Genomic DNA, 133,807 nt, shown 5'->3' with positions numbered 1-133,807 from the left:
CCAGTTGAATGATGTGGAGGTCAAACTTGAATTCAAAGATGTGGATGTCAAACTCGATTTGACTCTATTTGGAGGACTAATCTGCATTTGACTCAAGTCGGAGAACTAACGCTAGTTTAAACTTGACTAGGATTAATGGACTAACCCTGACTTGAATTTCAATAAAGTCAAGGAACTAACTCTAGCCAAAAACATCAGGCCAGTGTACCGAAAAAACAAAAACATCAGACCATAAGGAGGCCTGAGGAAGATGATAGCGAATATCTAACATATTCCTTCTAGAATAATACAGCGAGAGAACAATTCTCTTCTAAACAAAATTCTCATGCCAAATATAATCTTGAATTTGGGACTGGAACCGGGATGGGCCAATCCTGGCCATGCCTCTACATGAGCCTGACCCAAATTTGTTTCGGGCCTCTGTTGGGCGTAGGCCCGATTTTTTAAAAATGTTAGCCCAAACCAGACCCCAGCCCAGGCCTGAATCTTACTTGGGCCGATTCGTTTGGGCCATGAGGCAGGGCCGACCCAAGTTGTCCATTTTCTATATTGAGTTTGTTGGGGAGCCTCTTCTTACGGCAAAGGCTATTAAGGAGCGTCAGGAATGGAGCCTTTGTTGAGCATGTCGTCGAGAAGGCTTTTCCGACAGAGGCCCTGCATGAGGATCCCATGAGAGGGGAGTTAGGGGTCAGACGAGGCAGTTGCTGAAGGACCTCGTCAAGTCGCCATGCCCAAACTAGACCTAATCAAATCTAATTACCCGGCAAACCAAATTGGTTCGGCCAAGTCAATTAAGCTACGCAAGGATCGGGCCTCGGGCTAGTTGTGGCGTGGATTTTGGGCTCTATTTTTGGGCCTGGTCCAGCCTTAAGGTCGGGCTGGGCTAGGCCAAGGTGAGCATGCATCCGATCCTAACCCAAAACGTCTATAGGCCCTACTTTTAAGCCCAAACCTGATCCAACTCGCTTCGCTTCGGACCCAGCATGCAGCCCAATTCATCCGAATTCGACTCGGCTGGATATGCCTTGGGCCGGCCCAAGCCCACTCTCAGCCCTAATCTCTACCATCAAGCGGTTTCGACCACCATCTTCCCAATAGTTCTCGATTAAAATCAAGAAGCTCCAAAACACCTAATCCACCTCACAGTTTGGATAAACAAAATGCTTTCCAACCCACTCGACAAAATCCTCCAAGAGCATTGCGTTTCTCCTTTTTACAAAAATCCTTTTTGAATACTAATTCTCTCGACAGCCCATGTTAGGGTCAGACATAATGAGTGGAAATAAGAAGGCAAGCTAGAAAGTAATGCTTTAGCTAGAATTGATGTACCACTTTCCAACCTTCTATCCCCTCTCAATTGTCTCAATGAGAGCGAGCCAACGAGACTTCTTAGATGATGCTTTAAGGGCAATAGAAGAAATTTAATAACATCGATTGTTAGACAGAATATCAGCTCGATTTTTTTTTCTGTCCGGCTCCTCCGACATAAACTGGCTTGTATTAGGAAAATTTAATTGATAGCCCATGTAAAGCTTCAAACAGAAAAAACAATTCCTTCAAATTCTGAATTTTGATTCTCATTGCAGCAATGTGTCATCAGCATATTGGAGAATTAATGCTGTCGAAAGAAAATTCATCACCAGCAGCTCCCAGCAAGCCATTCCTAATTTCCAACTTAATCATCCTGGCCAAAGCATCAACCACATGATGTTACAAATAAGTGGTGAAAAGGGTTCTCCTTGGCCAAGTCCCTTCTTGCATTTAACCATCTGCAGGCTTTTCATCAACAAAAACTGCGGATTTATCATGAGAAAAGGAACATTTGATCGACTGCAACCACTTATCACTAGAGGGGAGAAATATTCAAACTACGCGACCTATATTTAGAATCGGCCTGGATAATTAGTGTGGCGCTTCTCAAATGTTCGTCCACCTCATCATGCAATAAGCTAACCTCTGTGTATTGAAATTTTGCACGAAAAAAGCCTCACTATTTTTGTGATGCATGCACTATTTAGGCCCCATTTAGAAGAGCTTTTGGATGACCAAAAAGCACTTTTAGATGAAATATGGTGATTGATAAAAATTTCGGAAAGCTATTTTATCTTTTCTAGAAAGCTAAAAACAACTTTTTGGAAGAATCTTCATTTTAAAGCTTTTCGGAAAAATACTTTTAGGCCCCGTTGGAAAGCTGTTTTTTTAACCAAAATATCTGTGATAAAATATAACAATTACACACAATGTCCCTTTATAATTTTGCAAATCTACAAAAAGGTGAAAAATTAATTTACACTAATAATTATAATATTTTGTACCTTTATTATTACATTATACAATAAATATAATATTATATTACATTATATCATAATACATTAATATGTTATGTTAAATAATTTAATAATATTATATTATGAGAAATTAATTTATATTAATAATTATAATAGTTTATACTTTTGTTATTGTATTATGCTATAAATATAATATTATATTATATTATATTATATCATAATATATTGATATGTTATATTAAATAATTTAATATTATATTAAATTATTATGCTATAGTATACAATATTATATTACTATATTATAATAATATTATATTGCATTATAGTAATATTATACTATGTCATATATTTATGTGTTAATATATATTATATTTTATTATGCTTTGTTGTATAATACTATGTAATGTCCTTTATGGTCATTTTGTGATACCAAAAGTATTTTTTCAGTTTGTTTACTAAACACATGTTAAAGTGCTACAGCACTTTAAAAATATAGTTACCAAACCGCAAACAACTTTTTATAAAAGCTCTACTTTAGAAAGATTTACTTCCAAAAGCTTTTTTTTTTTTTTTTGCTAAGACAGGTGGATCATACCATGCGAGTGTGAATGCACCCAATAAAATAAAAAAACAAAATACCTCAGAGTGGCAGGAGCAATTCCCCATCTCCAGCCCACAGGGTACGACTCAAGTGACTGGCTACATAAGCAGCCATCTAGTTTGCGGCCCGATTAGCTTCACGGAAGACATGCTTGGCCTGGAAAGCTCCTCCATCCCTCATCATTGCCCAAATATCTCGGAGCAAAGGATGGACGCTACCGTTGCCCCTTGGACCTCCTCGGATCCAGCTGATGACCGTGACTGAGTCCCCCCCAGGACGATAGAACTGGCCTGTAAAACACATCGGGCGTGATGAAGGCCCGCCCAAGCGGCTCTTAACTCTACACCCGAAACTGATATGTTGAAAAGTTGACTACTCATATAGCCACGACTCTGACAAACAGATTCTGAATCATAAAATCTGCACCGCCCCTCATACTTCCGTCCAAGATAGATCCATTGAAGTTGACTTTGAGGAAACTCGAAATTTTGACCAAAAGCTCAGTCTACAAAAGTTGACAACTACAAATTTTAAACCATATTGCTTGCAATTTCAATTGCAATAATTGGAGTTGCAAACTGACCAACTACAAGCATGGTTTCAGTGCCAAATGGAATCGGCGGAATGAAATAATGCGTGCGGAATGGAATCGGCGGAATGAAATAATGTGTGTGGAATGGAATCGGCGGCCGACGTAGCATTTACATGATTACATCAACGCTATCCCCGAGGCGTGCGGGATACCAAAGTTACTGAAAAAAGAGATGCGCCGTAACGCCATTCGCCGAATAATTCAAAGCCACGTCATTTTCTTAGAGAGGAAGCATGCAAGAGATTATCCGGATTTTAGTGATAAATAATTTTATCATAGTAAACTCATGAATTGTGATTTTGTCGATCCAAACCGTGAAGCAGAAGCCCAATGGGAGGCGCGAGGGTCGTATTTGTTGCTGGGGGTTCAAACCAAGAACGATTGACACAGCGGTGTGAACGGGATTCCCTTGGAATTGCTTCGGTTGTGCTCCGCCTTCCGCCGGGAAACCTGCAAGCAAGCCTCGCACCACCACCGGGGTAGTGGAGGCCCTCCGACGATCAAGTTAGGGAAGATCGAAGGAGAAGGAGAGGTAGCAGGTAAGATGATACTCTGGAAAATCTTGCTTACCCTCCCCCTTCCCCCCCAGCCGCATATATACCAGGCTGGGGGGTTTTTTTGGAGATTGGTCATCGTGTGGCGCGATGGGGTTGCCACTGACATGGTCGTTACAGGGCGTCGTGGGGCAGCGCTGGGTACGGCTATGGCAGGGCGTAGTGGAGCTCCGCTTTGTACGGCTGTTACAGGGGATCGTGGAACAGCGCCGGATACGGCCGTTGCAGGGAGTAGTGGAGCAGGGGGCCGCGGCGTGCCTCAGGGGAACAGTCTGTTGTTGTCAGAGATTGCCGACTCGGGGTCGGATTGCTGGATCAAGGGGCAGCCGACTCGGGGTCGGATCGCTGGATCAAGGGGCAGCCGACTCGGGGTCGGGCTGCGGAGCCGAAGATATCCGACCCGAGGTCGGATTGCTGGATCAAGGGGCAGCCGACTCGGGGTCGGATCGCTGGATCAAGGGGCAGCCGACTCGGGGTCGGGCTGCGGAGCCGAAGATATCCGACCCGAGGTCGGATTGCTGGATCAAGGGGCAGCCGACTCGGGGTCGGGCTGCGGAGCCGAAGATATCCGACCCGAGGTCGGATTGCTGGATCAAGGGGCAGCCGTAGTCTTCCTGGGCGCGCGTGCCGGTCACGTGGGGCATGGTGGCTAAGTTCCCCCGTAACAGTAGCCCCCCACTTCCGAGCCTGGAACCAGGAGGGGAACGGGTGAAGGGAGTGACGCTTCGAGATTGCCGCCATCCCTCGGAAAGGCGCGCGCGCTTCGAGCTCCCCGCCTTCTTTATGGCGTATGGCGGTTGTCGCTGATCTGGCGGTCTGCGGATTTCGGCGGACATCCTTCCTTAATGGCGTCGATTCGCCTTTGGGGCGCGAACGAACCTTCGGCAGCCAGGCGTCCTCTGGCGTCACCGAGGCGTCACCCGCCTTTCCGCCTATTTAACCGGGGGCCCTCTCCCGTCCGCCTTTCTCTTCACAGGCATCCTCGAGTTTCTCCCTTGTGCTGCTGCCGTTGCCGTCGGACTGTTCGTTCGCTCCTCCTTTGACGCTCTCGGAGCCGTTCTTCCTTCCCTTCCGGTGAGTTGCCCCACTCTACAATTTAGGGCCCTCCGTACTTTCTCCTTTCGTATTAGTGTACCCCAGTCGTTCCGGTCCCTTCTCCCCTCTTGACCCCATCCTGACCGTAGATTCACTGGCCGTTAGGGATGGACGAAGTAAGAGCAGACCGCATTCAGTCGGAGCTGGTCCCCGAAGACCTAGATAGGTTCGTGGCCCGGTACCACCTTCCCGAAACCTGCAACGTTACGCTCCCGGGGCCTGAGGAGAGGATGTCCCATCCTCCTCCAGGGAAGGTCGCCATCAATGAGGACATCCTTCGGGCTGGGTTCCGCTTTCCCCTCTCGGACTTAGCCGTGCAGGTGCTTCGAGGTTTAAGAGTGGCGCCGACGCAACTGGTGCCGAACTCATGGCGTACCCTGACGGCCTTCCAGGTTCTCTGCCGCATGCACGAGGTTCCCGCCACCCTGAACGTCTTTTGGGAATGCTATGGCCTGAACGGCCACCCCCGGGACAGAGGGTGGTGGTGCTTTGCGGCGCGGCGAGGGTGCGGCTTCGTCAAGGAGGCTCCTTCCTCCATTCATGGCTGGAAGGAGCGTTTCTTTTTCATCGACGTAGATCCCTCTTGGGGAATCGGGACAACCTGGGAGACGCCGATGAAGTCCCCGATCGGCCTATCGAGGTTGTCGAGGGAGGAGTCCGATGGCGTCGCCGTCTTGAGGGGGTTGGTTGCCGAGGGCCGGCTCCCCCCGGTGGCTAGCCTTATTTCCGAGGATGCCTTGGTGAACGTCGGTCTGAGCTCGGTCCCCGCCGACCGTGAGCCCGCCACCACTTCTTCTTTTTTAGCTCTTTTCTCCTCTTTCCTTTCTTCTTTCCATCGGTTTCTCAGTTTCTAACCATCTCGTCCTTTTTGCAGAAATCGACGACGTCATGCAGTCGGACAAGGCAATGGCTGTTAGTAGGGCGTCCCTACTGGAAGCGGTCCGGAGGAAGAAACGGACTCCTCCGAGCGGGGTCCCACCGGCGAAGAAGCCCCGCCAGCAGGCGACTCCGATGCCGACAGACGGGTCCGGGCCCACCGATCAGGGGGACGCCGCGGGCTCGGACCGACAGTTGACGTCGTATCAGCCCTCCGGTGATGAGACTATCGTTTTTCCGGAGGTGTCATCCAGGCGCGCCCGAGGCGGCCGGGTCGGACGCAGTCGGTCCCCAGCCCGACCTTCGACTCGGTCGGCTTCGGATGATACGAGAAGGAGGGGCGCGCCGAGGCCCCGGCCGAGCGGGACCCTGTCGATCTCTGGCGCGGCCCCTGCCCCGCGCACGGTCGGCATGACTCTCTCCCAAGCGATGGGTAAGGGTAAGGCTGCAGAACCACCGTCCGGCTCCGGGGCGAAGTCGGGGTCGGCCTTCACTTTCGCCGGCGCCCGAAACCTCGTCGAGACGGTGCTGCTGGAGAGGGACCGTAGGCAGGTCCGGCAGATGAGCATCCCTGAAGTCGGAGCTGCCAGCTGCGTCTGTCTCATGTCGGTGAGTGTTCTTTTGGTCGCTTTCGTCGTTTATAGGCTCTGTTGATCCCCGTCTGACGCTCTCATTTTTCCTATCTCTTAGCTCGCCCAGTACATGATCCGCCTGGAGGAGAGCCACGAGGAACAGGCAAGGCTTCTGGCAAGGACCGAGAGCCGACTGAAAGCTGTAGAGGAGGGAGGTCAGGCTGCGGCGGGGAGGACGACCAGGGACCTCGAAACGAGGCTCCAGGTGGCCGAAGAGCGGGCACTCGGCTTCGCCGTCCTCGAGAGGCAACTGTTGGATGCTCAGGAGCAACTCAAGGTTGCCTCGGGTCTCGAAAGCGAGATCAGGAAGGCGGAGGAGCGGGCCGAAAAGCAGTCCCGGAAGGCTGCCGACTTCCGGGAGAGGTGGGAGAAGGCCCAGCAGTCGGCCGACAACGCCCGCAACCGAACCCGATCTCTTGAAGCCAAGCTGGCCGAATTGGAGTCGGCCTTGGAGGGGACTCGTGCGAGCAACCAGGAGCTTCATTCGCGCCTGGAGGAGGCTGAGGCTGCTCGCGTCGCTGCCGAGGCGAGGCACATGGAGGCTCGGGCCGATCTGCTGAGGGTCTCCTCCGAGGCGGACGACCGGATTGTGGCGAAGGTCATGGAAGCGAAAGCTCAGATTACGGAGCGAGCAGAGGCTGCGCTGGCCGAGAAGAGCGCGGGAATCGGGCGTCAGGCGGTACAGGCCTATCGTCAGTCCGCCGAGTTCATCCGTGACATGTCGGACGCGGGGTCCGACTCCTTTGCCTTAGGCTTCGATGAAGGCCTGGCAAGGGTGTCCGCTAAATACCCCGGAATTGACCTGAGTGGGGTCTCCCTCCTCGACTCCCCTCCGATGCCATTGCCTGCCGATTCTCCAACCGTCTCCCTACCCTTCGTGGACGTGCTCGCCGTTCCCGACCCAGGGGTTCCTCCAAGCTGACTCTCTGTACTTTTCTTTGTTCTTTTCTTTGTATGTTGGCGTTTTGCCATGTTGTATGGGTCTCGGCCCTGATGCAACGAAAGTTAATGCAAACAAAGTGTTTCCTCATTTCACTTTCGTCCTTCCTCTTTTTAACTCTTGGTAGCGTCTCGCCGACTCCTGACTCTTGAAGTTCTTCCGGCGCTAGGCCAGGCATCCGAGGGTTAGGCCTCAGGGAATTCTTCCGGCGCTAGGCCAGGCGTCCGAGGGTTAGGCCTCAGGAAATTCTTCCGGCGCTAGGCCAGGCATCCGAGGGTTAGGCCTCAGAAAATTCTTCCGGCGCTAGGCCAGGCATCCGAGGGTTAGGCCTCAAGAAATTCTTCCGCTGGTCGGCCAAGGCTGGCGCAAGCCGAGGCGACCGGTCAGGGCTTCAGGCTAGTCTGCTCCCGGGATGATCATCGGGTTAGCCTGGCATCCGAGGGCCGAGCCTCGGAGAATTCTGCTCGTTGGTCGGCCAAGGCTGGCGCAAGCCGAGGCGACCGGTCGGGGCTTCAGGCTAGTCTGCTCTCGGGATGATCATCGGGTTAGCCTGGCATCCGAGGGCCGAGCCTCGGAGAATTCCGCTCGTTGGTCGGCCAAGGCTGGCGCAAGCCGAGGCGACCGGTCGGGGCTTCAGGCTAGTCTGCTCCCGGGATGATCATCGGGTTAGCCTGGCATCCGAGGGCCGAGCCTCGGAAAATTCCGCTCGTTGGTCGGCCAAGGCTGGCGCAAGCCGAGGCGACCGGTCGGGGCTTCAGGCTAGTCTGCTCCCGGGATGATCATCGGGTTAGCCTGGCATCCGAGGGCCGAGCCTCGGGGAATTCCGCTCGTTGGTCGGCCAAGGCTGGCGCAAGCCGAGGCGACCGGTCGGGGCTTCAGGCTAGTCTGCTCCCGGGATGATCATCGGGTTAGCCTGGCATCCGAGGGCCGAGCCTCGGAGAATTCCGCTCGTTGGTCGGCCAAGGCTGGAAAAGAATAAAAAGAAAAGAGAGGGAAAGAAAATCGAAATGACTGGCGCAAGCCGAGGCGACCGGTCGGGGCTTCAGGCTAGTCTGCTCCCGGGATGATCATCGGGTTAGCCTGGCATCAGAGGGCCGAGCCTCGGGGAATTCCGCTCGTTGGTCGGCCAAGGCTGGCGCAAGCCGAGGCGACCGGTCGGGGCTTCAGGCTAGTCTGCTCCCGGGATGATCATCGGGTTAGCCTGGCATTCGAGGGCCGAGCCTCGGAGAATTCCGCTCGTTGGTCGGCCAAGGCTGGCGCAAGCCGAGGCGACCGGTCGGAGCTTCAGGCTAGTCTGCTTCCGGGATGATCATCGGGTTAGCCTGGCATCCGAGGGCCGAGCCTCGGGGAATTCCGCTCGTTGGCCACGCGCCTGTCACTTGCCGCTCGACGGGGTTTCTCCGTGGCCAGCTGCGATCGTGTTTCTCCTCCTCTCGAAGCATCGCCTGGGGAACACCAGAAGGCCATTAAATGCTAATTGAGGCGTTACCTGGGAAATCAGACCGGCCAGTTGCTGCTTGCGAGGAGTGCCAGTTAAGCGGCCGCGATACGCGCGTTCTTCGAGGCGGATGCGGCCTGGGCGCGTGCGGAGATACGTGGGCCGCGGGATACACGCCGTCCGGAGTGTCCTGCACGAAGAATGCAATTAAGGAGAACGACGCTTAGGAGATCGTGGGGGGATAAACCTCGAGAGCCGGAACGGCTCCGGATTCGATGTGCCCGCATTTATTGGAGCCACCCGCATCGGAATGACCGAGGGGCCACAGTTTGGCTATAAATATAAGCGCAGGTGCGGTGGAGCCTGCCAAGCCGGAGCTGTTCAGGTTGCCATGGATCGTGGACCTCCTCTCCGGCGCGTGGCTGGGAAATCCCTGCCGGAGGAACGGGAGGCGCGCCCCTCGCGACTTCCACCAACTAGCCGTTTCATCTGGGATCAACGGAAAGATTCTCCCCGGTGGAACTCCGCTCTAGGCGTTTCATCCGGGATCACATCCCCCCTCTTTTCAGCCCCACCTCCCCATGGAGCTCTGCGCTAGACGCTTCATCCGGGATCACGCCTCCTCGCGCTCTTCTCTCTTATATTCCTTTCCTCCCTTTCTCCTGGGGAGGACCGGAATATCCCTTGGAGGTGGCGTTCCTCTAGAAGCAGTGTGAACTTCTTCTTCGTCCGCGCCGGCTCTTCGTCTTTTGCGTGAGGCGTCGATGGCGCCTCCGGGGGGAAGCACCCACGGCCAGTGGGATTGCAGTTGCTTCGGGCGGAGGGTTCGGAATTCCAGATCTTCAGCTCCACGGAGTCCCCACCTCTTCCTTAGTTTCTTTACTCCCCAATTCCCCTATGGGAATTCTTTGTAATCACACGAACACGCCATTGTAACCAGGAATTATTGAAATGAAAAGAACTATATATTTTTTTGAACTGTCTTTCTGGCTTTGTCTTTCTACTGGTAATACACCCGCAGGTTAGCGGAATTCCAGCTCCTTGGAATTTCTCGACCATCTAGTGCCTCCAACTGGTAGGAGCCAGGTCGGTTTACCCAGCGAACCCTATACGGGCCTTCCCAATTTGGCGCCAGCTTTCCACCTTCCGCGGGTTGAGATGCTTTGGCCCGCCTTAGCACCAGATCTCCGATTCTGAAAAGTTTTGGTCGGACCTTGGAGTTATAATATCGGGCCACCCTCCGCTGATACATCGCCATCCGGACCTGCGCCATTTCCCTCGCTTCTTCCAAGAGGTCCAGGTTCCCTCGGAGCTACTCCGAATTGGCCTCGGGTCGGTGCGCGGCCACCCGGGGTGAGGGGAGTCCGAGCTCCACGGGGACGACCGCTTCCGTGCCATAGGTTAGGCCGAAAGGCATCTCCCCGGTAGGGGTCCGATGCGTGGTCCGATACGCCCAAAGGACGTTCTCGAGTTCTTCGACCCAAGCTTGCCTCGTCCGACCGATTCGCGCCTTAATTCCTTGGAGGATTGTCCGATTTGTCACCTCGGCCTCACCGTTGGTTTGGGGATGCGACACAGATGTGAACCGATGCTCGATCCCGAACTCCTCGCAGAAGTCACGGAAATGCTTGTTGTCGAACTGTCGACCATTATCCGAGATGAGGACCCGGGGTACCCCAAATCGGACAATGATGTTTTTCTTCACGAACTTCCGGACTTGCACCTCCGTGATAGTGGCCAGCGGCTCTGCCTCCACCCACTTGGTGAAGTAGTCGATTGCAACAATCAAGAATTTCCGCTGGGCGGAAGCGACGGGGAATGGTCCGAGGATATCCATTCCCCACTGTGCGAAGGGCCAGGGTGCGGTGATTGGTGCCAAGGGGACAGAAGGGACTCTCTGGACGTTGGCGTGGCGCTGGCAGGCGTCGCATTTCCGTACGTGATCCTTTGAGTCCTCCAACAAGGTAGGCCAATAATAGCCTTGCCTCATGATCTTGTGCGCCAAGGACCTAGCCCCCGAGTGCGATCCGCAGACGCCCTCGTGGACTTCGCCGAGGACGTAGGCCGCCTCCAAGGGGCGGAGGCACCTTAAGAGGGGGGCGGTGAACGAGGTCCGATACAGCCTCCCTTCATAGAGTACGTAGTGGGCGGACTTCCTGACAAGTCGCCGAGCTTGATCTTCGTCTTCAGGGAGGATCCCTTCGGCGAGGTAGGCGACGAGCGGGTCCATCCAAGACGGCTCCGGATCAATCGCCATCACCGCCCCAGCCTCGCCGATGCTCGGGGCATCCAGGGTCTCCAGGTAGATTGCCCTCGACAGGTTGTGCGCCTCTGCGCCCACCAAGCGGGACAACCTGTCGGCCCTGGCATTTTCGCTTCTGGGGACCTGCTGGAGGTCGACGCTGCCGAGGTCGGGAATGAGTGCTTGCACCTTCCGGACGTAGTTCTGCATGGTCGGGCTCCGGGCCTCGAACTCCCCACGGACCTGCCCGACCACCAGCTGGGAGTCGGTGAAGACCTTCAAACGCCGGATGCCGAGCTCCCCGGTGAGTTTGAGTCCCGCGACTAGGGCCTCATACTCCGCCTCGTTGTTGGTCACTGGAAATCCAAACCTCAAGGCATACTCGGCTATCACTCCATCAGGACTGGTAAGGACCAGCCCGGCCCCTCCACCCTCGGGGTTCGACGACCCATCGATGTGAAGCGTCCAGGTCGGGAGGTCGAGGCTGGGCGTTTCCGGCGGTCTAGGTTCCGTCACCTGCACCGTGCACTCAGCGAGGAAGTCCGCGAGCACCTGGGCCTTGATGGCGGGTCGAGGCTGGTAGCGGATGTTGAACTCACCGAGTTCTACTGCCCACTTCACCAGCCGTCCCGCATTCTCGGGGTTGCTGAGGATCTGTCGTAGTGGTTGATCAGTTAAGAGGGTGACAGAATGGGCCTGGAAATAGGGGCGGAGCCTCCTGGTCGCGGTCAGCAGCGCGAAGGCGATCTTTTCAGCCTTCGTATACCGCGCCTCGGCATCCCGTAGGACCCGGCTGATGTAGTACACGGGCTTCTGGAGCTTTGCCTCTTCCCGAACCAGCACCGCACTGACCGCGGTTGGGGAGACCGCCAGATAGAGGTAGAGCATCTCCCCTTCTTGCGGCTTGGACAGCAGGGGAGGAGACGCCAGGTATTCCTTGAGCTGGTCGAATACTGCTTGACATTCGGCCGTCCAGAGGAAGTCTTTCGGGCGTTTTAACACCTTGAAGAATGGTTGGCAGCGTTCGGCCGATTTTGCCACAAATCGTCCGAGCGCGGCGACCCTTCCAACGAGCTCCTGAACCTCCTTCACTTTGGTCGGAGGGGACATACCTTGGATGGCCTTGATTTTGTCCGGGTTGGCTTCGATACCCCGCTGGTTGACAATGAAATCGAGGAACCTCCCGGCCGAAGCGCCAAAGGCGCACTTCGCTGGGTTCAGCTTCATGCGAAACTTCCGCAAGGTGGTGAAAGTCTCCTCCAGATCCACGATGTGCTGGTCTGCCTGGCGGCTCTTCACCAGCATATCGTCCACGTACACCTCCATGTTCCGGCCGATTTGCTCTTTGAAGATTTTGTTGACGAGGCGCTGGTAAGTGGCGCCAGCATTCTTCAGACCGAAGGGCATTACCTTGTAGCAGTACAGCCCCCGGTCTGTTATAAAGGCAGTTTTCTCCTCGTCCTGTGGGGCCATCATTATCTGGTTGTAACCGGAGAAGGTGTCCATGAAAGACAGCAGCTGATGTCCGGAAGTCGCGTCGACCAGTTGGTCTATCCGCGGAAGCGAAAAGCTATCCTTAGGGCACGCCTTGTTCAGGTCGGTATAGTCGACGCACATCCTCCACTTCCCGCTCGCCTTCCGGACAAGTACGACATTTGCCAGCCACTCGGGGTAACTCACCTCCCTTATGAATCCTGCCTCCAAGAGTTTGTCTACCTCCTGGTCGACCACCCGGATCCGATCCGGGGCACAGTGTCTCTTCTTCTGCTTCACTGGCCGGTGGGTCGGGTCGACGTTGAGGGCGTGAGAGATGACCTCCGGGTCGATCCCAGGTACATCGGCCGCCGACCAGGCAAATACATCGGCATTGGCTCGGAGGAATTCCACCAACCGGGCCCGAGCTCCCGGGTCGAGATTGGCGCCGACCCGGACCGCCCGGTCCCGGCGGCCTTCCTCGAGGGAAACTTCGACCACACCCTCGGCCGGCTCCCCCTGCCGCAAGGCCACCTCGTCTCTGGCATCAAGGGACTCGACGCTTAGGGCTTCTGCGGGCTTCTTCCCTTTGAGGGTCGCTAAGAAACATTGCCGTGCGGTCGGTTGGTCACCTCGGATCTCCCCGATCCCGACCGTCGTGGGGAACCGCATGAGCAAGTGGTACGTGGAGACCACCGCACGAAGGGCGTTCAGCCCGGGTCGTCCGAGGATAGCGTTGTAAGCCGAGGGAACACGGTCGACCAAGAACCCGAGTCGCACCGTAGCTTCTGCGGGTGCGACGCCCGCAGTCACAGGCAGCTCAACGACACCTTCCACCGGGACAGCGTCACCGGTGAATCCTACGAGGGGGGTGGACATTTTGTGCAACAATTGTCTGGACAAGCCCAGCTTTTAGAAGGCCTCATAAAACAAGATATCAGCTAAGCTTCCACTATCCATAAGAACACGCCTTACATCATAGTTTGCCATGGTGAGGGAGATCACCATGGCGTCATCGTGGGGGGTCTGAACCCCCTTTACATCCTCATCACAAAAAGTGATTACATTGCCGACCCTCTCCCTCTTTGCGACGGCCGCCCCTGACGCCTCCGTTGAGCCCCCTGCGTTCCTCACGGGCCGGGGGCAGCCCCCAGTGATAGTGTGGATCACGCCCGCAACGGGTCGATTCTGCTCCCGAGGCTCCGGAGGAGCCGGGTCGGCCGGACGCGGGTCTGCGGGGGGACGTCGGTCGCTCACATATCGACCGAGACACCCCCGGCGGATGAGAGCCTCGATTTCGTCCCGAAGCTGGAAGCAGTCTTTTGTGTCGTGGCCGTGGTCTCGGTGGTACTCACAGTACGCCCGGGAGGGCCTCTTCCCAGGGATCTTCCGCATCTGTCTCGGAGCCGGGAGGTCCTCCCGCCCCTTGATCTCCATAAGGATCTTGGCCCGGGGAGTCAGGAGAGGGGTGTACCGGTTGAAACGTCGGGGCGGAGAACGAGGGCGTGGGGCGCCGTGGTTCTTCGCCGGCGACGGGCTTCTGCGCCGACGCTGGGGCGTCGGGCTCCTCCTCTGGCGTGCCTCTTTCCGCCTTTTCTTCCCAAGCTTTGGAGGGATCTCGGCGGCCTCCTTGCTCCGGTGGGCGGCCGCCTTCTCGGCGTCCGCATACTGGTTTGCCTGAGACAACAGCTCTGGGAAGCTCCGCGGCAGGCGTTTGTCCAGGGAGAAGGTGAGTCTGCCCTTCCGGAAGCCACGCTTCAGGGCTGAAAGAGCTACCTCCTGACTCAGGCTCCGGACCTCCAGCGTAGTCCTGTTGAAGCGGGTAAGATAATCCCGCAGGCTTTCTCCCTCGTTTTGCCGGACATCAAAGAGGGAGTCGGAGACCAGTCGCCGCCGGCTACTGACGGCGAAATGAGTGACGAATAGGCGAGTGAACTGGTCGAAGGACCGGATTGAGTCAGCCTCCAGCCCGGCGAACCATGCCCTCGCCGGGCCACGGAGGGTTGCCGGGAAAGCCTTGCAGAGAAGGGGATCTGATGCTCCGTGGAGGAGCATAAGGGTCCTGAAACTCTTGACGTGATCCCGCGGGTCCGCCGCCCCATCATAGGGCTCGATCGCCGGCATTTTGAACCCCGGCGGATTCGGGGTCCGCAGGATCCTCGAGGCAAGCGCCGGCTGGGAGGAGATCTCTAAGTCGGCGAAGGGATCTTTGGAATGGCCCTTCAGGACCTGGAGTTGTCGATGGAGATCGTCCACCCGCCGGTCCAGGGAGCACGACCGGTGGGTGGGAGACAAGGAGCAGCGAGAGGGGGACCGGCTGGAGCGCGGGTTCCTCGAGGACTGGGGGGTCTGGGAACGCGCCCGGGCCCGCCTCTCGGACCCCGCGCAGCTCCGGTGGGAAGGTCCCGGCAGAATGGAGCGTGCTCGAGAATCCTCCTTGCGCCGGCGCTCCTCCCCATGGGAGAGGAAGGAGCGCGGGTTGAGGAGGACAGGCGAACGCTCAGGCAGCGGCGGCTCCTGAGCCCGCTGCGGCGCCCGGGACATCGCACCCTGCAGATTCTGCACCGCCTCCGCGAGGGTGCGAACCTGCTGGGTTAGCTGGTCGAACTGGGCGGCTTCGACCGTCTGAACGGGCGGTGGGGAGGTGGAGTGTTGCTGAGAGTGTGTTGGAGATGCAGCGGCCTTCCGGCCAGAGGCGCGAGAGGCCCCGCGACCGGAAGCATTGGAAGCTCCACGACCACCTCGCCGTGCCATTACGATCGCTCTGAGATCCAGGCCCCTCCTTCTAGCGCCAACTGTTGCTGGGGGTTCAAACCAAGAACGATTGGCACAGCGGTGTGAACGGGGTTCCCTTGGAATTGCTTCGGTTGCGCTCCGCCTTCCGCCGGGAAACCTGCAAGCAAGCCTCGCACCACCACCGGGGTAGTGGAGGCCCTCCGACGATCAAGTTAGGGAAGATCGAAGGAGAAGGAGAGGTAGCAGGTAAGATGATACTCTGGAAAATCTTGCTTACCCTCCCCCTTCCCCCCCAGCCGCATATATGCGGCTGGGGGGTTTTTTTGGGGATTGGTCATCGTGTGGCGCGATGGGGTTGCCACTGACATGGTCGTTACAGGGCGTCGTGGGGCAGCGCTGGGTACGGCTATGGCAGGGCGTAGTGGAGCTCCGCTTTGTACGGCTGTTACAGGGGATCGTGGAACAGCGCCGGATACGGCCATTGCAGGGAGTAGTGGAGCAGGGGGCCGCGGCGTGCCTCAGGGGAACACTCTGTTGTTGTCAGAGATTGCCGACTCGGGGTCGGATTGCTGGATCAAGGGGCAGCCGACTCGGGGTCGGATCGCTGGATCAAGGGGCAGCCGACTCGGGGTCGGGCTGCGGAGCCGAAGATATCCGACCCGAGGTCGAATTGCTGGATCAAGGGGCAGCCGACTCGGGGTCGGGCTGCGGAGCTGAAGATATCCGACCCGAGGTCGGATTGCTGGATCAAGGGGCAGCCGACTCGGGGTCGGATCGCTGGATCAAGGGGCAGCCGACTCGGGGTCGGGCTGCGGAGCCGAAGATATCCGACCCGAGGTCGGATTGCTGGATCAAGGGGCAGCCGACTCGGGGTCGGGCTGCGGAGCCGAAGATATCCGACCCGAGGTCGGATTGCTGGATCAAGGGGCAGCCGTAGTCTTCCTGGGCGCGCGTGCCGGTCACGTAGGGCATGGTGGCTAAGTTCCCTCGTAACAGTATTAGTCCCTTGTGTAGAAGGTAAATCGCTGCATGATCCATCAAATCAGGCCTGAAATAGTTGAATTTTATTATATATTAATCATATATATATATATTATTGAATTATAGGGGGATCCTAACGCCGTCAAGTTTGCCGTCAAAATAAACGCAGCGGGTGCGGGCTGCAGGGAGCTCAGATAGCCAGACAACTTTAATTAACATTTTTCCTTTTTTTAAATAAATAAATAAATAAAAATTTTTAAGACTTAAGGGAGCCCGACGTAGGTATGGACGGACTCGGCAGCGAGAGAGCGAGGCTCGGGTTGTGCTCCCCATCACCGGCCCTGACCCGTTACATACAAGAAAATCGGGTCCAGTGACCGTCGGATCGAAGAAGGATGATGATGCCTCGCACCGATTCGCCTATCCTGCTTATCTTCGTCCCCCGTTTTAAAATACGGGGAGGCACCCTGCTGCCCGCCTCGCTGTCGAGATACCTCGGCAGAAGGATATGAAAAGAGCCTTTTGGTTTCCCAAAACACACAAAAAGAAAAAAAGAAAAAAAAGAAGAGAGAGGAAGAGCCTTTTACTTCCTGTAATCTCTCTTAAGTGTGGATATTTATGTAATCTCTCTTTTCCGTGGTCTAATTAGAGGAATTCCTTTCACTTTCGTGGATGAAAATGTAGCCTTTTTCTTCCTCGAATCTTTTCCTTGCATTGTGAACCAGGCCGAGTCCCGAAGAAGGCCAGCATGTTACAGGCTAGGTCATTTATTTGACACCTCGGTTCCGAGCGCGGAGCTGAGAGCTGCCTGAGCGGGCCTTCGACATGTCCGGTGCGTGTTACAGGCTAGGTCTATCCTCCTAGAAAGTGATTCAGCCACCGTTATCAGTTGGATCCGAGAGGGTCCTATGGGTGATGTCAGTGACCACCCATTGCTTTATGACATATGGACTATGGCGAGGGATGGATGGGCCTTTCAGGCTAAGCATATCTACCGTGAAGCCAATGGTGTTGCGTATGTAGCTCGCCATTCCGGAGATACCTTGTGGACTGGAGATGGGGAGCTGCCTTTGGCACTCCGAGGTATCCTATTTTTTGACTTTATTGGGTGTATCCGTACCCGTCAGGTATGATCCATTCGTATTAGCGCAAAAAAAAAAAAAAAGCGACCGTGTTCGTAGCAAAAAAAAAAAAAAAAAAAAAAACAAAGAAAAAAAAAAAAAGAAAGGCCAGCGTAGGTGGGACTCAGGGATGCAGCCACCCGTTGCAAGGCGCTGTTACCGTACAGCACCTTTTTTTTTTTTCTCGGGGCCTAATCCGGCCCCTGTTGCAGCAGTACAAGCGGCTCGGGTTGGTCGGTGTGGTCGCGAATCTTTTCCAATATTGCATTCTCTCTCTCTCTCTCTCACTCCATTTGTCTGCGTCTCCGAGGACAGCACTGGTGCGTAAGGCCGATCTCCTCCGTCCCTCTTTCTTTCTCTCTCTCTCTCATCTGCATCTTTATGCAACTCTTTTCCACCATCGCCACTACCGCCGCCTCAGAGATAGGCTGGAGGTTAGAAACCATGTCGCCAACCCTGTCTTGATGAGCCCCTTATCATTTTTTTTTAGTGTGTCTTCTGGAATCTCAAAGAGCTCCTTTTTCCCGAGCCTTCTTGAATCAGCTTCTTGAGTTTATTTTTATTTTTTTTGGCATCTCGCTTCTTGCAGCTTATTCTTCATCTTTTTTTTTTCTTTCTTTCTTTCTGGTTTACTAGAATGCGTCCGGGTTTTTTTTTTTTAAAAAAAGTTGACTGCTGTCTTTCATTTCATTGTTTTTTCGCATCCAGGGCCTGCGATTAGTGGTGTGGTTGTGACTCTTGCTCGAGGTTGCTTTGAGGGGGTCTCTTGGACCAAGATTTGTTGGTAGTTGTCGAGACTTTTATCAGCGCCCAACTTTTTCCTTGGAGTCGACAGCCATTGCAAGGCGTCTGCAGCGTACGAGGTGGATCTAGAGGCGATCTGCACCCGAGTCTCTGCGAACCAGCAAGCGGATTCCAGGGCTATGGCGACGGGTAGGGGATGGTGGGTTTCGCCGGTCCTGGGGGTGATTTCTTGGCTGTGCCTGGTGGTCGCCGTGAGTGGGATCGGTGCCAACTGGGGGATGCAGACGAGCCACCCGCTGCCGCCTTCCGTGGTGGTGCGGATGCTCAGGGAGAATGGGTTCCAGAAGGTGAAGCTGTTTGACGCGGAGGAAGGGAGTATGAATGCCCTCAGGAAGAGCGGGCTCGAGGTGATGGTTGGCATCCCCAACGACATGCTCGCAGTGCTGGCGACGAGCGTCAAGGCCGCGGAGCGCTGGGTCAAGGCAAATGTCTCCGACTACATCAACGGTGGAGTTAATATCAGGTTCCTCTTTCTTCAGACCTCTTAATCAACTTTTGTATAACTCTGCTAAAGTTTATTAATCTCTGACACGGTTTACACATATATATATATATATATGTGTGTGTGTGTGTGTGTGTGTATTTCAAAAGAGGATTTTTTTAGCGCAAAATCCTGCCGTTTGACTGCAGAATAATTTGACGGGATATGAAGACTCTGAATTTGTGGCATCTCACGCGAAGATTCTGTTGCAATAACTTTACTTGCTGATTGGTTTTATTGCCATTCTAGCTGCACCTCTACTCTAGTTACGGCCCTGATTACCTAGTTGACTGTCCAGATAGGCTGAATAGAGATCCTATCATGGATGATAGACTCCAATTCACCTATAAATTTAGCAACTGGCTGTGACTTGGTCTCAATTAAATCATTACACGAAGCCAAATGAAAGAATTCCTTTGCATAAGTTTTCATGCTATAGTTCCCTTGCTTGCAATTGTGATATTATTGAAATAATTGATCATAGTCAATTGGTAAAAATTGTACCTTAGGGGCTTTTAGTTGCCAAATACGCTCCAATTATAGCCATTCCCACACTGAAGCTCTATGCTTCAATTTGTAGGCAACAAGTTTCAAGTTCTTCGACTTAGGAATCTCCATATATATATATAGAGTCTCTCAACTTCAGCAAGCCAATCAAGCAAATCTTCAATATTTGTCTCTCTATTGAAAGCAGGATTATCAATATTCATGTGATAGTCTCAATCACGGTTCACCATCTCAGTACTGGATCCCATGCCGGTATCATACTGGTATAGTGTTCATATGCCTGGTATGAGGGTTGGTTCAACGTACCGAGACTCGGTACCAGTATGGTATGGTATATGCTCGATATGGGCTAGTACATACCGGTAGGGTAAACCATACTCTCGGTCTCGCATTTTTCCTTGTGTAGCATCTCCTTGAAAAATAAGTTCATCAATCTCTTCGTCGTTAAAATCATCTTTATAGGATTGAATTTGGTGATTTTGCGTATGCCCCTGATCGTGATCCACCCAGTCGTGAGCAGCATCATTGGTCATAGGGCATACATAAGTCTGCAGATGAAGTTGATTTGACCCATCAATCACTTGTTGAAGTGATCTTTAAATCATCTCAATGGATGTGTTAATCGTGTCCCGCGTCACATACTGATTAGCTGGAATGATATCCATGTTTCTTGTCGAAAGTCGCTGCTATTCTTATTTTTGGAAGCCATCAGGCAGAGGAAGAGCGCTACTCTAATGTCACCTGACGCAGCACAAGCACCGGAGTAGTGGAAAAGGATCACTGTTCTCTTGAAAAAATACAAAGAGATCATCATCTCCTTGCTTGATCCATGAGTCAAAATGAATGGAACAAAAACAAAGAGATCATCATCTCTTTGCTTGATCCATGAATCCAAATGAAAGGAACTTGGATTCCCTCAAAGCTCTTAGATCTCTTCTTTTGACTCGCAAGAGATAAAGCAAAAGAAATAATATTTTATCGATCCATAATTGATGTCCATCATTTCACAGCTTGGGGAACTTTTATAATCCAAGAACCAGCTCCCATTCTATTCCTATTCTTACAAGGAAAACAATTTAATACTTTATTGTCCTACATAGGCTCGCTCTACAGGACTTTATTTTCCTACTCAATTTAAGGCACACCAGTACTATGAAGCTACCGACTGAAGCCAAGTAGCAGATATATTCCAACTCAACATAGAAACTAAATTAATTCAAAACTAAAGGCGTCATTACTTGTTGGTGGTATTTTTGTAATTTTTAGAACATCTTAAAACTGAATTACAGTTCTATTAAGCCAGCTATTTTGAGTTCAGCCCAATTTCTCAATCCCAGCGCTTCTTGATATTTTTGACAATTTGTCCTGCATGTTTCTGTCTTACACTCCCAATTTCTGGATCCTTTTTTGAGAGAAAAGCGACCAAAGTCACCTTCATTTCAATAAGACAACATGAAATGTCACAAAAGAAATGTCCCATGTCTCGATTAAGAACATGCAGAGTACTGTTAGACTTTTGGTGAGTTAACATTACACTTTTAGTATGGCATGTTTAGTGACACCGGTTGCCTGCTGTATCTTACCATTTTCCTGGATGCTTTTTTTCTTTTTTCTTGAGATATATGTATATATATAAGCTTTGGTTGATAACAGCCATGAAACAAGACTCTTTGACCCTTTGAGAAGCACTTTGAGCCTTTTGCTCGATAGCTACTTTCCTTGGGTTCATCTTACATTAACCTTATGATTCTCATAAGCTCCACATCTCTTTTCCATCCATATTTACTGCTAATCAAGTGGGCACTGCCACCTTTTTATGTGATTCATGTTGTTTCACATGTCGCAAATGTTAATTATGCCAAATAGCATCTTATGCAGCAAAACTCAATCAGATTCCACTGTCTTGATTCAGATCATCTTAATTTTGGCCCATGTTTACCTTTTCTATGTGAAATATAACTTAGTATTATACATCATTTTCTTGCATTCCACCCATGATTAATTTGCCTTCGATGCATTTGTTTTCAATTAGTTGTCATACATTGTCTCATCACTTGAAACTTTTGGGTTGTTGTTCTATTTCTTCATGTTGTTCTCCTTTCTTGGGGTCATAGCTATTCTGATCTTCAGGCTTGATGGTCAATCTTTCTATGAACAATCTTCATTGGCACATCCTTTAGGTCCTTGCCTACCATGCATTTGATTTGCTGTAGTTACTTTAGAAATTCGTTGAAAGACTCAATAACTCTGGCATTAGTTGGTGCTTGTTGTGTAGGCTCTAGTATCACTGATGTTAACTTTCTGGCTTGTTTCTAGTGAACTCTCATGGACACTTCATTCTTAGGCTACCTACATTCTGTTGGTCAACTTTTCCTCATATGTTTTACTCCTTACTAAGTCTGCCAGCTTCCTGTGTGTCCTTTGTCCCAACCAAGGCTCACACATGACATAGCACATCTTGGTACACCCATTTTATCTTGTAACTAAGGCCTACATACAACATGTCTCGTCTTGTTTACATCAAACAAAAAAAAGACAGCCCGTCTTGGTACACCCATTTTTATCTTGCATGCAAACCTGCCTTCTCATTTGCTTCAGTCCTTGTTTCTCTTACATATGAGCTAAAATGGTGCTTCTCCATGATTGCGACCATTACTAATTGTGCATTTTCTAGTGTCATTTCAATTGGTTTTGCAACATGATTCCTTGGCCACTTTTGCTGCGGCACAAACTCTCTTATTTCTGCTCTTCCACTTCTGAGGTTCTACTATACTGTGTATGGTCAGTCCATGTTTCTGATGTCACATTTTGAAGCTAAGGGGGTCGAATCCTCAAGGCTGTGCATCCCATCAGTCTTTGGTTTTTCATATTGCAGGTCCTGGGTACCCCTCGTTTTGTAGCGCAATTAAGCCTCTGTGCTGAGCTATCAAAGGAAAAGAGGAAAAAAGAATCTTGGCTGACAATTTGCCTTGAGTCATGGAGCAAAATGCCAAAGAGCTGACCCATTGGAACCAAACAACACAGGATTAAAAAAAGGAAAAAAAATGCAAGGAACTAAAAGTCTGCAATGTAAAGGTGTCATATTTTGTTTCTGTTTCTATATGAAATACCACGTGGATTTTTTTAAATATAATTTTTATGTAAACCCGGCTACTCTTGCCTTTTGTTTTCACTTTTTTGGAAAGAAAATGCTACCCAAAGTTTGATTTTTATGAAAAGTTTAAATACAAAAAAAAGGATGTTACTCAACATGTTATTCAGATTAGTTAATTTTTCTTCTTTGGTATTTGAAAACAAAAACAAGAAATAAAAACTTTACCGAACAGGACCCAGTTAATCAGTCATAACATAAATAAGGTTTTTTATGTTATTCTTTGATTCACATAAAATTAATTAGGCTTTTCCCAAGACAGATTCCACTGTATAAAGTGAGAACAAAGCTATATTAAATTCTTAATTGCTGAAAACAAAAAGTTTTGCTTCCATTACCAGGAATTCACCTCCTCAGTCCTTTGGTGTGTTGAGAAAAACATCAAAGAATGCCCATTAAGACCCCAAAAACAAGAAGGGATCACCAGAAGAAATCTAAAAAGATCCTGCACAAATTTAAGGAAAGAGATACGTTAGAATACCTTAATGTTGGAACACAAAGGTATGACTGAAAAGACCATTTGAAACAAATCATCGTCTTACTAAGACCGGTCTTTGTCCCTTGTCATCACTTTTATTCCTTTCCAACTCTTTCTCATCTAACCCTCTCATAAAACTTCTCTTGAACATGAAGACTGAATCTTCTATTTGTCTTCCTCTTCTTTCTTACCAAACCAAGAAAAAGGCCTCATTGCTTCATAGTAGGGACTATCAATAGGTGCTCGACTCTGCCTTGGCATCCAATACTCCTATAACAGAATTTCTACTTCACAAACGTATGGCTGTTGAAACATTGTGTATTAGGATTATTTAAAACTTATTAATTATTGAAAGATTGTGTATTAGGCTTATTGTCGTGATACATCGTTGAAACCTTATCAATTGACAGTTTGAATTATTGAAACCTTATCAATTGACGGTCAGAATTGTTGAAACCTTATCAACTTGACAGTCCAAAAAATGCCCTTGAACTCTGCCATGACCTCGGCATCTCTGGTATATGGTGTGATTCCAAAACACATCTCAACGCTGAACCTTTAATATTCCAAGACACTGCAGGAATCTACAGCTAATGTTGGTGTGGGTAATGGAGGAAATCTTTCTGTGATTTATTATTATTATTATTTTAATCATATGCATTGATGCAGCCAATGGCAGTTAATGTTGCAGCCAATTATATGTTTCATATATAGATTACCTGGTCAAACATTTCAATGTTGATCCATTGTTGCAAAAGTCAGGTCCATTAAAGATGGAAATGGTAGATTCATTGTCCTCCATGTAGTTTGCATCTTTAAATGGTTTGGTGATATTGTGCATCCTCTTGCTTCTACATGCTTAGAGCCATACTATATCTATCCAATTTTTGCAATTATCAGTTAATTTTTATACTCACAAATGCAGTTTCCAAAGCTCATCTCAGTGTTCAAATTCACCATCTGTCAAGGTGAAACCAAACTTTTTACATTCTTTGGAAGACAGTCTCTTGACTGTAGTCTTCATGGAAGTATATAATCAAGGCACATGCTTAACATATAAGCATGATACAGGAACACTAACATTACTCTATTTCTTTCCCGACATTCAGGGAAAAAATGGTTTTATCATAAGGAAATTTCGCAAATGAGTCTAGATGCCAACTGTGACCAGCAAACCTTTATTGTTATATCTGAGCATATTTTGTCTTTGAAGCTTCTATAGAGAGAGTCATAAATTCTTCACTTACCCACCAAATTTGCTCTCTTGTTTGTCAATAGGTACGTTGCTGTTGGAAATGAACCTTTCTTGGAGACTTATAATGGGAGTTTTCTGCAATCAACCTTTCCATCCCTCCAAAATATTCAAGGTGCCCTCGTAAAAGCGGGTCTGAGCAGCCAAGTTAAAGTCACCGTTCCCCTTAATGCTGATGTCTACCAATCATCAAGTGGCCGACCTTCGGATGGGGACTTCCGCTCTGACATCCGCGATCTCATGCTTGCTATCGTCAAGTTCCTCAGCGACAATGCTGCTCCCTTCACTGTAAACATCTATCCTTTTATCAGCCTCTACAGCGACCCCAACTTTCCTGTGGAATATGCCTTCTTTGATGGATCCTCGGCTCCTGTTGTTGATGGTTCGGCAACCTATGACAACATGTTTGACGCAAACCATGATACTCTCATATGGGCCTTGAAGAAGAATGGCTTTGAAAATCTCCCCGTCATTGTTGGTGAAATTGGTTGGCCCACGGATGGGGACATGAATGCAAATATTCAGTATGCTCAAAGATTCAATCAGGGTTTCATGACCCACATTGCAACGGGGCAGGGCACACCAATGAGACCAGGACCTATTGATGTATACCTCTTTAGTTTCATCGATGAGGATGAAAAGAGCATCCAGCCAGGAAATTTTGAGCGGCACTGGGGTATATTTACTTATGATGGGTTGCCCAAGTATCAACTTAATCTCAGGACGACGAACTCAGGTTCTTTAGCAAGGGCCAAGAATGTCAAGTATCTGGACAAGAAGTGGTGTGTCTTGAAGCCTTCAGTCAATCTCGATGATTCAAGGATCGCTCCTAGCGCGAGCTATGCATGCGCGAATGGGGACTGCACCAGCCTTGGATATAAGACTTCATGTGGTGATTTGGATGCACGAGGGAACATTTCATATGCATTCAACAGTTATTACCAGAAGAACGATCAGGATGATGTGGCTTGTGGATTTTCGAACTTAGCAACCATCACAAACAGGGACCCATCCACTGGGAGTTGCAGGTTTGAGATCATGATCGAGGCTGATTCTGGAATCTCATGGACTGTATGGCAAATCAGATACCAGAGAGAGAATCTTCTGCTGTGTGTATTTGTTCAACTATTTTTGACATTGCTGTGACATGCCGACATTTTCAACCTGAGATTCTAGTGAATTTGGAGCCAATGCTTGCTTCAGGAATGTATTTTTTTGGGACTCCAACGATGAATGCAGGGAGGACAGGTGAGCTGCGCTAAGCGCGCAAATGCGGGGGGGGGGGGGAAAATTCAGTGTTAAGGGCAATGGCCATGACCTAAATAGGTTTCATTCGAGGCAAGTGTGTATTTTATTTATGGGGCACAATATCATCAGAGCCGCTGCACTTGGAGCGGAAAGAAAAAGTCTAGCTTATTATCCTGCTGTTGCTCGTTTGAATAATGATTTTGTCAAGTCCGGAAACATCACAATTCGCAGCAAGGTAGGATTCACTGGGATGATGATCTCAGGCAGAGCCTGCTAACTCTGCAATGGAAGCCTCGGTGAGACCTCATCTTTTGCTTCAACTATCGCCTTGAGACATTATAATTCCATGCCTTGTTTTTTTATCATCATTTTTACCCCCATAAATTCTATGATCTCAAGATTTCGGCCTTGCTAATGGAGCTGGTAAAGGCAAGAGCGGAAGTCCCACAAAGAGAACAGGCTCCCTTGTATTGGTCGGTGCTTCCATTCTTGGGCGCACGGCTGCAATATGATTCTCGAACCATACACATTGCAACGTGAGGGTTATCGAGAGATTGACGAGCTTACGTCCTGGCTTTTAAAATAAAGGAAAATAAAAAAAAAAAAAACGTGTTGAGGGTAGGTAGGTACATACATACATGCAAGACTGAAGAGATTGAGACAACAACTCTAACCGGATGTTTATTAAGATCCTCCCTTGCGTGGGTTCCGCACGGAAGGAAGGCGATTCCTTCTTTCGTGTAAAAGATACAGCCATTGTTCCCGAAATCTGCATGGCCCGCCAAAACCACCTTCTCTCTTTGGTTATTCTATGATGTTTGATGAGCCAGCTCATCAGTGTCCTCATCTGAAGATGGTGGAAAGGGTCTCGTAAGGCATGTCGTCGGAATCGGATAGGCACCAAGGGTGTCAAGCAGAGCATCTCTCAGTTCGTTCTTTGGAAGTTCACAGACAGGGGTCCACCCCACCCAGGCAGCAGGGCCGGCCCAGTCGCCTAAGGCCTCCGGGAGGCTGACCAAAAGGAAGCAAAGGCCCCTTATAAAACGGGAACAGGAGCTGGCTATGAGTCTTCCCCCTTGATGGAAGGGAGGTGGAGAGTTTCCTGGCCTGCAGAGGGGCAATTTGGGAAGTTGGGGACAGTAGTTTTGTTTTGGGTGGAGAGAAAGAGAGAGGAGGGATTTGGTTGGCTTCATACACGTCTGAAGCCACTCTTATCTTTCATCCCTTCTCTTTTTTGGTTTTGGTCTTGGTTTTCCTTCCCTCACATTACTCCTGATCCAGCTGGGCCATCAGCAAGAAAGGGGGATTGGAGATAGACTTCTTGGAGGGTAGAGAAAGAAACGGAGGGGGTGGGCGGATTGAATGGCTGCTGTGCTGTGATGTTGCAGTGGCTGCTTGGGTACTCACTTGAAGGGGAGACGGTGGGATGGGACTTTTATTAATTAGATAGAGTGGATTTCCTTTAATGCCCTTACATTCTCTCATAGAGAGGTTCCTTTCTGAATAAATTCTTTCCTTTACCTTGACCATGAAGTGCCATGGGATAACCTTTTCCTACTCTGCTCTTGCTTGACATGGTAAACAGTACTGTAAAGCATTATCTCAATTATTTAATCAGTTTTATGGGCCATTCCTTAAGCATAATTACTTTTCCGCTTTCATTAAAAAATTATATTAAACTGAAAAAGCTTTTTATCTATCTTTGTTGCATACATGCATTTTTGTTGAAATAATATACTTGAGTGATATCTATTTTCATATCTTTTTTCTAAGTATTTTATACTTATTAAAAAAATTTATTATTAAAAAAAAAGGCCTCATTCACTGAATCCGCCTTAGGCCTTCAAATGTATTGGGCCGCCCTTGCCAGGCAGCCCCCTCCAGGGAAAGCTCCATTGCTCCCCCTCATAATCTCATTTGATGGATAGAAGATGGCATTGAAGAGCTCGATCGCCCCATCAGCTCCACAGGGTTCAGGACGCAGGGCAGTGAATATCATCATCGTCCTCTGCCATAAATCTATATTAAACATTAGGTAATTGTTCGCATAAGACAACCCTGCCTTATAGGGTTTTCAGACGGGCAGCTTGCTAATATATGCAACTAGCTCTGGTGGCTGTAATAAAATTTATGCATGCACATCCAGAATCAAAATTCATTAAAAGAATGCAGGTATCGTTGATACCAGAATTCTTGCGGTTTACTGTATGATAAATCTCCAGGGTTGCATTTGGTTGGGGGAATCAAAAAAAAAAGTAGAAATAATAAAATTTATGCCCTGGGAATGGTTAGGTCATGTGTTACGCCATTTTTTATTTTTTATTTTTAGACCCCACGGTTGAATAACAGAAGACATTTTTTCAAATAACTTTTACATCAACATCTTTTTATCCATAAAAAGGTAAAAAGCAGATAAAAAAAGATGCTTTTGTGCCATGGAATAGCTTATGACAGCTCTCTAACAGAACCATTCCTTGGTTTTGCCTCTTTCCTAAATGCTGTTTAGATGATATAGAAGACTTATTCCAAGGCGCATACCTTCTTATGCCTGGACCAAACGCAACTGAAGGCGAACATATGAAGAATATTTAGAAGCAAATACATCAACATGGGGGCTAAGGAGCATCTGATAATTATCAAAAAATAAAATGGAGCATCTTAAAGCTTTCGGTGCAGAGAAAAAGCATCTAAAGGAGTCGTACATATTCCAAAGAAACAACCATATGGAGATTTACGTTGACTTATTCAGCACATATCGAGAAAAGATAAGGGCCTGCATGGTTTTTGCATTTTTGTTTCTTTTTGAATAAGTCAAATGTCACATGGAGATTGACGTGGAAGATAGCATTTGCATAAAGCTTTTGCTATTCCTTGCTTTTATTTTCAGTCTTTTTCAAAAGCAGCGAGCTTCCAAAAGCCCCAAGGTTTTCAGGGCAATCGTAGAAAACAAAAAAGGGATTCTGAAAACAAAGGAAATACCAAAAGGGCACTAACGATATCTAGATTATAGTAAACTTATGGATCCAAATTAAGCAAAATCATCAAAACAACATACACGTCTTCAGCGAAACTAATTATGAGTACAAGAGCACGACGACGCCATTGAAAAGGCGAGGAAATACACAAGATTTTCATGCTAGAAGAAAGTGGACGAAGACATCAGAAAAGCTTAAGAACATGTTCAAGGTTCACGGATTAGCGTCGAATACGTGCGGCGGCGGTACAAATGTCTGGCAGATCCATGAATCAGAAACTTAAAATGATAAACTTCGGTGGCACTACAACTCTACAAGAAGGGTGTGACCATCAATTCAAATACCGACCCTAGCTTGAAACAAGTTTACAGGTGCACTTAAAGCATGCCATTGAATAAGCCCGCACTTTTAGCCCCCCCCCCCCAAAAAAAAGAGGCCCGGCACTGGCGACAGAAAGGGATGCTAAATGTTCTACAGACGGACAATTGCAGCAAATTAACAAAGAACATAAAAAATAATTTTTTTTAAAAAAGATTCCGTTGCCGGGACTCGAACCCGGGTCTCTCGGGTGAGAGCCGAGTATCCTAACCAGCTAGACTACAACGGATGGCGGTCTAATTCATGAAACCTATATCCAAATTCCGTCGCAAAGACAGCAGGTTCTCGTTTGCACCCCACCGTTGATATTTAGGCCCAGGTCCGACATGGCGACGGCTTCAGGAGAGCTTCTCGACGATCCCTTTCCGGAGATTCTTGCGTTGACGTGGGAATTAGCTCTCCATGCTGTTTATGGCTTGAGGATTTGTGTCCTTTCTTCTGTATGGGTTTTGGATGAGACGTAGATGGTGTCTGGTCCGGGGTTGGGTGATCGGATGATTTAAATAAGTCATGATTAATACATGTTCAAGACATACGTTATGATGCCATTACGTATAACGTATCTTTCTCCTGCGTAAAACACCATCGAGATATTATAGTACCGATATGCTCTACCAAGAGCTGAGACGTACGGTAAATCTATTACGTTCTTCTTCTTTTTTTAATTTTTTTGACCCTATTTCAGAATGGTTTGATTGGCCTAGGCATGATGCGTTATACTTTAATCCCCTTTTTTTATTTGGGATAGTGTCGCCCATCTTGAATATGCTTTATATTATTATAAGAATTTCTAGAGGCAAATATAAATGCTTAATGCATGAATGCCTTGCATCTATCTATATGTTCTTTTTTGTTGCTGTGCTCGAATGGTTCTGTTTGTGATCTTCTTTATATTGGGTTGTATTATCAGATTTACTTTGATGCACATGGTGCAATCATCCCCTCGATATATTTGATTTCTGGAAACTATATATATAACAATTGCATGTTGAAAAAACAGAAGAAACTCTTATTATCTTTGGCTTATCTGATCCTACCAATTCAAACTTGCTAGCTTGTAAGATATGGGTTTGGTGGGATTTTGACAAGGTAAAGATGCGGAATAGAACTTGAATTAGTACAGGTAGAATTAGCTGAATGTGAGCTATAAGTTGAGAGGGTACGGACCTGTACCTGTCTGTTGTATCTGTTGATATAAACTGACACCCATATTACCATATAGATAGCTGCTAGTGCTGATACACAGCCTGTGGATGTTGTAACAACATAGCAAAATGCTTTGCATCGTATTACATTCAATGGAACCTTCCGGTCCTCATATTATTGTACCGGCAACGGACGATGTGATCTTTGGAGTTCCACTTCTGTTTCCCCTCCTTCAGCCACTATAGCGAGATACCGAGTAAAAGTTTGTTCTTGTTTCGCTTGGGTATAAGTTTCTCTCGACAGTCATTCTGATGACGCTTGTGTATCATACGGAGAAACCTGTGCAGCAGGAAGAGAAGCGGCTTGGGAACTGATGTCCCTGATGACCTGGTTCGTGACAAAAAATTGCTTGCGGAAGTCCTAAAGCAGGCAAGTACGACTTGCGCTTTTATCTACTTCTGCGTGATGAATTTATAGATGACGATCAACCTGGGTTTCCGACACCGCAGGAGGGAGGGTGAAAGAAACAAGGAAGAAAGGGATGAAAGAAAGCAGAAATACGGTGTGTAGTGGATCAATGAGGTATTGACCTGCCCCTCCGTGCTGTGTTTCTTATTTCTTATAGGGTGAAGCGTGGTACAGATTCTCGTATAATTATATCCACGCCGGTCACTCCAGAGGAAACGAAGGCCTGCCGAATGAAGAAGATCCGTCATGATGATCCAATGAAAGATTTTTCTCCACTGATCCCTGATATCTGTTTATGACACTAGAAATATGAAACTTGGTCGGCTGATAGGCGGGCAAGAATTCCTTTGGATCTAAATAATGCATGGGGTCTCATCTTTTTTTCTTTGGTATCAGTTGTCATTAAGGCATGAAGTTTGCCATCCTTTTGCTGCATTGGCTTATATTCGTTTGTAATGGTCGTTAAGGCATGATCAGTGAAGGCATATAGAGGAAGTGATGGTGCTATGTCGACGGAATGGTTTGCCGTTGGCATATGATATTTTTGTGATGATGGCTTTATATCAAATGGATGGATTTCCAATTACCAAATTCCTCGTACAGCGAGGATTATTAAGTACGTTTAGTGCGTCGCATTTTGTAATAGCTCAGTAAATTTGAGTGCCCAAGGTCTGTGCTCATGACATGTCGCATGATGCAGCTGGACTGAGATTATGTGTTTCTCCAAATTTATGAATATTCGCAAGCATCTCTGTTTCACTGGAACTATCATATGTCCGACACATGACAGAGCTAAATAAGAGCGCAATCAATTAAAGTCTCTCAACTCTGTTCTTTGATATGCTGAAAAGGAGACAACTAAAACCTACCCCCCCATCTATATATACATTAATGCGGTCATCACTGATTACTGAATACTGGTCGGAGGCTGCGTTCGATTTTGTAGGGTATCGATCATCGCTTTGATCCCGATTTAAGGATTCTCGGCTTTGCGAGTGCTTCCGTTTGTAGAGCTGCCAATGGAAATGGATTTAATAGTTTATGTTTGGGATGCTTAGGGTGAGAAAGCCAAATCCTATCAGATTAAAGTGGGAGTTTGAACAGTGGTCAAATTTATGTTAAACTGAGCTTGTTATAAGCATGTTAAACTGAGCTTATTAAACTGAGTTTGAACTGAGCCAAATTTATGCACACGATTCATGGTTATGGAGTAGTTCAAAGCTAAGCTGGCCGGTTTAGGTCAGGGCCCTCAAACTCTCAATCACCAAATCTATGTACATAATCTATAATTTATATAAGAGCGATCCTCGTCATCCTTGTTAGTTGTATAAGTTATATTGATTAGTTATATACAAGCTGTACATAGCCACCTTTTCCTATAAAAAGTGGGCTATGACGCTGTTTGCAAGTGATAAAGAAGAATACATCCCTCTCTACCTATGTCTCTCGTTCCTCTCCAACTCTCTCTCTCCTTCCTCTCTTTCCACGTTCATATGGTATCAGAGCCTCACCTGGCATGGGAGCTCCTTCTCTAGCCTACCTCTCATGATGCCTCATCTTCTTCCTCCAAGTTTTCTTCCTCTTCGGCTCCTGCACCACAGATCCCTCTTGCACTAGAGCTTGTATTTACCAATGAGCTTCAACTCGATGTCCAGCCGCTTCTTCTTGTAGAGGCGGTGGGACTTCTTGAAGGTCTTCCCCTTCCGATACGTGACGTACTCCTGGACCCCCTCCGCTCGGGCCCGTTGGAGCGCCGCCACCGCCATCTCCCTTCGGCCATTCAGTCCCACCACCCACCCCCCGCTCCCCTCCTTCTTGACTTCCATTCACATATTAGCAATCTTTGCGATCAATTTTTATAGGCTGATCCTAATTTTACAGATGAAAACTCTGCCAAGAAGTTTTAGGAATATATGGATCGTCGGCAATTTATGCAGCTTATGATGGGCATTCGAGATGAATTTGAGAACATTAGGGCTTCTTTACTTTATCGCTCTCCTCGACTGACTGTTGAGGTAGCCCTTACTGAGCTTATCTTTGAAGAGACTGTCAGGCTACTCGTCGAAGTATCTCTAGCTACTGATATAGTTATGGCCACATCAACTTGTATTTTATCTATTCCCTTTATTTCTTTTGCTTTTGCTCCGGTGGATGTAGCTACTCCTTCGAAGTCGGAAAAAGCATAGTAAATTTCAGAGACAGTGTTTCCATTGTGGCAAAATAAGCCAAAAGATCTCAAAGTGCAAGAAGAAACATGCTGAGGAGAAAGCAGCTCAGAACGCCCAGACAGCCTCGTCACACCGGTTTGCGGCTGTTGCTTCTACTAGTTCGTCAGCTTCTATGTCTTCTTCTATGCCCATTTCATCCATTACTATGACTGATATTGAAACAATAGTTCATTACCATCTCAAGTAAACCTTCTTTTTGGTTCATTGACTCTACTTGTTGTAATCTCATGACCTCTGATCCCTCTTTAGTTCTCTTGAAAACAAACTTAAATCATGTTTCCATTATTTACACTACTAACGGCTCTCATATGGTTATTAGCTATGTAGGTTCTATCTTTACTTCTATTCTTTCCTTATCTAATACATATCTTATTTCGAAATTATTTTTTAACTACTTATGGAATATGATCTTGCAGTAATTTTTACTAGTAAAGGCCGTGATATACAGGACCAAAAGACGAGTCAACTCGTAGGGACTAGGCGTAAAGTTGTTCATAAATTTTTTTTGGCCTTTCTCTAGCCAATCTTTTAGAGGATAAAAATTCTCTAGTGAGGTCACAAGAAGATATCATATAGGGAGAACTTGTGAGCTCGCCGCGTATCCCTTCTCACGGAACCCAGAGTACATAAGTCAAATGTCAACTAACCGAGCCTCTCTGGTGGGGATTGAAAGACAGAGAATAAGAAGTGGGGCATCGGTGCGATTCCCCCTTCAAAAAATATCTGTGCTTCCTCGTTCCTTTCCCATGCGTACTACCTTCAGAGTCCCACCTCGACACCAATTTTTCCCTTAATTCCTTTTTCTGTTTCTCTCTCTCTCTCCTTTCAAATTGATATCCCCGCTCTCTTCTCTTCCACAAAGCAGCCATCGATGACAAAACCTTAGCTCGGTAAGAAAAAATCAATGGAGTTCCATCCATTCGTTCAACAATAAGGGGGGAGAGAGAGAGAGAGAGGAGTTGATGGTAAGACCTTTATCGACCACTGAGCAGAAAAATCTAATCATCGCTCCCTTTCTGTTTCCTTTCTGTGTTGTCTGTAATAGAAATCTTTTTGTATACTGATAGATACCTAATGATTTACTGATACGCATCCGCTGTATTGCTGACACATATCTTATATTTTATCTCAAATTGAGGTAATGCATAGTTTAAATCTAATACATAGCACATGTCCAACTAATATATATCTGAACGTCTTCGGTATGCTGATCCATATCCGATAGTTCATTGATGCATAATTATCATTTCATTGATAGACATCTTACATTTCATCAATCCACACCTCAAATCGAGGTAATACATAATCAAAATGTTATTTTGATGCAGGACGGAAGTACGGATTGAAATACAGAGAGAAAGAGGAGAGGAAGAGGGGAAGAAGAAGGGAAAGAGGAGAAGAGGAGGAGGAGGAAGAAGACCAATTTTCATTCATTAATTCATTAAAAAAAATAACAAATGCATGCCCTATATATATATAGGGCCACCAAATAACAAATAAGTCCCAACAAAAAAAAACAATTCGAAAGAGGTCCTCACAAGACAATATGCAAACTAATCCTATCCACATAAAATAAATAATAATAAAAGAAAAACATCAATCAATCCAGCCACAATGAAAGTGGCTGGACCGTCTTCCTGCGACAACCATAATCCCGCAAAATAATCAGTCCAGTATTTGTGTCCGCACCATATTTTGTCAGCACAGACTATATGTCCAAACAATACATACCCAAGACTTCTTCCTATGTCATCCATGGTAGTTTGATTTTAGGTACTTTCTCAAGATCTCCACTAATTAGCTCAACCTCTTGCTCATGGTATCATTCTTGACATGACGAATGGTGATACAGGTGGTAGAAACAATCAGCAGCGAGGCAAAGACTTTGAGTAGATTCGAGGTCATGAGATTTCATAGCATGAGAAGAAATGTTATAATGAGTTATGACCAATCAGCGGAGTTCTCGACGCCATTGGAGGTAGGCTGGTGCATCAGAGAAGAGAAAAAAGTCGAAATGGGAGAGAGAAAAGGCGGTGGAAACCAGTAGACTCGGCTCTCTATATTTGTCCATAAGACGTGTTTCTTAAAGAAAAAGATATTACTTCAGGAGTTGTAAGATGGGCAATATGGCATGCCAAGAGACCCTCCCATACAATATATTAAAGAGGCCTCATCAGAGGCTCTTTGTCCATTATTAGAGGTTTCCATAGGCCCTAGTGGTCAGGCCTTCCACTCTCCCTCATCTCCAAATGTTAACAGGGAGTTATTTGCGCTCTGAACCAATTTTTTGCAGCAACAGAGTTCATCTAGTTTCCTCTCCGTCTGCTCCACAGAGGTAACTCAATTCTCGCTATAGGATACTCAACATCGTTAGAGAAAATTATCTTTTTTCCTATTCCGGAAGGTTTTGTTAATATTAATGCTAGAATATGTTATTATAAGAATTTTTTTTTTTTTTAACAATTGTTTGCCTGAAAGATATAAATTGTTTTTTCTTTGGCACATGGTTTTTTTTTCTGATAATTCATGAAGATCAAGCTCCAGACTCATGACGCCTCACGGTTATTCTCTTTCTTAAGTAGATACTATATCACTTAAAGCTAGTTTGGTCATTTTTTAATTTTTTTCTAACGTGGCAATTAAGTCTAATTTAAGTTAACAATTTGACTAACATTCTATTAAGTTATGGGTTAATATGCCAGATAAAAATAAACCTCAAGGAGATAAGCGTAAGTTTTTCAAATAATTGGATATAAGTATAATTTACTCCTAATTTCAGGAGGTTTTTGTAATTTATCCATCACTCAAGGTAATTTTGATTTTTTACATGAGATAAATGAATTCACGCCATTAATTTAAATGGGCGTAAATGTAGGTTTTACGAACTATTGGGGGTAAATATAGTAAATGTTAATCTCAAAGAGATCTTTATAAGTTACTCAAATAATAATAATATGCGCTCATGAATAGAGAAAATGGCAAATAGTGATTGCTAAATTCACATTACAGGTTGAACATTGCCAAAATTAGCCTTTTTTTAATATAACACATATGCCCTGACCATTGACTGGACCTAGTGAAAAAGATGGGTTCGTTTCCCTACTAAAGATAAGGGCATTTTGGTTATTTTACAAGTAAACTAAATATAAATGACTAGACGAATCTAACACCAGGCTAAGTTGCATTCTACTAACTACTGACGGTAGGGATGTCGGCACAAAATAATTGTATTTTGATATGCATTAACGCAAAATTCAAATTTACATGTACATACTTCCGGAATTGAAAATTTTGGGAGATATATATGGAAAGAAATTTCTAAAAAGGAGCAAGCTACAATTTAGGGGAGATGGGTCCACGATCAAAACCTTCTTATTCCAAAATTAGTAAATCGTTGTATAAGTAACACTACAATGACATCACAATTGCTTTTAAGCCTCACTCGTATTAGAGGCATGGTATATATGCAGAGTGCTTCGTAAGATATATATATATATAGCATGTATAAAAATCTTTTATTACTTATTACTGATGATAATTGATTGATTAAGAAATTATCTCATTGTTAATTTTTGCCGAAGTTGTGTCATTAAGCTTGTATTATTTGACAAAAGGTGAATATCGTTAGCTCTTCATAGTAGTTCGCTGTTCACATTAGCATTATTAGTGGGAAAGAGTTAGTGCAGCATGAGCTGCATAGCAATTATTGCCATGTTAGCTAGATGTGCGACGTTTGTATATGATGGATGGCTCGATCGATGCCACTTGCCTTCCTGATAGTATTTGCTTTATGCTACGCCCAGCTGTACTAGCATGCGAAAGGACGTGTGGTGCAAAGCTGAGAATTCCTTAAGGAACAAGTGTTAAGCATTTTATTGTAGTAATAACTTGTTTCAACCATAGAAGTAACCTGGTTAGATTCAGATTTCACATTCAACATGGTTTCACTGCCTCATAGATTTATTTTTCTCCGGCTGCAACAGGTAACAAATATTTTAAAGGATAGTAAAGAAAAGGAGTAATATTTAGAAAATAACCGACATCGATCTGCAACGAATCTTAGCAGAAGAAAGATTTAACGTCGTCTGGTCAACTAAATCCAAGAGGTTACCTTTTATGTATCGTATTCTATATTTTGTTTCTTAACAGCAAAGGCATAACATTTTTGACATGAAGAATATTTGTTCGGACGGCCATGAGATGAGCAATTTTAGATCATCCTTTCATAGAACCCTATCTTTAGCTGTCTTAAAATATATCTTGAGCGTAAATTCTTGTTGATAATTTGTAGGTTTTATATATTCGACTAATTTTTATGCATTCTTAACGAATGCATACTGCGGCATAAAGCAAGAGCGAAAAATGCACGTTTGTTGTATTGTACATTGCAGAAAACACAATATATATGAGCTGATCAATCCAGCAGACCCCGGCTAGTGAATTAGCTGGGCAATAATTCTGAAGTTTTTAACCTACAAGACCATGTCCGATGTAAATATATATGTATTTATAGTTATTCAAACGATGAAGAAAAGGATGTCAACATATAAATGTACTTATGGTTTTCTCTACCAAAAAAAAGAAAAAAAGAAATGCTATGAGATACAATAAATAAATAAAAAGAGCAATGATCGATTCTCTCCGACGTTCCACGCGGGCATGGGTGTGTTCGCAGTTGCACCTAGAAAGTATGGGCGCCGGAGTTTTAGAGCAAATCCAACATCCTCATTACCTCTTCTATCGCAGCTGCATCGACGAAGAGGAATCCATCAGGGTCCTGGGAAGCCCACCAAGAATCGCCGTCCGTCGCCGTAAGCACATTCGCGTTGCATGCACCAACCGCAGCACCGGTGGACGCCGACGACGACGATTCTTGGGAAGAAGGTGCGACATTGGTGGATGAGAGGGGCGTGCTGTCGAGCGGCACCGAGAAGGCGTGCCTCATGGCGATGGCCTTCACCTCGCGGGCGGCCAGCGCCAGGCGCTGCTCCTCGGGGATGTGGAAGCCTCGATCCTCCGGGAAGTTGAAGCGCGCCTGGTCTCCGCGGAGGCAGTAGACGGCGGCGTCGTAGGCTCGAGCCGCCTTCTCGGGGGTGGAGTAGGATCCGAGCCAGATTCTGGTGCGGCTCTTGGGGACCCGGATCTCCGACACCCATCGCCCCCATTTCCTCATGCGGACCCCTCGGAAGAGCGGGCGATGTCGGTGGATGCCCCTGCCGCCGCCGCCGCCGCTGCTGCTTTCGGCCTCCCTCTTGGGGGACTTGCACCGCTTTCTCTCAACTCGTAACTTCTTCTCCTTTCTCCTCTCCATCTCTTTTCTGTTTCGTATGCATATGGGAGAGTATTTAAGGAACAAGGAAGGGAGGGGCCGGGACCAGCACCGATGGAGTGTAGTGCCTCGGTAGGCTTGTTCGGCTGAGCGAGGGGGGTTGGACTCACTTATGACCGCGCTGCTGCTCCAGCTGTGCAAGGGGATGTGGGCTCGTCTGGGAGCAACATGTGAGACCAAAATCTCCACGTGGATTTTGGAATCTTCTGCGAGAAAGAAAGCTTTCGAAGAGTAAAGCGGCGGGGCATGGCGCACCATGACCAGGTGCTGCCCGATTGCACCTCCACTCCACTGCTACAAAGAACAGCGCCGGTCGCTCTGAGAACTTTTGAGGGCCGGTGAATGATGGCGTTCGGAGATCTGCGCGGTGGGTGATCCAACGGTACTGGATTCACGCTAAGGAAGGTGAATCCTTCGTTCGTCGTTCGCGTACAAGGTAATTAGCATACAACCCAGGTCCCGCAGTCAAACACGTACACGGCGCATCCATGCGGCTCATTCTCCTATCTGAAAAAGTTGGGATCCTTTTCCACTTTCTTCATTTATATATAACTAGCATATCCCGGTTCGATCCACATCCGCCCGCTCTCACTATGGCTTGTGGGTGGTGGAACGGGACAAGACATAATAAACCCTCACCTGCTTGGACAGCAAAAACAAGTGGCTCAATTAGACCCTCCAAATTGACCAAACACCAAGTGGAGATTCCCAGCTCAAAGTGAATCGATGTGAAACTGCACTTGGAAGACGACACTAAATTATCAGCGTATTGTAAGGGTATACGAAAAAAAATCATCAGTGTAACCAAAGCATAACTTAACGTAAGTGAAATATAAAGCAAGAATTTTCAGAAGAAATTACCAGCAATGTTCTAATATGTACACACACATATGTAGAGCAAGAATTAGTTGGTGATCATCAATTGCCCCTTTGGCGCGCCGGATTAGCGTCTTTAATTACATAGACAACACTCTTCAACACTGAGATCACTTGAAATGCCCTGCTGCCCGGTATCCACCTGACGTACCTTAAGGGCTCGTTTGGTTCGCGGGAAAAGAAGGGGAGAAAGTGTAGTCAACGGAAAAGCAATAAGATGCCTCTTGTTTGGTTAGAGTTTTCAAATGAGAAAGACGGAAAAATTGTATTCCTATGGGAATATGATTCCCATATTTCATGGGAAAGTTACTTTTCCATGAGGTGGGAATCATTCTATTTTTATTTTTTCCCAAAAAGTCCCTTCAGCATTAAAGAGGCATTAAAGATCTAATTTTTATTAAGAGTATAATAGGAATTATACATAACTTTCCCAGGAAAGTGGATAGTCAACCAAACCTAAACACTTTGAAAATCTGTCACTTTTTCCATGGTCAACCAAATATGCCAAAAGTACTTTCCTAGGCATCCTCTTTCTAGGAATTTACTTCGCAGGAACCATATTCCTAAGAAGAAAAATGCTTCCCGCGAACCAAACGAGCCCTAAAAAAGAAGCTATTTAATTGACTGGGTCGTGTATAGAGCAAGCAAGACGTTCTGGGCACCTCTTCCTTGCATGCAGACTCACAGAGCATAGCTGCATTAATCCGACCTATGGAGATCAAGGAACACGCAGAGCATCGCCAAGAGGAACTCTGCTGGACTCGTTCCTCAGGACTTGGAGGTGAAACTCGTCGACTATAACACCGGCCGGTCCTTCCCTTCCCCATGGATCCTCCACGTGAAATTTGTTTCTGGAGCCAAAGCGTCATGCGAGGTGGCGTCTCTCTCTCGCTCGCTCGCTCACATCAGACAACAGTGCTAAAATGGGCCAGATCTTGCAAACGGCATCTGAAAGGCCCATTTACTACTCAGGCTCTAGATGTCAGCTGTCAAGCGGAAGAAGCCGGCTCCAGACTCTTAAAAGGCCCATTGGGCCTCCCTACAGGACGACGAGCATGGAGCAACAGGACCGACGAAAGCCACGGTTGCAGAGAGAAAAAGTAAGGACCCATCTTGTCTACGGGGATACGCTGGAAATCTTCCCGACATGATAGCTACCATACGAATTGCCTGCTAGCGATGGGGTATTATTTATTTCACTTCATCGATCAATTTACGCGTCCACATACACTTCATCGTGATAAAGTAAACGGGAACGGTGCCCGTTCTTTTTCAAACAGATAGCAGTAGCAACGAGACCGCGCAGTCACCAGGCTGGCCTTTCTTCAGTCCCACCCGTACTCAAAAGTTGATTTCTTCCTGCCCATCCTCCTTTTGTCTTTTGATGGGAAGGGAACCGGCCTGGGGTGAGAGTTTTGCACAGCAATATCATGCCACCCCGTTGATTTTGAAAACAAACAACTCTAGTTCATTTTTGAAGTACAACGGAGCATTGTTAGTACTATACATTCGCGATGTTTTAGGACCATCCATCTTCAAGATAGACAATATAGTGGCTATTCCTAATGGTATCGAACTTTGCAGCGTAAGAATCGCATCGCAAAACAATCTCGGGTCGTGTCCTGCCCACCAATGAAATGAAATAGGGCATGCAACCAAAAACAAAAACGGAAAGCCCTTACGGTTCTAAGTCTTTGAACTCCTCTGCGGATGGACGCAGATAGTTTAATTAATTGAACCAGATAATTTTGGAATCTCTCCATAAAGTAAAAGATGGATAGTGTCGCCGGATTTAAACGGGCCGGATCGAGATTGCGACTCGGGACCTTTTGATTTGACCGAGAATAAGATGGGTCTTTCCGCAGACGTACACGAAGCAAACTCATCTCGAGGGTGTAAAAAGATGGAATCGATGGCATCACGTGGTTAACTGAAGTCTGAACCCTTCCTACTCGACAGAAAGAATATGCCGGACTCCCTTCCTCGTTGCAGCTTCAAAGGCGAAGGAATCCTGGAATCCTTTCGTTGTCTTCCACGCGTGCATGACGTACCGAAGTCAAAGTTTCTACGAGGGGCCACGTCAATGGCTCTGAGTCTCTGACCAGAATCAATTCCCCGGTCTAATAGATGCATACGCATCGATGCCGCTCCGGTGCTATCCCATCCTGCAAAATTAGGGGGCTCATCGATGCCGCCTGTCTCCCCTCCCTTCTCCTCCTCTTCTTCAAAAAAGTGGGCAGCGGGGACTTTCCTTTCCCTCGCGCTCCATCTGCTCCTCCACCTGTCTTAATTCAGGTAGATCAGTAATATGGTAACGAAGACGGACAGGTCGAAACCAGAAGATCCAAGTGTTTGGAAGCATAAAAAGAAACAAGAGTAGAGGAATATGTCATATGCACCAATAAAAAGAAACAAGAGTAGAGGAATATGTCATACGCACCAAACATCAAGAAAGATTCATTTCCGCAGGTGGTGGCAAGTATCTTGACGTTTTTCTTTTTCCAACTCCCCCGCTCCTCTTCAATGCCTTCTTTTTCTCAAAACCAAAAATTCTCTTTCTTCAGATGATGATGATGATGCATGCCTTAGGGGGGCCTTCCTGGTTGATGATGTGGGACACCTTTTGTTAGCCTCCATCGATTGCAAGATGGTAACAGGTTAGATTGGCCTTAGCCGGACCCTCCGTGGCTTAAGTCATATGAAAAGTATACGAGGAAAGAGAGGATTGAGAGCTTTAGTATTGTAGTGGTCGTACCTTTTATAAAGAGATCCAAGGTCTATATGTAGCTACGAAATCGAAAATCCTTTTGAGGTTATACTGTAACAAATTGAAATTATACTGTAATAGTCTAAAATCGCATCTTAACCTTCTTAAGTTAAATCTCTAACTATCCAGAGCCCTTGTGATAATCTTTAATTGTTAGCATGATGCAAAAAGTACACTTCTGCATAAAATGTGGGGTCATTGCCTCGAAGATCTGTCTACCCCAACTATAGAGTTTTACGTTGGGTGGCGTATGGTCTCAAAGATCGGTTGTTTCTGATCTATTCGTCTCCATTCTCATATCGGTCGGGCAAATCTGTTTTAATGATTTAATTATGTAAGCGGAGAATGTGATGTTAGCTTTAAGTTAAATAAATCCAATTATTTCATGCTCATTTTCTACCAGGGATTAATTTATGGGTACCTCCATACTACTGCGTGGTTGTGGTTGTGCAATTAGGTAGGTGGATAATCGTTCTAAACCAATTATTTCGGTCTCTTGACACGATTTGTATTGGAAAACCATGTGTTTGGTTTCCGGAGGAGGAGGCAAGTAAACGCTGGATTTCCTGTTCTTGATTAGGTCGGCGGCGGTGGGCAGTAAAAGGATTTTCTTTTAAAAAAAAAATAAAAACAAAGAAAAGAGAGAAGGAATAAGGAAAACAACAAAGAGCTGTCGAATCTCTTAGCTTGCATACGATCATGTCTCCTCCACCTTCATGGCTTCCTTCTCGCTCTCTCTGTTTCAGTGGAAGAAGGCAAACTTTTTCCTTGAGAAGTTCACGTTTCTCGATCTTCGTACCAATGAACTGGTACTGGTGCTAGTGATCGGCCACAGTCACCATATAGCAAGGTTAACGAACACAAAACGAGCCAATTAGTTTCCCCCTTTCGTGCAAAGAAGCCAAGATAGGATTGGAGGAACTTCGCCTTCAACCTCGACGCCATACAAGCAATGTAATCTCGAGGAGCTCAGGATAGACTGATTGATTAGAGTCTCCCTTGCTGAACTTGTTTCCATTAATGCTTTTGTTCGATCAGGAGAGGAATGGCGGTGGCATCCGGTACAAGAGCGAAAAAGTCTCATAGACGGTAAAGAGTCCATGGTGCAGACTTGCTCGCTCGTTCTGCTTGGACTGCAAGCAGAGGGGACGGGCGGCGTTGAGCTGCGCTGGTGGGACAAGCCTCGGTGGTCTTGCTATTTTTAAGTCATAATCATAACGAATAAAGGCAGCGAAAGGAGACGTTCTTGCGATTGAAGGTCTCGGCGCATGGATCCATGGGTCGGAGTAAGTTGATACAGACAAGGGCAAGGGGTGGCTCGTCTTTAGTTGCCTGCTCCGGCCGTTCTTGTTTTGCCCTACCTGGCATGATTCCTGGAGGTTAAAAAAAAAAAATCTGTACTTCCCTTCCTCTTATCGTTGTTAGGGTTTCCAGCAATTTGCTTCCTAATCTCGTGCGACCGATCAATTGATTTGCTAGCTCCAGTGGCCCTTATGCAATGCGACTCAAATCTGGAGGTGCACGATGGTTACATGGCAAGGCATTTCATCGACCGAGAACTTTCTTGGCTATTTGAAGGAATTCTCATGAAGGCCCGGCACTGTAGAACGGAGATCAGATGTGCCTATCTAGCCTATCACATATGACGAGGTAGAAATGTCCAAATCTTCGAAGATAGAAGGTGCACTTGAGGATAATGATAAACAGAGCATTACTCCATGCTGCAGGGATCATCAGCACCATTACGATGGTTTCACCTAGGGCAGCTAAGAATATCTAGGTCTTCCACTCAGTTTATACAACCAGAATTGTCTCTCTCCTGAGGGTCCCCATTTCCTATTTTTCTTAAAGTAAACTTTGACGACAGTGCTTTTGAGGAGAAGGTAGCGAGGGAGTGGGGTTGTGATCAAAGACCACAACGCCACACTTGTTGCGGTCGGGGGCCGGCGTATTTTTGCCGCTATTGTCATCTTAAGAATGTGAATAAGCTAGCCATTGATCTAATATGCTTGACCATCTTTCCTCATTCTATGAATTGTTTCATGAAAGCCTTTTCCTACAGTAGTAAGCAATTGAGATCAGTGCCCTGCCGTCACCAGTTATCCTCACCTAATCTAGTGTTGTTCAAGGTTCACATTAGATATGTGGGGTGGTTAGGGAGAATTATTTATTTGTTTACGATTTAAGGTTGCCCCCAGTGGTTGGAGAGATTGTGGAAGCTACCAAAACTTGTAGAGTCCAAAACATGAGGTTGGTTTTCTACTTCCGTTATATGCTGCCATTCTTCCCTCTCATCAGGACCATAAACCTAGCAGGAAATCTGAAAGCGAGTTGATGCAAAATTTTTTACATTAATATGGTAGAATATCTGTGAGATGATATAGCTGCCCATATTATTGCGACTGGTTTGTTCAGTCTTGGGGTATCTGGCAAACTTGTGAGCGAAGGTCATTGCTACCGGAATTAACTAAGTTTTAGCTGGAGTACAAGGCGTGCTTCCGCAGGGCAGTTTGTTTGTTATTATTGTTACTGTTCGTTTCCTTCATTGGCAAATTGGATCGTGGAAAAGTAGGTGCACATCCGAAGAGCAGTAGACTCCAACACCAGTTTTCGTCCTTCCGCATCGAGTTCGCCATTTGAAGATGCTGTGCATGCAGTCGCACTCTGAATACCGTGGTCGTAAAGGATTCAACAATAATGCTGCTGCAGGAGTGTTTGTCGTAATTCGTCTGCCATTTTGATATGGCAGAGAGTTGCGAGGGATATTATTACGATATTTTTGCACATTTACGAACTGTCTTATAGGTCACGGTGGAAGGTGGATTCAGAATGAGGACCCACCTTTATCATTCATTCCCGAGTCCCAACCTAACATACAGGCCTGCTGAATGGCATACGTCGCGGATGAAAAATCTAGCTAATCCTTAATCCATGGCTTAATTTTTCTTTCTTTTTATTTTATTTCGAAAGCAAACATAATTACCTGAGCCTGTCAAAGATTGAAAGTAATTTATCCAATAAACATAATTAGATTTTTAATTAGATGATCTTAAATCAGAGATGTCCGATTGGCAACCCTATCATGTCCAATATAACTGGCATATAGAAAAGGAGTCCGGTGCATAGACGTGCATGGCTGGCATCAATAGCGATACTTTTTAATATATATCGACGTAAAAAAGCATCGATAGTTTTATTTCCAACGCTTTCTAAAATGTCGCAAAAGCGTCGGCTATACTACCATCGAAAACTAAATTTACGATGCTTTTAGTTCGCATCACGAGTTATAATAAACGCCGACGCTTATAAGCATCTTTAGTCGATGACGCTTTTTAAAAGCATCGATAATGAAGCGTCTTACAATAGTGATATTTACTTGTGCTTCTAATTAACGACACAAATAAGCATCACTAATGTATATTTTAACGACGCTTTAAAGCATTGTAAAAGTTAATTTTTTAAAAAAATATTTTAAAAAAATTAAAACTATGTATACAAATATATACATCAAATACATACATAACAAAAGTCATATAATAACACATATAATATTAATAGAAATAAAAAATATTCATATTGTCAAATATGATTATATTTACATTATTAATTTATATTTATAATGTATTTCGCCAAATATAAAAAAATATACATATAAAACTCTTAACAAAATAGTTTAAGAGCTATCAGAGGTCGATGGCAACATCATCATCATCTCTACGAGTACTGGAAGTATCAAAAACCATAAGAAAAAGATAGAAACTTTAGAAGTTAAGAATACGAAAATCACAAAATATTATAAATCATTAAGCTCATACAAAAATACATAATAATTATGTAAAATATTCAAATAGATGTAGTTATTTACCTAAAGAGGGAAAAACCTGTGTAACAAAGATGCAATCTGGTCAAGTTGAGCCCTCAAAGATTGTATCTCAGTTTGATGGCTCTGTCTCATCTCCGCCATCTTTGTTTGATGGCTCTGCCTCATCTCCTCCACCTTTATTGATGGCTCTGCCTCATCTTCTCCATCTCTATCAAAAGGCTCTGCCACATCTCCTCTATCGCTGTCTTTAGACTACAAACCTTTACGGTACTACTACTATGTCTGGCATCCTGGGTATATCTGTTCACTGCAGACAACTGAGTAGAGGTAACTCCAACGTCATAACCCTCCACCCTACCATAGCGCTCTGTTCCATCAATTCGGTGAACACCTGAGCTTCAATGCGACTATTCTCACTAGATGATGATGACTCCCCGACACACTCTGCAATAAGAGATGTAGCTTTGTCCTGTATTTTAGTTAAAAAAGGTCATATACTAATGTTTGTAAAAATAAAATTACATATCGTTGTACAAATCGATTATCAATACATACAACTATCTTTCTCGACTCCTTCCGGACAAAGCTATCATCTTGGTGGATATGAGTCATCTTAAATGACTCCACCTCATCAGGCTCTCTCCCATGCTCTTTCATCTACAATAAAAAGTATATGGTATATGATACATCATCCATCATACGTGATATATGATAGAAGATACACGGTTCATGATACACATTATATGATGCATGATATATGACACATAGTTCAATATAAAGATTAAAGTTTCAATTTGAATTAAAAAAGTCAGAGTTTTAATAAAACTCATAAGTATCATGATAAAATTAGATTTCTCAAAAGTAAATTTAATAAAATTCTGAACTCTATCCAAATATTCTTTGCTAGATCTCAACTTATTTATCCAACTTTTATCCATTCTATTAGAATATTAATTGACTTGCAACTTATCTAAAAAAGATAAACAACATTAAATAACCATTGTTAGCTCAAAAAAAAAAAATTGTTTAACGTGGTTTTAAAATCACTCAAGAGAACTAATTAGTCCAACTAGGGCATCTTTGGGGAGCAACTAGGTGACAACATCTGGTTTGTATTCTGACAGAAAAAATAGCGGCATGATAGCAGTAACCCTCGGCCGCTAAGAGAAAGATGACATAAGAATGAGATAAATGTGGGAATTGATTGCTTCATAAAGAGTCAAACAGATGGCCCTACAAATGTGGCATTAACATAAAGCAAGAATTCAGTTCAACTGTAAAAACAATGGCAGAAACATAGGCAAGATAGGAAACAGTAGATCTAGAGATTGTAGCGACATAATCAAAACCACAGCCGTACATAATTTTCTTACTAGAAATATATCTTCTGAAATTTCACTCAACATCCCCATGGTTGACTAAGGCCTTGATGCCATGTTGCAATATGCAACCCATGCTCTGCTAAAAAAATGGCTATTAAGAGCATTTTGCACCAACACATAATTAAGTGTATTTTTTTCACCATATAATTATGTCATCTCCGATGCTCACTTATACTTGGCTACCTTAGAACTCTAATGGACAGTTTTGTCGACTAAATTTATGAAAATCGGCAATTATAAGACATAACTTTACATGTAAACATATATTTTTTTCATTCCTCCGCATAAGCCACAGTATGCATATCAAAGCAACTCACTCCAAAAGTCAATAGAATTATTTCTAACATCAGTAATCAAAGAAAGAAGAATCACCAAAGAGAAGAATCAACGACGTCGTCGAAGAAGAATGCATTAATCAATAGAGTAAAGAGTGGATTACCTGAGATCTGTGGGGCGGTAACAGCATTGTCGACGGAGGAGGACAGTCGGCCAAAGTTTCAAAGAAAACCGCAAACTAGCGGTGGCTACAAGCAAGGAGGAGGAGGATGAGGAGGAGCTCCTCGCCAGAAGAGATTGTGGCCGACAGAAAGACGAAGGAGGAGAGAAGACCGGTGGTGAAGCTTCCGACAGCCTGGAGGAGAAGGTTGGACTGTGAAGAATGAGATTCAGATAGGGATTTAAGGAATAATGGCTTCCGACGATGCTTATAAGCATCATCATGTTATTGAATTCCAACAATGCTTAATCGCATCGTCTAATATCTCCACGTCGGCTAATTCTTAGCTTCCAACGATGCTTACCAAAAAGCGTCGATAAAACCGTGTCCTTCATTACTGACACTTTTAATCGTCGTAATCTACCGACACTTATAAAAAACGTCAGCAAATTTTGATGTAGTACACAGCTTACCGACACTTCTTCCTAATATCGACAAATAACAATCGAAATTACCATTTCTTCCTATGGTGAAAGACGATGCCTTGTATCCACTCCTAAAACTTACACGTGATAGTGGAACGGAGGATCGCAAAGAATGGTTGTTATATAGCTGGGTGCGGAAATGGAGGGTAGAAAGGGAGTGGAGGATGAGGCGGACAAGGTGCATGCCCACAGCAGTTCTCTGTGCCATCAAGATCCTTGCGGCCAGAGGCGGAGGAGGAGAGAGTAGGAGAAAGGAGAGTGCGCCCATGGCAGTGCAGGCGAAGGAGCCAGGGTCCAAGAGGCCATGGGAGAAGGAAAAGAAAAAGGAGAAGAGGATGACAGAGAGCAAGGGAGGAGAAAAGATGGGGCAACCAAATATAGGGATCGATGAAGGAGGCAGCTGAGAAGCTGAACGTTGCTGAATCAATCGGCGCCCTCCGTTGCTTAATCTTCAAGTCAAGAGGCAAAATATTGATGCTGCCGGAGTAAATCTCCTTGCAGACATATGCAGCTACATAATTGCTATAATACGAATGATTTCACATGCGATCGTCCTAAGTATCTAATTAGGGTAGCACAAAATTAACATAAGAAATGAACACCCGATCTTCTCTCAGTGGTCTATTTTCACTTGCCCCCTCATTTTACGTTTCATGCCTCCAATGAAAAACAATAGATGCTGCGTATCAACCATCACTTGTGTCCATATAACCAATTAATTTGGTCGGATCAGGTTTTTTTATCATATCATTTTAAATATTTTGCACCGAGTCCATGTGGTTAGGCCACGTTACATCTTCGCAAACTCTGTCCTCGCATCAAGATTTCGCATGACAAAAACAAAAAACCAGAATAATTTCTTACACTGCAAAAATAACGCACATAAAGGTCGACAGTTTATTATAATCAAGGTCATAATCAAGGCAAAATTTAAAGAACACCCACAAAATGACTGCTCATTTCACCAGTAAGCGAACACCACCATCATCGACCCAGCCTGCACCGCACCCGACGTAGCCCCGATCCAACGCCCACCAACGGTTTCAGCCCGAATCATGCATTCAGCGACAATCCGACATGCGGCTCACATATTCAATCGATCAATTACCACTCCACATAATTAAGCGGATCTAGATAAGCCCTTGATCTCAAAGCCCAATGGTGTCTTATCTACGGCCTTATCGCTACATAAACAAAGCCACGAGTCCTAGATATGCATCAAACACCTAGCTTAGCTCATATTCTCATTCTGCTCCTCGGATCTTTTTTTTAATCCATGCTTATGTTCTGCCCGACTTGAGCATCCAGAAATCGCCCTTCAGATCAGGCCATCAACCCTCAGATCTCCATCTCTATCAAGTCGAGTTTTTGGTAGCAAAGGCGCTAATCCCCAACCATCCCATCAAATGAACCGAGCAATGATATACAATTGATCAACAAAAGCGTTCGATAATTAATTTGAAAATTAACTTCAATATGCAGGGGGAAAACGATTTTCATATGGAGGCAACAATAGGACTCCTATTACTTGTGAAATATTACTTTAATAAAATAAGTAGGTATTTTCCTCCTTGATTCTCCACTTCTACATCCACACCGCTCCTAAAGTCAAAAACTCGAACCAAAAATCAAATCCCCCTCCCTCTAATCCAAGCGGCCAAGAATACAACCGCTTAGATAGGCATCATGCCCATAAAAGCTTTCCACATAATCCCAATCTGAAGAGACCAGATGGACCAGCTTGAATTTGACAAGAATCACACTTGGCTGCTGCCTTACTTGGCTAGTTGGCTCCAACTCCCACTCCGACGTGCATCAACGATACATCCTGCCAATGGCCGTGAACGCGACCAACATGTAGCATGCAATCATCTACCAAATAGCACAAATTGAGGGAGGTTGAAGATATTTGTATGACATAAAATATTACATTACTCTCACCACCCACAATCTGCCTACCACCCCTATCAAGCACCCTGTTTAACCATCCATTTTTCTTCCTTCCTTCTTTTTTCCGAATGAAATCCATTTTATTTTCTTTACAACACTTCGGATAACCTACAAACGGTGATTTTAAGGCCTCCGAAACAATAACATCATCCCGTAACCTCCAAAAAGAAGAAACTTGGACCTAAAATTCAAGTGCGTTTAACAAAGAATACATATTCGGCAGTTTCAAAAATCATCTGTTTTCCTGCCATCAAAGCTGGCACATTGCTCCTGCCCATGGTAACTAATTTTTGAGAGCACATCCCATCTCATCCTATGAATTGTCTCAAATACCTAAAGTTTGTCGTGCCTTTCTCCCCTCCACAATCAAATTCATGTCTTGGGCGGCAGGTGGTCATGACAAGGCGCAATATTCCACAAATGTTTCAAACTAGTAAATGCGCATCTCAATGGTCAAAGAGCAAACTCTAGAGACTTGCATACCCATTAAATGAAGCCATAAGCTTAGCTTCAAACTACGTATTGATGATCAAAAGAAAACAAGAAAAGCAACAGGTTCTAGTGCATCATTTTGTTTGCTGTGGGTTAAGAAAATATATAATTTAGCAAATAAGCCCATGTTTTCATCATTTTCCAAGAAGCCATTATATCATCCGGATCTGTTTGCATCAAGATGCACTAATATTGGATTTGCCCTTGCAAAACATAGATAATGCTTATAACTAAAATGATCGATATGCAGCAATACAGTTAAAAAATTGAAAAAAGAAAATCCTGGACTGGATGCTTGATGAGGTCAACTATCTAATGCTAGAACTTAGACTTTGATAAGCATATGCTGTACAATTAATAACAGTATTTGATGCGAGACATCTCAACAGTATCCTATCCTTAATTCACAGTAATGATAAAGGGGATAACTTCGAATACATAAAGAGGGAGAACAAAGCATCATCACTTTTGTAAAATGAGAAATAAGACACAAAAAAAAACAACTGGAATTCAGTAATCAGTATGTAGTTGCGGATGGTCCACATCATTCATAGCATTCGCTAGTTTGTCCACAGGAACTCTGCCATTGTCCCTTGTCAAAACAAACCTATTTTTACTTCGTCCATGCAACCTTATTCCTGAAAGTTTTGCTCCCTTTCATTCACAGTATGAAGTTAACTTAGAAGATGGCATTCATCTCAACTAGTTGTTTCCACTCCCTTTTCAGACTATAGATTTCAGAGGTGGATTCAATTCTAAGGTTTTTGTAGTTTCTTTGAGAAAGATCAATAAATTTTTAACACCACTTTGGCCCCACGACCAACCATAAATCTCCTTGAAAATCAATATTTTATATATTCTTGTGCTTAATCCCATGTCCATAAAAATTTGGAAGCTTTGCCACTAATGCTTCTGAATGAATATGCCTCAGGCGCTCTCTTGCTCAAATTTGCCTTGGCTGGTAATACAAAACTTTGTTTGCTAAAGGCTAGGATCATCTATAGATGCCAGTCATGGAATGTCACCTGAATGTGTTGCATGATGCTCATACCCACAGAATTAGACCCTCCATGGAAGTCATAGAGCTTGCACATTAAGATCAATGTACGATTTAGGGTGCCGGATCACTCTCAGGCCAAGTATAGAACCATAAAGGTTGTTAGAAAAGGGACATTTACTACCTCTGTGAGAGGAGAGAGGGTTGGAAGCGAGGTGGCTTGAATCCCGACTTTGATACTTTCCCCACCAGAATCATACGCCACCAACTGATCAGATGCCACAAAAAAGCCACCCCCGCATCATCATTATCATTGTCTGTCTTACACAACAAGATTCATCCTCTTCTTGATAAGTTGTCTGCTCATCCATCTATTATTTTTACAAGCCATCTAAAATTTTTAAAACCTGAGTAACAGCACAATCACCTCATGCCACCTCGGACATGCTATCTTTGCTATATACACATATATATATTCCTTCCCCTTTTTTTTGAGAGAGAGAGAGAGAGGAGACCCACACGAGATTAATTAGCCAGGTCCAGGTACTTGGGAATATACCCCCAAGCGTTGAACCTCGAACCTTTCCAAAGGAGAGCAGAGTTGTGCGAAGCAGTTTGACTCAGTGAGCGCAACCACAGCACAGCACTCACACATAATGCACGGCCCCTATGTGTCACACTCGCATGCTAAAATGAGGAGAGCGCACATCACATGCTTGCACCGTACAATCAATGTCCCCTCGAGGCTGCACTCCCCACCAATTCTAGGGTTAAACCCATTCAACGTGTGAATACCTAGAGAATTGATTGCCTAGCTCACCACTTGACTTGAGGTAGCACTTGCCACCAATGGTAGGGTAAACCCATTCAAAGTGTGAATACCTAGAGAATTGGCTAGCTCACCTATATTTGTTATCATTTATAGCACACAGCATACTAGGAGGGTGCGCATCACGTGCTTGCACCCTGCAATCAGTGCCTGCGCAAGGTTGCATTCACCCCTGGTGACAGAGGTAAACCCATTCCGGGTGTGATTAACTGGGCATCGCCTAGCTCGGCCTATATTTGTCATCATTTATAGCACTAATCAACCAACCCATTTTAAATGATCCATCCAATCTATACATTTTCTTTTCTAACTCTATCTCAAGCACCAGAACCATTATTTCCAGCAATACAGAAGTTTCTGTTGGCAATTCTAAGCAGTCAGCGACAGTGATCAAGCAATAAGATAAGCAACAGCAAAACAATCAAAATATATAAATAAAAATTGAAGGCACCTTGAAGAATATAAAATAAAGGGAAGAAGGGAAGGTACAAGAAACCACAGTTTGCACCTCAAGGTTATATATTGGAAGTGAAATAGATGGATGGAACAAGAATTTTCAATTGGAATACATGAGCATCACTGATCCAACAAACAATTTGTGGATACACGGATCCTAGGAGAATGTCATGTTCACGGGGAAGTAAATAGTCATGCAATGTCATGTTGACAGCGAAGTAAATAGCCACATATAACGTTCAAACGTATCATAAATATAATTCTGTGTTTAGAGTCCAGATGCAAGTGTAAGGTTGCTGACTTAAGTGACTTTATCATCACATTTAGCGAATGAAATAAGCTCCAAGATAAAATTCAGACAAACAATAAACGATCACAAATTGCGAACAATCTACCATTGATGGATGCATTTAAAACATACAAATAAATCATGAGAACATCATAAACTCAATTTTCAGTAACACAAGATCAGGAGGACTGACACAGCTGTTCCATCCACTACAGCTTGAGTTTTTAGATCATTGTGACTGTAAGAATTATATACCATATGTTCATCTCTACTGGCAGGATTGGTCTTTAGTAGGCAACAGCATCCAAGAAGTTGCAAAAGATTTAATGTTTTTCAGTGCCCTATGTTTTCTTTTCCCTTCACGCCTATCCATTATTTTTTTGTCTTCATATCACTGTTCGCTTCATTCTTGATGAAATGTGTTATGGTGTTGTTGTTGCTTCCTAGAAAAATTAAATAAACAAATTTTGCAAGCATTTTGTTCACATTATTAACATGCATTATTACATACCTGCAGAAATCTTAGATGTGCAGACATAAGAATGGCATAGTGCGTCCACTGGACAAAATAACGTTGTGGTTAAATGATAATTAAATGATGGGAGAAAGTAGTCAGAAGTTAGACATCAAATGAATATCGCAAGCAATTATAGGAAGGTAAACCACTCATAGTGGGGCCCCAGTCAAAGCCAAAAAGTTCATGTTACACCCACGTTCTATTATACATCCATAGTACTATGTGGATTGACAACGTGATGGATGAAAACAGTAACAGTAATATAAGCGCCAAATGCACAAACTAAAGATTATAGTTTACAGTGTCATGTTGTTGCCACATGTCAAATAGTCTTGAAAGAAAATATAAGATGATTACAAGCCCTGACACTGTTGATATGGATCTAGAAACGGAGTAAGGTTTCAAGTGGGATTGAAAAGCTAAGAGTAATGAAGTGAAAAGGAGATATAACAAGTATCAACAAAATAAACTAGAAGAGTAGATCACATTTATTAAGAATAAAGTAATGGAATACATATTTCATGGCATGTTCATGCAGGAGGTCTTCCAGAGGAAAAGGGACTGGATTCGTCCAAAATAATCGCATCAATGTATGCATGAGCAAGTTTGATTCTTTTCTTTCTAAGATGGACTAAGGTCTAAATTGAACACATGAAAGAATGTGACACAAAGTGTCACATGCAAAAACCATAGTGAAAGATGCAACATACGTAAGGCAAAATGATCCAGATATCGTCTTACCAACCACCTCCCCAACCCCAAAAAAAAGATAGTGTCACCACCTCAAAACAATGAGACAGTACATGTAATTCTCAGTCACCCTATAAATCAATTGCTTGCAGAGTTAATGCACCTTTTAGAGGTTCCTTCTGAAAAATTGTTCTAAAAATAAGATATTTCTTGTAAAACTTGTGATCTTTAGAAGAAATTGTCACTAAGCTAATGTATATCATTTTGTTTTCTTAAAAAGTCTAGCAATGCTTAGAAAGGAAAAAAAAGCATTTCTTTTTATCAAAAAATGGAAGTATTATAGGCTCTGCATGAAAGAAGCACACGAAAACAAAGAAGTTCTGCAGACTCATTTTCATAAACCATAGCAACTATGCTACTGCTCCTTCCATAACACATTAATTCCCTGTTATATTCCATGTAAAATCAACAAATCATGATTCCTTTGTTCTTTTCCAATAAACTTTTTCATCATGCTAAAGAGCCCAACATAATTAAACAATATTTCAAAGCATGCCATCCATATTTAGATCATTTCTGTCCCTCTTACTGTTTTTTTTCCTTTTTTGGTGCACAATATCAGTCAATGATGGATTAGAATTTGTTATTCTCATTACAGGGAAAAAGTGGTCGGACTTATTAATTAGTTCTTACAGGCAGATTTCAGATTTTTAAACTAAACTGCTGGATTGAAGTATCTACAGGGAGATCACTATTTTTTAAAAAATCGGGCTTCAAACACACTCTTGTCAACTAGGTTAGCATGTTCTTTCACAACAAAGTCATTGTAGACAGTATTGCAGAGACCTTTTCCTTATGAAGAATCCAAATCAGGTAGGATGGTTGTTTAAGAAGAATTGGTCTTAAGCCATCATCCATCCAATTTTAAGGCTAGGAATAGTTTAGGCGATGGTCAGAATTAATTTGTGCAAACTCATCTTGAGGACCTACACATATGGATAAACTTGGAATGTTACATAATTAAGTGGGATTGTGAAACAAATTTCGTCCTCTTTTTTTCATTTACCGCCTTCCTTAAAGCAAACATAAAATGCACCCACCAGGTCCAAAATGAAAATTTGAAGCCAATAGTTACTGAATTTCTCCGTCCCTTTAAATTGAATTTCCTTATCTACGTTCTTACCAACTGCCTTTTCTTTCCCCAAGCCTTAAATCCCTACAACTCACTTTCCCCATCTGATTTAGAAAAGAGTAGCTTAGTTTGTCCTACTTTCAGAAATGAACAGCCAACTATGATTGAGGAACACAAAGTCGCACCTTGAATAGTGCAAATGATCAAGGTACAGCTTAATACGGCACCCAATTTATAGATGTCACCATTGATCCTCCACAAATGCCTCCACAATTTGAAACCGATAAAGGTTTTCGATTAAGCAGAGGCTTGTGAGGATCATAATTCAAACTTGAAAGTTTATGTCACTAAAACCTTCCCATCCACAAGCTGTCAAAGTCTAAAAATACACAACAGTCTAAGAAATATGATAGTTGAGTATTCAAGAAACTTGCTATGTTAGCAAAATAACAAATATAAATCCGAAAGTATATCCCAAGAAATAATCATTTAAACTAGTGCCTGAAGAACAAAAAATTATAATGTACCTTTTCTCTACTAAAGTAAAGGTTGGTAAACTTTGCCCAAAAAGACAACAGCAAACTAATTGAAAAAATTATCCTGGTTGCACAAATTTACATGTAAAATACAATTCTGAATGCATAGTTTGATCCATCCATTTTCTTGCTAAAATACAGACTGTAAGAAACTAAACTGTTACCTAGTCCAGAAAAGAGGAAACAGTATTTAGGAGTTAGTAACTCATAAGATTTGTTACAGCCACAATTGACTAAAATGTATATCCAGATGACAACTCATATGGACAGGATTGGAAAGTAAACTGAGGAAAAGCTATGAAGAGTAAACCAAGTACTGCACCCTGATGCCAGAAGATAATGGTCCACGAGAAAAAGTTGCTAAGGCATCAATCTAAAGCATTCACATTCGCATATGACATGGCATAAAATACAGGTATCGTATGCAAATAACAAGACGATTTCACTATAAATAATTCTAATAACTTAAAATACCTGAATTTATGAAAGTCTAACTTAAAAGGTAGTGCATAATGATCCAGGTTACTTGCAAAATCAAAAGCCAATCTGAATGACATTCAAGATTTACAATGCAAAAGCTAGAAAAGGGAGTTCTGTGGATTGAGTTAGGATGAAGTCCCTGACCACCAGACGACGAATAACTTCTACAATACTGCAAACTCGAGCCAAAGATTTAGTCTCATCCACTACTACAGACAAAAACCAGACAACACCCATCCAGATCTTGTACTGGCACAATTTTGACATCAGCAAATCAAAGAATTTTCCTAAAATACCAAGTAGGAAACGGATGAAAGCTTAGTAAACAAGTAAAACTACAAGCCTCCAGATCTTGAAAGTGCAGAAGCCACAACCCACTGGACAAATATACGCAAAGAAAGAACAAACACAAATCTATCCAACTGAGAACAAAACCATTAACTCCAAATATCTGATGGAGACATCCCCAGGGGAGTCCATCAGTAAACACCGACAGTATATAACAGATATAGAGGATCTAAGACATAGTCCACCAGAACAGACAAAAGTTCAAATCGAAACACAAAGGTCTTCTGAAGCAACAAGAAAAGCGAACCAACCTGCAAATGCCACCAGAATGTGACAGGCCCACACATGACATTCTTGGAGGAAAAAGTCTGTCAATACCCAACATGCCAAGATACCAGTTGCAAATTGGCTAAGACTCATTGCCACTAGTACAACAATTTGACTCAGATCTCAAGAGGGTGGAGAAACTCATAACAACCGCTGCAACTATACGACACATGACTGACCTTTCAGACATCATATGCCTGCAATGCCGACGATGACTGTGGACCTTCTCGACCCTCATAACTGTTCTAGGACTCACTGTAACAGTAAGCATGGTGATGCATCAATGTATGCAAGAAAACATGTCGAGAGAATGAAAACAGCGATGCTTACGAACATATATATCTTATCAGAGATGAAAAGAGATCCCATGCTCTGTCTCATCTTCACCAGGCTTATTATTCAAACAAAATAGAAGCACCAATTCTACAGATCATGAGTATAAATGCATGAGATAACGAACCTGATCATCCTCATCGGATGTCAGCCCATGAGTTTTGTTTGGCTGAGGCGGTTTTTCTGCACCACAATTCTGTCTGTTACACTTGGTCCGGAATGGGTAGTTTATGTTGTTGCATTTTTCACACTTCCAGCTGCCCTCTGGCATTTTTGGTTCTGCAATACAAAGCAAGAAAAAAGATATTAGGAAAACCATCTGATTTCTGATGAATATGTTTAACAAAAAAGAAAACAAAAGAAAAATAATTAAAAGGTGTTTCTTCCCCAACACAAGGTGTTATAAGCAGAGGAAATTATAAACACATGCAGACATTTAGTAATGTAATATTCTCAAAAGAAAGTCTCCAAAAAAAAGTAAAGTTACAATTTTTTGTATTGAAGTTGAATTCAAAGAGACACAAGGACCTATGTAACTGAGGAGGAGGGGGCGGGGGAGTGAATATGAAGACTTATACTTACTGGAGCCTTTGCAATTCTCGGACTTTGAACCCTGTATCAATATGGAGGAAAGATGTCAGTAAAGTTTAGATATGATGGAGCAATTACGAGCAGAGTTTGAATTGTACAATGTCGTGACAGGAAGCAATGTAAGAAGTGTTTTCATGCACTGAAAATGTCTGAATTTAAAGATTATAATCTTAATAATCACAGTGTCTTAGAAATTAGCATTTAGCCTAATCATTTTCTCTACAGAAAAATCACAACACCTTAAACCAGCAACTCCTAATAGATAACAAAATCGATTTTATTTTTTTAAGCAGAGAGCAGACTTCCATCAAATCCACTGAATTTCAAGAACATAAAAATAAAAAGAAATAAGCTTGAATTAGACTCATTGAATAAAGTCTTCCAGTAAAACAGAAAAATCCAAGAAAATTTCATATTAAATTTTAATATTTTCAACTAAAACTTCCATACAATCACCTATCTCTATCTTTAATATGATGATAACAGAGATCAACTGCATCCTGCCTCACCACCTATAATTTAGTTATCCACCAAAATCAACCCAGCTCCCCCTCATTTTTCTGAGATCACAGGTGCCTGGCCAATGCTTTTCCCAAAGATCCCGAAACATAATGCTCCTGTTATGTCCAGGACAGTTATAATTTTTCAAGCAGATCTCCTACAAGCCATTCTCCCACACAAGGACCTCCACATAAGCTTAAGTTGTGACCAATAGGATAGTCTTCTTATGCACCTACTTGCCTCCTAGGATTTGTAGCGGGCACCCCTCTCTTAGCTAAAGTTGTCCTAGATAGAAAACCAGCAATAGTTCTAAAAAGGTTGACACAATTTATAACCAATCATCAAAATCTTTCAATTTGATGGAGCCTTTTAAGAGCTGTACTTTGTAACCATTCCCCTTTTGATGGAAGAAGGCTTGATCATGATGATGAATAGATTTAACACATCTATCAAGTAATACTTATAATGCTCATTCAAATGCACATGGCTGCTAAAGATTTCAAATATAGGATAATATAGTTAAATTCTAAAATTTAAATATTCAAAATTAGCTGACTATTAATTTTTGGAAAAATGGTTTTTATGAGTGAAGAGTCATGGGTTGCTGGACCAATAATGCGGACGAGCTTTGAGGATTAGAGTTTGGGTGGGTGGAAAAAGAGATTAGGATTGCTGGGCAGGAAGTTCTTAACAATAACAGACCTATGTGTCCAGATTAAGAATGGGTACACCATTTAATTGAGAAATCTGACTAGAGGCATTGTGGGAATTGAAAAACTTGGAAATAAACCTACTTTTATATAGGATTAGCACAGGAGGATAGTATCATAGATAGGAAAACTTGTCCCTCCACCATCTGGTGTAAAATGTGAAAAAATAGATGCATCAATGAGAACATGTCCGAGATCATAGTCACAAGTATTAACAGAGCAGTTTATGATGGGACAGGATGGAAAAAACAAGAGCCACTCACTTTTGGACCACCGTGTTTGTCATCTAAAGACAGTTTAAAACAGATGACCTGCATAGCCATTACCATAGGTTTCATTGTCGCTCAATGAACTGCCATAAGTTTGAAAATAATACATACATCTTTTGACGCCAGTAAATAAATCCATGTTGTTGCATTAAAGTTTAACTTGAGCTGATTACACATGAGAACCAGTAGAATTCTGATAAGCAGCATTTCGTTCATGAATAGAACTGGCACAAGCCTTGGAATAAGCTTTATGCCCGCCAAACAGGCTTTGTAAATAGGCATAATCAAAAAATAGTTATGCCACTCAAACTTGCTTATGCGGAGTATAACTATTCCAAGGAAAGCTGTGTCATGAGCTATTTTGGGAATCAAGCCATGCCTCTCCTATTTCTTTATGAACAAGGACACCCCCTCCCAAAAGTTATTCCATAAATTCTAGCCAAACAAAAATATGAATAACTTGTGACTATACCAATAAGCACAACTATTTCTATTCCACTTTTTCTTATTCTGAAACCATATGCAACCATAAAGTCATGAGACAGTGTAAAACACCACAGGTCAAGAGCAGAACAGGAAGGGGAAAGCTTGACAATAACGAGCATATGGCACAGCCAATCAATAATACAAGGAAGGATATCCAAAGTTAAAGGGAAAAAATGGCACAGAGCTGCTCAAACCTGGGTCTCAGGCCTTGGGGTATTGCACTTCCTCATGTTACAGACAGTTCGGAAGGAGAAGTTAATGTTGCCACAGTTAGGGCATGTCCAGTCACTGTCGCGTCCAGCACCTAGATATATTTGTGAAACCAAAAAAGTTAAAAAATAAGAAGAAGCATAGCGCCGTCAAGCTAGGGAATACCAAAAACTTCTATAGACAAACCTGCAGCCTTCTTTTGACAATTCTCATCAGGATATGTTCCAGGCCTTGCCCCCTGCAAAAATTTCAATCAAAAAAAAGAACATTACTGTAGTATGAAGGAAATTAAGAGTCAGCAAGGATATGTATAAACCCAGATTGTATTAAAGCATGCCGATACATTACATCACAGTTACATATACATATACACACACACATACAGGCCTTCAGAAAGGGGTGCGCCACTAAAATTACAAGTCAGCAGCAGACAGCTCAAATTAAGGCAACATTTTGAAAACAACAGAAAATGATCTACCTACAATCCAAACTACATGAATGCCATGCAGGCTGACTACTGAAGCCGAAAAGTTTCAGTGCTAAACTTACCATCATACCGTGACCCATCGGCGGCAAACCCAAGCCATATCTGTCCACCAGAGGAGGCATCCCATACATACCACCTAAAGCATAACAAAATGCAACTTATAATGTATCATCAGCAGACTTCCAGCTAGAGCAGTAGAACATAGGAAACTACTGCATAAATTTGTGTTTGACCCAAAAATGTCACAAGCTTCGCAACACATCCAACACAATATTAAAGTAATATTGACAAAACTCATTCAAATGAATTAAACTTTCATTTAATTCACAGACCAATAACTCAAATTTCCTCAAAAAGAAAGTATATAACCTTCCACTAATTTGGCTTTTTTTCAAAAAAAAATATCATCATCAGACAGAGATAAAGTAAAAAATAATGCAGATTCTTAGCTCCTAGGAAACAATACAGCAAATCACCTGCTCCCATCATAGATCCACTGGAATAAGGAGGGGGTCCAGGCATATGCATTGGCCCATATGGGCTACCAACAGAAAGGCGGTTGCCATACTCATAATGATAAGCGGAACCTCCAGAGAAAGGTAGATCATAAGGAGGAAATTGTGGCCCGTTAAAAAGAGAAGACCCATATGGAGGAGCACCAAGATACAGTGAAGTTGGATTAGCTGAACCCATATAACCAGCTGAAGATGTGTAAGGTGGAGGAGCCTGCAGAGGCTTTGGCGCGGACTTCTGAAGGGAGAAAAGATACATCAGTATGAAACCTAGCAGTGGCCCTAGCCTGCAAAACAATCTCTAGTTTACCTGGATATGCATTTTATTATATTGAGAGAAAAAGCCAATGTCAAGAAACAAGGGTAGTAAAATAAGTTCCAGCAGGATTAGTGCACAATCTTCTACAAGCACATAGGTGCTTTTAGTTGGTTCAAAAAGGTAATGCATCCCTTTCCTGAGTCTGTTGTACTTCCAAGCATGATATAAAAAATTTGGGTGTTCCATAATCAAGACTAGCCACATAAAACTACATAGAAGTAGCCTGACTCTTCTATATCAAAATTTTCCCAACAGCAGCTCTGTTGCCACACACACACACACACACACACACACACATAGAGAGAGAGAGAGAGAGAGAGCACTTGCGCCTTTTACAAAAATGCATAGAAGCGTTACAACAACTCCAGGGAGATAAATTCAATGATGCAGCGGATGCAATACTAACCGTGTTATGATCTGCAGGCCTTGACTGAGCACAGTTCCGCATGTTGCATGTTGTCCTGAATGAGAAATTGACATTGCCACAGCTAGGACATGTCCAGTCATCCTCTCGCCGACCACCTGAAGAAAAAGGAGAAAGTTTTGTCTTATTTCCAACTTCTTCCTTCTAAATTCAACCAGCTCTCTGTTATCGTTCTTGGAAAGAAACACATTATTACCATCGGTTCGAGCACGCTTGCCAGCTGACGAATTCCGATTATCCACCTACAGAGAATGGCAATAGTAATTAGCAAGCAGACAGATTTCAAGCTCCACGTTGCTCTTCATATCGTTCTTGATTGAGGTTCCTATATCTTGACAGCATTGATAAGTTGCTGAAGAAACAAGGATAGAATTGTTATGGCAAGAAGAAACAGAGTGACTGCTGGGAGTATTTGCTGGATAGCCCCACATGTAAGGACTCGAGGAATTAGAAATTAGTATAATATGTGCAAGATAGGGAAACCTCTGATTCATGCCCGTACAACTAGTATATCAAGAATATCCAAAGATGAGGAAAAGAGAGAAAGGTTGATCACTAAGATGGAATTTCTCCCTGGATCGAGGAATAGCGGTACGAACTAAATGTCCTCCCCAAGCCAAGGAACTTACTCTGAAAAGTCCTGATGATAGAGACGAGATTCCGCATTTTTGAAGCACGGAAAGCTTGGTTTCCACGCTATTAAGGATATAGCAGAAAGGAATTCTGTACTCCCTCGAAACACCGAGACCGGCACCAGTGCCAACAAGACAGGAGGCCAGGAGCTTCTCGTTTCTCGTCACAATGGATGCCAACAAGCCGATCCACTTAAATCCAAGAATCAATGCCACAGAAATAGCAATGAACCAGAGTATTCACGGGGGAGGAAACAAATTTAGAAAAAAGAGGAGAAAAAATCAGCTCGGGACACGAGATGCGAGACAGGGTGCAATCGGGAAACCATGCGAAGAAAGAAACGATGATCGCCTTAATTCGATAGGAACATGGACATAACCCCACAGAATTAAGCTCCTTGGATCGAGAAGGGAAGAAAGATCGGGAAGGGTAAGAGACGAGCGAGCCATTGTGATCAGAAGAATGCGACACGATGCGTAGACAAAAAGAAAAACAGAAAGGAGGAGAAGCCGAGTACCTGAGACATGGCAGCGGCGTAGATATGGCGGGGCCTCTCGGACTTTCTTCGTTTTTCTTTCCCTTCTCCGCCCTAAAACGCGAGACGGAGGAACGGGGGATGTGGGGGGGTGTCTCGTCGTGTAGGGTTATTGGGGGCTTTTTATTATATTTATATAACATATTGTTATACATCACGGGACGGGCGAATATTTAGAGACTTGTGTGTTAGATCGGCGGAGAATAAGGCTGGCAAAATGTGTCTGGATCCCTCAACCTCACCCCTATTCGATCTGTATTTAGATTTGGGCTAAAACATATTCCGATCATAAACAGAATAACCTGATAATAATCGAGTTGGATTGAGTTGAGTAGGTTAAACAGATTGCTTATTTATTATTTAAATTAATAGATCAATTGGTTAATAAGTTATATAAATTATATAAAAAAAGAGCTTTTATTTGCCTACTCCATCTCTTTTCTTGCAAGTCCTACTTTTTTTTTTTATGCCATTCAAGAATCAAACTAAGAGAGGGTTGTGACCCTAGTATGCTGTATGCCCGTATTGTACCGGACCGAATAATATCGGATGTACTGTACTGATTCGGTACCAATATGGATGGCGTACCGACTCTCAGTACGCAAAAAAAAATTCGTACCTTAGTACCGACACTATACTAGTGTGGCACTGAAATGGGGTCCAATACTGGTACGGCGAACATTAGTTGTAACCACCGAAAAGTCCCACTTCACATATTTGCTTGCATCCCTTTAACTATGTTTTTACCCCAACGTTAAGGGTTAAATTAACAACTACTAATTCTCATAATATTTTCCTGCACATTTTCCACAAGTGGTTACATTTTGACAACATATTTTGAATGCCTTATATCAAGGCTCCAGTCTCCAGCCATTTATGGACAAAGTAGGAGAAAAGCCTCCTCCTGCCCTTTCATCCACCGTGTTGTTCTTTCTAAGCTGGCACGAGGCATTAAAACTTCAATAGTGCATGAAACAAATCTGATGTAATCTCTTTATATGTCCATTGGTTGCATCAGATGCAACGTAACCGGTCACCGGCGAGTAGGATCTGATAAACTAGTACTTTAATGTTCAGATAAAGATGGAATAGGCTATGAAGCTTGATACAAGGATGTTTCAGACTAACAACTCTTTCTGAAAGAGCAAGCACTTAAAACCCATGAAAGGCGGCAAATTTCTCTAATCCATCTACGGTAGGAGTAGTGGTGATGCGCGAGGCTCGCTAGTCAGCAGTCATCGGTTGAGATAAGCAACACCTGAAGCGTGCTTTACGGACGGTCAGCATGATCTCTGAGTGTGCACTCGATCGCAAGCATCCCAACGAGCTCATGGAAGGGAGGAGGTGCATCAGGGTTAGCATCCCAGCAGCGGGTCATGATCTCACGGAGCGCAGGGTGGCAATCATGCGTCGCACACCTTTGTTGACACCAGCGAATGCTGCCTGCACAGCAGTCATGTTCTGGAAGGGAAGCATGCCTGTTATAAGCTCCCAGAGGACGATGCCAAAGCTATAAACATCCACTTTCTGATTGTAAGGTCTGTGCTGGATCATCTCCCTGCAATATATCAAGAGGAGGGTGCGCTCAAACAGAGCAATTCAACAGCCAATGTTCATGTATAAACATCAAAAATAAAATGAGAGTACCAGCTGAAATATATATATACAACTTCATGCGTAGCACCTGAAAATATCTAGCATGACAGTCGCCTATATAGCACGATTCATAGCCCAACTATAATTAAAAATGTTCTATGCTGAAGCATTAGCAACGTTCATGATATCCGCATGTCAAGTGACATCACCACATCATGTTTAAACATCAAAGTAGTAAGTCTTACTAAAGTTATGATACAACAGAGTTGTAGCATGCGCAACCAAGCAGTTATGGAACTTAAACGAGATGACAGCAGATCTTTTACAAAAGCAAGAATCTCAAAATGGATGGCCTACTTGAAAAGATCATCCTGAAATTGGTAAGACTCCTATTGTGAAAACAAAATATTGTTTAATCGTATTTACTGTAATTACATACTTGTCATTAATTAGCATAGATGAATAACAAATTCATTCATGTCCAACGAGGTGTTTGGTGGAAGATTGTAGGAGCACAAGTTTACAGGAAAAGGTTCTACATGGGTGATGCAACAGCAGTTTAACAAACTAGCCAAAGTGATAGATGCAGAACAATGCCTTCGACATTAGCACCATATATCATGAAGATTATAAGTAATGTAAGCATACGTACGGAGCCATCCAACGGTAAGTTCCTGTCTCCGGTGTCATGCCCTCGGTCTGCACCTCGATACGGGCCACTCCAAAGTCGGCGAGCTTAATGCATTTATCTGTAAATATGAGAAGATTGTCGGACTTGAGATCCCTGTGAATCAACCCCAATCCATGCACATAGGCCATGCCCCTGGCGACATCCAGTGCCTGCCGGACGGCCAGCTTCAGCGGCACTGGCTTGTTCTGCCTTCTCATCAGAAACTGTCGGACGGAGCCACCCTTTGCATACTCTGTTACAATGCACCAAACTGCTGGCTTCCTGCAAGCTCCAACAAATCTCACGATATTTGGGTGCTTCAAGGTAGCCAGCATCATAACCTCCTGTACAAACTGTTGCTCCATCAGCTGTGCTCTCTCCGGGTCATTCTCCGGCCTTTCCAACAGCTTAATAGCCACATCTTCTCCATTCTAAATGCCCTTGTAAAGCTTCCCACAAGCCCCCTGAGCAAAGGCCGTACCTACATTGAGCTTCCTCAGATCGATGGTCCACTCATCATAGTTCTCGAGAGACCCTGTGGGATACTGAGGATCCATCAAGGTTTGGGCCAAGGCATCTTCATTGATGAGAGCATGAGACACCCTCCGTGGGCGCAGCACGCTGTGGCCCACCGAGTAGTTGGCACTGGGCACGGGACGGAGGCCAGCGTGATGGAGGATTCTGGTATGGGAATCGTTTGACCCGACGCTGCTGTTCTCCAAGGACGTGGCCACAGAGTCACCGCCGTTGCTCACCTGCAGGCTGTCTATGGACATGTGGGATCCCTCCTCAAGCTTCCGGTAGAAACCCATGTCCCAGAAGCTGTTCCCAATTACGTTTCCATCGCCACTACCACCACCGTTCCTCCCTATAATTCCTGTGAACTTGCCACCCTCCGCCATCTTGCATGCAACCCAGCAAGATGATGCTGTCAGCTTCTTCAAACACTCAGCGGCATCTACCGTCGCCCGTTACAGTTTAGCTTTGTCAAGGAAATTTTTTTTTTGATCAGTTAGTCTTTAATTGCTCAAAGAGATACAACTCTTAACATATCCATGCAGCCATTCCAATCCGGAACACAAACGTACCAATCAAGAAATATAATACCCCAAGAATTAGCACCACTTGTACTTCGTTCGGTGCTCCTTTCCCTTCCGAGCTAGATCCAGAACACGATTTGGAAAACCGGCGATCGAAAATCAGCAATCAAATTCAAAGATAACCTTCGGCTACATGCCTACATCTGAGAGCCGAATCCTCACGAGTCACGAGAAAGAACCGAGGATCCAAAGAAAAAGGCCAAATAAAAAAGAAACATATATATCAAACACTAGAGGCGTCGTGGAACCTGGAAACCAAGAAATCCCTCGATCTGAGCCCCAAAACTACCGAATACTTCGATATATACCTCGATCAAGAGGGATACACCGGCTAGGCGCCGGGGGCGAGATCGCAAAGGAGAAAGAAGGTCGAAATTGGCGGCTGAGAGGAGGATAAAGAGGGTGGGGCTGGGAAATGAGCGCGGAGACGGGACGCGGAGACGACCAGTGAGATGGAGAGTAAAAAGTCGTCGGTTTTTTCTCTCTTTTTCCTCTCGCTTGCTTTTCTTTCTTGCCTCTGTTGCGGCGTCGACGCCTCGTGCTTTTATTTTTTCCTTTTTCTCCCGGCGTAAAAGTCGGTTTTGAATCGTCAAATGTCGGTCGCGGTCTAAGCGTCACGGGGGGGAGGAGGAGGGGGGCAGCCAGGGCGTTGAGCCTGTGGACGTCCCTGCGACCCTAGGGGAGGATGGATCAGAGGCCGACTATGTGGACTGTGATCCATGATGATTCTAGCATGGAATTGTAGGGGGGCGGCCAAGCCGTCCTTCATGTCATCTTTTAAGCGACTAGTACAGGTTCACTGTCCGGAGATCTGTTTCCTATGCGAGACTCGATTATCTGGAGAGGGACTTGGACGTTTGAGGCGACGTTTGGAAAGGGATTGGGAGACCTACGCAGTTGACTCTCGGGGGCTGTCGGGAGGCATTCTGGTCCTCTGGCGGCGAGGAGTGGCGACAATTGATGCTTTCCACAATTGCCCTCAACAGGTAGTCATGATAGTTTCAGAACCGGGAGCAGCTCCGTGGGTACTGTGTGGTGTGTATGCGAGTACGGATCACAGAGTTCGGAGAGTCCTTTGGCAGGAGATCACCAACATCACCACTCAGGGTGTTCCGGTAGTGGTGGTTGGTGACTTCAATTGTATCCAGGGTGAGGATGAGAAGCGGGGGGGTGCAGCCTTTGCAGATAGGCTGGACAGGAGGGAGTTTCGCGATTTTATATTGCGGAACGGCCTGGTAGACCTAGGTTTTTCCGGACAAAAGTTTACCTGGTGCAACAACCAGTCAGGTAATGCTAGAGTCTGGGAGCGTCTGGATAGGGCCTTAGCATCCCCTGATTGGGTCCTCCGGTTCCCTACTTCCCGGGTCAGGCATCTGCCCCGGATAGCCTCAGACCACTGCCCCCTGCTGCTATCCACCTCATCGGTACATGTCCACCATAGCCCCTTCCATTTTGAGAAGGTTTGGCTATCATACCCCCAGTCGTGGGACGTAGTTCGTGACGCGTGGCGTACTCCGGTGTGTGGTGATGCCATGCAGCAGGTGTCGCGCCGCCTGGAGCTGACGAAGAGGCGTCTCCGCCGTTGGAATCGTGAGGTTGTGGGCAACATATTCCGACGTTTGGAGGGGGTAGAGTCCTCGATTGCGGAGTTGCAGAGGAGAGAAGACCTGGGGGGTGTACTCCCGGAGGACGATATGTCCGACCTTCGGGGATTATTAGCTACTCACCACTCCCTGCTACGGCAGCATGAAATTTTCTGGCGTCAGAAATCCCGTGTGCAGTGGGTGAGTGAGGGCGACCGTAATACCAGCTTCTTCCATCGGTCGACGGTTATTCGGAGGCAGCGGAGCATGATCCATTCCTTGCGGGATGACTCGGGCCACCGAGTGGAGGGCGAGCAGGCGGTCCGACAGACCTTATTTGACTTTTTCCGCGCCAGATGGACGGAGGATGAGGAGGTCAGTGATGGGCTCCGCCCTTTGAGGGTGGAGACGGGTATTGGTGATGTCGAGAGGGCATCCCTGATCCGACCGGTGCTGGCACAGGAGGTGCAGGAGGCAGTTTGGGCACTGGCAGCAGACAAAGCCCCAGGGCCCGATGGTTTTCCGCCTTTTTTCTTTCGTCAGTACTGGGGCATTCTCCGCCGAGGTGTGGTGGAGGCTATCCAGTGTTTCTTCTCCCGGGCTGCTATGCCGGAGGACTGGAAAGCCACTTTCGTTACGCTTATACCGAAGCGTCCGGATGCGGTTGAGCCTAGTCATTTCAGGCCTATTAGCTTGTGCACGACTTTATATAAGGTCGTGGCAAGAATAATGGTGGGCAGAATGAAGCCCCTTTTGCCAGGCATCATTAGCCAGGAGCAGGGGGCGTTTGTAGCTGGTAGAAATATCTCACATAATGTTTTGTTGGCTCAGGAGATGATGTGGGATCTTCAGAGAGCACCGAAGCGGCGCAGCTTGATGGCCATCAAGCTGGATATGGAGAGGGCCTATGATAGGGTCAGGTGGAGCTTTCTGGAGCAGGCGCTGGAGGCATATGGTTTTCACAGACAGTGGATCGGATGGGTCATGGGGTGCGTACGGGGACCAAAGTTCTCCTTCTTGGTCAACGGCACGCCCTCACATTTCTTCGAGTCCACATTGGGGCTACGGCAGGGATGTCCTTTATCTCCATACTTGTTTATTATTTGTGCTGATACTTTGTCACGAGCTTTGCAGAGAGTTTGCGCTAGCCGGGAGCTGGTGCCGTATAGTCCGGCACCAGGGGCCCGACCCCTTTCCCACTTATTTTTCGCTAATGATTGTCTTCTTTTGACCAGGGCACGAGTGGCTGAGGCACGGGTTCTTCGCAGGGTGGTGACGGACTATTGCATAGCGTCTGGCCAGAGAGTGAACTTCCGGAAGTCAGCTATTACCTTCAGCCCCAGTACGGAGTCCAGAGTTCGACAGGAGATCCGGGGGTTACTGCAGATACCAGAGCAGGAGGGGACGCTGACCTACCTGGGAGTTACCATCACCGGCCGACGACCGCGAGTGGCAGAGTGCTCGGGCCTGGTGCAGCGGGTACAGAGCAGGCTTGAGGGATGGAGAGCATCTTCCCTATCCATGATGGGGAGATTGACTTTGGTCAGATCAGTGTTGGGATCCATACCGATGTATCTCATGGCCAACACTGTTATGCCAAAGACGACCTTGTTGAGGATTGAGCGTCTTCTTCGGAGTTTTTTGTGGGGCTCACACGGTGGAGGCCATGGAGTGCATTTGGTGGCTTGGGAGCAGGTCTGCCGTCCTATTAGTGAGGGCGGTCTTGGGGTGCAGTCCCTGATGGAGAGGCGCGAGGCGCTCATCGCTCGGCATGCAGTTCGGTTTATACTTGAGCCACATAGCCTATGGAGTCAGGTGATGGCAGCCCGATATGGACGAGGGGGCCTAGGGGGGGCATGGAGGGGCCGCCGAGTCTCTTTCATGTGGCGTGAGATTGTGAGGCACTTACCGACTGCATTAGCGAGCACCAGGTGGCTGATCGGCGACGGGCAGAGCATTGATGTGACCAGCGAGCCATGGGTGGACACCGTGCCATTGAGGCGTTGGCCGACCATGGTCGATGTAGAGGCAGTAGAGGGACTACGGGTTAGCGACCTTTTGGCAGGAGGTGGAGTAGAGTGGGATGATACTAGACTTCGACAGCTATTTGGGGTACACCTCGCAGCGAGGATCCGGTCTCTTCCGTTACCAGGATGTGGGGGGCGGGATGTCAGGGTATGGGGCACATCGAGCCAGGCCAGTGTTAGGCTAGGAGACCTCTCCCGTGTCATCCAGTCAGAACGGGAGAGGGGGCCGGATTGCACATGGATCTGGAGGCACGGTCTCCACCCGCGGGTAGCCCTCTTCTTATGGAAGGTGTTCTGGGATCGCCTTCCGACGAGAGCTGCGCTGAGTAGGCGTGGTTGGGGGATCCCTGCAGAGTGTGGAGCGTGTGGGGCTGTGGAGTCGGTAGACCATGTGCTCTTTCAGTGTGTATGGGCGAGATTGACATGGCAGTGGGCCGGGATCTCGCAGGAGGCCCGGAGTGACAGGCCACAGTTCCTTCACATGATACGACAGGGGCTACCCAGTTCCGGGACGTGTCAGGAGGCTATTAGAGCGACTTGCACAGCGCACCAGATTTGGCTGGCAAGAAATGCTCGTACTCTCGGCGACCGCAGGGTGTCACCGAGGTTTGCTGCGGAGCTTGCTCGTGTTCAGGCCCTTGAGTTTGTACCCACCACCTCTTCAGACAGACCTTTGACAGCTCGGGACACCTGGGGCCCCCCCTCTGCTTCGGCAGCCCACCATATGGTGTTTTTCACCTGGGAGCCCCCACCCCCGAGTTTCCTCAAGGTCAATTTTGACGGGTCGGTGTTGGACGGCGGTGCGCGGGGTGGTGCGGGCTTTGTTATACGAGGCCCGCACTCCAGGGTAGTTGCAGCAGGTGGCTGCCAGCTGTTCGATACGTCGGTTCCGGAGGCAGAGCTTCGAGCAGCCTGGGCGGGCGTGCGCCATGCGAGGATGATCCTGCGAGCCAGGTCGATCATTTTGGAGGGCGACTCCACCACGGTCATCGGATGGATTCGGAGGGGGGCGACGGGTGATGGTACAGACCACCCTTTGATCCGCGACATAGGGAGCATGATGGGAGATGAGCGAGCCTTTCAGGCTCAACATGTATTTAGAGAAGCTAATGGGGCAGCCGATTGGGTGGCGGCCCATGCGGCTCATCACTCAGGGTATACCCTTTGGTCGGGGGAGGAGGAGCTGCCACATGCGCTCCGCGAGTTGCTTTATTTTGATTTTCTTGGATGTATTCGTACACGTATTGTATGAAATATCCGTTTTTAGCAAAAAAAAAAAAAAAAAAAAAAAAAAAAAGCGTCACCATACCCGTCGCCACGCGGTGAAACTGCAGCACGCCCGCAAACGGAATGCTTGAGTTTAGTTAAACCATTAGCCCATCTTCGGAATTCTCTTTCCTTTGAACTTCTTTTGTTTTAAGAAAGAATATTTTTTATTAAAATATAATTTTTCAAAAATGACACCCCAATGCCTTAAAAAATATTTTCTATATTTTTGATTTGACTAAAAAAATATATTTAAAATATATATATTTGATTAAGCATCTATTTTTTAAATAATTATGTAAAATATCTATTATATATTTTTTTAAAAAAATATTCTATTATGAGAATTAGAGTTTTTTATATTCTACATAATTTTTTTAAAACTATAAAAAATTATTTTTATAATATATATATATTTATTTATTTTTTAAAAAAACTTTAATTAAATTTTTTGATAAAAGAATTTTGCTTGCTCACCCTTGAATCTGCTAAAAGCTTGGTTACTTTCAACTCTCAAATTTTTCCTCTCCAACTCAATCAAGGCTAAATTGATTAGCCCGATTTGTTTTATTTTGGTATTTAGTTTAGAATGTTGAGTCTAATTTTTTTTTTTTTTTGCTAAGATAGATAATTTATACAATATGTGTATGAATGTACCTAATGAAACTAGAAAACAGAATATCGTTGAGCTCCGGAGGCAGCTCTCTATCCCTTGTCCTTAAGGTGCTTACGTTGACTTCTTGAGTCTATTAGATTCAATAAATGGAGTTCTCAATTCTTTTCCACCATTGGAGTGATTTGGATGGGCTGGGAAGCCATTCCCATGGATTTTTTTTTTTTCCATTCCACAAATTCTACAAGATTTTCTGCCCATTACAAATAGGTAAAGAATTGTAGAAGGTGAGGTTGCATAGAAACGAGCGACTAATGCTTACTGGGGGCGCCGATTCGACGACGCTGACGAGTTCTCCTCTGACCCTTAGAAGATGGGATTGGACGAACCCCCCATCCCGGTAAACATACCCGGCTCCGGAGCATCTCTTCCCCTTGTTTTGTCCCGCTTCCTGTTTGTGTTCTGGTCCGGTCGGGTCGGGTCGGGTCGCTCCTCGCTCCTCGCTCCTCCTCACGGCAAACGTGACCACCAAGGAGGCAATTCCTGGGAAAAACGTCGTCTTTTGTTTTTTTTTTTTAATTCTCTCTCTCTCTCTCTATCCCTCAAGCGGGCAAACGTCTTCTCTGGAAAGGGTTTTATTCTAGGTTTCGGGGTTCTTGGCGTGCTGAAACCATGGCATCCACCGAGCCAGAATCCTCCCAGACGCCTCCTCCCGCCGGAGAGAACGGCTCCGAGCTGGCGAATCTCAGCAAGAAGCAGGCGAAGAAGGAGGCCCAGAAAGCCGAGAGGCTCCGCAAGCAGCAAGAGGCCGCTGCCGCCGCCACCGTAGCCGCAGAAGCGGACCCCTTCTCTGGGAACTACGGCGACATCCCGACGGAGGATATCCAGTCCAAAGCGGTCAGCGGCCGGCAGTGGGCGGAGATCGGGTCGCTGGACGCCGAGCTGGCGGAACGGATGGTCCTGATCCGGGGCGCGGCCCAGGCGATCAGGCCTGTCAGCAAGAAGATGGCGTTCCTGGTGTTGAGGCAGTACGTGAGCACTGTCCAGTGCGTGCTGGTCGTCAACAAGGAGTGGGTGAGCCCTCAGATGGTCAAGTTCGCAACGGCGCTCAGCAAGGAGTCCATCGTCGACGTCGAAGGGGTCGTCTCCATTCCCAAGGATCCCATTAAGGGCACCACGCAGCAGGTAGACCGTCTTTGTCTCTCATTTTTGTAGGTTCTGTTTTAAAAGTTTATTAATTCTTTTCTGCGATTGAATGATTTTATGATGAGCACCGCAAACTGTAAGTGGAGAGATCCGTAGCTAAGGAAGGGTTTCGAAAGATCCAAACTTTATGGTACAGGAGGTTTTTTTTTTGACTTACAATTCTTCTCCACCGAAGGTAGAGGAGGAAGAATCTCATTATTACTCCATCTTCTTTTCAATGTCAAATAAAATATATTCTTCTTGATTTATGAGAGAAATTTAGCACCCTAGTTCTCAGTTAATCAGGAAAAAGGAGAAAAAAGAAAATCAGATCAGATTTCAACCAAGGGTTTTAATTAGGAGACGAGGAAGATCAAAAAGGCCTTACCGAGGTCTCGACTCTTTCTTAATCTTTGTTGACTGTTTGCTTGAAGCTAGGTTTTGACTCGTGGAGTTTCCCGAGTGTTTTTTTTTTCCTTCAAAGATTGCGGCTGCCACTGACACTGGTCTCCTGCTGCCCTTCCATTATCTTGTTGATGAGGTCTAGTTACATTAAGTACATGAAAAAGTAACTCTGCAAATCCAAACCTTGATGCAAAAGAAATTTTCAAAAAACAAGAAGATTGGCTAGACAACCCCTACTGCTATGGATGAATACACTCCTAAAAGAAGCAGAAAGACTCTCAAACTGATGTGAAACAATAGGCTTTTGATTTCTTATTCAAGTGAAGAAAAAAGAAGCCAGTTACATCTTTCTTTTGGTGGCTCTTATAGGCAATATTTGCCTCTGTTTTGCATCAATAGAAAAACATGTTACTGTCTGGACCATCAGGAGGCTGTTTGACTTTCAAGTTCTATCTTTTGCTTGTTACTTTAGTGTTGTTAATTTTTAGGCTTCTTGCTTATCAGTTTATGCATTGATAGAAAATGACCTCATTCTTTTACTGGAAAATATTTGGATTTGCCATTAGCTGAACCTGATCTTTTACTAGGAAAGTACTGGAAAATATTTGGACCTGCCGGTAGCTGAAGTTGATCTTTTATCTTCTCTCACCAAAAAAAAAAAAAAAAAAACTTGATCTTTTGTCCCTGCTATTACTTCCTGCAAGGGGATACACTGCCTTGATAATTGTATATGTATTTTTCTACAGGTTTTGGTGGTCTTGTACCATGAAAATTCCAGTTTAGTTTATCTTTTTCCGAGTAATAGCAAACTCAACTGTTCATGGTCTTTCTGCAGGTGGAAGTTCAAGTGAGGAAGCTTTACTGTATCAATAGAGCTGTGCCGAATTTGCCTATCAATATTGAGGATGCAGCACGAAGTGAGACAGAATTTGAGAAAGCTGAACAGGTAAGTTTTATAATCTGAAAATTTCAGGCAACAGAGCTAGTGGCAATTTTGCTTGCATGTAGAAGTAACAGTGACAAACCAATTTGATGGAAGCTGTGTTTTCCATATAACAGTTAATTGAGTTTTACAATTTGGAATAATGGTGCTATCTTTTAGTCACTCATGTATTTCCTTGTAAACTTTTGTTTAATGATCAAGCTTCTAATGCAACAACTTAAGTGGCACAGACTGGAGAGCAGCTTGTTCGTGTTGGTCAGGACACTCGTTTGAATTATAGAGTTCTCGACTTGCGTACTCCTGCAAATCAAGCGACTTTCCGTATTCAATGTCATGTCGAAGATGTAAGTGCTCAATCTTCTCAAACAACAATGTCATTTGAGATGGCTCAGATATTGTGAGTCCTACCTGAGGGCCAAATTGGTTTTTAGGTTATGCAGAAATATGTCCCCAAAAATGAAAAAAAAAACAGTATTTTGTACTCAAAACCCTGTTTGGCTGCTTTTCATAAGACTTGTTTCTAAATATAATTTGTAAATTTGAAAATAAATTTGGTGCCTCACCTGAATTCCTGTTTTCTTTTGTGTGTGTGCGCGCGCGCGTATGAGAGAGAGAGAGAGAGATGGGTAGAGCTTTATCTGCTTTCGTCAAGATAATATAAAGAGGATTCAACCTGCATTCATGTTTATCATCATCTGTTTTGATTAAACTGACAAACAACAGGAACTGCCCTAAATTGCTTTTCTAAAAGCTCATCTCTTGTCTATAATGTGGGAAATTTTTTGTTCTAATTAGCGTACAACTACACTGTCAAATTATTTTCCCAACATTCTGGGGTCTTGGGAGGGGAGAACTGGGGATAGACCTAACCTTTGGTTCTTTCTTTTCTTATTCAAAGTGGCTGCTAGACCCACTTAGTCAATCTAAGCCTTTACCATCTCTTCGAGAAATGCCCCCTTCCATTCGACTTATCATAATTTTACAAAATAAAAAAAAAAAGATGTCATGATAATCTTAAAAATGGAATCTGGATTGTGAATCAACTAGTGCAATGATGCAGATATTTAGACGATTTATGCTGTCCAAGGGATTTGTAGGGATCCATACTCCCAAGCTGGTTCCTGGATCAAGTGAAGGTGGTGCAGCTGTATTTAAACTGGACTACAAGGGGCAACCTGCTTGCTTGGCACAATCACCTCAGCTTTACAAGCAAATGGCAATATGTGGTGGTTTTGGACGTGTATTTGAAGTTGGTTCTGTATTCAGAGCAGAAGACTCCTACACGCATAGGCATTTATGTGAATTTGTAGGTCTTGATGTTGAAATGGAGATCAAGGAACACTATTTTGAGGTAGGAATAAAGTGTTATACATCTTTTAATTCAGTTCATTTATCAGATTAACCATGAAAGCTTTGGATTGTTTGTGCAGGTTTGTGATATCGTGGACCATTTGTTCGTTGCAATGTTTGACCATTTGAGCGAGAACTGCAAGAAGGAACTGGATGCAATCAACAGACAATATCCCTTTGAACCTTTGAAGGTTAAGGACATTACTTTTATATCCTCTAAAAAAAATTGCTAAACCATTGAATCTCATCCACTTGATAGTCTGTCTACTTACGGCAAACTATTCTGTTTTCCTGCCTTTTGTCTATCTATGCTTCTGATTATGCTTAACCTGTATGTATTACAGTACTTGAGGAAAACCTTGCGGCTCAATTTTTTGGAGGGTGTCGAAATGCTTAAGGTGCCTACCCTTTGTCTAGCTTATAATTATCATTGTTGATATATTCTCTATCCTATTCTGATGCTTCTTTAAGTTTTTCCTGTGCCAATGGTCATCTTTTTGTTTTTCAACTTACACTTGTCATATACCTCCTAGAGTCTTACATGCTTAAAGAAGAAATATGATGTTTTATGCTTGATACCAGAACTAGATACCAAATTGAAGATAGATGTAGATTGAAGCAGGACATAAGTTTGTTGAATAATTACCGTTGGGTATTGGCAGCAGACTTGGCTGAATTTTGAAGATGGCTGTTAAATAAGTGAGGATTACTAATTTACAGTGAATGGCCCGTTATCTTTGAATTAAATGGATATGATAACAAATGTTCAATCTCACGGGCATGCAACTACTGAACTTAATTGTAATGATATGCGGGATTTTCTTTTTCTATTTGAGTAATGATATTATTTTGGAACTTGATACAGGGAACTTTCTGTGAAAGTTTTAACTGCACAAATATCATATTTATTAGCTCAGCAAAGAGATGTAAAGACTAACAAGTGTATGATTTAGAGAAAGAATTATCTGATTTCCAATGATTGAAATTACAAGCAGCAGTGAGTTGAATAAGGCTAAGTAGCTATAATTTTGTAAGAAGTTACACCACAAAAACAATTGACCTGTAAAGCTATCTTTTGGTTCTTAGTTAACTGGTAGTATGACCTATCTTGTTGGCCATCTAACAATGAAAAATAAAATTGTGATTGGAATGCTATTTCTGCTTGGCTTTTCTTTTAATAACAAGATCTGTTCAACTCATTTTAACAGGAAGCTGGAATAGAGGTTGACCCTTTTGGGGACTTAAATACAGAGGCTGAGAAAACATTGGGTCGGCTTGTTCGTGAGAAGTGAGTTTATAATATCACAATATCATTTGTTCATTTTCTTTTCATGTGAGAACTGTTCGCTAAGCGTATGATCTTCTTACTTGTCAACACAGGTTTGACACTGATTTTTATATTCTTTATCGGTATCCTTTGGCCGTAAGACCATTCTACACCATGCCCTGTTATGATGATCCAGCATATAGTAACTCATTTGATGTCTTCATTCGAGGTGAGAAGTAAAATCTACATATTGGCTTGCTGAAAATTCTATGATGGTAGCTGGTTATAGTCTCAGCGATTTTTATTGTGATGTGAATGAAAATTGTATACTCTGATAATATTGTAAGTTCTAGTGGTACCATTTACATATGATGAAATTCTTCAAGTTGCAAAATCTTTTTATATTACATGCATGCCTTCGTTCCCTAAGATGTGGTTCTGTGATTACAAATAATGTTGTAATTCATTTTTTTTACATAAAAAAAATCATGTTATGCGTCTGTCTGTATTGTACCATGCCATTAAATATCTAGTGCGAAACAGAATTATCAGAATGGTATGGAGAGCATGTAGCCAACGGGCGATATGGGTACAGAGTGACCTGTGCCCTAGCTAATTACAATTATGAGCTATGTTCCAGGCTTACATAGGTTGTTTCTCTAGTTAGATTGCACAAAGTATGACCAGAGCCACCTGTGTTTAATATTCTAATCCAATGATTTTGGTGTCATATTTTTTGTTCCTCCCAAACTGCTATGATATTTTTGGGCTTCTTCATAGACATGTTTAAAACCTATATAAGAGCACGCAAGCAAGACCTGTCTTAGTAGGGGCTTTCATGAAAACATTGGGTTAGATTGGTCAAGAAACATGTTTGAGTGGTCAAAGCATGCCTATTGCCCACTGGCAAGTAATTAAGACTAACGTAATTGCAAAAAATAAAATGAATTTGCTTGTGTACTTGTGGTATTTTTGCGCACCAGTTATGGGTGTATGTCCAATATAGGTACATGAACATACGTGTACAATGCTTGCCAAGTGTGTGCTAGCTGTTTGCCTGCATATCAGCAGTGTATTAATCGTTATTTTTGCTGTTGATGTTGAAATCCATTCCTTGGCTGTATTGTGAATCCTGATATACTTCATTTTCCTTTTAGTTTTTTGGCCTTAGTCTATTACTGTCAACTATAGAGCAGATAAATTTATAATCCATTTAAAGCAGTATCTAAGAATAGTTTTTGATGAAATTATTATATTTGTCTTTTAGTGGTAACTCTGTCCGCTAAGGATGTCATATACAAGAGTTAGGATGGAAAAAATGAGTTAAGCTCTTCCTTGGACCAGGCTTCTCTAATCTATGCAAAAATTTCTGGTTTTGAGGTTTTATGAAGTGCTTAGTTCCTACTAATTTTATAGGTTAGTTGTTTACTGCATTTGTTGATTATTGGTTTTTATATTTTTGAAAAACCATTTGTTCAAATGTAGACTAAACACCGCCCTGTTTGGCATTGCTGTAGATGGTAGAGCATTTGTTTATAGAGCTTTGGATAGTAGAGCTTTGAATAAAAAGATATTTGCTACTTGCTAATTATATTTCTGAAGTGCTATGAAACTTTAACATCTATTTGGTAATCAAACTAAGAAAATGCTTTTAGTATTAGAAAATGATGATAAAGGATATTATATAGTAGTTTTAATTGGTTAACTTTTTATACTATCAAAAACTATTATTATAAAGCATTCTTAATTTATAAATTATTATTTTGATATTTAACCTAAATAATATAATAAATAATAATATCTTAGATTTCCTATAAAAAAAAAAAGCTTTCTGAAGCATCGCAATTAGATCTTTTGCCTCAAAAGTCTAAATTGGAGCTTTTTCCTAATAGACCTTTTTTAGCTTTTGGAGATTTTTACCCAATGCATGCCACATTACCATGCTCTTTAGTTTCCTACCATGATATCTAAACGATAATATATCAGAATTTTGTAATAAAAATGACAAAGTATTGTAAATGTTGTACCAAGAATTATAGATGTCTGTTCATGTTTGAGCCTGTTACTTAAGTTGTTTGATTTTGAGTCACATAAGATAGTCTAGAACTTGGAACCATGTAGAAAATTGATTTCAATAGTATTGTAAGATTTGCTGGAAATTTGCAATGTTCTGCTGTTTTCTAATCTGTTTTGACATTTCTTCTAGGTGAGGAGATAATTTCAGGGGCTCAAAGAGTACACCTACCTGAATTATTGACTAAACGTGCAGAGGCATGTGGAATTGATGTTAAGACTATATCAACATACATTGACTCATTCCGGTATGAATTAACTTTTTGTCTTTATAGTTTCGTACTTGTTGTAGTTTTTCTTGTGTTTCGTGTTTTTCCATTAAAAGCAAGAAGGGGTGAAAGTGGATGGGGTTATATCCATTCGGATCCGTTTTTATATCCGGATATGAATAGAAATTTGAGCGTCCAACTAATATCCGTGTCCGTATCCATATCCGTCAAAAAAAAAAATGGATACATATATGGATTGACAACTATCTAATCTGTATTTGTATCCATATATGATTTTTTGCATTCTACTAAAATCTGTATCCATATTTGTATTCGTCAAACAAAATTAATATGGATATGTATGTACTAGTATCCGATCCATATTCAATCTGTTTCCTGTCCAAAAAGCAAGAAAGCTTTTTACGAAGATGTATGCGATGCATCAATATGAAAAGCTTAAACCCTATATTGTACGTGATGCTTGAGTTTCATGGGAATGGTTTGGTGGTAAAAATTTCATAAGTTCTAACCTGTGTAAACTTGCTCTAAAATTGGATAGAGAAGGGTACATTGTCATATTAGAAGTTCTTATGATTGACTTGTAGAATTGGTTGATTTTTCACCTTCATGCTAGGAAATTTAAGAAGAGGCTGGCTCTCGCCTTTGCCCTCTCTTGCCTTACCTACTTTTTCCTTGCCTAAGCACGCTCATGGATTGTGGAATAGATTTCGTTGCATGCTCTCTTCTGATAATGGCACCCCAACAGAATACTACAGTCTGCTTGTTTTCATTTGCATGCATATAGGATCTTTCTTGGTGTTCAGCACAAGACCCAAGTTAATACCCAGGATGCCAATTTCTCCAAAGTGCAACTTGAAGGTCGTAGCCAATATGCATCTTGTGATCTATTCTTGTGAAAAAGTTTCATCTGTGGTCAACCGGTCACGTATGACTTTAGCACCTTTGATAATTTATTTTAACTAGCCTATCCGCTGTAAAGGCTGGAAAGAAACAGGAGAGAAAAGAAGAAAGCAATTTTACCAGAATGAGGTGGCACTTATTTATTATCTGTTAGCGCATCAAGTTGAAGGCTGCATATTCTGAAGTTGTTAGATGTTGATCAGCACAGCTTCTTGTCGGTCGTCGCAATGCATTGACAAGAATGGTGTATTATCATTTTTGTGCCATGTTTGATTTTGAAATGGATGGTAGGTTTGTTCTTTGCATAATGAACTTAACTTTATACTAATCTGGTTCACTTTATTGCAGGTATGGTGCACCTCCACATGGTGGATTTGGTGTGGGCCTGGAGCGAGTGGTTATGCTTTTCTGTGCTCTCAACAACATACGCAAAGCATCGCTTTTCCCTCGTGATCCACAGAGGCTGGTTCCATGAGAAAGTTCTTTTTTTTAAGAGCGCCTTCAGCTCAGGAGTTATGGCAGCTAAAAAGTTTTAGCAATTGGATTTTACAGTATTATCCAACCATGGAATGATGTTAAGAGCTGATGTTGCGACCTCGTATGTAGCGTTCTATGTTTTATAATGACCAATACTCTGTAATTAGCGGTATCTACCAAGAGGAATGACATTTTTCTTGAAGTTCTGCTATAATTTCGATCTTTTCTTTCTTGTTATCTGTGCGGTCCAATGTCATGTTAATTCATACGACCGTGGGAGCTTGGTTTCATAGTGCTCTGGACATATTGAAGACCCTGTGTAAGCAATCAACCCAAACCTTTTTCTCTCTCTTTTCTTCTCGCCTTTTTAAGCTAATCTTGTAAATTTATTCTACTCAAACAAAATCTTGATTTCCATTTATAGCAAGGGAGCACGGACAGCCATGAGCATAAGTTCCTTTCTGGATGCCGCTTCAAACTCATCCTAACAAAACGGGACATCAAATTGGGTGCAATGCAATAATGGTGAGGAACGTGAGAAAGCTCCCAGATTTTATATGTGGTTTATATGAATTAAATATGAATTAAATGAAAAATTAAAAAGTTGTTCAAGCCCAATAGTGCTGGGCTTGGAACTTAGTAATCGATCACCTCCAACGATCGGCACCGACCATAGCCAATAATACCGTCTCATGCTACATGACAACGCGATGCTCTCTCTTGGCCTTTCTAACATATGGTCAAGGGACTGCATAGTCTGATGTAGCTGGCTGTGCTTATGCTAGAGCAGTATGAGCAGTTGATTTACGGAAAAAAAAAGAAAAGAAAAGAAAGGGAACTACACTAGTGTTTTCCATCTCCAAGATGAGCGACTTGGTAACTCTTCGAGCACGGCGCAAAACGACCACCATAGAGAATCCAAAATTGGATTTGGTCATCGTGGCCGCAGAATGAAAGGTTCGAGGCCTACATTAGGATTGCAGCCCAGCCTGCAAACCTTAGCTTTAGATTTTAGCCTCAAAATAAAAGAATTTAAGAAAAGAAATGTATCATAGGTTATTTAATGAGTTTTTTTTAAAAAAAATTACATTATTATTAATATAATGCGCAGTTTAATAGTGCTATAAAATGAAGAGCAGCAAGGGCAATCCCGTATTTTCAATGGGGCTTGGCCTTCGCTTACGGCACCGAGAGCTCTGGGCGTCCCCAATTTCGGTTGCGTTGACAAGGAAAAAGCGAGGAAAAAGGCGGCCAGCCGAGAACCGGGGATTAATTCGTGTCCAATGGCGGCGGAAGGAGGAGAGGCGACGGAGGACCTGATCGAGATCCTGGAGGCGTCGCCGACCCCGATCGACCTCGCACGGTACGTGAACCACGTTCGCGACCCCGCCGCCGGGGCCATCGCCACCTTCGAGGGCACCACCCGCGACACCTTCGAGGGGAAACGCGTCCTGGAGCTCCGCTACGAGGCCTACGTCCCCATGGCGCTCCGGCGCCTGCGGGCCATCTGCTCCGCCGCCCGCGCCGCCTGGCCCCTCCGCCGCCTCGCCGTCGCCCACCGCCTCGGCACCGTCCCAGTCGGCGAGGCCAGCGTCTTCACGGCAGCGTCGGCGGTGCACCGGGCCGACGCGCTCGAGGCGTGCCGCTTCCTCATCGACGAGGTGAAGGCGTCGGTGCCCATCTGGAAGAAGGAGGTCTACGCGAACGGCGAGGTCTGGAAGGAGAACAGGGAGTTCCTTCAGAGAAGGAACGCCTTGGCCTCCTCTTCCTGCTGCTGCGCCACTAAGGTCGTGATGGACGACGACGCCGCCGCCGACGCCGCCGCCGTGACGGCGGCCGACGATGGCGGTTCGGGGGCGGATAAGGAAGAATTCCCGGCCGTCTGATGGAGATGAGTCGACGGACCGATCGCGTCTCGTTCTGTTCTGTTCTCCCTCCTGCATCCGTTAGGCTAACGCGCATCCGAGAGCAGATGTTGCGGCACCGTCGATTTGTTTTTGTTTTTACTTTATTTTTTGTTTTAAATTATCAGGGAGGTTGCTGGGTTTCCCCTTAGGAACAACGTCTCACTGTAGCTTAGCTTCTTTGTAGCACATAATATATACTCGGTCGTTGTGTCTGGTTTTGATATATTCATTCAATCATTCCCTCTGCTAGTTAGAATATGTCAGATATCATGGCATAATCCAATGACTTCTAAAAATTATTTATCTCAAAATTAATAAAATTAATTTTATTAGCCAGATCTTTCACCAACCAGAATAGGGTAAACGAGCATTTGGGTTGCTAGAATCTTAGCGGCGGCTATCAATGCAATCTATTTCTTTTTACGAGCATCAATATTTTCTGCTCTGATAATCAGACACTTAGTTTGGAACCATTTAGCTTTTTTTATTTATATCTATTTTTTTTTTTTTGATAATGTAGCTCATTTTTGCACTTCGTCTCTATTCTAAATACAACTATTTTTGGCTAAAACCGTATGGCTCCTTTTGCCTTCTCTTTACATTATTTAAAAAAAAAAAAAAAAAAAAACTTCACCACCGTGCCTTATTGTGAGGCTTCAGGAAGGAAGCAGGCCCTTGTGAGGTGGCATGCAGAAGAATAATAAATAAATTAATATATCAAATCTTATAAACAAGAACCTTAAAGCAAAAAAATTAACAAACGTGAAGAAGGGGGGAGCAAGAGAAAGAGGAGGTTCAGATCTGCCATTTTATCCGTACACATCGTATGTGGTCTTGTGCCTGAAGAGGAGACGGCTGCAGCTGACTGCCGGTGGAACCACAGTCCTCCAATTAAACTTGCAAACATACGCCGACATATACATACATACACCGAGAGAAGGCCATTATTATTTTTTATATAATGGCAAATAATAAAGGTTTTAGATAGGTTGCATTTTTTTTTTTTTGATAAAAGATAGGTTTCATGTTTTCAAGAAGAGTGATGCCAGGAGTCCATGTCCTTAGGGGTGCCATTGAGCCAAGCCTATGATCAGATCATGAATGATTGAAGAAGTATTTCAATAACTCAGATTTCAGAGACAATTATGCAAAGAAAGTATAAACAGGCAGAGCAGCAGCAGCAGAAGAAGAAGCGTTGCCATTTTTTTTTTCTTCTGGTAGAATGAAGGGTTGGCGCCTAAAAAGTATGAATGACATCGCCACACCAATCTGGGAGAGCAAAAAGGGGTGATGGCACTTCTCTGCACCAAAGCTACATAAATTTTTCATGGGAACCACCCACCCAATTTCCTTGGTGAATCTTCCTGCTGTGTCTCAAGTTGAGTTGCATCCATAAACCACATGAAGTCTTGAAGCTCTTCTAAGAAAGAGGCTTTATAACCTTAATTCTGAAAGAAGAAATTATTCAAACAAATATTCCTACTATCATCTGAAAAGACAGCAAACAATTTGTACCAAAAAAAAGAATAGCAAGGTATCAAATAATGAAGGAGCAGAGAAACAGAAACAGAAACAGGAGGCCGCGGTTTGGTTGGAAAATAAGGGAGAAAGAAGGTGAAGAAGAAGAAGAAGATTTAGAAAACAATGAAGGAGCAGAGAAACCACCAGTCTTGTGTGCCGTCAGGTAGGAGAAGGTCGCCAGGCCCTTGCCTTCCGCTTACCAACCCAGCCAGCGGGCGAAACAGTGATCGAACGAGGCACGTGTCTCAAAGCAGTCTGAAATTTTAAATCAGAATGAAGGTCATACAATCTCCTCCGACTATAATCATCAAGAGATCTTAAAAAAGAGTAGAATTTAAATCATAATCAAGGGACCGCATCTTCGTTTTCAATATCAAAAGGAGTGCTCGAGCAAAGAATGCCGACATGACCGGTGCACAATTATTTTTTTTTTAGTACACCAGCTGCTCATATTAATCTCGTGAGAGCACAACCAATAGAGTCAAAAAAAAGAAGACAACTCAATGAAGGAGGAATAGTAGAATGTCGGGTTTAGAGGATCTCTCTAGAATGGTTGACAATATAGGAGACAACTCAGCCCGCAACTCTATTCGCCTCTCAGTATACATGCACGGCCTAGAAAGTATCACACTCCTGCACTAGCCACTGGATATTGCTAAGAAGTGGATGCTCATCCCCCCTCCACCCCTTCTCTAGTATCCACTCGATCACCACGGCCGAATCTCCCTCAAGGATGATGCTCCCAGCACCTAACACCTGTTTTGCATAGAAGATGCCCTCCTACGCTGCCTTAAGCTCCTCTCCCAAAACTAATCTCGAAGGAGCGTCGCTCTCTTGTCGCAACCAGTCGGGAGAATTGGTCCTGATCACAGACGCCACACCAGCTTTGTTTCTACAAGTAGGTAGGCTATCATCAAAGTTCACCTTAAAATGATCGGGGAGTGAGGGCTCCTAAGAAACAAAAACAAACCTAATGCATAGTTCATAGGCATAAATATGGTTCAAAATTTGGCTACCAACTTGAGCAACAATGCTGCAAACATACGTGGATCAATTTGGTAGCCAACTCAAAATCAGCTGGGAATCTGAGAAGATTGCCGATTAGCTTAGCGACTTGCATAGCATCCTCTGGTGTGGGGGGAGGAACAAGAGAGTCCAAATCCAAGGCTTTGATGGTGCGATGGAGCGTCCATGAGCAGGCACAGAATAGGTGCTTCCTATGTGCTAATTTCGCTGGTGGTTGGTTGATCCATCAAATCCAACTCGATTAGGGACTTACCCAATCGCAGCATCTCAAATATGCTCCCAGCTAAAATCATATATCTTACATTCTCATTAGAAGATCGTTGCCAATTTGAGCCTAAGTTGTTGCAGAAAGCAAACATCTAGACGAGATTATTGGTTGGACTAGATCCACTGTTGAGCTGGTGGACTCGTCCCACCAGAAAGCAACACAACCAAAGGTGAACAAAGAAGAGAGATGAGGGAAAAAGGAGCCACGGGCTGTGTTCCTTTCTGGTCACACTGGTCAATGGTGGATCCGATCCAACTAAAAATTTTTTCGGACTGGGAACACACTTTGCCTACAAAAAACAAGGCCGAGGAGTTCTTTCAAACTAACTTGATATTGTGAAAGCAAAAACATCTGCAAAGATTGCAGCTGTTCGTATTTTGTACAAGACCGTTGCAAGATCAGATAAAGTTTACACATTCTCAATTGATTCTTAGAGAATTTATGCACATGCAAAAATAGAAATTTCGCAAGAATTCAGAATTTAATTGGGGGGAGACGAACAATATATACCTCCTCGGACAGTTGGGCTTGGACCACTACCTAACCGTAATGTATTTTCAAGAAGTTTGTAACATGAACAGTACATGAACAGTCCATCCGAAATGGAAGGTAAGGAAGGGATAGGAATGCGTTCATTTGTTTTTTTTTGGTAGAAACGGAATGCGTGCATTTGAGGTGCACGATGTGGAACTCCAGGTTGCCTTAAAAGCTGAAATTTTTTTCTTCTAGCAACGCAATCAAGGAGCATTATGACAGGTGATCTCCAACTGCACCACAATTATATCTGGGAGACCTTAAATAGAGATGGCAGTTCAGATCCTGGGTTCGTAATGCGTCCAGCAGCCAAAATCCTGGACAAAAAAACAGAATATCACGTTAGGCAAAAATTTTATATCCGACTCATGTGCACTTTTTTATTCTGTCTGAGTTTGTCCATTGCAAACTGTAAACATTAATACAATTGTATGACGACGATATCTTCCTTAAATCTATTTCAAAAACAAAGCAGAAAATCCTGCTCTCGTGTCATCCTTTCTTGCCGGAAACCCGAACTCTTAACATACTTCATCCATGCTAGCCTTCCCCGGCAAGAAGTGTTCGAGGTTTATTCCTGCAAGAAATTCTTTAGGAGATCTTGAATTTTTGTTGATCTATTAAAGCGACGTAAGGATTTGTCATTACTATTTTTCAAAGGTAATGTTGTGCACAGGGTTGAGTAGATTATCTGTCATTTGGAAACACGAGCTTAAGTATAATTAGTTTGTACAAGAAACGGGAGGCGTTGTCCTGGTCCTGTGGACGAGACACATAATTACAAGCAGCTAGCGTCGATAGCGAGAGAGCCTATTGGAGAAACTGATCGATATAATAGACTACTCATCAGATCATTGCGTAACTAAAATTAATCTGTAACGAGATAAGGAACACATCAATCTGGCACGAGCTACATCAAATGTTAAAATATACATATAGACGATGGAGCTAGAAAATTGAAGGGCCGACCTTATGTCTCTCTGCTAACGGCTCAGATGCTAATATGCTATTCTTAGCTCAATTGTGCCACCTCGACGGCCACCTCACTCCCTCCTATTATTAGCCTATCGTCACCAGCCATTTGTCCCCATCCCTCTCCACCTTAATCTCCGAGGAAGCATGCCATCAAAACCCAGCCACCTCTCTCCTTCCTCTTCCCACCTCCGCTAATAGCAGCATCCTGATCCATTGCACCGGCGGGTGGGCGACGAGCAGCAACATGGCCGCCCGGCGGTCTCTGCCGCTCCTCGTGGCTCTGCTCTTCGCCGCAGCGTCTCTCCACACCGACGCCGCGAGCTTGGCCGAGGCGGACGTGCTCCTTAAGTTCAAGACGATCATCACCGATCCCGGCGGCAAGCTCAGCAGCTGGATTGCCGGCACGGACCCATGCAGCGACGGCAAGGGGAACGGGAAATGGGGCGGCGTCATCTGCAGCGACGGCAATTTGCACGGCCTGCAGCTGGAGAACATGGGCCTCTCGGGCATGCTGAATGCCAGCGTGGGCGCCCTCAGGAAATTGCCGGACCTCCGAACGCTTAGCTTCCGGGACAACCAATTCTCCGGGCCGATGCCGGACGTGAAGAATTCAGCGGGGATGAGAAGTATATTTCTGTCGAACAACAAGCTGTCGGGGGAGATCCCGGACGACGCGTTCCAAGGGATGGGCTCGCTCAAGAAGGTGGACCTCTCCCACAACGAGTTCTCCGGCCCCATCCCGACGTCGCTCGCCCGTGTGCCCAAGCTCCTGCAGCTCAGGCTCGACGACAACAATTTCTCCGGCACCATACCCGATCTCCGGCAGAAGGAATTGCACCTCGTCAACGTGTCCCGCAACGAGCTGGAAGGAAAGATTCCGGACGGCCTCAAGAACGTCAGGGACGCCTTCTTCGATGGTACGCTCTCGAAGCCGTACTTTCTTCCCCTTCCTTCCTTCGCTCTGAATCGATGCGATGCTTTCTTCACCTTCCTTCCTTCGCTCTGAATCGATGCGCTCCACAAGCTCCACTACCTGACTCGTATTGTTGCTGCTGCTGCTGTTGTTATCCTTCTTCTTCTTATTATTATTATTCTTATATTTCTTCTCGACCACACCAGGCAACAAAAACCTGTGCGGCGAAGCTGTCGGAAACCCTTGTGCGACGCCAACGCCGCCACAACAGCCATCACCACCGGCACCGCTGCAGCGGGTGCCGCTCGCACCAGCACAACAGAAGGCATCCCCGTCACCAACGCCGCCGCCCCAAGAGAACTCGATCCCGGTACTCGCCGTTGTCACATTAATAGCCTTCGGCGGGACAATAGCGATAGTCGGAGCAATCGTCGTCGCACTCAACCGTCGGCGAGAGGAAGTGGAGGTATTAGGACAGCCCATACCCTCGAGGAACTCCAACAAATACACATCGTTTCAGGAGGAGAAGCTCGAGAAGGATGCGCTGGTCAAGTACGACGTCGGGAGCGCCAGTGGGAGGAAGGCCGGGATGGCGGCGGCGGCGGGGGGGAACGATCAGGGAAGGCTGGTGTTTGTGAGGAACGGGAGGGAGAGGTTTGAGCTGCACGACCTGCTCAAGTCCTCGGCCGAGGTGCTGGGGACGGGCAACTTCGGATGCACCTACAGGGCCACTCTCCCGAACGGGCCATCCATGGTGGTGAAGAGGTTCAGGGATATGAACAGGACCGGCAGAGAGGATTTTGAGGAGCACATGAGAAGGCTGGGGAGGCTGTCCCACCCCAACCTGCTGCCATTGGTGGCCTACTACTACAGGAAGGAGGAGAAACTCTTGGTCCACGACTACGTCCCTAACAGGAGCTTGGCTCTTATGCTCCATGGTATTTCTCTCTCTTTTCTTTTTCTATTTTTTGGTAGAATACCATACTCCATAGATGGTAATCAGAAGGCATCCGTTCCATTATAGAGTAGTCTTGGTTTCTAGAATTCAATGTACTTGCCATGATAATTATTTAAGTGGTTAAAGCCTCGATCGAGTTGGTCTAAGCATAGCCAAGGCCAGCAATTCGATTGAGGTCGGCCATTTCTACAGCATTTGCAAATTCTTTGATCAATTGGCATGATTAAATATTTTCCTCACAATCCCTGGTATATATATATATATATATATATATATATATATATATGCTCCTCGTAACATCTCCTCTTCGGTTAATTGGTTTACATGACTGGGGCAAAAGAGCAAAAACTATTGGAAGAAGCATAGAACAGTAAACCAAGTTAGATAAATTGAATTTGTCACTCGGCTCCTGATTTGTTGAAATTTACTGCTTAGGTAACCGAGGCCCGAACCATCCGATGATGACGCTCGACTGGCCGGCACGCTTGAAGATCGTGAAAGGGGCAGCTAGTGCTCTGGCTTACCTCCATGAGGAGCTCCCGATGTTAGGGGTGCCCCATGGCCACCTGAAGTCCTCCAACGTGCTGCTAGGCGAGTCCCTGGAGCCCCTTCTCACCGACTACGCCCTCATACCGGTGATGAACCAAGCTCACGCTGCACAGTTCATGGTGTCCTACAAGTCCCCCGAGCGCAAGCAAATTGGCAGAACATCCAAGAAGAGCGATGTATGGAGCCTTGGAATGCTGATGCTGGAGATTCTTACAGGTAAGGTCCCCATGCATGACGCACAGCAAGGGAAGGAGAGCACCGATTTGGTGAACTGGGCGAACTCGGTCGCCAAAGAAGAGTGGGCCGGCCAAGTGCTCGACAGCAAGATGAGCAGGACCAAGGATGCCGAGGGGCAGATTTTGAAGCTGCTGCAGATTGCATTGGCTTGCTGCGAGGAGAACGTCGAAAAACGGTGGGAGTTGAAGGAAGCTGTCGACAAGATCGAAGAGATGACACAGGGGGATGGGGACAACTCTTCGACCGCCGCTGAGGGGGAGGTCGATTCATCCAAAGCTGGGCCTGAGGATGATCTCTCTTCTATTGCAATTAATTGAGCATTAAAGGGAGGTTTGAGATTACATTGTGTTTGAGCTTTCGCGTACAAATCCAAAAAAAAAAAAAAGTAAAAGGAAAAGAAAACGAATGTTGGAGATCAGGTGCTCCAAATGTCCGGTGATGGCCTAGCTTTATTCTTCTGTGTCTTTGCGGAGATCGCAAAGCGGTAGGGATCTGTAAAAAGTCGTCGTCCTGTTTGTTTTAGGAATCAAACACAAATTCCCAATGATTTGGGCATTTACTTATGCTCAATTCTCATATTCTCAATCGGACCATTGTTTCTAATTGCGAGGCCGACGATGATCTCATGCAACAAATAACTCTGGCTATGTATAACTTGGTTATATTTATTAATTCCTTATACATCCTCCTTCCCACAAGTCATAAAATTATAGAAGAATTATTCATTCTAACAAATGATAGCAAATGTACTCCTAGGATATGGTTGGGCCTTCTGTAATAAGCTTTTTCGAGTTTGCGAGCATACATCTTTTTTATCAAGCAATAAAAAATGGGAATAAAAAGAGAAGGCTGTGAATTTCCTCGTGAAATGCTTGACATGGGACGATTTTGAATCATTGCCATGGGAATCAACTGAATTACAGCAGCTTATGACCCCAGAAGGCTGCAAAGGTTTATTCTAATAAAGCCTACGCACGTATGAAATTCACAACCATCTGAAGAGATAGGAATATAAACACTTTTTAAGTCTGGGTTGAACAGTAGACATGCTTTCAAGATTACTACAGTCGCGGTTAAGAGGATTGCCATAGGCCTGTTACCTCCTGCGAAATCCATGCGTAGAAGCCAAGCCATAAACTAATGCACAAACATCCGCCGATCCAAAGATAATAATAGAATGGAGAAAACTCAATCAAGACCACATTTTGATTGCTAAAAAATAGACCCGGATTCGATCATACACAACCAGAAAAATAGACAAGGCTACTGTATCGCAAGCTAAACTTCATCACCCAAAAATCCTCATTCAGCAGTGCCGGAAAAAAAGTAAGGGAAAAGAGGAAACAAAAAGGGTGCTTGAAGGGGAAGAGGCAGGGGCGGCCCAATACATCTGGGGGCTCAAGGCGAATTCAGTAAATGGGGCCTCTTTTTTTTAAATAATAATTTTTTTAATAAATATAAAATACTTAAAAAAATGTTATGGAAATAGATTGCTGTCAAGTACACTATTTCAATAAAGATGCATGAATCTAATAAAGGTCGACAAAAAGCCTCTTCAGTTTAATATAATTCTTGAATGAAAATATTAAAAAAAAATACTTAAAAAAAAAAGGGATATGGTACTGTTCTTGGCAATACGCTTTACCATGTGAAGCGAGAGCAGAATAGGAAAAAGGCCATCCCATGGCGCTTCACGGTCAAAAAATTTGTCCAAGAGAAAGTAGGGTCATTATGGGAAATTCACTCCATCTAATTAATAAAAGTCCCATCCCACCATCTTCCCTTCAAGTGAGCCTGCAACATCACGGAACAGCAGCCATTCAACCCCCCCTCCCTCCTTCTCTTTCTCTACCCTCCTTTTCTTTTGCTAAAGACCATCTCTCCTTCAAGTGAGCACCGAAGCTGCAACTGCAACATCACGGCACAGCAGCCATTCAACCCCCTCCCTCCTTTTCTCTCTCTACCACCCAAGAGGGGAGAAGAAACCGGGAGGAGAAAATTAAAAGAATCTCCACCCTCCAAGAAGTCCATCTCCAATCCCCCTATCTTTCTTCCTGATGGCCCAGCTGGATCAGGAGTAATGTGAGGGAAGGAAAACCAAGACCAAAACCAAAAAAGAGAAGGGATGAAAGATAAGAGTGGCTTGAGGTGTGTATGAAGCCAACCAAATCCCTCCTCTCTCTCTCTCTCTCTCTCTCTCCACCCAAAACAAAACTACTGTCCCCAACTTCCCCGATTGCCCTCTGCAGGCCAGGAAACCCTCCACCTCCCTTCCATCAAGGAGGAAGACTCGTAGCCAGCTTCTGCTCCCGGAGGCCTTCCATTGGCCCGGGGCCTTAGGCGACCGCCTCAGTCGCCTAGGGCTCGGGCCGGCCCTGGGAAGAGGAGAAGCTAACTCTGTTATATCAGGCAAGCGGCGCGCGCGAGCTGTGGCTCTATGCGGAGGGGATTTCGACGTCGCCGTCGGTGATCTCCTGCTGGAGGTCCTTGGGGTCCTTGCCATCGACGGTGCAGCCGACGGAGACGCACGTGCCGAGAATCTCCTTGACGTGCCGGCGAGGTCCTTGGCCATGGATCTCGGGCGCATCACCCGGGCGATCTCGATGGCGTCATCGAGGGAGATGCTGCCGTTGTGCTTGATGTTCTTGGTCTTCTTGCGGTCGCGCTCCGGCTCCTTGAGGGCCTTGATCACCAGGGCAGCGGCGGAGGGCACCACCGTCACCTTGGCCTGGCGATTCTGGACGGTGAGCTTGACGGTGACGCGGAGGCCCTTCCACTCCTTGGCCGTCTCCTTGGCGATGTCCTCGCCAACCTTCTTGGGGGACAGACCCAGGGGACCGATCTTGGGGGCGAGGGAGCTCGCCGCGCCGACCTCGCCGCCGGTGACGCGGACGTACACGTCTACGACCTGGGAGGGATCGAATTTAGGCGGCATGGCGGCGGCGGCGAGGAGGAGAGACAACGTGGAGGGTTATTAGGATTAGGTTTTTTTTTTTCTTCTTTGTGAAGAAGAAGAAGCGGCAAAATGGTGCGGGGATTCGGATGATCGTATATAGCGCGTGCGCCTCCAACCGCGATCCCGGTTGAAGCTACGGAGTATTTTAGAGGCAGGCCAGGAGGCCCAGGCAAGAAAAATATTTACGGCCTTGCTTGCACAACCACGTGGGCCTAAATGTGCTTTCCTTCTTTTTTACCCCAACTTTGATGGATGCATCATACAACTCTCGTATACACATCCAGAGAGAGAGAGAGAGAGAGAGAGAGAGAGAGAGAGAGAGAGAGAGAGAGATTGATGTAACATTAGTAAAGGAGTCCCACAAGAGTTCTCCTAGTGTGATTAGCTACATTGCTAGCTATGCAATCAACTGCATTTCGATTGATTGTAGACACGGGTCGCCTCCAATGAATTCAAGGTGGTCATGATCCTCCAGAATAGGACATGACTACCAACATGGACTTCCACTTTCACAGCCAACCAATCACCATTTTGCATCACCCTCCAATAGGATGTTGGTTGCTCTAAGCATATTATCAGCATGGATGGACCCTTTCCACACTCCATGCAGCTCCGCCATCAAGACAATAGTATCGAATATTTGAGCACCACCTATAGTCATTGTTGCTGCTAAAATTAGGGTTGAGGTCGGTCACTGCTTGAGGTGCACCAAGGTCGACCTTTGCCGAAGTAAAAGATAGGTTGTCTGAGAGCTAGGGAGCAGCTTCTAGGATTTGTTGAGCCAAACTCACCGCTCCGGGAAGTGAGCATGACTTGCGAGAAGGTCCAGTTGCCAGAAGGTTTACGATGGAGGACCCTCTGATGATTAAGTTGGTGGAGATCTAGAGCAACAATGGAAAAGAGGGAGAATGAGAGGGGGAAAGTGCTCGAGAGAAAAAGATTTTCCTCTAAAATCCCCCGATTAATTATCCCTATATACAAGATGAGATCGGCACTCATTATCTAAATTATCGAAAAGTGCCATAACTGCGTGATAGCAGCTAATCTTGCATCAATCATATAATAACGACTTCCCATGATAAGCACGCGGTGATACTTGAGTTCATTGTGCGTCCACAGTTGTGCTGGCACAACCGCTATCAAGGCCATAAGTGGCTTCTTTAATGATCGTTGGTGTTACTCCATGGTTGGTCCGACTAGAATAAAGCATTGGTCTATACTAAAGTAATTTTTCTTAGCTAAGGTCGAGGCTAGGTTGATCGAGATAGTCTGAGGTCAAAATGACTAATATTCTCCCCATTAATCACAAATGAACAACCGCGACTCCAAAGCCAACTCTAATAGAAAAGGAATTTTATTGCGTGTTCGTATGCATCCCTGCATTGAAATTCTAGCCGTCTCCACTTTGTGGAAGAACTTTGCTACAAGCATGCTTATTAAATTGGTCGTTGGGAATTCTCATTTGAATCGTAAGGAGGTTGATTGCGTGGCCCCAAATATTCTAAATCTTCCCAAGCTTTAGAAATTGCTTGAACATATGATAACCTTTGATAAGTTAGACCAAGTTGTTTGCCCTTTGTTCCTGGTAAAACCACCTACTCTGGCTGGCAGATGTTGATTAAAGTTACCATTGTGTCCCGATAAACTCTCCAAGTACCCGAGTCAAAAAAAAAAAAAAAAAAAAAATCATCGTGCGAGGAAATCCGATAGCAAATAAACCCTTGAAGACACTTAACTGCAATGTTGAATTGGACTCGTACAATAAATTAACAGATGTTGATGTTAAGACATATTACAAAATATAAAAAAAATTTAGAAAGGACTCCCTCTCTCTCTTCATTGGATCCTTCGCGTCCACCGTCCAAAAAAAAAAAAAAACCTTATTCTCCGGCAAAAGCCGAGAAGGCAACAATAAAAATTGCAAGAAAAGACCACTGATGTATGGCATGCTGCAATCTTCCAATTTGAAAAAATTCAGATTTTTAAGTTGAGAGTAAGATATGTACATATATATTGATGATAAGTAGGAGATAGTAAGGATTATTAGTTTGCATTTTTGCCGATACAAGATTTCCCGGAAGAGGACCCCTGAATTCCTTTTTCGCGATGAATAGCGTAACAGTGGACGTGAATGATGATTGCTTGTTCTCTATTTTAATCTTCAAATACTGTCTATTATGATGATTGATGTTTGTGCCGTATGGTTTGCTGAGAAATATCTATATGCACACATATTTGAGCCTTGAGACAACATTATTTGGCAAAACCTACCAAGACACTAAGCAATGAGAGGGGCGGTGGCAACAACATCATGTGTCTTTTTTAAATACAACCAAAGGCTTTTCTGTTGCAGTAAGCATGATTGTTTAGACTTGTACACAGCACAGATCATACAAGAGATACCAAACATCGATTACGAAGCAAGTATTCGAACAATCCAATCAACAAGCGATTTTTTGAATAGATGATGTCAATCCTTTGGGAGCAAACCTAGATCGCCCATTCTTCTCGGATAAGTTTTGGGGCAATGACATCGATCGAACTGTTAAGAACGCCAAGACAACTGAATCAAGCGACATCCCATGTGCGAGGGGAAAAAACTAAAGCTCAATCAAGGGAATAAAAAATTATCACTAAACTTGAGAGGAGTTTGATACGTGAATAAAATATGCGCACACTGAAATATATGCGATTAATTTCTAATCATGACGTACGCAATAGCATAGAGAACGGAACGGGCATCAAGGCCTAACCACCAGGGCTAGTTATAATAATCTTGCAGAATAACGTACTGCTCAAACATTTAATTTAATATATTAAATTCTGGGGTTAAATTAACGGCATTTGCTTCCCGGAGTACCCATTTCCAGTTCGGCAGCTCCGGGGGGGCGGTGTTCTATATTCTCTCCAACCCCAACGATTAAACGATATGGAGAGGAGAGCAGCGACGTGGCCCTTGAGAAGCCTCTCTTCTCCTTCCTCTACTCTCCCTCTCCGTTTCTCCTCGCCTCCTTACCAATCTTAACGGTAGAACCACCAAAAGAGGCCAAAATCCTATAGTTTTCTGCCATAACTCTGGGATCTTTTCCGACCGATTCTGCCGCGAAGTTGGGATTTTCCCGCTAAAATCAACGGATTCTGATCTAACGCTGTGATATTTCAGCTGAAATTGCGATCCCCCCCCCCTCTCTAAAAAGAGATTTATTCTTATCCGAAGTCGTGATTTTTTATTTTCCCCCGCTATTAAAATCGATTGCTGCCGAGCAAAATACTAGCGATTCAGAGAGACCCACCCGGAAAATCCCTCAAAGAGCGGGGCCATGGCCGATTCTTCGGAGCGGAAGCGCTCTCTAAAGCTCTCCCTCTTCGTGGGGCTGACCGAGTCCTCCGCGAGCGAGCTCAACGCCGCTCGATCACCGAGGTGCTTCGACGGCGGGGCCGTCGGTCTCGGGATCGTGGCGGCGATGAGCAACGACGTCGGCGACGTGAGTCCTGCGAGGGTGGCGGCCCCGGCCCTGTCCCGATCCGACCCGATCCCGATCGTCCTGGGGAGGCCCGCAGCCAAGCCGAGGGGCCCCGCCGCGAGGGGGGAGGAGGACAAGGAGGACGTGCAGCTATCGGAGTGCTACACGTGTGTGATCTCGCACGTGCGTGGCAACCCTGTGACGAAGAGGGTATACTTCGACGATGGCTCCGATGGCATAGACGGAGGCAACCCTGTGACGAGGATGAGTTCGGGGGTGTTTTTTGAGTCGGCGGCCCCGCCTCCGTAGGCGAAGGAGTTCTTGAGCCGCTGCTTTTTGTGCCAGAAGGAGCTTCGTGGGCTGGATGTTTTCATGTACAGGTGCTTCTTGTTATTTATTTATTTATTTTTTCAAGCGGTCGGACAATTTTATCATCATCATTTTGTGAGTTTATTTCTTATTTTGTTCCAACTTTCTGATCATTTAGCTTTAGTTTCTCGTGTCATTATCAAGAAGCGACATATCCAATGCTGTTGAAGCTTTTTTCTTCTTTTTTTTTTCCCACTTTTCCCACTATAGATGCAGGTTTAGCTTTGTGAAAGTAGTAAAATCCGCTTGAAGGCCATGAAACTTGTCCCCAGTTTTGCTCGATCCCGTTAGGAACAAATTAGATAAGGATCTAATTTAGTCCTTGTAGTAATGTTCTATCTGTGATAACTTTCGTATGGCGTACGTCTTAATAGTCTGTCTAATAATCGAGATTGTAGGATGTTGTCGTGTTCCAAACATGCAGCACTAATGGATTTTCTGTTTTGTGTTTTCTTCCGTTGCCCTGCAGAGGAGAGAGAGGCTTCTGCAGTGTGGAATGCAGACGCCAGCAAATTAGAAGCGATGAGCACGGGGCAAAATGTGGGCCTGAAGAGTCACCTTGTTCGGCTCCTTAATTTTCTTTGCGCGCCTCGTGATGCAGCGGCTTAACTGTATTACGGTTAATCTCCCTTTGGTTTGCTGGAGGGCCGATGCAGTATCAAGCATCAGCCCGAGCTTTGAGGGCCAGCAGATCGAGTTTAAACTGGGATGATATCACCAACTTTGATCTGCATTTCCTATGTGAGGACTTAGGCACGATCCCAGATGCTATTGCTGTCGCTGTATGGCCAAATGCTTATCAGGTTCGGTTGGCTGTTAAGTTCTTTGGTCCGTACAATCTAATGCCGGAGTCCTCTTCACCTCTCAGTGATGACCGAGATGAACCTGGTGACTCGGACTCGGACTTGAGAACCATACCAAGAATGTAGGGGCAAGCCCTCCAATTCCCGTTGTCTCTCCCCGCAGCAGGGTTTCCGTGAATATCTGTTGTTCCATCTTTTGTGAATTTGTCTTCGGCTTTCTCCATGTTTTGGCAGTTCGGATACTGCTTGGAGTGATTCTTCTCACATTTTAACCTACAATTTCGGCATTCATAACGTCGATATGGTAATGCGCCAGGTAAGCTTGCATGCAAATCACACTAAACTCGCTAGGGTTGCATAGCTGAAACAAATGAAGATTAAACTAAGAATAATTTATCAAGCAACCCCCAGTACCACTTGAATAATTAAAGCAGGAACAGCAACTATTTGCTATCTTAACAGTTTTGATTCTAAGCTCTTCCTAAATACGTACATATAAGTTGAGCCCAATTCATTCCAATGGATAAGTTGAGCCCATCAGGTTTCAATTGGGCTGACTACCTACCCCGACTGCATAAAAAGGCAATCAAAATCAACAACCTATGTAAAACTTTAAGCTGTCAGAAATTAAATATCGAAAAGCACAGAACAGCCCCCCATGAACAAAATTCATATGAGGCCGGCACCAGAAAAATAAATATGAAACGAGCTTCCTATTTTGCCTCATTTTCTCTAATATCTATCTTAAAGAAGAAGCTCAAAAATCATAGGCTCTTTCTAACGAAGTTATACTTCTCATTTAAAAAAAAAAAAAAATCACAGTACTAAGCAGTTTTCTGGCTTGTTAAAAGAAAAAAAAAAAGATAGATGAAGATGCTGGATGATCTTTTTTGGCACGTGTATTTCTTTTTTGCCATCCATCTGACAAGGCGGTATATATATATACGATAATAGTGGGCTACCAAGGGCCGGTTTTCGAATTTAATCATAGCTATATACAAATATATGATAAGGAGTAGGCTATCCAAGGGCCGGTTTTCGAATTTAAGCGGAGAGGCCTCTTCCCGCTTCTCGTGCCGGACCCATCCTCGGAGTTTTGTTTCTTGGTATCGTTGGCGCTCCATCGAAGATCCCCCGTCTCCATATAGGGATTTCGTCGATTCTTCTTGCGATGGCAGATGGTAATCCTCCTGATCTATCTTATGCTCTATCCTGATCTCGAATTTCTTGGGGTCTTATGGCCGATGAATGCTTCGATTGGTCGATAAATCTCTCGATCATCTCTCTCCGTATTGATGTCCTATTTCTTGATATGAATCACTTTGATCTCGAAATTAAGCAGACTATGATCTTCCGTGAGCTTCGAAAGACCATGGGAGAGATCGTAGCCCTTCTGATCTCTCCAGTTTCGATTCTATTTCTTTATATGAATCAAATCGATCTCGAAATTAGGGTTATGGAATATCGTAAGCCTCCCATCTCTCCAACTTCTATCTACTTTCTTGATATTGATTATATTAATCTTGAACTTGGGGTTTTATGGTGTATCCTATTTTCTTGGAGCTTGAATTTGTCTTTCATCAGGATATAACATTTCAAGATCTAGTGTATTCTTCAAGATGAACAGAGTGAATTTATAAGTGACATCTATGGAGTAGAATCAGTTATATTTCTTTTAATTGTCATCCCCTCTCTCTCACAGGGCAGAAAAATGAAAAAGGAGAAAACGGGGAGGGAATAATAATAGAAGGCAGGGGCATGAAGTTACATATTCTGATTTATTTTGGGATTTTGATTTCTCCTGGATCTTATAATATGGTATCTGCGCTTCTATGTTGCACTGGAAAACAAAAATTGGTGTTCAAATAGATTATTACATTCAGAACTGATTGTGGACTGATCTCTGGGAGAGGGGCAACAAAACAGAGAGAGAGGGAGAGAGCCGGCAAGATTTGAAGGCAGCTGGTAGGATTCCAGGGTTTTGGTGATGACTTTTTTCTGCTTCTCCTTTGTGCCTGGTTCTCGACAGCCATACTTGTTCCTTTTTCCCCCTGTTTTTTCAGTTGATAAATCTTAATATCCAGCTATATTGTGTTTCTGTTGTAGTTACAGAACTTTTATTATGGCATGCGATCCTTAAAATGTCATCATGCTGCACTCTCAGAAGTGCATCGCGAACAAGTTACATGCGCACTGGTTAGCTCCTCACTATAATGTTATGCCTAAATAGATGATACCTTTTATGACATTTATAATTTGGTAGAAATTTAAAGGAATCATGCACCTTTTTTTATTAAGTTTAGAATGTGCTAAATATAGGGCTTTTATTTGTCACAGTAGGTTTATCCTCACTTGTTTGAAATTTGTAACACAGATTACATTAATGCTTGTGTTTTTTGATTACTTTGGTTAGAGGACAGAATTTTTCCTTGATTAGAAAGGTGTAAATATTTTGAATTTCTAAACATCGTGCCTATTACAACGAATGTGGTGTCGAAAACCTCCCATCATCTTCTTAATCGACGGCTGACAAGATGGGGGACTCATTATTTACACTACATCCTCGCATTCGGTGATCACCATATACATGGCGTCTCTAAAATCAGACTAGACAGGTCCCTAATTCTTTGGCCAAAACCTATAGATAGTGTGGTCGCCCAGATGACCAGTAAAAAGAATGTTTGATGGATTGGAGTGAACAAGTACAATAGATGGAGAACCGAACCAGTCCAAAAGACCTTAAAGCACAAAGCATTGTATTATAGGCCGAGTAGAGGGAGATGGCAAAGCAAACTATTATGGAGCAAGCCGAATGGAGGCTAGCAACAAGTTGAGGCTGATAGGGCATGATTATTGGTCTGACAGATGGTATGTGATCTAGTCATTTTGACAAACCTAATTAGTAGAAGGAATGCTGGCGTTAGTTATCACAATTACCGTAAATGGAGGCCAGATGTGGACTTTTATTGAGAGTGGGCAATTACATATGGATTGTCTCTTGGTATAAATAAGAGAATTGTACTCCAATTGGAAACCCTTCGACACATTAATTAATCAAATTTATTTTTAATTATCCTTACTTTATCTTTGTTTTATCTTGCTCATAATTTGCTAGTAGTACTCTACCCTTAGGAGTAGTAGTAGCAGTAAATCTTTTCGGTTGTAGCCTTGGCTACATTCTTTCCAAATCTATCTGTTGTGGTTCAAATCTGGCCCAAGGATGACCATGCCGGAGGAGTCGGGGGAGCCGCCGGAGTGTGGAGGAAGAGGATGAAAGCCGCCTCCCGCAGTCGGTGAGGTACCTGCACAAAGTCTCACCAGTATTTCCGGTGAGAGCCCTCCGACAATCAAGTTAGAGTGGAGTCTAGTTGGTCCAGCCAAAAGTTCCTTAGGCGTTACCTGTTGGAGTTCTTTATAGTCCCGGTAGGAGCGCTTAGGTGGCGGAGGTATGGCCCATTTTCATCATAAGTGGGAGTGGCGTGCTGTCAGAGCTTGCTTGTGGCGCACAGTGGAGTTCGTTCTTAGGAACGATAAGGCATTGACAGCCGTAGCAGGGTATGGCCTGTTTCCAGCATGAGTGGGAGTGGCGCGCAGCCAGAGTTTGCTTGTGGCGCGCGGTGGAGTCCGTTCTTGGGGACGGTAAGGCATTGACAGCTGTAGCAGGGTATGGCCGGAGTAGCATGGCACTGTCCTTAGCTGTCGTGGGCTGGTAAACGAAGCATGGCATGGTGGCGTCGCAACGTATGGCCACGTAAGAGGGCGTAGGCATGCACATGGGTGCGATCGTTGGTGAAGCCGAACTCGTCGAGAGGTCGCATCAGGCATTTGGCGAGGTCGGCTAGATGGGTGCTGAGACCTGCCTAGCATCCCGGGTTCCGAGGTGTGCTCGGTGGAGTGCCCAGAGCTCAAAGGTCGGGGCGTATTACTGGAAAGGGCGCCCCGAGCTCGGTCGGAGCGAGTCGGTGAATATCCGAGGTTGAAGAAGCTTTTAGTGGAGCCCGAGGTCGGGCTGATTCTAGGCCGGACCGAGGATACGTCTGGTCGGCGTTGGTGTCTATTAGGCTGAAATTGGGTGGCCCTTTTGTTGTGGGCTGGACGATCCATTTTGCCCCCCATCATTTGCCTCCCGACTTTCGAGGTCGAGCTGCTCTTTAGCTCGGGCGAAGGAAGTAGCTGGACTATTGATCGTCCTGCGCTTCAGCCAAGTGCTCATGAAGATACATGCACCGAGCTGGATATACATGTCTTATCAGGGACCGATTGTGTTCGGTCGTACTTTGTAAGGCGAGCTTGAATGAGTTAGGTCGCCACATCAGCTGAAGAGGAAGCAGCTCTGGAAGCTCTTTTAATGCATTGCGTGTGCACTTCCTTTTGAAGTGTCGCTAGGTAGAACGCGAGGGGCCTCATCAATGCCCCATTTTTTGAGATTGCCTGCCATAATGATCGGCTTTTAGTGCTGCAATCTGGAGAGATTTGCTAAGACAACTTCGGGGCTTGCCGCGTGACAAAATTTGGCCGCTTCGTCGTTTGGGGAAGTCGATCGGAGCCGTTGATGTAGGCTATATAAAGCTTTGTGAGAGACCTCCGGGGTCTCTATTTTCCTTCTTCTCTCCGTCCGCCGTCGTCCCATTTGAGTTTTTTGAAAAGCCTTTGGAGCATTTTGGAGCTTTTCGGCGAACCTCTTGGCGACCTTTCTCCTCTTATTTTCTCCGGTGAGGCTCCTAGGTAGGTGTTTTCACCTTTTAGGTTGCCCGGAGGGGCTCCTTTTCTGTCTTCTTTTGCTTTGTTGTGAGCAAGGAGATGGGGTCGCCCTCGAGAGCCCTTATACTTGGTGCGGGCCCATCTCGAGCTCGGGTTTCTTCGTCGTCGTTGAAAGCCAAGCTCGATGGGAGTCATGACTCGTATGGGATTGACTCGGCTATGGGTGAAGAGAAGCTGGTCCAGATTCGGGCTCAGTTCTTTATTCCCTCCAGGTTCACCCTGGAGCTCCCAGGGCCTGGAGCTCGAGTAGATGATCCTCCTAAGGGTTGGATCATGGTGTACGCAGATATACTCCGAGAGGGGCTGAGGTTTTTCATGCATGGGTTCATGAACAAGCTCCTGGCGACTTATCACCTAGTCCCAGCACAGCTTGCCCCAAATTCATGGAGGATGATAGTGGGTTTCCTCGTCCTGTGCCTTGCACATAATCTACCCTCCTCAGTTAATGTTTTTCGAAGATGCTTTATGTTGAAAGCCAACTCCGCGGATAAAAGGTGGTGGTACTTCTTCCCTCGAAAAGACTGCTCACTCTTATGAGGCGCGCCTTCCTCCATTCACGGGGGGAAGTGCAAATTCTTCTTTGTTTCCTCCGAGCGGCCGTGGGGGTTTGACCCAACCTGGAGTTCGCTGCAGGTCGCCGTTAATAATAGACCGCCCAAGTTATCGCAGCTCGAGCAGGCAACCTTAGATACGCTGCTCGGCCTGGAAGAAACTCCAGGGCTCCCCGACTTGCTTGCTGAGGAAGTCCTGGTGAATGTCGGCCTGAGCTCAACTCATCCCGAGGGATGCAGCTGCTTTTTTTTTTCTTTCTTCTCCCTTTTTGCATGGGATTCTGACTAAGTTTTGTCGTCAGAAATTGCAGGGATGCATCTCGATCCCAAGGCTTTAATGGCTAAATACTGCAAGAGGGTGGCCGCCTCTGATGGAGCTCGGTCCGAGCAGAAGAAGAAAGCCCGGGTTACTTCGGGCTCCAGCGCTGGGCGGTGCCAGCTCGGCCTGAGCCCGAGCAGGTTAGTCCGATTAAAGCCAGGTCGCCCCCACAAGTAGCGGAAGGGCGCGTGGGTAAGCGGGCATTCGCAGCACCCGCTGAAGCTCGCAGCACCCGGAGGGTCGTCTGGGTATCTCCACCGAGTTCTGAGCCAAGGGACAAGCTTGGGGGTCGGTCCTCTTATGTGGCTGCAGCTTCGCCCAAAGTTCGGCCCGCTCCTTTGGGGTTTGGGAGGAAGCTATTTCACCCCGAATGTGAGCTGTTTGAGGATGATGCGGCACTGGAGTCTAGCGAGGTCGCCTGCGAGGTCATCTGCTTCCGCGTGACCGGGCTTAGCTGTTGGGGCTAGAGTTGCCTATGAGTGTCGGCAAAGCGTACACCGCCAGTATTTTGGTAAGTGATATCACTTCTGTGTAGATACTTAGCCTCGGCTAACTTTTGTTTTCTTGTGCCAGCTGCTCCATCTGGTCGATCTACTGGGGATCGCCACGACCAACTCCCGGGACACAACACTATCCATCTACCTTCAAATGGACAGTGTGACGGTAACAAAAAATTTTGAAGGTAAAGGCATTTGGACCCATACTACTCCAATTATCTTTATTTTGATAATCTTTTGTTCGGCTAATCCAATGCTAATGGCATGCCCATGTATTTATCTCATCACTAGACTTGTCAAAGAAGCTTCCTTGCATGCCTGTCTTTAGGATGCTTGCAAACAGATGCATATCATATCATACCACTTGATATAGGCATATTATACCATTTTGCTTGGTATGAGGCATACCATAGCACATCGATAGCTGCCAAGTAACAGTGTTGAGATATGTATCATATCGGTATAGGGTCCAGCATTGAGATAGAAAATCTTGATTAGAATTCAATCCAATGTACTTAGCCAACCATGCATGATTATCATTGCATATTTTACATGAACCAAAATAATATAAGAATTTGTATTTTATTTAGATAGGAATTGGTAATTGCTATGAATCCTTGGTAGGAGATGAATGTATAATTTCAGTATCTTGTTTTTTGAATAGAGCGGTTTAGACAAAATGATGCATTTGCATGTATTTTTGAGCTCATCTATTTTATACCTGGTCCAAGTTTAAAGTTTGATGAGCAACATTTTTTTGTTAATTACGGCATTTAGAGGTATGCGAGCTTCAACAATTTTTTAAGGAGGGTTTCTTGTCTTGAGTGCCTGTATGCAAAACGTATGCTCCCATGTACCTGTCACATGACAAAGATTATCGGACCTCCAGTGCGAAAGTTTGTGTCAATATTCCTTCATTGATCATTGCATAAGTATCTGGCATCATCCCTGGCCGTCCTCTATTTCTATTTAGATTACAGCAGGGTTGGCGGGTCGAGATAACAAATAAATGCTGTCATTCTTCATGCAACCAATTGAAGTGTTGGAATCTAATATCAGCCACCGCAGTTTTTGCTTCTAATGTTGGCACACCAACCGACGACAGCCAATGGAAGCCTGCACTGGAGCTAAAAGGCATGCATGTAGTGCTTACCCGAAATCCCAGTGCTCATATGCAATCCTACTTTAGGTTTTCGTTCATGCCTGTTGTCTCTTCAACTCCCTGGTGAAGTTCCGGGCATGGCTAAAGTGTTGCATAAAGAGAGAAGCATGCACCTACCCGGTGCTCATCTGAAATCCTAATTAGCCTTTCCGGTGTGCCTGTTGCCTCTTCAGCAGCATGGTGAAATACAGGGCACGGCTAAATATAGATCATAAAGAGAGAGAATCATGCAAACTGCTTGGTTATCAAACAGCTATATGGATAGGCACCCCACCTGCGCAGGTAACTGCATTTTCTTCGTTTTGAGGCAGCTCATGGCTGCCATCCAACGTAAGATCATACAATATGATCTGTATGTGTTATGTTCGTAATCGAAGGATCATAACTGAATGCCGCAGAAATTAGAAACAGCATCCTGCTGGCTGCTCTATCAACTCGGGACGGGTAGTTTTCCAGCGCGCAGAACCTTTTAAAACCACCAGTGGGCCGCATTTGGCCTCATTACCACATGAGCATATGATATATGAGTGGAAGACGATGATGATATCCTCCTCCGGTTAGAAGGCTAATACGATGCCCTATTATTTCATGATATCATGCATAAATTGAAAACAAAATACCATCATCATACACAGAGAGACACAGAGAAGCTAAGATCTTGAAATGAACGATGAGGGGCTGAATATCAATAGCAGACAACAAAAGCAAACAATGCAGGGATGTTCGAGTCAGGCATTCCTAAGAGCAAATTGATGTGAAATACGGAGGGGGAGAAAAAGGCTCCATCAGGAAGCAGTCCACATCATGCAGAACTGCCCCCACTGCATGGGTCTAGTTGTAATACATTAGCTGTCGAGCAGATGAGTGACTGGGATAGCCATCATACATTGCCTGGGAACCTCCAGACAAGAGCCCTCCAGATACCTGTGCAGCAAGGCCATGCTGGCCAGCCAATGGCCCAGCAGCAGCAGCAGCAGCAGCCTGAGCCTGGTAAGCCAGCAGCTCTGCAGCTGTATAGCCTTGGTGGAGACCTGGCGTTTGTAACATTTGGAAAGGAGGAACCGGGGGTGGTAGAGGGTTGGAGGTTGTCCCCGGGGGGGTTGGCTTAGTACCCCATGAGCACTGCAGAAGATATTTCAAGATCGAAATGTTAAAGAGAAAAAAATATATCATGAGGGGAGTCTATTGATGAGAAACAAGCCTGCAATCTTGCACCCGAGCTTACTTTCACTGATTTCCCACATAGGATCCTTCCATTGGCCATTCGAATGGCTAAAGCAGCTTGTTCATGGGTTTGATATCTCACAAATCCAAATCCTTTCTCTCTCTGTATGCGCACTTCTTCAATAACACCGGCCCCTAGAAAGTGAAATTGGTGATGGAGCTCAGCTTGTGTCACCTGATACAGCCAACAAAAGATGCACTTGCAAGTGTCCAAAATAAAACATAATTTGAAAGAAAACAAGGGCTACCGGCTGGCAGGATATCTGTTTTTTAAAATGTAGGCAGATATAAAAGACAATAAAGATGGGGGAAGCATCCTTGCAGTATAGCCTATAACAGTAAATGATATGTACTTTACCTCATGAGCCAGGTAGCCAACATATACAGTTGTGTAGGCAGGATTATTTTCAGGAGGCTCATCATTTGCATTCTCCTGGCCTCCATCTGCCAGAATAAAACAAGTTTAGAAAATCACATCTACCTTTTTCTACTTTCATACCCATTCTAGTAAGAAAAAATTGGCGCATTTAGATTCTGCCCAACAATTGCAATTGGATCACGAGCAAGGAATCATGACAATGGAATTTGGTTTTTTCCAATCAAGGACCTATTTAGTCCAGCTGTCTGATCTTGCATAGAAGGATGTGGACATCTAACCTGCATTACCAGAATTTCCATTTGTCAATACAACAGCATTCTGATTATCATTGTTCTGTTTGTCCTCCCCAGCACTCTTGGTTGCCCAATTGCACCGTATTTGTCTGCTTCCAAGCCATTTACCTGGCAATCAGGAGATGATGTTAATCCACATTCATCCAAACAAAGAAACACTGATGCCAGATCCACCACATATAATCAAATAAATATTCACTATCCATTGCTCGATCTTTACCAGTCATGTCATTTATAGCATTCTGAGCATCCTGCAGAAAAGTATATAACTATGTTTTAGTAAACATATTGCGGGATCACTTCAGGAAATCTTTTGAGATTTCCTTTTTTTAATAAAGAAATCAGTAAAGATGAGGTAATCCCGCTAATCTAATAAATTAAATATGTGCACACACCAAGGACTGCCATTTACGTGGTAACCTTCACATTAACACCTGGACCACTATAATGGCCACTATCACCAGCAACAATGACAAGCACAAAAGAAAATTGTTCAGTTCTTGAACCAACCACCCAACTGAAGTCAGACAGAAGGCAACATATCAAGATTAAACTGAATTGACTATAATCTTGAGGAATCCAGAGACAAATTGCATCATGAACCACTCTGGTATGCATTGCCCAATTAATCATATTTTTGAGCTGCACATACCTGCTGATTGCGGAAAGAAATAAATCCGAATCCTCTAGAGCGCCCTGTTTTGTTATCCCACATGACACGCGCATCACTGTCAGTCACACAAACGAACGTTCAATTGGATATGGTTGAAAATGTGACATAACATGATGTATTTATTCATCATGCTGCTTCATGAAAATTTAAACACAAGGAACTAGCAACACTCAAAAAAATTACAACGTGGCTATTATCTTTTAATATGGAGTTCTATACTTTCAATCCGGAGATTAGTATCCAAAAATGCAAGGGACTTACGAACAACTGGGATATACTGAGAAACAGGCATAAAGAGTTGCATCAGTTACTTCAGGACTCAAATCCCCAACAAAAATATGGAAGTGTCCTTGTCAGCAAAAGAAAGTTATGTTAGAACAGATTACATGCTTAACATGCTTTAGAGAATGAGCTAGCCAACCCAAAATTGGCAGGAGTTAATCCAGGAGAAGAAGAAACATACCAGATGTATCTTCCCTCTGGCCACCAGCATATGCCCAATTCACCTTAATTGCCTGACCATATCTGCAAAACTTGGATCACAAAGTGGGTAAGAACAAAATATGAAAGAAAAACAATAACTATGGTGCATATTGATGATCTCGACGTTTCTTACATCTGGCGCCCATTCAATGACACAATTGCAAGAGCTGCTGACCTCCGATCATGATAATCAACAAATCCAAAAGATGACTGAAACAGAGACATAGTAATATATCAGTGACATCCATCCATAAAACATATCAATCAATAAATTTTGCAATCAGTTCATATTATCATCTGAACAATCAATCAACTGTAACTATTACTAAACTAGTAAAATGCCAGCCGAAGTTAACCAGAGTGCTCCAAGAGTTCTTCTCCGTGTGCAGAAATTAATAGGAAACTGATGGTGAGTTGGATCACTGATTTGCCATGAACAATGCTATCTAGATTAACTGATATCTTTATATAATTCCCATGCCATAAAACCCATACAGGGTACCATACCAACAAAACAACTTATTAAGAAATGAAAGAGACTGGTAAGAAAGCAATTGATTAGAGACAGTGCATGAGACATTGCAAGGATGACAGCAACGGCAAGGATGACATCAATATTCTCATTTTGATGTATAATTTCAACCTTATTTGTGACCCGTCATCATTCTTAGCCCTGAAACTGATATAACCCAAATCGGAATCAAGGAATATGCAATTTTGAGATGTTCAAGATGTTCAGGAGCACCCAAGGCAATATTTTGTATAAATTATTTCACAAGTATTACATATTCACTCATCTAGTGGTCATCTTTCTAATATGCAAATTTTGATGGTTGTGATTTATAAAAACGGACAGCATATATAGCATGGCAGAAGATTCTGGATGAAGAGTCAAATAAAATTGAGTTTATTTTATTTCACAATCGCAGGTACTAAGCAATGGACAAAAAATACAACGACCCAACTCGGAGAATTTTGTCATCTAAGTGGAAGGATATTGGTTTAAGTTCTAGGAATGACATTTTGTTCAGAGAATTTTTCATCAGATATTTGGATCCAAAGTCATTTTTTTAAAAATACGAATTCGGATCCAGATCTGGCAAGATTTATAAGTATATATCTGCATTCAGATCCAGATCCAGTCAAATATTAAAATTTCTATCAGAATCCAATCCAAATCAGATACAGGAATGGATGCCGTCGCATTTTATTCGACCCATTTTCAGCCCCATCTTAAACATAAGACATGTATTAAGCCATGCAACAAATGATATTATTTACATTAACTACATCATCTTAAATGAAAGTCATTATAGATTTTAGCATAACTTCTATGCACGTGAAAGAAAAAAAGGCTCATTTCCTTTATGTTAGAAATAAAAAGATGGACTAATGCATTTCATAAATAAAAAAAGATTGGTATAATCATGTCTTAGAAAATGAAAGCAAATTTAAATTTTTGTCATCTTGTTACCAAGCTTTTGCATGAAATCATGGAATTATTATTAGTAAAAATCAGCATGGTTGTAGCAATGGTAAATCATCAATAAAGGTATATTACATCTTATTTAGACTTGCATATGCTTGAATCCATAATGTTTCAAAACAAAGTTTGCGTCAAGTGACCAGATCCATAAATGCACATATTTGACTTCACAAAAAACAAGTAGGCCATGCCCCTCAGTCTAAAATGACAATGGCAATGGAAAAATCTGGTAAAAAAGACCGCAATAACTTGGAAAATGGATACTAAAAATAAAACAGCAAGATGCATGTAGTATCCACAATTCTATAAAACAAGCCTTCTTGTAATGTTAGACTAACATAAAGGGATAAATTGTCAAATTGAAGTTTCGAAGAAATTCTTGCCATCCAACCCTCTGTAACCTAGCCCCGCTCTGCTTTTATGGATTGTCTATCCACACATATGTAATCACTAACAATTTTCACTATGCCTATGAGGCTCTGGGCCCATGGAAGTCCACCCATATCAAACTTATATTTAAGGGCTTCCATGGTTGTTCTAGTCAAGGCTCCAATCTGTAGGAGCGAGAGCTGCCTTAGCGAGATAGATCTCAACAAAAAACTATTGAGTAATGCCAGCAAGTGATTGAGTTCAGTGAAGTTCCTCATATTGATATGGTAATATGGAGAAGAAAATTTGTTTGAAGCATGCACGAAGCCAAAAGCGCCCCTTGTTTCAAAGATAGGAGGATGGGTTATTCAAGTTTAATTTGATGGTCAGAGACGAATGAAAGCTAAGATGTGGTAATTAAGATTTCTCGGGAAATGAGAGATGTCTTCTATGTTACATGTAATATGTGGAAGTATCAATGTAATTTCATAGATCAATCTGAATGCTATACATCAAACGTGAAACTTTTCAGTTGCAATAAGATAGACCAATAAGATAGACTCCAACTTCAGCTTATGTTCAGAATTGATGGCACATTCTTCAATCATATGCAACTATAAAATGCTCATGCTAAAAGAAAAATTGGGCAAAAGTATAAGCTTTAGTCGTTGTTTGAAAAGGCTTATTTAAGGATCACCTTGCCTCGCACCAAGGAGAGAGATTCTCCAAAATGCTTAAAATCACTGACGCAACTTCACAATATGAAAGAAATAACATTAAAGGCCCATTTTTTAGTGGGTAAATATCATGGGAAAGTTGGTCAACTTTTCTATTGACCAACATACCCATATTCTCATACTTCTCTAGGTGAGCAAGTTATTTCCCATGGGTAGCATTTACCCATGGAAAAACAAATGACAAATTTATTATGTTACTGAAAGATAAAAAAATACTTTGATATATAATTTAACTATATAACATCAACCACGTTAACATTCTACATGGCAGTAGGGGTGGCAATTTATGATCCGACCCGTCAACCCGACCCGAGAATGACCTGTTTTAAGCAGGTTTGGGTTTGACATAAACGGATTTGGGTCGTAAATAGATCGAGCCACCTAAATCTGTTTATTAAATGGATTGGGTTCAGATTTAAACCTTTGACCCATTTAACCTATCCATTTAACCTGTTTGAAACTAGCTTAACCTGTTTCTGACCTATTTAACCCGACCTGCTAAACCTATGTAAATTCATTTAAACCATTAAAAACCCATCTAACTCGTTTAACCCATTTAACCTATTTAATAAATGGATTATGTGGATCAGATCGGGTTATCTGTTTAATAAACAGGTCAGATTCAAATTTAAAATTTTGACTTATTTGATAAATAGGTCGGATTTGGGTTGATGAATTTTTGACCTGACCTGACCCGTATCTGACCCGACTCGTATCTTACCCGACCCGACCCGATTTCCAGCCCTACATGGCAGTGGCGCAAAGGCTTTGGAGCAAAGCCCTGGTAAGTCTAAACTTAAGTGATGCTAGACTACCAAGACATAATTTTTGTACTTGATACTACATGGAAGCATATTCATAAATGGTGTTCAAGAAAATTTAAAATCAAGGATACTAATAATAATGGCATTAAACATTTTCTAAAACAATAATAAGGACATGATTGTGGTCCATAAACAAACCTTCTCTTTTCGAATAAGCTTGCATCCTTCAAGTGGACCAATACTTTGGAAAACTTCAGCAAGAAGGCTCTCTGTGACAGCTGGATGGATATTGCCCACATACCTAATTATCACAAAGCCATCAAAATATCAATATCGAAGCTAAAACAATGTAAAACATCAGAGAATAACACATGCCACATCATCCACTATTTCCAGCAACCCAACATTAATGATTTGAGACAACTAATTAGAGAAGGAGAAGACAAATATTCCAAAAACATATAACCAGTTCCAGTCGTGAACTCTTAAAACCGAGTTTTGCACTATTTGTCATGATAATACTCACACAACTTGATGACACCATGTGGCTCAAAAGTGCAAAAAGAAAGAGGAAAATGGTAGGGAATAAGAAGAAAAAGGAAACTACTAAAATGAACTCACACACTGCGGCATGTAGATGGATCAAACCCTGGGGGGAGATTGCCACTTGGAACAGGCTCCATCTGCAAAATATGAAAGTAAAAAAGAAGAAAATAAAAAAAGGGAACCCTAGAGAATCTATAGACCACCCTAGAAAAAAGGGTAGTAAACAAAAAAAAGTTCCTAATAACATCATACACAATATTCTAGTGCCAAATCCACTTCACTAACCTATACCTAATAACAAGAAAATTGAGCAGCCAACAACAATTGCTCGATGTGAAAACAAATGATTCCTGTTACATGTCCACGTATAAACAATCTCATACATTTCTCAGTTACCACTCTATGAGACTTAAACAATAGAAGGTGTTCGACTTGTATTGAAGGCATTTACAAAATGAAAAAAAACAGCAATAATTTGCACTCCAAGTATTGATAAAGCTTGGAAAGCCTCCAAAGTAGCATCAAAAAAAAAAGAGCTAAGCTGCCAAGGGTGTACTCAACAATGTCCATCATAAGCATAAATGAAATGTGTTTACCTAAAATAAATTATCTCAGATGATCATATGAATGAAAATGCATGTATCTTTCTACACATTTCTGCATGTGCAGGCATGTTCAGCAAACAAATCTAATATATATCAATAGTTTAGAGGACCAATAAATAAGGCATCTTTCTATATATTTTACACAATCACCCACCTTAAAACCGAAAATAAAATAGATATTTTGCAAATTATCATTTAACAGAAGGCAGTCAAAATGCCACCATATAAAAATACGGTTAATATTGTCAGAATGTGTGCACCATTCAATAGCAGCTGGTCAGTAAGATGGTATGAATTCAAACACATTCTGCACCTGAAAAAAGAAAAAAGAGGAAAAAAGGAACACATATTTCGATTGGTGTATATTAAATGAAATAATTTTATGAATGGCTGATGCAAAATGAAGAGCATCTAAGGTTGCATTTGGTTGCAAAGAAAACTATGGAAAATGAAAAGGAAAACTAAGTCTTTTCCATGGAAATGGAAAAAATCCCCAAAAACTAATTACAAGCTTTCCAAATTTATTAGTTTTCTAACGAAACAGACAAGCAGAAAACTAGATTTTCCAAGAAAATAAGTTTTTCAAGCAGTTCTCCTTGCATCCAAACATACCCTAAGCCTCAATTTTCCAAGGAACACAAGGAAAAAGAGGCATGACAAAGGTGACGATCATGCAGGAAATCAACAACTAGCATTCTGTGGAATCAGATCAAAGCAGCCATCAACACGATCAAAGTATAGTCAAACAGTGAAATCCATCTAACTGGAAACGAGAACTGCAAAAGTTACTTGTAGGCTCACAGGAGATGCTAGCCAAAGATGAAGAAAACTATGATATGTCAAATGATGATAAAAATAAACTTGCTAGAAAATCAACATCCACAAGCTCAGGCAAAGAGAAACATAATATGTCTTGCGTCCTTGCATTTTTAGCATCAAGAAGGCAGATGGATAAGTTTACATTAAAAGAACTAGATTTATGCAAAATCTTAAGATTCTTGGCATCAAATACAACAAAGTGGCTTACAAGTGACAAAAGTAGTACGTCATGGCCACACAAGAGCACCAGCCAAAACATACAATAAAAGAAATTATATGATAACAACAAAGCGCGCACACGAACAGAGGGATTAAGAAAACAGAAGGCCTGTAATACAAGGATCAGGTGGAGAATTAGATACAAGAACGACAAGCACGATGAAGATCACAAGATTTTAGGAAAACATGCATCGAGAATGTAGAAAAACTGTAAGAGAAGAGGAAAGAGATCTGAACCTGAGACATGGCCGCAGCAAGAACGCCAGAATGGTAAAGATGCTGCTGCTGGAGCATCGCCTGCTGCATTAAGGCCTGCTGCTGGTTTAACCTTGGATTCATCTGTTTCTTGTCGGATCTTGGGGAAAGTCGGACCTGATCAACGGATCTTGCCAAGAAACCCTAGAGATCACGTATCGGACCGGACCGAATAACAAACTAGAAAAACAAACAACTGGGGGAGGATAAAAAAACCAAGAAAGAAGGGACGAAACCCTAGAAATAGCGGATTCCGAGAAGGAATTGAAAAGATCAGTGGGGAATTGAGGGGCGGAGAGAGGTTTCGAATCGGAGAAGGAAGAAAGAAACCCAAAATCAGATAATCGGATGGCAGGCCACGACGATGAGAAGACGAGGAAGCGAGAAGATCGGGGGAGAATTTGAAAGGGTATCAAGAATCAACGGGGCGGAGAGCGGATGCCGAATTTGCTCATAGATGGAAAAAATCGACGACGATCGAGAGCTGAACTCCGTATCAGCAGCAGGGACAAGAGAATCTCCGTCCGCTCTCTCTCTCTTTCCAATAAGCCAAGCGAGTGAGAACAAGAGCCAGGTGGGGAGAGCAAGAGACCCGGCTAACCCATTTATAGGGGGCAGACGGAGGAGGAGGAGGAGGTTGTTAGTTGGAGGAGTTTTTTTTATATTTTTACTTCGAGGAGTTAATTTCATGTTTGGAACGCCTGTACTCGACGCACATGAACCGACTCTGCCTCTTTCTTTTTTTTGATTTTTTATTTTTTTGAGGTCCAGTCATAGTCTAGTCATTCATAAGAAATAAGAACAAGAGGATAGCATGCATGCGAAACTCTATCTTTTTTCCGATAAAGATAAGCTTATCACTGTTAAGCAAAAAAAAAGGAAAAAAGATAGCTTATCACTTAATTACAGGATGTAATAAAATTTAATGAAACACATGGGAAAATCGATCATAAAATCTTGTAAGTTGTAACCAACGTGGGCCAACATAGCCACTCAAAAAATCGATCATCTACGAGATAAACGTACTCAAAAAATCGAGAAGCGAACGGCACCTAAACTGGAACGTCGCCAACAGAAACATTCAAGTCGGGAGAGTTTCCTTTCAATAAGAGATAGATTTGTGCAATTTGACTTTGGAGGTATTTGTGCAAACTTGCATGTATAAAAATATACCCCTATGCATAGCATATAAAGAGATTATCATCCTCTCCAGTCCCTCCAACTTCCTCTATCTCCTCTAACAAATCAAATCTCCGCCATGTACAAGATGATGCATGTATATCCTTAACCAGCATCAAAGTGTTTCGACAGAGGATTTAAGTTACGGGGCATGTCGAAGCGTAAACATCAGTATAAAGCAGATATGAGCATCTAAACAGCACCTTGACTGTGTTTGCCAAGAATTTGCCGAATGCATCTGAAAGACCAAGACAATTCTGTATCTGAGAAGAGAGAGTTGAGCATATGAACTCTGGCAATCCTTCTCATATTCATCACTTACATTCATGGGGTTGAAGTTAATTACCCACCAGCATCATGAAAGGCAGCTATAATGGGCCATTCTCCCGCTTATCTCTGGCAACTAAATGGCATCGATCACCCCTTTTACAAACTACATTCCCTTGCTACTGTCAAGAAGGCCGACACAGCAACCTGAACGAGACTTGGTTAAACAAATGAGCAAAAGTAGACATCATCTCCAACGCTTCCTACAGAAGATTCAGCCATTGAGGAACATAACATTCAGTTCTCAGGTCCTGAATTCCATAACCAGCAAAACTTGAGAAAAACACATTCCATTAATCCGGGAAAGAACAGAGTCTATAAATAACAATAATTGCTTCAATGTGCATATCCATCCCCAGATAATCCTAAATCGTTTCCAAGCAGAAGCTATGCTTCTCACTCAATACAATTTCCAGTCATAAGCTTCACTGCCTAGTGCCTAGACAAACCGACAGAAATTTTTAAGATAATTGGATGAGAGAGAGAGGAATTGGCGTAGGCTATGGTGATTCTCAAGTCAAAATCTTGCACTGGTAAGCAATGAATGTTGTAAGAGACTGACATGCCATGGGGACTGCGGCACATGATATAAAGTTTAGGGACCCACCCCAGCAAGCTCTTTCTCCGATGTTGACAGCACTAGTTTCTGGGACTGCATTGCAAAGAAAATGTTTAGACTCTCTTTAAAATCACCTCAAGATATTGTATACTTTAAAATAATAAAGATTCTCAATGTCTAGTTTGTCCTAATGTTTAATTTTGGAAAACAAAAAGATTTGCAAATAGTTGTTCCAAAACATCCCAATAGCATGTATTTGATTTTCTAAACAAAGGTTTGCCATAAGTGCATGTGAATGGAGACACAATATTGCAGAGGGAAGTAATGAAACACTCACCACAGTTAAATCCTTCTCGTGCTTAGGTATGAAGGCAGTATCTACTTTTCCATTTCTGAAGTCCTACAATTCCATCGGCATGCATTTAAAACAAGTTAGAAATTAGAAGTTCTGGCTTGTGATTGTCTCTGTATTTATCTGGATCTATTAGGCACAAACTCCTGCAGTATGCAACTCAGAATCTTCATACCTCAACATCAAGAATTAGCTTATGGTATTCAATGGTTGTAGGAATTCCTGCAGAAGGATGAAACTGATGATCAGTTATAGAGCACAAAATAAATGCAATTATCATAAAAACGAGAGTGCACTCCCTTACAAATTCTCCATAACTATCATACACTAAAATAGTGAAAGTAAAGGATGGTCGAAGTAGTTAAATGAGGAAGCCCTATAGCTACCGCTGTAACTGTTTGCTACTTTCCTACATTCTGGTAGTAGCGTGGATCTCAAAATCCTCTGGAAGGTATAGCTTTTTTTCTGTAAAGTATTGCATCTACAGATTGTCATATGTTATATAAGGAAAATACTATTATCCTTCCATCGAGAACAAAGCACAATAATGCAGAAACAGTGAGATATGAATTGGGGGAAAATGAGAGCAAAGCTAGTTTATAAACACAAAGACCTACTAAAACACAGCCATTAAATTTGAAGTAAAAGATAGGCCGGGAGAGGCAAGAGAGGGACTTTATAACAAGTTACAAAGCCCAAAGAAACTACTTGCATCTTCAACAGATTACAAGTAGCTCAAAATCATTTAATGGAGCTAATATGCTCGCAGAATTCTGGTGCATCCACTAGGTAGGGTTCCTTATATGTGATAACATATTGCGTAAAGTATTCATCAAGAACTACTCAAGCTAATGTTAAATATCCTTTAGTTCACTAAGCTCTTTACAAGCCTGCTAACCTGTTATTATGGTGTCATCGAGAGCTCTTTTCATCCGCTCTATTGCTTTCTCCCTGGTTGGTGCCCACACAATAAGCTAAATGACATAGCACAATTGTTAGAACAATACAAGTGATTTTGAGCAAAAAAATTCCAGCAAAAATAATAGCTGCTGAAGGTAGGAGCAGATTAACTTTGTTTGCAGCATTATGCTGAAGTCTTTGCAAGAGAATCTTTCATTAGTATGGAAATGAATATTAAGATGTTTTTGTTGTGTAAAATATAAATGGCAAGCAAGAAATATATGAGTACCTTTCCTAGCAAGGAGTCATAGCTTGGAGGAACCACATAGCCTGGATAAACATGACTATCCATTCTCACAAATGGACCTCCAGATGGCAAGTATGATGTGATCTTTCCTAAAATTTCAATAGTTATAAAAGTGTTAAACATATAGATAAGTCATGACGATAAATTTATCAGAAGTTAGAGACTTGTTCATGTAATAATGAAAGTACACTTGTCGGCAAACATTAAAAATGGGGTAACAAGATAAGGAATCAGCATAACAAGAGCATTAGAAGGAAAATTCTTTTTACAAATCAAATGACATCACCGCAATCTGTTATCCAATTGAAACTTCAAAGGCAAAATGCAGGCATAACTAACATACTCACAAGGGTACAGTATGAAAGTTAAACTGAAATATCATCTTAAAACTCATGCCAACTTCAACCTGTGTCTAATAACTAAGTTTCCCCTGCCATTGTTATTGAGAGAGAGAGAGAGACCTGGCCCTGGGCGAAATCCTTTGAAGGCATCCTCTGCATTAATACGGCACTCAATTGAATGTCCCCTCAGAACAATGTCTTCCTGCAGGTGGCGAATATTATCAGGTATAATGAACCCAAGCCGTAATCAATTATCATAATGAACTTTGAAAAACAAGGATTACCTGTTTGTACGTCAGTCTCTCTCCAAGAGCAACTCGAAGTTGTTCTTCAATCAAATCAGTTGAAGAAATCATTTCAGTAACTGGGTGCTCTACCTGGTTTTTATCATGGAAAAAGGAAAAGCTTTATATGCGAAACATGAAGCAACTTCACAAGAAACGAGCATGAATCATTGGGATCCATACCTGGATCCTCGTGTTCATTTCCATGAAGTAGAAGGAACCTCTTTCATCCAAGAGAAATTCTACAGTTCCAACACCAATGTAACCTATAGATGCAGCAGCTGCTACAGCTGCATCCCCCATAGCTTTGCGTAGTTCAGGGGTCAATGCAGGTGATGGAGCTTCTTCTAGGAGCTTCTGATTCCTTCTCTGTCATACACATCACAAGTCAACTAATTAATATAACAATAAAATTTTATATGTCGTGAGCTGGGTATGGTGTTCATGAACGGTAAACATCTTTATAAATGAAAATCATTACAGAATACTATAAAAACTTATCCGTGATAACATAAAAAGAGATTTCTTGCACTGATATTTTTCATATCTATGTAGGCAAAAATGTTAAATAAGTGAATTACTTCTATAAGGTGAGACTACTGATTTTAAAGTTGATCCAATTAACAGCTTGTAGTTACTCAAGATAAAGAGAGGCAAGTTCCTGTTGTCAGGTAGATTATTGCACAATATTTGTCATGTTCTAGTCTTTCCCTATCTATGCTTCTGCAAAGTAATGTCAAAAATTGGAGCTTGGATACTTACAGCATTGTCACATAGCTTGGGCGACAGATTACCATGTAATTGTCTGTCAGAATATTTGTGCTTGTAGTGCAACATTATGCATGCATTGAAGCTTCTAAAGTAGGAGGCAGTTCTTGTATCAGAAACAAAAGGGAACAGTAGGAGCCAACTGGCACTAGGACTGATTTCCAATATGGTTCATAATAGGCATGGAAAGAGCAACTGAATTAATAAAGTCTCAGTGATTTCCTCCATCTTTTTGGACCTTTCTTTGTTTTCGGCAATTTACATTCTTCTTTGAGCCAACCCGGATCAAGTCGATATTACCATTTACCCAAATATCTAGAAAGTGCAGGGTCATACGTGCAAAAATTGGATGACAACACCCCTCTTTGATGCAAAGATTCATGTTTGATGTCTGACTTCTTGCAAGAAGAGAAAAGGTTGGAGAAAAGACTGTCTCAATCAGTGTCAATGATATGGATATCCATCACAATCAGATCTTCACTTTTTAGACTTCAATGCAATGAAAATATCAATATGTTATTGCAGTCAAATGAAAAATGAAGAAGAGAGATGAATTTTACAGTTCTCAGAAATTGTTAATTGAAGGTTCAGCTTATCTATTCAACTTAAAAAGTATATAAAGTCAGAGATCAGGTGTTTTTTCTCGATTATTGTATCTGTTCATTCTACCTGCCAAATTAGTTGATTCAGTCATGAGTCAAGCTGCAGGAGTTTTTTCAAGACTTGCTCCATTTAATGATAGGAGGCAAATAATGATCATGGATGAAGTACCTGAATACTGCAATCACGCTCCCCAAAATGAACAACATTTCCGTACTTGTCTGCAAGAATCTGTGAAGCAAAACATGGGAGCTTTACAGTCACACAATTTTTAGAGTTATTCATTGTGCAATTCTCATATTTTTCATCATATAATCATGCAAAGAATTTGTTAGTGATTGATTACATAAATCTAATATTCTTTGCCAAAAAATTTCAGCGCTATTAAAAGGAAAGGGATAAAATGTATATTTTTGAGCTTTTGATGATACACTGGTACAAAAAGACAGATATGCAAGCATGCATACATGCATACACACACAAAAAACACATGATTAATTCTTTTTTCTTGCAAATAGTTATTCCATAATGGGCTTTATTTAGTCGTAACAGTTACTTGCTGATGATTTATTGTTTCCCTCATCAAATTTACAATTTCACATGTTTTAACAAATTGCAGAATTTAGCTTTAGACAGATTAATCCTGCATCTTGACCATGAGAGAATATTTTGCATTGGTTCTAAACGTATCTTAAACATCCAATAATAGCGATATCAGCCATACCAGATCTGTAAGAGTAAATCAGCAATTTTTTAACAAGAAGTTTTTCTATTAAAAAGCCACAATCAGTCATGGATGATTAAACAATTTACTCCCATACCAAAAGCTTCCAAATAATCTTTAACTGTACATTCCGGTTTGATATAGAAAATCAATTCGGCAATTTTGGAGTTACTATTCTAATCAAGACAAGATGTATTTTCTGATATTGTCAACCACGTTCATTTTAAGTTCAATTACTTCAAAAACTTAGAATCACATATCCAAATGCAATTTCTCCAAATTTTTAAGATGTACAAGATAGATAAAATATGCATTTTACCTGGAACTCAATGTGCCTTGGATTCTGGATGTATTTCTCCAGGTAAACCCCATCATTTCCAAAAGCCGCAGCTGCCTCACTCTTAGCTTGCTGCATGTATTTATTGATTTTAGTTTAAAACAAAAACTACAATAAGGTCCATGTTTCAAAGTTTCCCAACTGTCTGAACAAGAAAAAAATGGCAAAGCCATTGTGTGTGTGCAACCAATCTCAAATTCTCAATGAATTAGGCATATGATCTACCTGGAGCAACTTTACAAACTCTTCAGGTTCATGAGCTAGACGCATTCCACGCCCTCCACCACCAGCAGTTGCCTACAAAGTAGTAGAAAGGGAACTCATGACATGATGAAACCATTCTAAAGAGCAATTTATGCTAAGATAGTGAAAAGGTTTTGGTTTCTATCTCCACCCAGTTGGTTTCTGGACACACAGAAGTGTTCTACAAACTTAAATCCAGACCACAGAATGCAGTCTGTAAAGAAATCCTTGCATAGCTCCACAAGAATCCCAGAGGCTAGCTCACAGGGAGTTGACAGGAACCTAATACAGTGTGAAAAATACAGCTGCAACATCATTGACATAAAGGTGGGATAATGTCTTCTAAAAATTTAAACCATACTCTGGAAGAATTAAACCAATAGCGGACATGAGCGTGTTTGATCCAAGGTGATCAATAGCAGTATCAGACCCTACACTAGTAGCTTACCCTATGGGTTGGTCAGGATGGTATCCCCACACACACTGCTGGAGACGAGAGCAGTTGTACCATATGTCCATACAGTATCATATTGAGGCCCCATCAAAGTTCGTTGTCTCGATACCGGGCTCCATACTAGTACCATCCTGTTATAAAGTTGATATGCGGTATAACACAACAAGATTTGGTGTACCAAGTATCGGTACAGTATGGTACCACGTACCAGTTCAGTATTGGTACGGTACCATACCGATCGGAATGACAAACCTCGGGGCCCGTAAAGTACGGGTACGTTATTGTATTCGCACAGAAAACATTTGTTTGATCAACATCAAGACAAGCAAAATGCTGGTGGGGAAAAAAAAAATTATGCTTTGCAAACACCAAAGACTTAACTCTAAGGTTGAGTAACATCATCACAAGTGCTAAAACATGTAATGAAAGTAAGATTTTGTAATAGGCCACACAAATTGGACTTCTAGTTTTGGAATCAATTTCTCCTAATATTTTTGAGAGAAGAATAAAATGACAAATAACGATGTGTCTTCTTATCAGAACCAAAGCTCTTCCTGTGCTATTATAAGAATGTTCAATTGCCCCTCATGTTATTGCTTTCTATAGCAAGTGGTGGTTCAGTACGTTGTTAAATTATGAACGATCGTATGAACCAAATACTATTGTTGTTAAAACAAAACTAAGGAAAACAAGATACCTTGATCATCACGGGGAAACCAATGTCATGTGCAAGCTTGACAGCCTCCTCGGTGGACTGCAACATTCAGCAGTGTTAGCAATCAGAATGCAAATCAGAAATAATTATAATGACAGATCCAGGTTCTGACAATGAAGCGGTCCAGGAAATTTAACAGCAAACCAAGATACACATAAAATTGTTTGTGTACCTGTAACAGTCCATCACTTCCAGGTACGGTTGGGACGCCTGCTTTCTTCATAGTTTCTCTGGCTGTAGATTTATCGCCCATGACTCGAATGCTGTCAGGCTGGAGAAGGATAGTCAAACAACCAAATCTCATATTCATTAGGAAAGTAAAAAGAGGTTTTTAATTTTTTAACAGCCAAAAAGTAAGATTATAAGGCTAACAGAGAAAATAATCTTAAGGAATAGCTTTATACACCTTGAAGCCAAGGAAACCATTTTTTCCATCAACACAATGAAAAGAAGAAGAAGAAGAATGAGGAAACACTAGCATTTTATCATCTACTGCACTTTCAAGAGCGATAAGTTTTTTAATTTAGAATCTGTTGTAAAATTAAGATATATGATTACAGGGTTCATCTGAATGTCTCATAGAATCTACATAGGTTGCATGCTAAAATTTGGCAGTTGAACTTGTGGGCAAGGTGCCACATTTGATTAGATAAGAGGACAGATATTTAAGCATTACAATACCATGCATGAGACCACCATCAGATCTGTACCATACATGGCACACCAACATATTTCAGCATTCTTGTGACATGATGAACAATCATATTCCTCCATTTTGCATGTTTTAAAAGGTCTTTTCCTCCTTTACAATTAATGAAGATGAGCCTTGGCGCAATGGTAAGGTTGCTCTATTGTGATCTAAAGCCTATTGTTTTGAAACATGGAAACAGCCTCTTCACGCAAGGGGTAAGGCTGCGTATATCTAACCCATCCAAATCCTACAATGGTGGGAGCCTCGTACACCAGGCTGCCCTTTTTAGTTGTATGTAAAAGAAAACAATAATTCTAGGGAGATTTCTCCCACGCTCTCTTGAACTACCAAAGAAATTCTAGAGTGGCATGAGTGTAACGTCTTGCGCAAACACTAAAGCATGGTCACTCATCACATAAACTGAAACAGCGGATTCAAGAAAGAAGCAATGCCAAAGGCAACCTCCCTTATCACGTAACTTACTTCCAAGAGATACCATGTCTACCTTACCACTATGAGATTTCCACTATTTGCAATTAGTGCTCTCAAATATGAGATAAAATTGGAACAAATTTGTCCAATATCAGAATAATATTTGACAATCTAAAAACTCTAGAACCGGGGCTTGCCCTAGTGGTCACACCCTTTTTCTTAGCAACCAAGGATTCTGGGAAACAAGAAAATGTATGAAAATTGGCAGTCTACTTTATTTGTCCTTATAAAGAACATAATTTCATACACTATCTGTTTGTGAAAAAGACAACTTACATTGGGCCCAATAAAGTTGATTCCATGCTCTTTGCATATATCAACAAAGCCAGCATTCTCAGCCAGGAAACCATATCCAGGATGCAACATAGTGCACCCCCGGCTAACAGCAGCAGATAAAACATTTGGAATAAATAAATACCTGTTAAACAGAAAGGAAGATATGAAATTATCAAAGATGAATTACTTTTCAACACATAACATGTGACAGCAAAAGACTTAATAAAGAAAACATTTAAACCATCAACATGTAATAGAATAAAAAAAAAATGTTTGGACACAAGAATAGAAAGATTTTGTATTTGGTTTACAGTTAAGAACACTAGCTACTTGGCCAATGCTGAAAAAGAAAGGCATCACTTACGATTGACTGCTTGGTGCTTCACCGATGCACACTGCCTCATCTGCAAGTCGCACATGAAGAGCATCCTGATCTATTGTAGAGTGCACAGCAACACAGGGAATCCCCATCTCATGTGCGGTTCGAATCACTCGGACCGCAATTTCCCCTCTATTTGCCACAAGAATCTTCTCATCATGGCAAGTTGCATTCAGCGCTCCTCCATTTTTTTTTGATTTCCAGATCGTGCAAGCAGCTCTTTGCCTTGGAAAGCTTATCTTGCGAAAGTTTGGATCAATTCCCACCATAAAGCTGCATTGAGAGCTCCTAATTCCTCTGGCAGGTCTGATGAATAACCCCTTTTGGCACAAACATCGTAAATTTAGATTAATGATAATTAAGCCAAATGCATAGTAGAGTAAATTCGTGACTCTTTAGGGAAAGTGCCAAAACATGAAACTAAAGATGAAAGGCAAAACAAATAGAGGGTTTGACATCTAAAACAAAGCAGCAGATCGTGTCAGCCATGAGCAGTTCAAAAAAAAAAACATTTCAATTAATCAATACTTCTAATCAGCATTGTATATCGCCTCCTGGTCTTTGAGGAAAGCCAAATGCTTAAACGAGACGAGCTCAACGCAGTTCAAAACTATGTAAGCATCATACATGACGCAAGAAAAAGCTTTCGAGGATCCTAAATCAGCAAGAAAGATTTAGATTGAACAAAAGGAGATGACTGTTTTTGGATCGAAGCACCAAATCAAGCAAAAACGAAGCATAAACCAACAAAAGTAGCACAATACTGGCCCGGAAATGGTTATGCGAAACGCCAAACGAATCAGGGAAAAAATAATACTAATGATGTAAAGAGGAAAAATCACGAGCTTGACGAGGCTTCCTCTACTGCCGCAAACACTGCCCCGAGACTCTTCTCTATAGAAAAGTTCTTTCGATTAGGAGACCAGATTCTCATTGAAATAACCACAACGACACCAGATAGGTCCCAAATCCAGAACTAAAGTCCGCCCAAATCAAAGGAATCTAAGCAACGGGTAGCGACTTACAGGAGGCGAGCAGCCCGACTTGCAAGCGATCATCGAGTCCATACTGGGACCAAATCCCGAGACAGAACGGGAAAAAAATACTAGTGATCTCAGTTCGAGCAGAGAAAGAAGGCTCTCCGGCAATCAAATCCGCGAAATGGTCGGAAAGAGATCGCCGGATCTGAAGAGAAGAGCACCTGTAGGGGATGAGAGCTATCGAAGGATTGGAAGGAAGGGAGGAGAAGAAATGGGTTCCGAAGGGAGGGGGAGGAAAGAATTAAATCGGGAGGAGAGCAGGAGGTGAGGATCGATGACATCGAGAGGGAGTAGGGGCTGGAGCGTTGGAAGCTCCGCCGTTTTTCGGATTTTCTCGAGGGTTCGTCGGGCTCCGTTGTGCGGCTGATGATGGACGGGTTTGATCCGATGAGCGTCAGCTAGTCCAAGTGTCCAACTCGCTTCCCGCTGCTTGAGTTTTGACCAGGGGTGGTACTTAATAGTCCGATCCGTAAATCCGTTTCACAAAATTTGGTATAAGTAGATTTGGATGATAAACGACTCAATTCATCTGGTTCTGATTGTTAAATAATTTAAATTTAAATTTTATCTCATTTAATTTATTTTGATCTATTTAATAATTAAATGGAATCATAATTTAATTTATTTAACTTATTTAAAATTTAATTAATCTATTTAAAATTTACTTAACATATTTTTTACATATTTAATTCAATTTATTTAGAATTTAACTTATTTAAATCTATTTAATTTATAAAAAAAATAATCTGACTTGCCCTGTTTTAATAAATAGGTTATATGGATCGATTTATTTGCTTAATAAATATGTCAAATTCAACATATCCGATCCAATTCGATTGTCACCTCCAATTTTGATGCTAGAAAGTGACTTAAGAGGCCTCCCTCTGCAAAAACCAAATCAGCTCCCCGTCAATCTTACATGCAATGTTGTCTCATTTCATACTTTATTTCCGCCATGGGAAATCCTAAATCTATCATGTATTGTGCTGAACCTTATTGTAGCAGGCAGCAACGGGTGCCTGCTTGAATGAGACCTCCAGGTGTGGCAACCAAAGGCGCGGGTAGGTTTGCATATGTGCCCCATTCACTCCGGCGCCCGAACCTTCCCCGGCGTAGCATGCGGCATCGTCCGGTTATCATGCCACTTCGATTCTTTTCACGCCACATTATTGGATGACGATGGTAAAGCTTGTGATTGCGTCCAAGAAGCCGCGATGCACGCCATGTACTGCATGCTGCAACGATGAGAATTAGTATGGTGTTCGACGGACGATGTATGTTCTCCTCCGAGGAGGTTGTAATTTCCATGCTCTTGTGATGCACATGCGAGTGGTGTATGTATATTTGCCCCCGGTACCTGTCACTGGTTTTATTGCAATACAACTACTAGCTCCTCGTTTTATCAAAAATATATAGTATAGATTTGGTTACACGCGATCACAAGAAGCTGCCCGGAAAGACTGGCTCCTTTCGTGCGGTCCATCTACTTAGGGGCAAAACCGTTTCTTACGGCATGAATATCAGCATCATTGGCGGAGCGAGTAAGAGAGACGCTGCTGTATTGTGGGCTTAAACTAGGCCAGTATTTTTATACATCTTTATCCAAAAAAAAGGCCGGGCACATCATGCGCAGCAACTATATAACCATGCAATAGTCGCTCAACATGCACAACTAGCTCTAATTGTTCTACAACGTAATTTATAACTATGCCAGAGTTATAACCATTTTTTTAATAAGCTTTAACCGCTTTAAATATGCTAATGAAACAGATACGTGGCTCATTATTGCTGGCTGGTCAGTCGAGCCAGCTAGACATCTGATTAGACATTTTGATCGGTTGCTCTAATTATCTTATTGGATCGGCAGCTTTGTCGGCAGTACTAAGAAGCCGACAAATCCATACCACAGCAAATATTGTTTACAATTTTCATTCTTCATTACATAAAATAATATTTTAAAATTATATCTTTTGTCAACCAAAATAAATTATTCGGATATAAGTTATTTTTTTTTAATATGGTCAACGATGATCTATAAAAATAACGGCGAGGTGTGATTGTTAGTTCTCATTACACTGCCATATGGTGGCATGGACTGGATAGATGAAAGGTGTTATAAGTATTATAATGATTTATAATACTTTCAATGGAGTTTAGTTAAAATAATAACATTTTTGCTGAAACCCTGGCACGGACATGAAGAAATTGAGTTATAAATTACTAAAATTATACACGAACAAGAATCAAGTATGAAGTTGGCACAAATTGGTTCAAAATTAGAATATAACCAGACAAAGCTTAGAATTCAACTTTCAAGGAGACCATAAGGATCCAACTATGGCCGAGTCGGATCCAAGTAAAGTTGGACGCAGCCAAAACCCGCACCAGCTCCAGCTCTGCGAGTTCCTGGCCTGGATAGAGCCGCCCAGGACTTGGAACCTCAACCCTCCCGCTTCCGAAAGGTCGCGTCGGCTCCGGGCGTGGAGAGGAATGGGACGGTGACGCTGCGGATGAGCTGGGAGTGGAGGTCCGTATCGTAGCTTGACACGTATAAGTCGGAGGAGACGGGACCCACATCGCGGGGGTGGGCGATCCGATTCCTTGACTCACTGTCACAGGCACAGTGATGGACCTGCCTTCGTATCCACGTGACCATCATCTCCACCAGGGCGCGGCACGCACTTGATTATTCGCACACGTGAGCAAAAGATTGCGCTTACATATGCATATATTTTACGACAACGATACCTGATATTTAAAAAGTGTCCGAAAAAATACGTGCGTATTTCATTACTATAAATAGAACAACAAGTCATTGCTACATAGGAAACTTATCCCGTAAATTAAGGAAAAAACGTTTAGATTGTATCCCGATATGGTTGCATCAAGAGATACATGTATATGCAACACTAGGACACGGCGTCAAACCTGGCCCTTAATCTTACATGAACAGATGGGAATGACGCAATTCATCAGGGATACAATACATTTGATTTCCCGCACCCTCAGAAAACATCATAAACTTATGTGAGTGCTATAAGTTGCTAATCTATTAACTGGGTTCATGCCAGGCCTTGTATATTCTATTAGACTTCTTTTTGCATCTACATCTTTCTCAATTGATCTTTGACACATTTATTTTTTTAACACTCTATTTATATATCTTTGTAAAGTTTAATATTTTTACAACATTGTCCTTGCAATTAACTTTCTGCTTACCCATAATAGAATCCAGTCATTATCCATTAAATGACAAAAAAAAAAACAAGTAAGGTTTTGCAATGGCAAACATAGCAAGAGAGGATGGCAACAAAATTGAGCATGGCGATTTGCGACAAAGGTTGTCGAGGAAAGGTATCCACATGAAAGAGCCTTCAAAATGGTATAGGGAGGAGAGATGATAGAGACGGGAAGGAGTAAGGAAAAGATGACGATAATGATATTGACTTGGGCAAGGGCACTAATAGTCAAAGAATGAATCGAACAATAAGTACACTATAGAGAGGTGTAAGGTGGAGATGGTAGGATTATTCAATGTAGGGTAGCATTGACAATGGAGGCGGTACAGGCAGTGGTTTAAAGACAAAAGATAAAGAGGGATAGAGAAGAGGGCTTCGGGGGAGGGTGGTATAGACAATGGTTTAAGGTCGTGATTGTGCCTGGGTTTGAAGGCTGGGAGCTCATCTAAGAGTTGTTTTATTTTTTTGGAAAGTGGTTTAGGAGTGCCTATCGTCGAGAGCCGTCCTAAGTAAACGCGGGCCAAGTATTCTGTCGACCTGCTCCTATCGCGAGGTGGAGTTTATTGATCATATCCTCTTCTAGTGTGAAAGAGTGGATAAGTATAGAAGCTAACTGACATCCCTCTAGAGGTGTTCTATTCGACCACACCTAGAGACTCCTTCCTCTAGTACTTGAGAAGCCGGTTGAGCAGGCCACGTCTCAGGGCGGGGGGTGTTTTGGTAGCTTATGTTGCATACATTTGGTTGGTCAAGAATACCTAAATTTTTGGGAAGAGCGGCCAGCCACTGAGGATAGCATTAGAGAAGGCTTGGGTGTGCTGCGGAGATCATCCATCTTGGTCTTTCGGAAAGACCCTTGATAGCTCGGGGCACATGAAACTCTATCTCTGTTTTTGTAACCTGAGATCCCCCCACCCCGAGTTTTCTTAAGATAAACCTCGATGAATATGTGTTGGATGGTGGCAAGAGAGGAGGAGCAGGCTTTGTTATAAAAGGCCCGAATTCTAGACTGGTAACTGTGGGAGAATGCCAGATCTTTACCAGCTTATACCTAGAGTATAATTGAGGGCTGCCTAGGTCGGCCTCAGTGATGCACAATGCTCTTTGAGGGTTGATGCCATCTTGATGGAGTGTGACTCAACAATGATGATTGGCTGGATCTAGGGTCGAGCTAGGAAAACATGCTCGCATCCCCTAATTCAGGGTATCTGATGCTTGGTGAGAGAATGTATCTCCTTTAGGATGAGGCACATGTACCAAGAGGTGAATGGAGCTATAGATTGGATGGCCTCTTTTGTGGTTGATCACTTTGGAGAAGTATCTTAGACTTCTGAGGCACAAGTGACTAGAGATTTTAGGGATATGCTTTTTTTTGATTTTCTTGAATGTGAATACACCACATTAGTGTAAAACACCCATCTGAGCAAAAAAAAAAATATCATAAAAAATTTAAATTTCAAAAGAAATAGAAAACCAATCTTATCCCCTACGTGCTAAGTATTTCAAAGGTTTTAAAACTCTTTTCTTTTAGTCCCACGGCGGATATGTGAAAGTAAGTATTTTTACTTAAATAGAAATTCTTTTCTAGGAAGCCCAAATCGGGCTTTATGGGATTGGACTAGTGACCACATGCATACGTGCTTGGCTATAATTAGACTCTAAATTCAGCATCGGGTTATTATGCCTTAGGGACGAGATCACTGCAAATCCGTACGTAATAGGCGAATTACATTCTTAGGACAGTGTGCATCACACGCCTCAATCTAGCCAAGATTTCTACCAATTGATTTTCAAAAGGTTTTGTTTACATATATAGTTGTTTAAATTTATTATTTTAGATCACAAATAGCAAATTGTAAGTGCATCATATTTTTATTACAATAGAGGGAATGCTACCAAGTCCTGTACAAGGAATAGAAGTGATTTAGTTGACATTAGAGTGAATTAGCAATAAGTGGCATATGATTGGCTAAGCCCATGAATCAATTGACGTTGCTCAACAATGGGTTATTCATGGATGTGACATAGACTTGGCAACACTTGAGTGGATCTATGTTCGCATAAAGTTAAGTCTAAATGAGATAATGGAGATCCCACATTAATGATCCAAGCTATTGAATATAATCGATTATATTTAGTTTGCTTATATATAAAAAAATTATATGATTTAGAGATTCATAGCCTGTGTACCAATGGTTAAAAAATGGGACATTTTAAATAACACGAATACATTTTTTTTTGATAATTTGATACATAGGTTGTAGGTCTCTAAATCATATGATTTTTTACGCATAAGTAATCTACAACCAATAGATTACATCCAACATTTCATATCATCGATGTAAAATTCTCATTATTCAATCTATATTTAATCGGATATGGGTGAAGATCCACTCGAGTATAGCCAAGTCTACCTCTAAGGATATCTAAATCCTTTTGAATGAAATCTAATATTTGATAGAGATCTACCACAATTCAGATTTATATCATATAAGAGCTCATCTTGATATATAAAAAAAAACATCTGTACAAAAGATAGAATCTATCATTTATATAGTATATTGCTAGTCATCGTTTTTTTTTTTTTTTTGCTTAAAACAGGTGCTTCATACAGTACGTGTGTGAATACACCCAATAAGATCAAAAAACAGTAACTCACGGAGTGCCGATGGCAACTCCCCCTCACCTGACCAAAGAGCATACCCCGAATGGTGGGCCACGAAGGCAGCTACCCAATCGGCTGCCCCGTTGGCCTCCCTAAATACATGCTTGGCCTGGATGGCCATCCCATCTCTCATCATCGCCACAATATCGCGGATCAAGGGGTGGTCTGTGTCCCCGCCCCTCCGCCCCCTCTGAATCCACCGAATGACAGTGGCCGAGTCACCTTCTAACATAATCGAGCTGGCCCGCAGAACAATCCGTGCATGACGAAGACCTGCCCAGGCTGCACGCAGCTCTGCTCCGAAAACCGATGTATCAAATAAGTGGCAGCCACCTGTAGCTACTGCCCTAGTCATCGTATTTTTAACTCCTCATGTAGCTCATCAATCGTATCCAAAAGTTAAACACTAGTGCAACACGGAAGTGCTAGTTAGGATGGAGCAATCCTCGAAGTGCCACTTTTAGCTTCTGTTTAATGCCACATCCATAATGCCTTTTCTTCTCTTAAGATAGTTGCATAAACATCGAAGTGAAACGCTTTTATTTCAGCAAAAAAAAGTGAACCGCTTTTATAATGGAAACCTCCCGACTCCTATTTTGAGGGTAAGAACCCTAAAATCGCTATAACTGGAGCGCGTTGCAAATCTTACGGCGTCTTAAATGAAAGGATAAGCTAATTCAAAAGTAGTTTTTGGAACTAATCAAAACGTGCCACGTATCGAAGCTCGATAACCGGTAACATGGGGGGTATCGCAGCGTGTGGTGTCACGTGAATGAACCCGCTACGCACGTGTCCTTCCGTACCGGTCGCCCTTCGCACTATAGATACCCCGCTCCCCATTTTCCGTTCCCTTCTTCCGAAACCCAAGTACTTTTTCGGAATCTGCGAGAGAGAGGAGAGGAGGGGGAGGAGAAATTTCTTTCGGGAGAGCTAGGGTTCGCCGAAACCCTGGTCTCTCCAATATCCACCTTCTCTTCCGCCTCTCTCTCTCCCAAATCCATTTGCCTCACCGAATCGAATCGCCGAGGGCTTCTCCTTCGTTTCCGACCTCCCAAGCCATCTTCAGCCCGCCAGATCCTTTCTCGCCTGCTTGTCCAAGAGACTGTTTCTGGTGAGGAATATTTGCAATATTGATTTCTTTTCTCTCGATATTTCTTTATTCTTTCTTTTCTTAACTTCAAAGTGAAGAAGGAAGGCGACGCAACTGTATTCTCTTCTTTATTGATCCCCAACTTCAGTTTTTTTGGGAAAAAAAAGGAAAAAGACCAGACGTTTACTATTTTGGATAGGTAGTTGCGATGCCTTCAACAAGGATTGCATAGTCTGCACTAGGTTCCGTTATATAGGCTGAGTTTAAGTCGAGAAATGGTGCTTTTCTTCTTGAAAAACGCTGTCTTTCTTCTTTAATCAAATCTCTTCACTTTTCTAAGTCTAAGCAGTCAATGTTCCGCCTCTTCCCCTTGCTTTGCTATGGTTTTCATTTCCTCCCAACCTGTGCATGAAGAAAGTCCGCCTTCCTTCCTTCAGAAAAAAAGGAGAAAGTATACCTTCAAAAAAGGAATGCGGATGGTGCCTGCCTTGCCGCATTCAGAGTGAAGAGCTTCCCTCAGTGACCATAGTATTTGGCCCATTTTCCTAAGCTCAGGCTTTTAGGAGAAAAGGAAAATTCCGAAGCTTGTGCTAATTTGACTCTGTTGCTCTTAAATAGATCTTCCTCTTTGTACGTTTTCTTCTTGTGCAAATTTTAAGAAATAAAAAGTTTATTTTACTGTTTATCTTTAATTCGGCCGTTATATGTTTTATATAGAGACCAGCAACTGTAGCAAATGAACAGGCAACAGTTGCTGTAGATCTTGATGATTGTAAACCTACAACTCTTTCATATACTTTGCATTCAAAGCATAATTACTTTGCAATCTTTTTATTTTTTTTAAAGCATAACGGGGTGTATCTCTTCTTTGATGCTTGAGCCAAAATAGTGATTGTCATAGAATAGTTATTTATGTTTTTTTATTTTTCCTTGAAGGTGGTCCAGATATCATCCCTCTATATTACTTTCTGTTTTTATGAAATAAATAAATTTATTTAAAGATAAAGAGTGGATGAAATGCTACTGCATCTTCATAATATTGCAGGTAAGTGACGATGGTGCTGTGGGTTTTTGGGTATGGTTCACTAGCCTGGAACCCTGGTTTTGATTTTGATGAGAAGATGATTGGCTTCATTAAGGACTACAGGCGTGTTTTTGATCTTGGTAAGTTGTTAACTTTTCAAAGGATGAAAGTGACCTGTTCCTGTTGTGAAGCAAGAGACTAAAAGAGATGTCTTGCGTTTTTCCTCTTTACAGCATGCATAGACCACAGGGGAACACCAGAAAATCCAGCAAGAACCTGCATGCTAGAGGCCAGAAAAGGAGCGGTTTGTGTAAGTAGATCCTAGTCTTATCTTTGGATGTCTGTCATTGTATTCTGTTGATTACCTAGCTTCTGATGCAATTAGTTGGTTCCTGGTCTTGAGTTGTTTAAAAACCGTATTGCTAAATCAATTTTTCTAGCACTCTGGTTTGTTTGGGGACGTAAAAAACAATGAGAGTGAAATTTGTTATATCAGTGAATATGTAAAGATCAATCACGTCTTCCATAGTATAAGCTGTAATTTTGGTCTCTCAGGATGATGCCTGAGAAATCATGAATTACCTTCCAGGGTATATTTTCTGATCTTTCAAATGTATCATCTTCTGGTTCAACCTGGAATGTATTTTCATGGTATCAAAAAATAAGTAAATACATAAACAGGTCGGTAAGATCCCTATATTTCCTTTAATCGACCACTGGAACTTCTTATTGCATTAATAAGCATCCAGGACTGATAAAAAAATTTGCACTTTCTTACATGTTACCTTGTAAGCATGACCTCAGTGTGACTCATGACTCTTCTATTTTTTTTAATCCTCCTGTAGATGTCAAATTAATTTTGGACTCAATAGTTCGATGTTCAACTGTACAACTATTCATCAATATTTAAAGTAATCTAATGTGAGACATTCCATTGATATTTGATTAGGTCCTGAATTTTGTTTTCATACTATAAATTTATGCAAGGGTAATTTGGAACTAAGAAACTAGGCAACTTTTCCTGTGACTGCACAAAGAGATAAGCTTTATTAGATAGGAGAAAATATTGCCTACACTGCGTGCACCCGTGTGGCTGTGTGCCATAGCCAATCCCAGCCGCCGGATCCTATGGTGGTGTACCAAGATGCACTCTTGATGAATGGGGCCTACAGAAACCAGCAACCCTTATCGGCTGCGTGCACGGCCACGCTGGCGCATGCAGTGTAGGTAATGATTTCTCATTGGATAGAGGTCCACCCCTTCTATATTACCATGACTTGACAGATCTGTTGTTGTAGTGGAGTTTCACTAAGAGTCTTGTGTGTTCTATGCTTGTTTCACTGTATTATAATTTGAATAGCGTACACACTTTGGTTAACAAGGCTTTAATTTGTCAGTGGGGTGCTGCATATTGTGTTAAAGGAGGCATAGAAAAGGAAAAGGCAGCAATGCAGGTGAGATTCTTTATTGTGTTTCTGCAGGGTGAGTACAGTACCATACATATAATTTTATCGAGATTGAGTATTTTATTGAATATTACAGTATTTGGAGAGAAGAGAGTGCGAGTACGACAGAAAAGCTTGTGTAGACTTCTATAGGGTCAGTTCAAACCTCATTTGATTTCTTTTTCTATGATCTTTTAATTATAAGTATCTTCTATGATCTTTTTCTATGATCCATTATCCAGGAGGGAGATTCTCTTGAGCCAGCTGCCACACGAGTTTTAGTGTAAGAAGCT

The 133,807-nt window shown here is 43.3% G+C and overlaps 9 protein-coding genes, 2 long non-coding RNA genes, 1 other non-coding gene and 2 pseudogenes across 16 annotated transcripts in view; 6 read left to right on the top strand and 8 right to left on the bottom strand.

Annotated features, from left to right (window-relative positions):
* The first annotated feature begins 17,799 nt into the window (after positions 1-17,799).
* Positions 17,800-25,663, top strand: LOC103715563 (glucan endo-1,3-beta-glucosidase 6-like). 2 transcript variants are annotated; one of them, XM_039127861.1, is made up of 3 exons: positions 17,800-17,889; positions 18,278-18,836; positions 24,269-25,663. In XM_039127861.1, the coding sequence occupies exons 2-3, from the start codon at positions 18,493-18,495 to the stop codon at positions 25,386-25,388; spliced, it is 1,464 nt and encodes a 487-aa protein (XP_038983789.1). In that variant the 5' UTR covers positions 17,800-17,889; positions 18,278-18,492; the 3' UTR covers positions 25,389-25,663. The 2 variants fall into 2 exon arrangements, with proteins under 2 accessions (XP_038983789.1, XP_038983788.1); XM_039127860.1 differs by having other exon boundaries at positions 17,862-18,003.
* Positions 25,664-28,999: 3,336 nt separating this feature from the next.
* Positions 29,000-29,072, bottom strand: TRNAE-CUC. Its single transcript has one exon. It is a non-coding gene; the product is annotated as a tRNA-Glu (tRNA).
* Positions 29,073-37,289: 8,217 nt separating this feature from the next.
* Positions 37,290-37,996, bottom strand: LOC103715562 (ethylene-responsive transcription factor ERF015). The gene has a single exon (XM_008803235.3). The coding sequence runs from the start codon at positions 37,994-37,996 to the stop codon at positions 37,391-37,393; it is 606 nt and encodes a 201-aa protein (XP_008801457.2). The 3' UTR covers positions 37,290-37,390.
* Positions 37,997-45,425: 7,429 nt separating this feature from the next.
* Positions 45,426-62,895, bottom strand: LOC103715551 (ranBP2-type zinc finger protein At1g67325-like). Of its 2 annotated transcripts, XM_008803221.3 has the most exons (11): positions 62,759-62,895; positions 61,805-61,850; positions 61,591-61,706; positions 60,830-61,103; positions 60,416-60,489; positions 60,053-60,104; positions 59,851-59,960; positions 57,682-57,712; positions 57,227-57,378; positions 46,036-46,137; positions 45,426-45,949 (listed from the first exon to the last, which is right to left on the bottom strand). In XM_008803221.3, exons 1-11 carry the CDS (start codon positions 62,765-62,767, stop codon positions 45,785-45,787), a joined length of 1,131 nt encoding a protein of 376 aa, XP_008801443.2. In that variant the 5' UTR covers positions 62,768-62,895; the 3' UTR covers positions 45,426-45,784. The 2 variants fall into 2 exon arrangements, with proteins under 2 accessions (XP_008801443.2, XP_008801445.2); XM_008803223.3 differs by lacking the exons at positions 45,426-45,949; positions 46,036-46,137 and adding an exon at positions 55,722-57,021 and having other exon boundaries at positions 62,759-62,767.
* Positions 57,853-59,844, bottom strand: LOC120111281. The gene is made up of 2 exons (XR_005512350.1): positions 59,165-59,844; positions 57,853-59,047 (listed from the first exon to the last, which is right to left on the bottom strand). It is a non-coding gene; the product is annotated as an uncharacterized LOC120111281 (long non-coding RNA).
* Positions 62,896-63,537: 642 nt separating the features above from the next.
* LOC103715550 lies at positions 63,538-66,648 on the bottom strand (annotated as a pseudogene).
* A 5,495-nt stretch (positions 66,649-72,143) lies between these two features.
* On the top strand, positions 72,144-80,698 carry LOC103715549 (aspartate--tRNA ligase 2, cytoplasmic-like). The gene is made up of 10 exons (XM_008803219.4): positions 72,144-72,816; positions 74,057-74,167; positions 74,395-74,508; positions 75,225-75,515; positions 75,595-75,705; positions 75,859-75,912; positions 76,723-76,802; positions 76,895-77,010; positions 78,988-79,102; positions 80,333-80,698. The coding sequence occupies exons 1-10, from the start codon at positions 72,304-72,306 to the stop codon at positions 80,457-80,459; spliced, it is 1,632 nt and encodes a 543-aa protein (XP_008801441.2). The 5' UTR covers positions 72,144-72,303; the 3' UTR covers positions 80,460-80,698.
* Positions 80,699-81,612: 914 nt separating this feature from the next.
* LOC103715548 (molybdopterin synthase catalytic subunit) lies at positions 81,613-82,602 on the top strand. The gene has a single exon (XM_008803218.4). It carries the CDS (start codon positions 81,745-81,747, stop codon positions 82,345-82,347), a length of 603 nt encoding a protein of 200 aa, XP_008801440.2. The 5' UTR covers positions 81,613-81,744; the 3' UTR covers positions 82,348-82,602.
* A 4,277-nt stretch (positions 82,603-86,879) lies between these two features.
* On the top strand, positions 86,880-89,955 carry LOC103715546 (pollen receptor-like kinase 1). The gene is made up of 3 exons (XM_008803217.4): positions 86,880-87,609; positions 87,812-88,543; positions 88,999-89,955. Exons 1-3 carry the CDS (start codon positions 86,937-86,939, stop codon positions 89,664-89,666), a joined length of 2,073 nt encoding a protein of 690 aa, XP_008801439.2. The 5' UTR covers positions 86,880-86,936; the 3' UTR covers positions 89,667-89,955.
* Positions 89,956-91,732: 1,777 nt separating this feature from the next.
* Positions 91,733-92,359, bottom strand: LOC103715547 (annotated as a pseudogene).
* Positions 92,360-95,173: 2,814 nt separating this feature from the next.
* Positions 95,174-97,161, top strand: LOC113463273. The gene is made up of 2 exons (XR_003387251.2): positions 95,174-96,149; positions 96,608-97,161. It is a non-coding gene; the product is annotated as an uncharacterized LOC113463273 (long non-coding RNA).
* Positions 97,162-104,788: 7,627 nt separating this feature from the next.
* LOC103715545 (oligouridylate-binding protein 1-like) lies at positions 104,789-113,728 on the bottom strand. Of its 3 annotated transcripts, none has more exons than XM_026807864.2 (13): positions 113,066-113,728; positions 111,261-111,322; positions 110,838-110,940; positions 107,417-107,493; positions 107,264-107,325; positions 107,062-107,149; positions 106,780-106,855; positions 106,348-106,378; positions 106,113-106,235; positions 105,814-105,899; positions 105,457-105,630; positions 105,016-105,353; positions 104,789-104,969 (listed from the first exon to the last, which is right to left on the bottom strand). In XM_026807864.2, the coding sequence occupies exons 1-12, from the start codon at positions 113,165-113,167 to the stop codon at positions 105,063-105,065; spliced, it is 1,275 nt and encodes a 424-aa protein (XP_026663665.2). In that variant the 5' UTR covers positions 113,168-113,728; the 3' UTR covers positions 104,789-104,969; positions 105,016-105,062. The 3 variants fall into 3 exon arrangements, with proteins under 3 accessions (XP_026663665.2, XP_026663666.2, XP_008801437.2); XM_026807865.2 differs by adding an exon at positions 112,051-112,103 and having other exon boundaries at positions 104,860-105,353; positions 113,066-113,196; XM_008803215.4 differs by having other exon boundaries at positions 104,860-105,353.
* A 1,126-nt stretch (positions 113,729-114,854) lies between these two features.
* On the bottom strand, positions 114,855-124,446 carry LOC103715544 (biotin carboxylase 2, chloroplastic). Its single transcript, XM_008803213.4, has 16 exons — positions 124,037-124,446; positions 122,997-123,331; positions 122,633-122,774; positions 121,346-121,444; positions 121,156-121,212; positions 119,987-120,058; positions 119,744-119,833; positions 118,872-118,931; positions 117,516-117,701; positions 117,333-117,425; positions 117,169-117,250; positions 116,690-116,796; positions 116,399-116,474; positions 115,676-115,722; positions 115,486-115,548; positions 114,855-115,241 (listed from the first exon to the last, which is right to left on the bottom strand). The coding sequence occupies exons 1-16, from the start codon at positions 124,076-124,078 to the stop codon at positions 115,185-115,187; spliced, it is 1,608 nt and encodes a 535-aa protein (XP_008801435.1). The 5' UTR covers positions 124,079-124,446; the 3' UTR covers positions 114,855-115,184.
* Positions 124,447-130,790: 6,344 nt separating this feature from the next.
* The window catches only part of LOC103700223 (gamma-glutamylcyclotransferase 2-1-like), a 4,443-nt gene continuing 1,426 nt past the window's right edge, over positions 130,791-133,807 (top strand). The window contains exons 1-6 of the mRNA XM_039127858.1: positions 130,791-131,066; positions 132,091-132,209; positions 132,303-132,379; positions 133,467-133,523; positions 133,612-133,668; positions 133,757-133,797. Coding sequence (XP_038983786.1) covers positions 132,101-132,209; positions 132,303-132,379; positions 133,467-133,523; positions 133,612-133,668; positions 133,757-133,797 — 341 coding nt within the window. The 5' untranslated portion in view covers positions 130,791-131,066; positions 132,091-132,100. The remainder of the gene's footprint in view (positions 131,067-132,090; positions 132,210-132,302; positions 132,380-133,466; positions 133,524-133,611; positions 133,669-133,756; positions 133,798-133,807) is intronic.

Source organism: Phoenix dactylifera, chromosome 7, assembly GCF_009389715.1.
Source record: "Phoenix dactylifera cultivar Barhee BC4 chromosome 7, palm_55x_up_171113_PBpolish2nd_filt_p, whole genome shotgun sequence".
NCBI lineage: Eukaryota > Viridiplantae > Streptophyta > Magnoliopsida > Arecales > Arecaceae > Phoenix > Phoenix dactylifera.
The sequence above is the reverse complement of the archived record's forward strand: the minus strand, read 5'-3'. Positions and strand labels throughout refer to the sequence as shown.

Coding starts and splice junctions, on each gene's coding strand:
- LOC103715563 (XM_039127861.1), top strand. CDS start 18,493: ATGGCGACGGGTAGGGGATGGTGGGTTTCGCCGGTCCTGGGGGTGATT. Junction 18,837..24,268: donor AACGGTGGAGTTAATATCAG/GTTCCTCTTTCT, acceptor GTTTGTCAATAG/GTACGTTGCTGTTGGAAATG.
- LOC103715562 (XM_008803235.3), bottom strand. CDS start 37,996: ATGGAGAGGAGAAAGGAGAAGAAGTTACGAGTTGAGAGAAAGCGGTGC.
- LOC103715551 (XM_008803221.3), bottom strand. Junction 60,105..60,415: donor CGATGGGTCACGGTATGATG/GTAAGTTTAGCA, acceptor AAATTTTTGCAG/GGGGCAAGGCCTGGAACATA. Junction 57,713..59,850: donor CCCCAAGGCCTGAGACCCAG/GTTTGAGCAGCT, acceptor ATATTGATACAG/GGTTCAAAGTCCGAGAATTG.
- LOC103715549 (XM_008803219.4), top strand. CDS start 72,304: ATGGCATCCACCGAGCCAGAATCCTCCCAGACGCCTCCTCCCGCCGGA. Junction 75,706..75,858: donor ATCCCTTTGAACCTTTGAAG/GTTAAGGACATT, acceptor TATGTATTACAG/TACTTGAGGAAAACCTTGCG. Junction 77,011..78,987: donor ATTTGATGTCTTCATTCGAG/GTGAGAAGTAAA, acceptor CATTTCTTCTAG/GTGAGGAGATAATTTCAGGG.
- LOC103715548 (XM_008803218.4), top strand. CDS start 81,745: ATGGCGGCGGAAGGAGGAGAGGCGACGGAGGACCTGATCGAGATCCTG.
- LOC103715546 (XM_008803217.4), top strand. CDS start 86,937: ATGGCCGCCCGGCGGTCTCTGCCGCTCCTCGTGGCTCTGCTCTTCGCC. Junction 87,610..87,811: donor CAGGGACGCCTTCTTCGATG/GTACGCTCTCGA, acceptor CGACCACACCAG/GCAACAAAAACCTGTGCGGC. Junction 88,544..88,998: donor CTTGGCTCTTATGCTCCATG/GTATTTCTCTCT, acceptor TTTACTGCTTAG/GTAACCGAGGCCCGAACCAT.
- LOC103715545 (XM_026807864.2), bottom strand. CDS start 113,167: ATGAATCCAAGGTTAAACCAGCAGCAGGCCTTAATGCAGCAGGCGATG. Junction 107,326..107,416: donor TCATTGAATGGGCGCCAGAT/GTAAGAAACGTC, acceptor CAAGTTTTGCAG/ATATGGTCAGGCAATTAAGG. Junction 107,150..107,263: donor CCAGAGGGAAGATACATCTG/GTATGTTTCTTC, acceptor TTTGCTGACAAG/GACACTTCCATATTTTTGTT.
- LOC103715544 (XM_008803213.4), bottom strand. CDS start 124,078: ATGGACTCGATGATCGCTTGCAAGTCGGGCTGCTCGCCTCCT. Junction 120,059..121,155: donor GTTTCCCCGTGATGATCAAG/GTATCTTGTTTT, acceptor ACTACTTTGTAG/GCAACTGCTGGTGGTGGAGG. Junction 115,242..115,485: donor ACGAGAAGGATTTAACTGTG/GTGAGTGTTTCA, acceptor TTTGCAATGCAG/TCCCAGAAACTAGTGCTGTC.